The sequence below is a fragment of the Equus przewalskii genome, chromosome X (genome assembly GCF_037783145.1).
Source record: "Equus przewalskii isolate Varuska chromosome X, EquPr2, whole genome shotgun sequence".
Taxonomy (NCBI): Eukaryota; Metazoa; Chordata; class Mammalia; order Perissodactyla; family Equidae; genus Equus; species Equus przewalskii.
The window spans coordinates 93,903,565-94,047,743 of record NC_091863.1 but is presented as its reverse complement, the minus strand read 5'-3'; the positions used below and the strand labels follow the sequence as shown (position 1 = coordinate 94,047,743).

Here is a 144,179-nt window from a genome sequence, read left to right as displayed (position 1 = left end):
TGTGCTACTCCTTTGCTGCTGTACAGTCTCCAGACTTCCAAGGCTATTGAGGTGCAAATCCATGGCAGCCTGTGGCCCAGGCACTAATGAGAAAAGAAAAGTGGGAGAAGAATTTTATCTCAGCCCTTCACAAAACACCAGAGGTAACTCGACCATTTTCCCAATGCAAAACTCCTGGCCAACGTGCCTCAGCTGTGCTTAGTGCTGCTGCTTATCAGGATGCCAAAGGGCTAGTCTTGCAATCACGATGTTTGATGGCCCCCAATGGTCCGTAGACAAAATGACCTTACCGAATGCGGTCTCTGACCTAGGGAGGTTGACCAGAGGAATCTGCGACTGCCTACAGGGTGGGGCACCACCCTCCTGCACCTTGCCCTATAACTACCCAGAAGCTCCACATCATGGACAGACAGACAGAAACTAAAAGCTTCAACTTTATGTGGCTAGAAATCCAAATTTGAGAGAATTTATCTAGAGTGAAAAGGAAGTACAAAAGGAAAGAGAGAAGGAAAAAGAAAGCAAGCCTGTTCAGCAAGGAAAAAGCAAGGTCTTAGCAGAAGGTGGCTTTGAGCCATTGACCTCAGGGTTATGAGCCCAGCACTCTTCTGCTGCACCACTCCGCTACCTGTGCCTATCCTGCAACAAAAATCCTGAATCAGAGTCATAGGCAAAAGCATCCATGGTGCTCCTATGGCACAACAAGGGTTAATTCTAACTCAACTTAAGCGTTGAGTCTTTAAACCGTCCAACCAGTGCCATGGAGGAGGCCCCTAACCTTGAATACACTGCTTTGAGGGTCTCTGCAGGAAGAAATTTATAAACAGGAGCAGGGGGAAGAGAACCTCTCAATCTTGTGGTATATCCAGCGACAAAGAAATGACAAAAAAGTGGTATAAAATAAAGAAACTTTGATTCTAGGAGAGGAAAAAAAAAAGAAATAAAAGTCCACAATTTGATCCAATTAGAAATCCAAAATTTACTGAAATAACGTATACAGCAAAAAGATAAAAGGGTACTGTTTGGCTTTTGCATCTCTAGAGCATAGGTTCTGAATTAACTTGAACGTCTGCTAAGTTGCACCAATTGGTAAGCATTCATGGACATCATCAATACTGGGGTTCAAATTAGAGCTATACCTAGGGATGCACTAAATTTAAACATGGTGCCCTTATAATCTTAGAGGAGTTACAGAATAGAAAATAGAGAACAAATAGATATACCTTAGCTAATCAGAACTATTGCCTAAATTTTCCATGGTCATAGCCTCCATTACCCTAAAATACCCTGTAGGAGCATGGATGCTTTGACCCAATGAGTAAAAAATAAAATTAAATAAAGTTATTGACACAAATTGGCTTGACAAAATGAGATCCCATGGACAACCCCCTTTCTTACCCCAGTTAAAATAGTTAACATGGCTCAAAGTAAACCAGGGTCTTCAAGGATTTAAACTTCTTATTTTATAAGACCTAGTGAGTGAAGGGGTGATTATCTCAACTGTTTCTCCATTTAACGTGGCCTGGTCTTAAAGCTGGAAAGAATGCATGGTGCCTCACAGTGGATTACCATAAACTTAAGGCCCCTATATGCAATGTTATTGTAATTACTGATCTGTCCAATCAGCAACTGGTGGATATGTTGCTATTATAGATCTGGATAATGTACTCTGTTCAGTGTCTGTTTCAACAGCCTCTCAACTATTATTTGGCCTCACTTCAGAAGGAACATAATGTACTTTTTCCAGGTACCCATAGGGTACCTCAGCAGCCTTGCCATCACACACAATCTTTGCAGGCGAGATCCTAACTGCATCTACCTTTCTCTAGGAGCACAGAGATGACATTACACTGATGACATCTTCCTCCAAGGAGATTTGTTTGACACATTTATTAAAGGCACACAAATACAAAGGAGCTCACAAAAAGGGGATAGACCATTGCCCCACGCATAGTGCAAGGCCCCCCAACCTCTGTTACATTCCTGAAAATTCGGTGGTAAACTGGGAGTTGCTCCATCTTTGACACTGTCAAGCAACAGCTATTGACTCTTCCAGCACCCACAATGTTAATACAAGTGCAACATCTTCTAGCCCTTTTTGAGTTCTGGAGACAACATATTCCTCATTTATGATTTTACTTTATCTCACTGTTGCTGTTACTTGTAAATGGGCCCAACTTAAATGAGGCCCTCTTCAACAAAAAGCTCTAGAGTCTATCCAAACTGAAATCAACAGGTACCCCTGCTAGTGCCCTTAGAGACTCCTTCACTGTACAGGCTTTAACAACCTCTCATACCTCCTGGAATCTGTGGACCACCTATGATGGCCACTCCTTTGCCATGGGCTTCTGATGCAATAAACTGTGCTTCTTAGCCCTGAATTATTCACAACTGGAATGGCAATTACTGGCCATGTACTGGGCTTTCCTGGAAATAGAAGTTTTTACAGACCCTGAGGCTATGACCCTATGTATCCAGCTGCCCATTATCCCTTGGGTAACGGATGCCCCACCCCCAGGGTCAGCACAGCTACTGAGACCTCCTTGCTACAGGGTGGAGCCAAATCTGGGCCCTCTGCAGGGGGCTGTGGCCTCTCCTGTCCCTTAGTCCCTTGCCAGATGCCATGGTGTTGGAGGACGTCACCCCTCTCCCAGACCCCTTGAGTATTTGGAGAACCCTTTGGAATCAACTGAGTAAATAACAATGGGAGTTTGTACACTATATGGATGACATTGCCACCATCATACACGATAAAGTTCAGTGGAGAGTTGCTGTTTTTAATCCCTTAACCAGGATGTCCCTGATAAGGATGAGACCCAAGAATCAGCACAATTGGTCACATGTCAGACAGTTGTATCACTGTATGCTCTAGCCAAAAAATAGCCACATTTGTACAAATTTACAAACTCTTTGGGGTAAAGAACTCTGAGAAGCTCTTGCCTCACAGATACCCAAAACGTAAATCAAAGTAACAGATGTCTCCACATATACTAAAGCCACAATATAAAGCCTTACTAGGACACTCTTTATGCCCTTTGGAATTCCAGGCATTACTGATAGTGACCAAAGCACCAGTTTCACTTCCAAGAATACACAATGTTGAGCTGTTGAAGAGGCATTCAATGGAACTTCCGTCTCTCCTATAGGCCCCAGGCAGTGGGTTTAATCAGGAGACATAATGGGCTTCTCAAAGAATTCCCATTTAAATTAAAAATTTTAAGTGAACCCCATGCTGGTTGTCACCTTTGCCACAGACATTGATTAATCTAAATTTGTACCCCCTGGGACATGCACTACCTACGACAGTGTCACACAGGTCCCTCAATATACTTTATTGGTTATAAAGGGAAAGACTTCTAAAGTTTATATTCTTTACAACCACCTCACCACGTGGCCCTCTTTCTCCTGGTCAAGTAACTACTTTGCTCCCTAGGGAGGTACTTCTCCTGCTCCCCATAAGTTTCAGTCATGATCAAAATTTAAATTGATGTCAAGGCATCAAGGGTCAATTGTGGAGTAAAGCCTAATATTATGTGTGCCTTGACATCTTGGGAAAACTAGAAGGGCCTCAAATAGCCCAGCTACAAGTTTGCTTCCCCATTGTGTCACATGGATAAGATCCCCTAGCAAACAGCCCTCCTTATCACAGGGACCAGGCATAGTGGGGGTTTATGCAGGATTCAGTTCCTTCCAGCCTGTGGAATTACTTAGACAAACCATTCACATCCTCCCACAGGAACCAAGGGGCATCCCATCCTCTTGTTACTACAAAGCCTGCCTTCCACAGCCCCCGCTGGTTCAGTCTGGCCCTGAATACACCCGTGTGCCCCTGCATAGCCTGGTATCCTTCTCCCCCCCAGATTGTGAATATATGTGACTAATACACTGCTGTCAATTTCATCTGTCAAGTGTCTGTCATGTGTTCAACCATCCCTATAACTGGAGATCAGGACTCTCCCTCATCAACTGGGTGAAGTAGAGGTGAATAAAACACTGACAACTCCAGGATCAAGGAGATAGGCATTAACTTTTTTAGATACAAACTAAAAACAGAATAAGCGAAGAAAATTTCTGAAAAAGAAAATTAACAAGGAGGGCCTCATCTGATGAGATATTAAAATATACTATGCAAGCACAGTAAATAAAACCGTTTGGTGTTGGTATCGAATAGGTGGTCAGATCAATGAAAGAGAAAAGAGTCAAAACGTAGGCCCAAGTAAATACAAGACTTTAGTATATGATAAAGAGTATTTTTTAAATGAAGAAAAGATAAATTGTTCAGTAAATGATATTGGGGCAACTGGCCATATATTTTGAGGGAAAAAGAGATAAACTTGGATACTTAACTTACTTTTTACTTAAAGATAAATGCCAGATGGCTCAAAGATTTAAACATAAAGAATAGATTTGAAAAATGCTTCTTCGAAGAAAACATGGGGACAATGTTTATATTCATGAAATAGAGAAAGTCTTCGAAAGCAAGGCTCAGGACTCAAAAGCTTTAAAGAAAAATAATGATAAGTTTAATGACAAAAAAATTGCAAATTTTCTCAGCAAAAAGCAACCTAGAAAAGTCAAAAGATAAATGCAAAGTGGAAAATATATTTACAACACATACGGCAAAGAAGGAGCTAAACTTCCTAAGATATAGGGAGCCCTTCCAAATCCGTCAAGTAAGAAAAAGATAAACTAATGTAAGGAGGAACAAGTGCACAAACAGGCAAATCACAGAAAAAATAAATATAAATGACTTGTAAATATGCTAAGGTGATTAATCTCACCCACAACGTTAAAAATCTAAATTAATACAAGCATACAATATTATTTCTCTTATCAGAGTGCTAAAGATCCAAATATTTAATCATACATAAAAGAACAGTTACCTACAGAGTCAAGGAAGCTACAAGCCAATAGGCACTCTCATATAGTTGGTTGAAGGGTATGTTGATGAAATTCTTTCGGAGGACAGTTAAGACCATTTATCAAAATAAAAAATGCACATATACTTTGATCCATTTACAATATTACTTGGATTCTATCCTGTAGATATCATATGCTAAAATATATATACATCCACACATAAGGATGTTTATTTCAGGTCTGTTTATAACAGCAAAAGAATAGAAACAATCTTCGTGCCTTTCATTCGGGTAAATGTTTAAATAAATTCTGTGCAATGCTAAGCTGGTCAAGGAATGCGGCAGATTTATATGTACTTAAAATAAGTTTCTGAGATATATGATTAACTGTACAAACGCACAATACAGAACAGTATGAATACTATGCTCTCATTCGTATGAAAGAAAAATAGACAGATATACCTTTTATACGAGTGTGTAAAGAAGACGCTGTTAATAGTGAGTGCCTCTAGGGAAAGGATCTGGGTGTCCAGGATGGTAAGGAGATACCTTTTAAACTGTATACCGTCTGCCTTGTTGAAAAATTCTACCATGTGCATGTGTTACTTTTGAAACAGAAGAATGTTGTTAATTAAGAAAAAAGAAAGAATGTCATGGAACATGTGAATGGAAAACCAGACAGGGAACATTCCTCTTAGCATGTATATTATCTGAAACAAAAGAAAACAAATTTACAAGGGTACCCTTGAAACAGCAGATGAAGGGTGTGGTTTAAAAGTTTCTAGAAAGCAAGGGATGGTAAATGGAAATTAATTGTACCAATACCGTCATCACTAATTTAAGATTTGTAGGACATCACTAGTGTGCTCTTTGTTTAGTGCACTGCTTTTGTTGTTTTTTTAAACTTTACTGAGGAATAATTGACAAATATAATTGTATATATTTAAAGTGTGCAGCGTGATGATTTGATTGCATGTGCGTTGTGGAACAAGTGCCAAGATCAAGATAATTGACACATCCCTCACCTCAAGAGTTAATATTTTTGTTGTTTATTTACTGTTAAGAGTTTTTATCAGTTTACTCAAGATTTTTGTTCCCCAACACTATTTTCTCATGTATTTTTCCCAATATTGAAATAACTTTTGGTGCATTTCTAATTATAACACAATACACATTCATTATAAAACATTCAGATAACACAGAAACATATAAAGAATATGTAAAAAAAACCTGTAAAACTTGCTACCTGGACAAAACCACTGTTATATTTTGGTGTCTATCCTTCCAGAATTATACTTATGTATTAGGAAATATTTTACTGGATACTATAAATTGCACATTTTAACAGTATTATATTATGCATATTATTTATAACCAGATTTTCCAACCAACATTGAATAATAGACAAGTTTCTTTGCCAATTAGTAAGGATGTATATCATCATATCATCATACATATTTATCATCACATGTAACAAATGCAAGGGGTACTGTAGTGTTGAAGTTTTATAATGTATTTGCCCAGTTTATTATTTATTGATGTAAATGAGGTTTTTAATTCCTTAAACTACATCTCCCCTGCAATTGAGATTTGCAGAGGAACTCCGTTCTATCCCATGTAGCATTCTTTAGAAATGAATATATACATATAAATGACACATATTAACTGCTCATTGAAGTTACTTATTTGGTTGCTTTATTTCCAGGATCTTTGAGGATTCCCAGATGAATCTGTTAGAAGAATCTAGAAAAAGCGTTTTCACAGTACAGAGGAAGGAGCAATTTATTTGAGATGAAACTATGGGGAAAGCTTTATGGAGAAGTCAACAATTGCACTAGTCTTTATAGGAGGAAAGAGAAAGAACATTCTAAGAAGAAAGTTTAGAATTTTGAAAAAGATGAGCAAGGAGTCAGCAGGGAGGGCCTGGTTTGCTTTCTAGACAGTGCTCATAAGTTGACAATTTGGTGAATTCTCAACTATATCCAGAGACTGGCATTCAGGCAGTTTATCAGTAGAACCTCATCTATTTATTGTATGTATCATGCGTATATTTATTGTATGCATGTATATAATGAAGGGTACAGTTAATAATAACTTGGTAATGGCAATTTTTTTCAAAGTATGAAACAAAATTTAAAATGTCAAAATCATATATGCATTTATTAAATATCATCATAAATTAGACATCAATTTTAGCAGTGAAACATGAAGACATATACATCTTTCCAGTTTAATTAAAAGAAAATGATTTTAGAACTATAGAGCTTATATTTGTCAAATATTCTTGATTATGTTGTTTACAAATGGATATTTAAGGATAAAATATATTTTCCTCTTTCCACCAACCAAAAAAAATTTATTTTTTAAAATGCATTGGAGTTTCTGCTTTCAGTTCAGAGACATAGAGAGCTTGAATGAGGACTGTTCTCACCCTAGAAACAAGGGAAAAAGCCGTACAAACTGCAAATTAAGAAAATTTCTTGAACCTTTCAGAGAACTAAGTTTGCAGACCAAACAAGTAACTAAAAGTCTAGAAAAAAATAGGTACCTGTAAGAAGAAACAGGACTCCTTAAAAATGCATATAGTAGTTCTTACCTTTACTACCAAAAACATTAGAAAAAGAGGTATGAGTAACACATAATTAGTGGAGATAAATAGAATTTTAAAAAATGCTAAATTAAACCCAAATCGGGTAGAAAGAGGGAAAAAGAAGCATAGAACAAGTGTCCCCCCACACACACTCATAATTAATATCATAGCATATATAAAGAAGTCAAATTAGAGCCCGCCTAATTTCTCCCTTTGTTAAAAGGTATAATAATTTCTTCAAGTGAAAGATGAGAACCATAATAACATCTTCCTTACAAGGTTGTTTTGAGGATTAAATGAGAATAAATGTTTTTAAATACCTAGAGCAACTATTGGCACATAGCATATAGGATGCTAGTAGGCTCAGTATATATTGAATGTAATTTACTCTATGGGAGTAGTTGAAATTAAAGTGGTCTGGGTTGGCGAAGGTTTGTTTATAGAAAAGGTTGGACCCATTTTTAGCTTTGTTGGATGACCAGGATGACCAGAGCAGAGAGGATATTCTTAGAAAGGGAGATGAGAAGAGGGGTGTGTGTGTGTGTGTTTGTCTAGAGCGGGAGTGAAATTAGAAAGGGGGTAGATATGGATGTGAAGCAAGACTGATATATCTGCCAAAAAATCCCTGATGCAGTTCCAGTAATACCCAAAAAAAGAGCAAGGCTAAGGATTTCTAGCTTGCAAAAGCAAAAGATGAGGTTCCCTGCTTGCTGTCTCTCATGGATCCAACAGTGATGTCTGTGCCTAAGAAAATCAGGCTTGATGCTGTTTTGGTATGGTGACGGCAGGAGGGTGGGGTCCAGACATGGGTGAAAGGAGGCTGACAACTCCTGTTAGGTAACAAAGCCCTTTAGAACCTGCAAAGTTCAAGGTGAGTGCTGCAGCAGCCATAGGACTAAAGATACCTGGGATTAAATTCACAGAGAGTTTCATGTTTTCTCGTACCCCCATTATTTGGTTCCCAAAGTGATGTTAAGCCTCAGCAAATCTTCAGGGAACCACTGCATTTGGAGACTCCAGCTGTGCTCTGTTTCTTTCTGCAAGCTGCTAGCAAGCACCCTATGGTACTCTGTCTCTGCGGGATGAGACCTGGAAGAAGAAAAAGGGAAGAATCTCTAAATGTGAAACTTTTCAAAATGGAGACAATGGAAAGGATCCAGTGGAGTCAATGGAGTAAAATATCCCTTCTGCATCACATTCACCATATTGTAATCCTGACTAACCAAATGGGGACTTGGTTTGCTGGTTTCTGCCTGCTGAGCTTGGGGGATGGATGGAAATTGAGCTGGTATAATGTCATAAATGCCAAAGAGGACAAGACAGCATGCTAGATGCCCGGGTGTAGAGAAGTAGAGAATTGATTTTATCCCGATGTGCACTTATGAAAAATTGGGACACAAGTGGGAAGAGGGAAACTGGGACTGGGACTCAGTTATTTTTCAAATCCATGTGGAATAAAAAATCAATACTATAATATGAAAAATGTAGAACATTATGCTCTCTTTCATTAATTCAGCTCTGTCCTGATCCCCTGACTTGTCTTAACCCAGCCCTTTCCGTCCTCCACCCTGACCTTTCTTAAAGGCAAATCTGAGCACGTCTCTCCCCTACTCGGAACCTTCACTGACTCTCCATTACCTATAGGAAAGAACATAATAACCTTAGCAGATACTTTGTGATATGACCCCACAAATATCTCCTGCTTTTTCTCATTCTGAAATTGTCCCCATTCACGTATTTTATGCTCCATAAATATCAGAATACTTGTAATTTCCTGCACATACTCTATTAATCTTATGGCCCCATATCTTTGTGCATGCACTTTCTTCTCTGAAATGTCATTCCTGCACCATTCTGCCTGGATAACTGCCACTTCATCTACCACAATCCAGTAGCTTTCCATCCTGTCTGAGATTTCCTCCAACCTCACGGAGAAATATTCATTTCCCTGTGCTGCCACCATTACTTGTGCATATTTCTATTGCTGTTTTTATTACAGTACATTGGAAATTGTTTGCTTATATGACTTCCAAAATAGACCACAAGTTCCTTGGGGACAAGGACTTCTTTAATTAACAGACATATAGTACATAATAAACATCCGGTGCATGTGTGGTCAGTGTAGATCACTGTTTTCCTTAATGAATGCAAGAGTTAGAACACGATGGAATCTGAGCAGCATCTTCTATGGCCTGGTTGTTTTGAGACACATCCTCCCAGGTAATCACTTAGATTCTAAGGATTTTTTTTTTTTGACAATTGATGGATAGTTTCTGCTTTCTAAAACCTTTTAAACTCTTCAATCTGCTGATCAAACAGTATATATTGAACGCTAAAGTAGGCCTATATGACATGTTTTTGGCCTTTGAGAAATTTACAGTCTGATTCAGGAGATAAAGAGATTACTTTCTTACCTTCCTGAGTTTGTACATGGATGGTCGTTACCAACCATCCCAGATTGCCTGGAACTGTCCCAGTTTTAGCACTGAAAGTCCCGTGCCCTGGGAAACCCTTCAGTCTTTGGCAAAACAAATGGTTGATCATACTAGAAGTTACTCATTAGTGCATCTTCTTGTTTCTTTATCCCTAATATAAACCAGAACAAGGTAAACATTTGTATGTGAATATTATTGATATGAATTGTGTCTTCACTGCTTTCCAGAGATGACAGTAGAAGGGAAAAGGATGGCCTAAAATGAAGAGATCCGTCTACTCTGAAGATTAGTTGTTTCCCAAAGAAAACTAGTGAGTAAGCGTCCTTACTGATATTTTGGATTCAGGGCCAAGAATTGAAATTCATCTTTCGACGAGAGGACAGTCAGTTTGCTTGGAAGGTGATTATGCATTGTCTTGGGTACTTGGAGTAGCAGAAGAGATCTCTTTTGTAGCCACACACCAAGGCTTGATTGAAACCCAGTGGAGACTTTTACCCTGAGTTAGTCCAAAATAATAAGTCAGACATTAGGAATGAGGGGAAAAGTAAACTGTAGAGAGAAGGCAGTTTGGTAGAATGAAGAGAACACTTTACTAGGAGCCAGAACATATTGGTTTAAACCCCAGTTCTATTGCTTATTAACAATGAGGTTTATGTGATCATCCCATGTTTGAGTTTCATTGTCTTCATACAAAATAACAAAAGTAACTACCTCAGAGGGCTGTGAGGAAAAGCAAGTTAAATAATTCAAGTGAAATTTTAAATTATAAATATAATACAAATTTTCATTTAGTTTTGGTAAGTGGCCGTTAGGCCTGTGGGATAACAGTAGACAGAATAGAAGACTCCCATGCATTTGACACCTTGAACTCTTGATACGTGGTGGAAGGGGGGGATACTATCATTTATTCACACAATTATTGCCTTTTAGATAAACATTTATTCAACAAATACTATGTGTCAAGCACTTCGCTAAGGGTTGAGAAAAGATTGATAGCTTGTGAGGAAATCAATTACTATCTCAGTTTTAATGAATTTATATTCTGGGAAAATGGATATGAATGTCTTTGTTAGCTTTTTACATCAGGAAGGAGAGTGGTCGAATCTTGCATGTAAAGATTCAGGGGACAACATTATGCAAATTTTTAGATACCAGATGGTAAGGAAAATTTGGACCATCTTAGAAACTAGCTGAAATTACTTACGGAGTCTGCCCCAGGTTATTGAATAGACTGAGTTGCAACACAATTTTTTTTGAAGCTTCAATTTTGTTTTTAGGAGCAGCCAAAATTTGGAGCCAAAGCTGTGAATAAAGTGGGTGGTTAAGCCAGGGAGCATGATTTTGATTTAAACAAATAGGTTGTGACTACTAAAATAATCAGATTTTTTTAATGTGGCTTATAAACTTACTCTAAAGACATTTTTCAGAAAGGATTTCTAAAAAGATCTTCGATCCATAGCATAACTGTTGGAAAGTGTGTATCTTTCTAAGATGACAGCTTTAAGGGAACAACTTTCATTGAATTACACATTTTTCTGTTTGTGTTTTTCAAACATATATATTTAATAATATATAAACCCATTACTAAAACTACTTAAATAAAAATAATGCCTGTAACTCCACCACCCTAACAAAATTAATGTTTTTATGTTATGTTTTGTTACATAATAGTCGCTTCTCATAATGTACTATTATCCATTTATAAGATGGAATTTCACTTAGAGGTATACATCTGAGGCATCTGAAGCCCCAGATAAAAAACAGGAAAACCAAAAAAAACAAAATACCCTTGCTTTAGGTTGGAAAGACTACCCATGGTTTGCTGCCCTTTTGGATGCAATTATCAAATGCAAAGTTGCTCAAAGTACTTTGTGTAACGTCTTTCTTTCGTTTGAAAATTTCAGACATACATCTTTGAAGTAGCAATGTCTGTACTCTCTTTTGTTTCCTGCTATGAGTCCCAGCTTCCCAGAAGTGACTGCTGCTTGAGTAGCCTGTAGCTGGTTAGATGAAGATTACTGCATGACATCATGTGACTTACCAAGGAGCATAACAGAGCTCTCCATGGGGAGGCAACGCGTGTGGAGGATCTGGCAATGTAATGGAATATACACAGGAAATTCCTAATGTTGTACTGTAAAAACAATTGTTAGCAGACTCTATGCAATGGAGTACCTTCTGGTACATTCTTAGAAGCTAGGACTTAGTATTACTGTTACAAAAGACTTTTGAGAATTATAATTAAACTAAGGAGTATGAAAATGATTCTAGTGGACAGAGAATTACTAGGGCTACAACTTTGGAAACTATGCAACATTCTGTGGGGAAAAAATAGCTTAGGTTTTGTGTTTTACTTCTATAAAATGCAAAGAAGCACTTTCCTACTGGCACCAAAAATGCTCCAGGCTCATCTTGTATTTTATCCGCCCAGCCAAAGAATCAACCACTTCTGCAAGTCAAAAGAGTTCAGGAATAGACTGAAATAACTCCCACTGGCTTGAGATGTTGTTTTAATCTCCTTCTCTTCACCTTATTAGAGAGGGAAGGATTCTCATCCTAGGGTTTTGGGAAAAGATGTGACACCTAACACTGGAGAGATGAGATTGACAAAAATTTATTAGTCACATATACTCACAGCCCACGGGAGTAGGGTACCACATGCCACATAAGGACACATGCGTGTTGAACTTGGGAAGAGAGTGAACAAGTAGGGCTCTGGGAGACAAGCTTGGTAGTATTAAGAGGGTGGGACTCCCCCTGGTTCCTGTAGAAGGATGTGATTGGCTTGTTTGAACAATTCCAAAGTTTGGCGGAGGACTGAAACTTGCTCCTCCAGATAAGCAGACACTGTGCCTGGTCCCCTTGATAAGGAGGATTGTTTGGCGAGGGGACTTACCTGCAGGAACAGAATGAGGAGGGGAACTTGTGATTAGGCCATTTGAGGCCCTCCCGATTTCACCACATGTCAAGACAGCACATAATGTTATGCCTTACATCACAAATGGAATAAGTTGAACAATAAAATAAATAACAATAATATTGGATTACAATCCATAGAATAAAATAAATATCCATGAGTCCATATCGATATAAACAAATAATTGAATAAGGAGCAACTCTTGCTTATAGAAAAATATACTTAACAAATGTAGAAGGAAAGAAGATGATAGAAAAGCACCATTAAATCACTCCAGTTGGGCTGGCCCGGTGGTGCAGCGGTTAAGTGCTCATGTTCCACTTCGGCAGCCCTGGGTTCGCCGGTTTGGATTCCGGGTGTGGACAGGGAACCGCTTGGCAAGCCATGCTGTGGTAGGTGTCCCACATATAAAGTAGAGGAAGATGGGCAGGGATGTGAGCTCAGGGCCAGTCTTCCTCAGCAAAAAGAGGAGGATTGGCAGCAGTTAGCTCAGGGCTAATCTTCCTTAAAAAAAAACAAAAACAAAACAAAAAAACACTCCAGTAATAATTGTTGCTGGAAAGATCTACTGAAGGATGTTAACATCAGTGGGCCAAATTTTGTGGAGAAACAGCATATTTGTATAGTCTCAAAGTACCTTCTCCAAGATATTTATTGCTTACAAAGAGAACAATAGTAATTTTACAGTAGAGAAAGCTGGCAGACACTACCTGACCCAGGTGATCAAGATTAATGTCACCAGACATAAGACATAGAGACCTCGTGTGCCCTCAGATATCATGCACTCAGAAGGGTGTAATACCACCTCTGTAGTAGTCTTCCAAAAATTGCATAACTTCAACCTGATAGAAACATTAGAAAAACTCAAGTTGAGGGACATTCTAGAAAATAGCTGAGCAGTACACTTCAAAAATCTTACGACGTGAAAGACAAGGAAAGACTGAAGAATTTTCACAGCTCAGAGGATTCTAAGGAAATATAACTCAATGCAGTGTGGTATCCAGGATTGATCCTCAGATACAACAAGAGTATTAATGGAAAAACTAGTGAAATCTGTAGTTTATCTAATAGTATTATATAAATGTAATTTCTTAGATTTTATAAATTCACCATGGTTATATAAAATGTTAGCATTAAGAGAAACTGAGTGAAGAGTATATGGGAACTCTCTATTATTTTTGCAACTTTTCTATAAGTCTAAATTTATTTCAAAACGATTTTTTTAAATAAGTCAAACACATCAACAAAAAAGCCACAAGTGAATCGATACCAACTGATTCATATGGTAACGTGATCTCAAAGCCGTTTCTACTTTTTGCTTTTGTGGGTTTTGTTTTTAATGGCATTATCTGTGGAACACCTATTCTTTTTGATGTCCCCAGTACAAGAAGTGGGGTGGAGTTTGAAGGATTCTGTATTGTCTTGGCATGGCATGAGGTGAAATAGACTTCGGCTCCATGCTTGTCATATCCTCTGCTGGCATAAATTAAGCTGTAGCTAACTGCTACTGTTTTGGGCTTCCCCTCCACCGGCATTTGCGGTGATGATCCTGGTCCTACTGTGGCCTCTGTTTGATAGCCTCTGCACTCTATGTCCTTCTTATCCCAACCACTAGTCCACAGGTACGTGGCTTGTCTTATCTCAGCCTCCTCTGCACCCATCTGAGGCACAGGCATTTTCCAAAGTGCTGCAGTGAACTCTGGGGCTACCCCCGTATCCATCTGCTTTGGCCTTCACTCAGTCATTGATGTTTGAGTGCTCTAGCCCTATACTGAGTGTGTCTTACAATGTCCTCAGTTAATAACCTGGGCAGCAAGACAGATTCCTTGTGCTTTAGTGAGCTCCCTCCGACTTCTCCAGGGTTTCCTTCACATCATTCCTCCACCTGAGATGAGTGTGGAGAACACAGGATTCATTATTAGAGATACTCACTGTCTTGTAACTCTGTTGCTCCCCTCTGTTCTCTTTCTCCTAACTGGTTCAAACTCATCCCCTTTTGGAGAGTTAAAATAGTTTATATATAATCATGAATTTTTCCCTAACCCATTTTTATGATATAAACATTATGCAAAGTCCTTTAAGCCTTTGGGTGTTCATATTTACACTCAGATTGCAGTAACCATTAAGCATTTCATATCCCAAAGTCTTAATATAGATTCTAGGAAATCAGAAAATGACTTGACTTTCAATACTATTGATCATTTTCCATGAATTTTACAAATTTATTAGAAAACTCAAGGAAATAAAAGGTATACAGACAGGGAAGGAAGAAATAAAATTGTCTTTATTTGCAGATGACATGATCATCTATATAGAAAATCCAAATGAATTGACAAGAAAATCCTACTGGAACTAATAAGTGATTATAGTAAGGTTACAAGATATGAGGTTAATATATAAAAGTCAATCAATTTCCTATATACCTGCAATGAATAAGTGGAATTTGAAATTTAAAACACACTACCAGTTACATTATCCCCCATAAAATTTAAATACTTAGGTATAAATCTAACAAAGTATGTATAATATCATATGAGGAAAACTATAAAGCTGATGAATTAAATCAAAGAAGAAATAAATGGAGAGATATTCCAAGTTCATGCACAGGAAGACCCAATATTGCCAAGATGACAGTCCTTGACAACTTGATCTATAGATTCAATGCAATCCCAATAAAAATCCCAGCAAGTTACTTTGTGGATATTGACAAACAGATTCTAAAGTTTATATGGAGATGCAAAAGACCCAGAATAACCAACACAATATTGAAGGAGAAGAATAAAGGTGGAAGACTGACACTACTTGACTTCAAAATTTACTATAAATCTACAGTAATCAAGACAATGTAGTATTGACAGAAGAATAGACAACTAGATCAATGGAACAGAATAGAGAGCCAGAAATAGACCCACATAAATATAGTCAACTGATCTTTGGTAAAGGAGCAAAGGCAATACAATGGAGCAAAGATACTCTTTTCAACAAGTGGTAATGAAACAACTGGACATCCACATGCAAAGAAATGAATCTAGACATCGACCTTGCTCTCTTCTCAAAAATTAACTCAAAATGCATCACACACCTAAATGTAAAAAGCAAAACTATAAAACTAGAAGATAACAAGGAAAAACCTAGATGACCTTGGGTATGGCGATATCTTTTTAGATACAACACCAAAGGCATGATCCATGAAACAGATAATTGATATGCTGGACTACATTAAAATTAAAATTAAAAACTTCTGCTCTGTGAAAGACAATGTCAAGTGAATGAGAAGACAAACTACAAACTTGGAGGAAATATTTGAAAAAGGCATTTGATAAAGGACTGTTATCCAAAAATATACAAAGAAATCTTAAAAGTCAACAATGAGAAAACAAACAACTTGATTAAAAACTAGGCCAAAGACTTTAACAGACACCTCACCAAAGAAGATATACAGATGACAAATAAGCATATGAAAAGATGCTCCACATCATATGTCATCAAGGACATGCAAATTGAAACAACAATGAGGGGCCGGCCCCTTGGCCTAGTTGTTAAATTCTCACACTCCGTTTCCATGGCCTGGGGTTCACGGGTTGGGATCCTGGGTGTGGACCTAGCACAGTTCATCAAGCCGTGCTGAGGTGGCGTCCCACATAGAAGGACTAGAAGAAGCTATGGCTAGGATATACAACTATGTACTGCAGGGCTTTGGGGAGAAAAAAAAAGAGGAATATTGGCAACAGATGTTAGCTCAGGGCCAATCTTCAAGAAAAAAAGAGATACCACTACACACCTATTAGAATGGGCATAATCTGTGTGGAATACTGATGATGCCAAATGTTGGCAAGGGTGTGAAGCAATAGGAATTCTCATACATTGCTGGCAAGAATGCAAAATAGTACAGCCACTTTAGAAGACAGTTTGGCAGTTTCTTACAAAATTAAAAATACCATACAATCCAGCTATCATGCTCCTTGATATTTACCAAAAGGAATTGAAAACATGTCCATGCAAAAACTGACATATGGATGTTATGTGGCTTTGTTCATAATTGCCAAAAAATTGGAAGCAACCAAGGCAGTTTTCAGTAGGTAAATGGATAAATACACTGTGGTACATCCAGACAATGAAATATTATTTAGCCCTAAAAGGAAATGAGCTATCAAGCCATGAAAAGATATGAAGGAAACTTAAATGCATATTACTAAGTGAAAAAAGACAATCTGGAAAGGCTACATGCTGTATGAGTCCAACTATATAACATTCTGGAAAAAGCAAAACTATGTAGACAGTTAAAAGATCAGTGGCTGCTAGAAGTTGAGGGGGAGGATGAACAGGCAGGGCACAGAGGAGTTTTAGGACAGTGAAAATACTCTGTATGATACTATAACAATGGATGGATGTTTTTATACATTTGTCCAAACCCATAGAACATACAACACCAGAGTGAACCCTAATGTAAACTATGCATTTCGGGTGATTGTGATATGCCAATGTGGATTCATCAGTTGTAGCTAATGTACCGCTCTGTTGGGGGATGTTGATAGTGGGGGAGGCTATGCATGTGTGGGTGAGGGGAGTCATGGAAAATTTCTGTACCTTCCCCTTAATTTTGCTGTGAACCTAAAACTGCTCTAGAAAAATAAGATCTTAATAAAAAAAAACAAACAATGGAGGGGTACTTAATGGACTTGGTTCTCTGAGGCAAATGAACACCTCCTGCGGCAATAGAGTCCTGTGTCCCAATGGGTACAGAAAAACATACAGAAGAGAAAACTTTGCTTAGTATTAGATTCTATCCAGCTACAATCCAAACATATAAATAGATACATTAGGGGTATATATTAAGATTACAAAAGTTATATTGTCTGTTTTTTCAACTTTTGGAGTTAGCGTGGAGTATTATTTAATGGCATCAGTAGGACAGGCCTGGGTTCGAATATAAGCTGCATCTGGGGCAAATTACTTAACCTCAAGTTCCTCCTTTTAAAAATGGTGATAAAAACACCCAATTGATAGTGTGATTGAGAAGGTTATTGAATGAGATAGCACATTTGAAATATTTCAAGTGTAACTAAATTGAAATGAGATGTCGTCACTCGTCCAGTTGGAATAGTTAACCTATTTGTCCTTGTCGTTCTCCGTTTAGGTGATATTTCACACACAGATAAGCACAAAGAATAGTGTTACAAACCCCCTTCTACTCATCCTCCGGAAATAGCAAATATGAGCAACATCACAGATGGAGATGAGTGTCCTTCGCTCCTCTCCCTGGTTCCATTCCTCCCCAGAGAGGTCTGCACTGATTTTACTGTGTGTTTTTCCAATCCATGCTTTTACACGTTTGTTACATATGTGTGTACATAAGCAATTGTTTTGTGTACTTCAAAGTTTCACACAAAATGATTGCACTGATTATGCATATATGTGTCGCTGTGAAATTTATTTTTTTGGTTTACTGGATGTAAAGTTTTTGTGATCTATCCTTATTAATGCATCAAAATCAGATTCATTCTTTTTAACTGTTGTGAGATAATGCATCACACAAATGTATTGCAATATATTATTTATTTCTATTACAAACATGTGACAATGAACACTCTTGCATTTGCCTCCTTGTGCATACATGCAAGAATGTCTCCAGGGAATATACCAAGAACTGGAATTATTAGATCATTAGATCATAGGATACATATAGTTTCTAACATACTAGATATTTCTACTTGGTCTTCAAAAGGTTTGTACATTCTTACCAGCAGTGTAGGAAAGTTCTCATTTTCCCACATGGGTTCTTGGTATTTTCAAACTTGTTTTTGTATTATGGATGTAAACTGGTATCTCATTGTTTTAATTTAAATTTCCAGAATATTAGTGAAACTGAGCATTCTTTCATAGGTTTATTAGCTATTCTGATTTCCTCACCAGTGTAAGGAAGTATGCTGGTAAGGATCGTTTGTCCATTATTCCTACTTTTTGTTTCGTATACTTTTATAGATTAATTTATGTTCTAGATATTAATCTTTCAATCAGATTGCTAATGTTTCCCTTTATGACTTTTACTTTTGTTCTTATACAAGGAATACTTTATTATTCTGTGGTCATAAAAGTATTCTGTTATAATTTCTTCCTTACTTATTAAAAGTTTTTCTTTTCCAATTTAGATGATTAATCTATACAAGATTAACGTTTGCATAATGGTGTAGATGTAGATGGCAGAGCGTATGAAGCCAATTTTAAAATTTCCTTTCCAGAGAGTCAATTGTTCCAACATCAATTTATTGAAATATTTGTCCTTCCCCATCTGGTTTTTAGGACTGCATCTTTTATATAACAAGTTCCAATTCATGATGGAATCTGTTTCTGGGCTTCTTCTTCCGCTCCAGTCATCTACTTTTATTCATCACTGGAAAAATACCCTGATACTTAAATTGTTACAGCTTATTATAGCCTTGAAATCTTTTTGGAAATCTTATTAGATAAGTCTTCCCTTCTTGTTTATATTTTTCAGAATTTTCTAGGCTATTCTTGGATATTAATTGTCCACACGAATTTTAGAATCAGTTGATTTAGTTCCATAAAAAAACACATTGTGAATCTGATGGGAATTACCTTGAATTCATAAATTATTTTCGGGAGCACTATCATCCTTTTGATTGTCATCTTGAATCTTTATTTCTGTAATCGTGATACATATTTCCATTTATCCTAGTCTTTTTTAATGTCATTTAATAATACTATATAATTTTATCTTTAAAGAGCATTGATGGCTTTTTTTAGATTACACATGAGTACTTAATTTTTTATTGCTACGTTGAATTATAGCTGTCTTTCAATGACATTATCTGATCGGTAAATTTTAGTGAATCAGAACTCTATTGATTTTTGTTTGTTGAGATATTGTACCTAGCGACCTGCTAAACTTCTTATTAGTTCTAATAGTTTGTAGATTCTCTTAGACGTTTTTATGTAACCAATTTATCATATCCAAATAATGTTGGTTTTCTCCTCTTTCCCATTCCTTTATGCCTCTTCTCCTTTCTCTCTCCCCCTTTCTCCGTTTCCTGTCTTCTTTCTCATTTTATTGCATTAACTAGAAGTTCCAGGATGACATTAAATAACAGCATTGAAAATAGGTAATATTGTATTATTAATGATTTAATAGGAATGCTTCTAAACTTTTGCCGATATGATGTTAGGATATTATTTTTATTGTGGTAACATTGGTTTATAACATTGTATACATTTCAGGTGTACATCATTATATTTCAGTTTCTGTGTAGATCACATGATGGTCACCATCCAAAGACTAATTACAATCCATTACCATACACATGCGCCTAATCACCCTTTTCACCCTCCTCCCTCCCCCCTTCTGCTCTGGTAACTGCCAATCCAATCGCAGTCTCTATGTGTTTGTTTGTCATTGTTTTTATCTTCTACTTATGAGTGAGATCATATGGTATTTGACTTTCTCCCTTTGACTTATTTCACTTAGCATAATTACCCCCAGGTCCATCGATGTTGTCACAAATGGCTGGATTTCATCTTTTTTTTATGGCTGAGTAGTATTCCATTGTGTGTATATACCACATCTTCTTTATCCATTTGTCTCTTGATGGGCACCTAGGTTGCTTCCAAGTGTTGACTATTGCAAATAATGCCGCAATGAACATAGGGGTGCATATATATTTATGCATTCGGGTTTTCATGTTCTTTGGATAAATACTCAGCAGTGAAATAGCTGAATTGTATGGTAGTTCCATTCTAAAGTTTTTGAGGAATCTCCATACAGTTTTCCATACTGGCTGCGCCAGTTTGCACTTCCACCAGCAGTGTATTAGAGTTCCCTTGTCTCCACATCCTCTCCAACACTTGTTATTTTCTGTCTCGTTAATTATAGCCATTCTGATGGTGCGAGGTGATATCTCATTGTAGTTTTGATTTTCATTTCCATGATAATTAGTGATATTGAAGATCTTTTCATGTGCCTGTTGGCCATCTGTATATCTTCTTTGCAGAAATGCCTGTTCAGATCTTTGCCAATTTTTTTAATAGGGTTGTTTGTTTTTCTGTTGAGATGTATGAGTTCTTCAAATATTTTGGATATTAAGCCTTAATAGATATATGGTTTGCAAATATCTTCTCCCAATTGTTAGGATGACTTTTCGTTTTGTTGATGGTTTCCTTTGTTGTGCAGAAGCTTTGTAGTTTGATGTAGTCCCATTTGTTCATTTTGTCTATTGTTTCCCTTGCCTAGTCAGACATGGTACTTGAATATATGCTGCAAAGACCAATGTTGAAGAGCGTATTGCCTATGTTTTATTTTAGAAGTTTTATGGTTTCAGGTCTTACATTCAAGTTTTTAATCCATTTTGAGTTAATTTTTGTGTATGGTATAAGATAATGGTACATATTCATTCTTTTGTGTGTGGCTGTCCAGTTTTCCCAACACCATTTATTGAAGAGACTCTCCTTTCGCCATCGTATGCTTTTGGCTCCCTTGTCAAAAAATAGCTGTCCATAGCTGTGTGGGTTTATTTCTGAGCTCTCTATTCTGTTCCATTGATTTGTGTGTCTGTTTTTGTGCCAGTACCATGCTGTTTGATTACTATAGGTTTGCGGTATATTTTGAAATCAGGGAGTGTAATACCTCCAGCTTTGTTCTTTTTTCTCAGGATTCTTTTGGCTATTTGGAGTCTTTTGTTGTTCCATATAAATTTTAGGATTCTTTGTTCTATTTCTGTGAAAAATATCACTGGAACTTTGATAGAGATTGCATTGAATCTGTAGACTGCTTTAGGAAGTATGGACACTTTAACTATGTTAATTCTTCCAATCCAAGGCCACAGAATATCTTTCCATTTCTTTGTGTCTTCTATTTCTTTCAACAATGTTTTATAGTTTTCAGTGTACAGGTCTTTCACCTGTTTGGTTAAGTTTATTCATAGGTGTTTTATTCCTTTTGTTGCAATTATAAATGGAATTGCATTCTTAATTTCTCTTCCTGCTACTTCATTCTTAGTATATAGAAACACAACTGATTTTTGTGTGTTGATTTTGCATCCCGCAACTTTACCATATTCATTTACCATTTCTAAAAGCTTTTTGGTGGAATCTTTAGGGTTTTCTATATATACAATCATATCATCTGCAAATAGTGACAGTTTCACTTCTTCCTTTCCAATTTGGATCCCTTTTATTTCTTTTTCTTGCTTAATTGCTCTGACTAAGACTTCCAATAATATGTCAAATAAGAGTGGTGAAAGTGGGCATCCTTGTCTGGTTCCTGTTCTTGAGGGATAGTTTTCAGTTCTTCTCCATTGAGAATATTAGCTGTGGGTTTGTCATATCCGGCCTTTATTATATTGAGGCACTTCCCTTCTATACCCATTTTATTCAGGGTTTTTATCATAAATGGAAGCTGTATCTTTACAATGCTTTCTCTGCATCTATTGAGATGATCATGTGATTTTTATTCTTCATTTTGTTAATGTGGTATATCACATTGATTGATTTGTGGTTGTTGAAACATCTCTGTTGTTTATTTGAGATTTTCCTTGTTTTTTGAGGTGGGCCTGTATTGCTATAAACTTCCCTCTTAGAACCGCTTTTGCTGTATCCCATAAATTTTGGCCTGTCATATTTTCATTTTTCTCCAGGTATTTTTTGATTCCTCCTTTGATGTCCTAGTTGACCCAATCACTGTTCAGTAGCATTTTGTTTAATCTTCCCATATTTGCGGCTTTTCCAATTTTCTTTCTGTAGTGGAATTCTAGTTTTATACTGTTGTGGTCAGAAAATATGCTTGGTATTATTTCAATCTTCTTAAATTTATTGAGACTTGTTTTGTTGCCTAATATGTGATCTTTCCTGAAAAACGTTCCATGTGCATTTGAAAAGAATGTGTGTTGTGTGGTTTTTGGATGGACTGTTCTGCATATATCTACGATGTCCAACTGCTCTAACGTGTCAAAGGCCAATGTTTCCTTATTGATCTTCTGTTTGGATGATCTATCCATTTGTGTAAGTGAAGTGTTAAAGTCCCCTACTATTATTGTGTTGCTGTCTATTTCTCCTTTTATGTCTGTTAATAATTGCTTTATATATTTAGGTGCTCCTATGTTGGGTGCATAGATATTTACAAGTGTTATTTCCTCCTGTTGAATTGTTCCCTTTATCATTATGTATTGCCCTTTTTTGTCTGTTACAGTTTTTATTTTAAAGTTTATTTTGTCTGATATAAGGATTGCTACCCCAGGTTTCTTTTCATTGCCATTTGCATGAAGTATCTTTTTCCATCCCTTCACTTTCAGTTTGTGAATGTCTTTAGGTCTGAAATGTGTCTCTTGTATGCAGCATATATATGGGTCTTGTTTTATTATCCAAGCAGCCACCCTATGCCTTTTGATTGGAACATTTAGTTCATTGACATTTAAAGTAGCTATTGATAAAATGTACTTATTGCCATTTTGTTACTTTTTTCTGACTGTTTTAGCAGCTCTTTTCTGTTCCTTTCTTCTTCTCTTGCACTCTTCCCTTGTGGTTTGATGGCTTTCTTTAGTATTATGTTTGGGTTTCTTTCCCTTAATTTTTGTGTATTTAATCTAAGTTTCCAGTTTGTGATTACCATGAAGTTCACGTATAATAACCTACATATATAGAAATCTATGTTAAGTTAATCGTCTCTGTAGTTTGAGCTCTTACTAAAACCTCTACTCTTTTACTCCCCTCCTCCCACATTTTGTGTTTTTAATATCATATCTAACCTCTTTTCGTGTGTATGTGTATCCATTACCCTTTATCATGGAAATAGATAAGTTTAGTACTTTTGACCTTCATATTAGCTTCATATGTGGTTGATCTGCTACCTTTACTGTATATTTGCCTTTACCAGTGATTTTATTGCTTTTTTTATGATTTTCTTATTTCTATTTCTGGTCTTCTCTTTTCCACTTGAATAAGTCCCTTTAGAATTTCTTGTAAATCTGGTTTCTTGGTGATAAACTCCTTTAGTTTTAGCTTGTCTTTGAAACTATTTATCTGTCCTTCCATTCTGAATGATAACCTTGCCGGGTAGAGTATTCTTGGCTATAGATTTTTCCTTTCAGCACTTTAACTATATCATGCCACTCCCTTCTAGCCTGTAAGATTCCTGCTCAGAAGTCAGCTGATAGCCCTATGGGGTTTCCTTTGTATGTCACTTGTTGCCTTGCTTTTGTCACTTTTAGGATTCTCTATCTTTACTTGTTGACATTTGAATTGTAATGTGTCTTGGTGTGGGCCTCTTTGAGTTCATCTTGTTTGGTGCTCTCTGTGCTTCCTATACCTGCATGTCTCTTTCTTTCCCTAGGTTAGAAATGTTTTCAGCTACTATTTCTTAAAATAGTTTCTCTACCACTTTGTCTCTCTCTTTTCTTTCTGACAGACCTATACCACAGATGTTAGTGTGCTTGATGTTGTCTGACAGGTCCCTTAGACTGTCCTTGTTCTTTTTAATTCTTTGTTTCTTTTCTCTTTCAGCTTCGGTGATTTCCCCTAGTCTTTCATCCAGCTTGCTGATCCATTCTTGTGTATCATCTGCTCTGCTATTGAGTCCCTCTAGTGAGTTTTTCATTTCCAGTATTGTATTCTTCATTTCTGATTGGTTCTGTTTTCTATTTTCCAATTCTTTTTTGAAGTTCTCACTGAGTTCATCCATTCTTCTCCCAATATCTGTGAGCATCCTTATGACTATTTGTTTGAACTCTTTGTCAGGTAAATTGTTTGTTTCTGTTTTGTTTAGTTTTTTATCTGTGGTTTTGTCCTGTTCCCTTACTTGGAATGTGTTCCCTTGTCTCCTCATTTTGCCTCTTTCTCTGTACTTATATCTATGTGTTAGGTAGGTCAGCTACATCTCCCGATCTTGGAGAGATGGCCTTATGTAAGAGATGCCTTATGAGGCCCAGTGGTGTGCTTCCCTCTCATCACCAGTTCTTAATGTTCCAGGAGTGTCCCTGTGTGGGCTACATGTGTCCTATTATGGCAGGGTTGCTCTTGCTGCAGGTGCTGAGGGAGGCTAGTCTTCCCCTGGCTGGTTATAATGCTCAGCTTCGTGTGGCTGCTATGGTCCTTTCAGTCACTTTATCAGGCATGAAAAGCCCCAGCATAGTTGGCTGTAAGGCCTAATAGCACATTACTGTTGCAGTTTTTCTGTTAAGTGAGTGGGCCCCTGGTGTGGCTGGCTGTTAGGCTCAGGGGCTTACAATTGCCATAGGCCTCTGGCCTGCAAGGCTGTTGTCAGCTCTCTCAGGGTTTCAGCTGAGTATGGCTTGCCCCAGGCATGGAAACACTCAACTATTTCAGGCTTTGGAAAGTGGGTCCAATATCCTATGTGGCTGTTTAAGGAGCACAAGTCTGCTGCAACTGTCAGGCCCCACTGCCTGCAGGGCCACACATTTCATCAACACAGTCCTGCCCTGTGTGATTGCCCTGACTCCCTGAAGTAGATCCGGTTTCCCCACTGCAGATGCCCTACACACTCCACCAATGCAGGCTCACCCCTCACACATGCCCTGCCCAGATGAGGTGGACCCACTGACCTGGTTGCGAGGTTCCATGCACACCACCAATGCAGGCCCGCAAGTTGCCCGAAGTCTTGCTGTTTAGTGGGAACAGTCCCTAGGGTGGGCTGCCTGCCTTGACTGAGCTGAATTAAATCAGTGCTCTAGTGGGTGCAAGACCCCTGGGCTAACAGACCAGGGGAAGAACTCCAATGGCATCTGCCAGTGTCTGTGTCAGCATGCTTGCACTAGGTCACAATAATGGCTGCTGCCAATGTCTCAGTCCCTGCAGAGGTCTCACCTCCCACTGAAATGCACCCAGAGCCTATCAGGTGAGTCTTTTTTCACCAAGGGACTGTGTACCTTTCTGGTGATTTTAGGTTGCTTCCTGAAATAGGTGAATTTGTGTGGACTTAAAAAATAGACTTTTTTCCCCCTTATGTCTGATAGCTTTTCTGTGGGTGTTCCTCATTGTAGTTAATAGCCAGCAAATCCAGGTATTATGACACTTGTGTTGGTTGTGCAGAGTCTGAAAGCTGCTTATTGTGGTAATGTTTCCCTGCTCAGATCTCCCACTCCTCCAGGGAAGGCTTCATACCTTAAGGTTGCTTCCAGCTGCCTGTGAAGCACTGCAGCTTGAAGGTGGCTTTTTTTCTACTTCTTCCATGTCAGTCAGCACTGTCCCTTGTTGTGGGGGTTCTTTTTATCCAGTTTTCAGTTCTCTCTTAGGGGTATTTGTTCAAAGAATAGTTGTAAATTTGTTGTGTCCATGGGAGGAGGTGAGTTCAGATTCTGCCTATGCTACCATCTTGACATCGTCCCTCCAGGATGTTATTTCTAGATGTCTTTTTGACTTTCAAGTAAAAATGTGAGTGGACATTTGAATATACGAGTCTGGAAACTAAGAGAGAAGTAAACTACAGATAAAATTTGGGAGTTGTCAGCATGTAAATATATTTAAAGCCACGGGACTTGATAAGATTCCCTAGGTAATAAGTGTAAATAAAGAGTAAGAGGAATCTTGAAGGATTCCAAGGTTTATATTATAATTTTTAACTATTTTTATCTTAATCTGTTTTTAAACCTTCAAAAGTGTTTTATATTTTCAACACTTATTTAAATTTATCTTAATATCCACCAGTCTTTATTAATCATTGCTTATTCTTTTCCTTTTATATTGTGAAATAAACAAATTCAGAAAAGTATGTAAAACTTATATGTACAGTTTAGTAAATAATAAGAAACTTAGAAATAAGAAATATTTAGAAAATAATAAGAAGAAACAAGAAACCGCCACACAGGTCAAGAAATAGAAAATTTCCAGCACCCCAGAAGCCCTCTGCATGTCCTGCTATGATCATTGCTCCATCTCTTCCCCGGACAGAGACAAACATTTTTGACTTTTGTAGTAAGAGTTTCCTTGCTTTCCTTTATTGTTTTATTACCAATGTATGTATTCCTATTTATTTAGTCAAAACATATGGCATATGTTTACAACTAAGAAGCCATTATCGCAATCAAGATAATGAACATATCCATCACCCCAAAGACTCTTGGTAACTTTTTGTAATACCTCCCTCCAGTACTTCTCTGCCCTTCCCTCTCCAGGCGACCACTGATCTGTCTTCTGTCACTATAAATTAATTTTCATTTTGTAGAATTTTATGTAAATGAAAAATGCAGTATTAACTCTCTTTTTGTCTGGCTTCTTGCATTCAGAATGATTATTTTGAGACTCATCCCTGTTATTGGGTGTATCATGCTGTAGCATGTATTCATTCCTTTTGATTGCTCAGGAGTATTCTATGCCATGGATGTACTACCATTAGTTCATCTGTTCACATGTTGATGGATATTTGGAATGTTTCCAGTTTTGGCTATCACAAATAAAGCTGTTATAAATACTCACGGACAAGTTTTTGTGTGGGCATATACTTCCCTAACTCTTACATAAATACCTAGGAATACCATTTAATAGGTCTATGTTGAACTTTTAAGAAACTACCAAACTGTTTTCCCACAAGCAGTGTAAGAGAGTTCTTGTTCCTCCAAATATCTCCAGTACTTTGTATGGTTAATCTTTCCAATTTTAGCCATTCTAATAGGTGTGAAGTGGAATCTCATTTCGGTTTTGTTTTGCATTTCTCTAACGATGATGTCAAACATTTTTTCATGTGCTTGCCTTCCAAATATCTTATTTAGTGAAATATCTGTTCAAATATTTTGCCATTTGCTGAGGTGTTTGTTTTCTTATTACTGAATTTTGAGAGTTTTTATAGATTCTGGATACACATACTTTATCAGATGTATTGTTTGCAGGTGGAATTTTTTTTAATCTTCTTCTCAAACAGTGTAGGTCTTGAATTATTCTGGCTTTCCTCAGGGATTTTAGTTCTAAATCCTGCCTTACTCAGTCCCAAGGCTTCATCTTCTGTCACCAAGTAGTGATTTTTGAAATCCAAGCCACTTTTTTTTAAAACACATAGATCTTTCTCCTTGCAACACTGCAGCCTAAGCAACTGGAACTTCAGCTCTGCTTGCATTGGGGTTTTTTCCCCCAGATTTTCTCTTTGTTTTGCCAGCACTTCCCCACAGCACCCCACCACACTTACTTTCTTGCAACCTTTAGCTATTTATATAAAAGAATGTCTGTGACACTTACTCCAATATTTCTAGGATTTACTGATTACAATGGAGCCAGCCAAAGCCATGAACTTTTTATGGATGGGTGCACCAATCCCTTCACAATACAATACTTTCTACTTATTAGTTTGCCTATTAATTGTTTTATAAATATTGAATTGATTTGAAATTCTAGGACAGAGGAATTCGAACTTAATACAGTGGATGACAAGGAGACAATACAGGTTCTTGAAAAGGGAAGATGAAAGTAATTAAGCTGCATGATCTCTCACCTGGCTTATTGCAGTAGCCTTTCTAACTGCCCTCCTAAATTCTGCCCTTGCCACCTACAAACTATTATCCAAACAGCAACCAGTATGATCCATTTAGAACTTAAGTCAAATGATGTCACTCTTCTGTTAAAAGCCAATCAATGTCTTCTCATCTCATTTTGAGACTAAGACAGAATCCTAACAATGGCCTGAAAAGTCCCTACATGATCTGACCACCCTGTCATCTTTCTTATCTCCTTTGCTAATACTCTTCCACTCTCATTCCACGTCACACCCCTCAACTTTATTGAGGAATAATTGACAAATGTAATTATATATATTTAAGGTTTACAATGATGATTTGATACATATATATATACACACTGTGGAATGATTACTAACACATCTACCACCTCACAGAGTTAACTCTTTGACTGTGTGTGTGGTGAGAATGCATAAGATCTACTCTCAACAACTTTCAAGTATACAATATTATCTTATTAGCTATAGTCACCAGGCTGTACATTAGATCCTCAGAACTTATTCTTATAATTGAAAGTCCGTACCCTTTGATCCATAAAGTTCCTGAACATGCCAAGCATATACCTAAGAGCATTAGCATTTTCTCTTCTCTACGATGAACACTCTTTCCTCATATAGCTGCTCTGAATTAACTATTTAACCTTTATTAATATTGATAAAATGCAGGAACCATTTGATTCCAGTAGAGATAGTCCTCATTCTTAACTAAAGTTAATATATCAAATATAAGACTGAAAGGTTAGACTTAAAAAAACTTTATTGAGATATAATTTATATACCATAAAATTTACCCATTTTCAGTGTACAGTTCAATAATTTTTAGTAAACTTACTGAACTGTTTAACCACCACCAAAATCCAGTTTTAGAACTTTCTCATCATCCTAGTAAAATCCCTTATGATATTTTTAGTCAATCTCTGTTCCCACTCTCAGCCTCAGGGAACCACTGATATCCTTTCTGATATAGACAATTCATATAAATGGAATCATACAATATGTGGTCCTCTATGACTAGCTTCTTTGATTTAACATACTGTTTTTGAGGTTCATCCATGTTCTAGAATGTACTGATATTTAAAATTTTTCTGTTGAAAGCCTCAGCCTCAGTTTCTATTTATTCATTAATTCTACTATTTTTCTTTATTTTGATTCACAGATATCTGCTTTGGTAAGTAAATTAATTTTTTAATATTTTCCTTATGTATATTTTGTTATTATTTTCCTGATCTAGTTTAAAACTTAGCTAATTTAGTTACATTTTCTTGTTTTATAGCAAAGACATTTAATTCTATCGAAATCTTCTGAGTAGAGTTTTGTTGTATCACAAAACTAATTATCACTATTTTCTAATAACATATACATGTACTTTTGATTTCCTTTTGAACTCCTTATTTTTAAAAGCTCCATTTAAAATTTTTTTCAAAGTTGTTTGTTTTTGTTTCTTTATGACTGTTATTAATTTCCAGGTTTTTTGTACTATAGTCATAGAATTTGACTATTATAATTTCTGCTACGCTGGGGAATTTATTTGAGTTATCTATTTAAAAAGTACAGTTCAAAATGCCATATTCGCATTTGAAATGAATATGTATTCTCAATGATAATATATAAAGTGCAATATGCTTCTTAAAGTTTAGCCTATTAATTTTATTATTCAATTTCCCATGGGTTAGGAGGCCTTTTAATCAATCTTTTTTTCTATTATTTATTTTTAGAAATGAAAAAACTACAAAGAATATTAAAATATCTATGTGCCCATCATCAAGAATTGATAATTATCACATATCTTCATATTTATTTCAACTCACCATTCTAATGACAGAACATAGGAAAAGTTGAGATCCCTTTTACTCACCTCCAGTTCTAATTCCCTCCTTCTTACACAGAAGAAGCAATTATCACAAATTTATTGTGTATCCTTCATGTCTATTTAAAAAATCTTTTATACATTAGGTTTGTATTCTTGGACTATATATATATAATTAAGCATACATTTTCCTTAATTTTATATCATGGTATCATGATCTGAAGCTCTGAAAGGCTTTGCTTGCACTTAGAATTACATTATTTGAAATCTATGCTGATTTATATCAAGGTAATTACCTTTCATTGTCCTTTAGAATTTCCTGGTAGGAATATATCCCATTATTACACGTGACTTCCAGTGGTACACATTTAGATTGTTTTTGGTTTTTTCTGTAACAAAAAATGTCGGAATAAACCTTGTAGGTACGTCTTTCCTTTTGCACAGGTGAGAACACTTATAGGTAAATAGTTAATCTGTCTAGAAGTGGTATGCACATTTACAATTTTACTGGTTATAACTAAGTTACTTTTCCTAGTGGTTCTACCAGTTTATACTACTTCTAGCAACATCTGAACATTTTCCTTTCCCGTGATCTTTACCAATATTTGATATAGTCATACTTTCTCATTATTGTCAAGCTACTTGCTTTGAAATGGTATCCTGTTATGGTTCCCTGAATACTAGTGAAGTTGAGCATCTTCTAAAGTGCTTATTGGTCATTTATAAGGACCCTTATATTTCCTATCGCTGTTATTATTTGTGTATACCTTTTTCTTATAGATTCGTAGGAATATGTTACAAATTTAGGATACTAATTTTTATAAGTTATACTGATTGCAAATATCATCTCTTAATCTCTAGCTCCTTTTTGTTGTTATTCATACAGATTTTTAAAATATATGACCTAGTTTAGTTTATGAAACTTTTCCTCATGGCTCTTGCTTTTTCTGTCTTGTTTAAGGAATTCTCACCCAGTATCACAATTATATTATCTCCTATTTTCTTCAACACATTTCAGAGTTTTGATTTTTGACATTCATCTCTGTGTCAGTATGAGTATAAGGCAGGGATTTAATTTTTAAAATGTAAATGACTCTAAATGAACATAGATGTACTCATTAAAAGTGTCCACAATTATCAATAGTTGGCCAGTCCATTTTTATCTATACCTCCAAAATTTGGGGGAGAATGTTGAAATATTTCAAAGCAAATCCCAGACATCATGTCATTTCATGCATCTCTAGCTGAGGACATTTTTGAAATGTAGCAACAATGGCATTGTAGATGGATGAACAATGGCATTGTGGCTGTGTTAAAAAAAAATCTTTAATCATCCAATACTGGATCCATATTCAATCTAATGTATTGAATCCAAATTTCCAGATTGTCTCAAAATTTCTTCTTAGTTTATATTTATTCAGATTAGGATTCAAATGAGGTCAAGCTCCATATATGCAGTTGTCTGTTATTTGTCAGTCACTCTTCTCCACTTTATTTTTATGCATTGATTTGCTAGAAAAATCAAGCAGTTTATCCATGAAATAAGATTCAGTATTTGACTGATTGCTTTCTCACTTTATTGTTTAACTTCATCCTTCTCTGGTTTCTATAAACTGCTAGTTAGATCTAAAAGATAGAGTAAATTCAGTTTCAGGGGGTTTTTTTGGCACAACACTTCGGAGGTGCTGTTGTGTACTTCTTATTACATCATATTATGAGGTAGGTAATGTCTGTATATCTAACTTTTAATGACGGAGTTTAATTAGTGTGTTCGGATGGTGTCAATCTGGTCTCCCCAATATAAACTTCCCTCACCCAACGTTCATGTAATGGTTCTAGCATCTATTGGATATTGTTGCCTAGATCCATCATTTCATTAGAGGTTGCAAACTGGTGATTTTATAATCTTATTATTCCTTCTGCACTTATTAGCTGGAATTCTTACATAAGGAAGAATTTCCCCGCTTTGACTGTTTGATTACTCTAAAATACAGGTTATACAGGAAAGACAGGATAAGTGATAGATTTTCTAAACTTTATTTATCAATAACCAGAATAATGAGTTAATGCTGTAGAAACATCCAATGTTCATCAACGTGGTTTTTGCCTTTTAAGTATCACTATAAGCACACTTAAAAAAACTGATGTGTTCTAATCAATTTCAGATACTTTTGATACTCCAAGTTTTCCATCTTTCACTAGTGGGAGCCCCTTTAATTGGCCCCATGCATTCTTTGACATGAACCCATTAGACCTTGATAGGTTCCCTGGTCTGGAACAATTAGATGTCCCCAGCTTAACTTTTCAATTCCTTCTCAATATTGGATACATCCTTGATAATGGCAGTAAATAACCACAGGTCGCCCAAAAGTAGTAATTCCACAACTGCCATGTGGCATGTAGTACTTTGCTGGAGCAGATCGATACTACCTCATTTACATGGTATGATTTGGGGGAATGCATTCTTTTCTATCTCAATCACAAATTGTCCCTGTTCACCTTGAATGGAAACAATGTGCCTTTACATATATAATCATAGTAGCTCTACATGTATAGTCATGCATAGTGTTTGAAGAGTTCTGGACAATTTGGATATCCCATTAGAACATCACATAGATCCATTACATTGATGCTATTTTGTTGTTCAGCAGGGATGAACAAGTGCATGCTAGAGGCCTTGATAAGACATATGTGCTCCAGATGGTTAGAGGTAAACCTATAAAAATTTAGGGACCTGCCACATCCATACAATTTTACAGGTTCAGTGGTCAGGAGTGTGCTAACATATCCCCTCCAAAGTAAAAGACAGACTCTTTCAACTTGTACCTCCAGGCACAATGCCTCCATGAAGTCTGGAGGTAGCATATTCTATACCTTGGAATATTACTCTGGCCTTATGGTGAGTGGTGTGAAATGCTGCCAACTCTGAGTGCAGCCCAGAGCAGGAAAAGGCTCTGTAGCCAATCTAGGCTATGGGGCCAGAACTTTGTCTACTCGGGCCATATGAAGTAGACCCTATGATATTCGAAGTATTATTAGTGAGGAAAGATGCAATGTGGCATTTGTGGCCAACCCTAGTGGGAGAATCACAACCCAGGGTCCTGAGGTCCTGAAGCAAGAGCAGAACCTTTTGAAAAACAACTCATAGTATTCTACCAGGCCCAGGTGTAATACTAGGAGATAGAACGTTTGGCCATGTGGACAGAACCAGCCCATGATAAGATGGGTCCTTAAGACCTTCTAATCAAATGTTGGGGTAGGTCCAGCAACAATCCCTTATAAGATAGAAGTAGAATCTCTTGAATGGAAGTAGTGTCTCTGGAATGGAAAATAAGGAGGACCAGTATGCACAAGCAAACTGCATACACAGGTGGCTCAGACCCCCATAGCACATAATCACTATTACACTGTTGCCTCTCCTTCAGCTCACAGTTATGGCAATGTGGGATTTCCATATGATTGGCTGAAGGAGGAAGAAAAAGCTTGAGATTTATTTACAGATAAGGCAGCCCCATATATGGGTTCAAACCCAAAATGGATGGCTGTTATCACAACTTCAGTCACAGAGGCCTTGGAAGACAGTGATGAGGAAACACTCTCCCGCTTGGCAGAGCTTTGGGTATTGCATCTGGTCATTCATTTTGTGTGGAAATAGAAGTGTCTAAGGTTAAAATATATTCAAATGATCAGTAGCCTGGAAGGAAAATGTTAGAAGACTGGAGATAAGAATATCTAATATTGCTGGATGTGGATTCACATATGGGTGGGCAAGAAATATAAAGATTTTAGTATCACTTGCTAATATCCACCAAAGAGCATCTGCCACGAAAGAAGCACTAAACAACCAAGTAGAGAAAAAGCCTTGGCCAGTTAACATCAGTTAGCCTCTGTCATCAGCCACTCCAGTGCTGTCATAATGGGCACATGAGCAAAGTAGTCACAGTGACAGAGATGGAGGCTGCACATGAGCCCAGCAACATAGACTCACACTTACTAGGATTTATCTATCTACTGCCACTTGTGAATGTCCAAACTTTCTGCAATGGAGATCAAAATGGAACCCCTGATATGGCAGCATTCCTTGAAGAGACCAACTGGCTACTTTGCGGTAAACTGACTACATTGGACTCTTTCAATTCTGGAAGGGTCAGCAGTTTGTTTTCCAGGCATGGTTTTTCTTTCCTGCCAGCAGGACCTCAGTGAGCACCACTATCCAGGGGTTTATACAATGTTTGATCCACCAATGGGATCTTACATAATATTACATCATACCAAAGGACGCATTTCACAGCAAGAGAAGTATGGGAATGGCTCATGACCACAGGATCCATTGGTCATATGACATAGTACACTACACAGGAGCTGCTAGCCTTAGAAAATGTTGGGATGACCTACTGAAGGTATAGCTAAGGCACCAATTCTGAGGCAATATTCTGAAAGGATGGGAGTGTCATCCTCCAGGATTTAGTGTTTGTATTGAATCAAAGACATTTACCTGGCACCGTGTCCCCAAGAGGAAGAATATATAGATCCGTGAAGCAAAGTGTGGAAGCAGGGGCTATTCCATTTACCATCACTCCAAATAATTCACTAGAGAACTTTGTTTTTCAGGCTGGTCCAGAGTCCAGCAGGCAAGAAGAAGAGTCACCATCTTGGGGTAACTGACTCTGAACATCAGGGTGAGACAGAGTTGTTGCTACACAATGGAGCAGGGAGGGATGTGTACAGAACCATGGTGGCCTGGGTCTGGCTGTCAGGTAAGCCACTGATTCCAGCAGAGGCAATAGCTGAGGATGAGAAGAATCTAGGAAGGAGGAAAATAAGAACTGATCACAGTAGGAGATGTAGTTCATCCCGCTAACTTTCCCCTTATCAGTATCTGCTCAGGAAAAGAGGCCCACCAAAATCCTGGAGGAGCTGTTCCCTGAATATATATGGAGAAGTATATCTAAGAAGAGAAGTTTCCGCTAAACACAGAAATGCATTGCTCAGTTCCTCCATTAAGGCATGACTTGCTGCTAGGCTGTGGGGAGTGGGATCAGCATTCAGCTTCCGGCTGTCAGCTTCTCAGCTTCAGAGAGTTACCTCATCCGAGGTAGGTCAGTTCCAAGGCTACTCGCATTTAGTGACTGTGAGAAGTGGAGGTATAAAGGCCTGACTGTTTCAGCTTGTTGGGTGATGATTCTGATAGGCAATACTCACTCCCAAGTGCTAAGTTGGCTTGGCCAAGTGTTTGATGGGCCTGCATTGGGCTGCATTCGACTTCCCCCTCTGCTCAATCCTGTCCTTTCCTTTTGAAGATGTTGACCTATAATAAACATCTTGCATTCCCAACTCCATCTCAGCATCTACCTCACCCATGACAAGGGAGTAAAATTTTTATAGTTAAAAACTGGATTCATATGCAAATGTAAACAAGTTATTGTTCTTGTGTTTTCTTTTTCTCCAGGAGAGATTATGCTGGTAGGAAACATCTCTGTCCACTTTATATACAGGGCCTCATTGCTACAGGCAATTCCCCATTGTATTTATGTGACCACAGGATAAGCAATTTGTGTATCTCATATATGAAGAAAATCTATCAAGAACGAGAAAAATATTCATTCTTAATAATAGTAATAATAATGCTGAGGAGCTGTTGTCTGAGTTTTGAATTTTACTTGCAACAGGCTTATCTGAAAGCAAGTGTTCAAAATGACACTAGGAAATGGGCCTCTATAGTTTGAGGGTTATGTCTTACTGATCTTTGTATTTCCTTACCACTTAACACAATGCCTGGCTCTAAAAAGATAGTTAATAAATGTCTTTTTGTATTCTTTTGTGTGTGTGTGAGGAAGATTGGCCCTGAGCTAACATCTGTGCCAATCTTCCTCTATTTTATGTGGGATGCTGCCTCAGCATGGCCTGACGAGTGGTGCTAAGTCCACACCTGGGATCTGAACCTGCGAACCCTCGGCTGCCGAAGCAGAGAGTGCGAACGTAACCACTATGTCACAGGGTTGGCCCCTTAATAAACGTCTTTTTGACTATTAAATACAAGGTTCAAATTTTATTCTACATGAATGAAAATATAATGGGAAAATAAGAATTTGTACAGAGTGAGCAAGTTTACATAAACTATGAAATACATTAATCAAAAACAGTTATTGTGGGGGCTGGCCTGGTGACGCAGCGGCTAGGTTCCCATGCTCTGCTTCCACAGCCTGGGGTTCGCCAGTTCCGATCCCAGGAGTGGACATCGCCCCGCTTATCAAGCCATGCTGTGGCGGGCATCCCACATATAACGTAGAGAAGGATGGGCATGGAAATTAGCTCAGGGCCAATCTTCCTCAGCAAATAAAGAGGAGGATTGGTAGTGAATGTTAACTCGGGACTAATCTTCCTCAAAAAAAGTTATTGTGTTTCTGCTGTGTGTAACAGGTGCTAATGGTAAAAGAGTGCCCCTGCTCTCAAATATCTTATAAATTGGTTGCAGCATGATGAAACACAACATGCTTATCAAAGTAATATTGGCCATGTCAATTTAGTAAATATTAAGTATGTGTCTGTATTCACTATGAGATTGCGCAGCCTGAAATAAACAGATTGGTTTTGTTTTCTTTTGTTTTGTTATATAGTCTTTGTATTCACCTCCTTATTGTTAAATCCTCTGACTTTCTCAGGCTTACTTCTTTTTTTTTTAAGATTTTATTTTCTCCTTTTTCTCCCCAAAGTCTTCCGCGCCCGCCCCCCCCCCCCCCCATAGTTACATATTTTTAGCTGTGGGTCCTTCTAGTTGTGGCATGTGGGACACTGCCTCAGCATGGCTTGGTGAGTGGGGCCATGTCGGCGCCCGGGATCCGAACTGGTGAAACCCTCGGGGAAACCCCGGCCGGGCGAAACCCCAGGCGGAGGAAGCCGAGCGCACGAACTTCTCCGCTCAGCCACGGGCCGACCCCCAGGCTTACTTCTAGCAGCTGTCTCTATTGACTGTTGGCTAATCCCTCACACCACTAGGGGGCATACAACTTGCCATAGAGAAATTGTGATACTAGAGAGGAGAGGTCAAGGGCCATATGCTGTTACTGCGTGCTTACTCAGGTAAAGCAGGCTAGGGGGTGCTTTACATAGAATGGCTGTAAATTTTAATGATCCAGACTGTGGCTTCTTTCAGAGAGAGGTTGTAGATTTCATAAATAAGCAGCTACTTCGAGGTGGAGTTCGCCCGTACTTTTACAGGATGCAGATGTGTGAGTCCTGGGGTGAAATGGAAGAGAAGTTGCGGGACATCCTGACGGACTCAGCAATATCGAGAGCCATCAAGGAGGCTTGTGCTTGGGGCACCCTGGCCCTGGCAGTACGCTTCGCACGGAGGCAGAAGAGGGACGATAGAGAAAAGGTAAAAAAGCTCCAGGATCAGCTGGAGGAGCAGAAGGTGTTCTCTAATGCTTTGGTAGGGATGGTGAATAGACTCAGGGATAAGCAAAAAAGAGAAAAGGAGATTGCCCAGCTCCAACTTCAACAAAATCTCACGATCCTTCGTAGAGTAGAGGAAGAACGAAATTTACTCAGGAATGCGCTTCTTAGGGTGTTAAGGTCTCAGTTTCAGAAGCAGGAAAGAACAGAGGAATTGGAGAAGGGAAAGGAGACACAGACATTAGGCACGCTTGCTTTTGCTCCTGATGCAGTCAGTTACTGGACAAGGGAGGGGGCCACGCAGGGAGCAGGCCCGGGGACTGCTGCTACTCCTATGACTGCGGCTATAGGGGGAGAGGCAAAGGGGCAGAAAGTGATTTCCATATGGGGGAATGACCAGGAGGTACCTGTTTTTCCTTGCTCTGAGATCTTGAGGGCCTGGACCCAGGCTGGTCAACTGCTGCCCTTTAGTCTCTCTGAATCCTCTTACTCATTCCTACCGACGTATTCTCTCCCAGGAGCAGCAACAAAAGCTGCAGCCGTTCCTCTTGTGAAAAATTCCCTGACTAGCTGGAAGGGTAAGCATCTCCATACCAGGAAGTTCTTGCCAGAGAGGTTTAAGCAAGAGGCTGGCATCTGTCACTCTGCAAAAGATACCATCAGGCGCAAAGTAGGGGACTGGGACTGTGACCAGTGTTCTAGGATCAATTTCTCATGGCGAAAGATGTGTTTTAAATGTAAAAAGTCCCGGTACACAGAGGAAAGTGGAGGCTCTGCCCGCAATTAGAGGCCTCACAGAATTCTAACAAATTCATTTCCTGACGTTCTCTTCTGATTAGAAATGGAACAAGAACATGGTCTTGATTAGATATTATATAAAAATAGACAAGCAGAAAGGAATAAGATATAAAGATCATCTTTAACCTTGCCACTCAGAAACAGTTAACATTTTACCTATTTACTTCCACCTCTGAGTATAACTACATATATGAGTTATAATAAATAGTTATATTAAATAATTTTCTTATGAAGATAGAATCATTTTGAAAATTAAGTTTATTACTTGCTTAAAAATGTTCTTTGATTGATTTGATAAAATTTGGAAAATAGAGGAAAGAAGTACAAATAAGAGAATAAAAGTCACACAAACTGCCGTCACCCAGAAACAATCCTTAGAGCTCAATTTTGCTGGTCTCCTATTGTTGGGCAGACAGACATACGCACATGCGAACACATATGGACATGCATGCAGAGACATGCTATTTTGATTTTTAAAATGAAATAAAACTCTACATATATTTTGGGAATCTACTTTAAAAATTATATTCATTTAAATTTGGAAAATTCAGGGACACATATGTGGATACATAAAATGCTAATCCAACCACCTGGAGAAAATATCTTCCAGTATTTCATATATTTTAAACCCTTTTTAGCTGTGTGTGTATATGCACGCATATATATGTTGTTGTTATTAAAATTAACTCTTTTTTCTTATTTCTAAAGTAGAAAACTGAACGTAAGGAACAGCAGAGAAGCAAAAGGAAGAAAATAAGTTTTATGCATAATCTATTCAGAAAACCATTATTTTTATCTATATACATATTATTTTTAAAATTTATATATACAAAATTTATTTTATATATAAATTATATAAAATTTATTTTTATATAATTTATATATAAATTCAAAAAATAATATGTATATATAAATAATATGTATATATATTTCTCTTAACATTATTCCCCATCTTTTGGGGGAGTACTGCTTAATAAATGTTTATTCATTTCTTAAATGGGCTTACTAGAGATTAATTTTGTTTTGTTTTTCTTTCTTTGATCCATTCAAAGAACCAGCAGCTGATTTTATTTATCAGTTCTATTATTTATGTACCAACAAATTCATTGATTCTTCTCCAATTTCTTCTATTTTCTTGAGGATTTGTTGGTTTTTTTGGGAGGGGGTTGTTTTTTGGGTTTTTTGGTGAGGAAGATTGGCCCTGAGCTAACATCTGTTTCCAATCCTCCTCTTTTTTGCTTGGGGAAGATTGCCATTGAGTTAACCTTTGTCCCACTCTTCCTCTATTTTGTATGTGGGATGCTGCCACAGCATGGCTTCATAAGTGGTGCATAGTTCCATGCCCTGGATCCAAACCCATGAACCCTGGGCCACCAAAGTGGAGCACATGAACTTATCCACTACACCACCATGCTGGCCCCTGTTGTTATTTTTGTTTGCATTCTAAGTTCTTGATATTATACTCGGTTCATTTATTTTGGGGGGAAGATTAGCCCTGAGCTAACATCCTCCACTGATCCTCTTTTTGCTGAGGAAGATTGGCCCTGACCTAACATCTACGCCCATCGTCCTCTATTTTATATTTGGAATGCCTGCCACAGCATTGCTTGATAAGCAGAGCATAGGTCTGTGGCCAGGATGCAAACTGGCGAACCCTGGCCACCAAAGCAGAGCAGGCAAACTGACCACTACACCACCGGACCAGGTCCTATTTTCATTCTTTTTTGTGTGATGTTTAAAGATGAGACATTTCTATCAAGCGCAACTTGGTCTTTATACAGTAAAAAGTGTATGTATGTGTGTATATATACAAATGTATGTGTGTATACACATATATATATAAATTTTTGAAATGTGTGTGGATATGTATGTGTGTGTGTGGATATACATACATACATATATCCACACACACATACATTTTTTTTCCTGCTCTTGCTCTGGGATTCTAATCTGGGATTCTAATCTGATGCTCCTAATTAAAATGGTAAAAATTGAGAGGGGGGAATTTTACTTGGTAAAATTTTTAACCATGTTTTCTGACTATATTTCAACTCTGTGGTGGCTGTGCAATTACCACAGACTGCAAAACTGGGAGAAGCAGCATGGTATGTTTTAATCCATGCAAAGATTGGGACATTTGCACTACATTTTTTTGTGACAACTTTCTGAATCCTCTGTGTTTATTTTAATATGGAACAAAACCTTTTGCAATACATAAAAATATCTCCGATTGTTGTTTTTAGGGAGCACTTAATGTAAAGTGAATATGTAATAATAATTAGAATATTCTGTAATCCAATTTGTGTGTTTTAAGCCATCAATGTTGTGAAAATTCATAACAGCCTATAGAAATTAATCTACGTGAATTTACTGCTTGGAAAGTTTAAAAATTGTAATAGTAAAAACATTGTTTCTACTTATTCTTGATATGAATGTCATTGTGTTTTCTGATCTTTTGGCTTGGTTTGAGGGATTTTAAGATAATGAAACACTCTGGTAATGGATCAAATCTGTGTATATGTAAGAGCCACTGAAACATTAATGTTCACTACTCGAAATTGTATGTGGGGGCAACAATTAGACTAGAATAGCACTGATAAAACAGTTATGATGGGAAAAAAGACTGTGTTCAAAATTAGGGACTTAAATAAAGAAGTATAGGTCTGCATTTGACCCATGAAAATGAAAATTAGAAAGATTTTTGAAAGAGCCTTGAAAGCCAGTAGTTTTCATATTTTCCTTTCAATTCGTATATATTAGTGTTGGAAGACTTCATCTGTGATACTAGATAACCTATGTTTTTAGATTCCCTAGTCTTTCCTTGCAGGTAGGATTTCTAGAAAAAATACAGGATGTTCAGCTAAATTTGAATTTCAGATAAACAACAGATTTTGCTTTAGTATAAGTATGTACCAAATATCGCATGTATTTTTATTTGCTAAATTTGACAATGCTACCCGGGGGGAGACTGGCATTTAATTTTCTTTTTCTAGTAAAAATAGTATAGATTATTCTGGCAGAGAGAAGCATTTGGACCTTTACAATTTGGAGCAGATTCCAGGATCCGTGGATGAAGAGCCAGAAGAATGAAAATGGAAATGGAAGGCTCTAATCATTCATCAACAGTGAACTCTGAATGCATGACTTGGGTATGGCAAGATATAGCGTGATATGGCAATCACGACTGGTGAAAAGAGATTTGGAAAAAGTAATTTGGGAATATGTGCTCTTGCCCTGGAAGTCTCCTGCTCTGTCACTGCAGTAGCCTAAATGGTCTCTGAAGTTGCCTTACCCGTTACAGGTAGCATTGTGGAAAAATCTGTGCTGTACTCTAGCGCCCAGATTTTGGCTCCTTAAACTATTCTCCATTAAAAGGAACCAGGGCTCCTTGGAGGGTAGCTGGCACCAAATCTTGGGGCAGGAGAAAGCAAGATGAGCCTGGAACATCTTGCCATTTATAGAAGGTGAGAATGCTGACTTGGGGTACAAAGGGCAAAGAGGCCTGAAGAAGTCTCTCAGCAGGCAGAGTGACATATTGAGCATTGAAAAAGAGGCCCACCCGGAGAGCCTCTCACTGGGCAGAGTGAAAATTGAGCATCAAAAAAAGAAAACAAGCGACAGTTGCAGTCAATTGGAACAGTGGAGTCTACTAAAAAAGTCATAAATCCATGATGATGCTAAAAATGTATAGGTAATGTAAAGATGCTTGTAATGCACACAAGAATTTCCAATATTGTCCATAAAAATTCTGTATATTGACCTACCAATTTATGCAATTCTCACACTCAACTTTTTTGTCAACAAAGAGTTAACACAAATGGTGGAGATGTATGGATTACATGATTAGTTAATACATAAAAAGGTGTTAGTTTTAACTGGAGAGAGAAAAATGTGAGAGAATGTAAAAGTGAGCTTCTTTTTGTATGGAGAAAAATATATAAAAACATATACAAGAAATGGGTGTAATACTCTTCAGAATAAAAATAGTGGAATTTGAGAATCTGTTGGGTTAGAGTGTTTGACAAGGCTTTAAAATATTTTGTGTTATATTATTAGAAAGAAAATGTTATAAATTAGTGGATTTAACAAGATTTCTTGGTCAGTGAAATGTATGAATATACACATAAGAAGAAGGATGCTAGATTGTTTCCATTTTTGTGACCGTATGCATGCTCAAGAGTGTCTTTGAGTATGATACTTGTCTGATATCCATTTACTTAGTGTGATCATAGCTAGCATAAATAAACCAGTTATTGTGAATCCACATAGCCTCATGTGTTCTGTGTGTTGCTATTGCCGTATGCAAAGAAATCTTAGAGGAAGCAGGGTAAGGTCGACATATTTGCACAGCATCATTTATCTTAACAGCTGAAAGCCCATAAAGTCATTTTTCTCTGCCTGCTGTCTTTCCTCAAGTATCATTAATTTCTGCTTTGGTTTGTGGCTAGTAATGGTAAGAAGGGTCCAGACTCTAATATGTGTGGGGTTCTGAGGTTATCAATTTATCTTGGGAAATTGTGGGAATTGATTCTTAGGTTGTAAATTTGTTGAAAGATCTTTTATCCTGGGAAATCAGCTGATTTATGGATAACTTTGGAGGTATGGGGCCAGTGTTGGGATATTTTTGTGTCCTGGTAATTAAAGCATTTAGACAAGTTATTCAGATGATTGAATTGGTGCTGGAATAATCAGTCTTTAGATGTGCTAAAAAGGAGCAAAATCAGTTTCAGTAGAAAATGCTGCCAGTTGTAGCTAATGAAAGAAGAAACCCAAACTTGAGTCACATGAGTGAAATTCTCTGGTTGAAATTGAGTGTCATCAGAAGAAAGGGAATAGGGTACTGTGGCTTTGTACATATGATGGGACGTAATTGGCTTTTGGGAATATAGGAGAGGATATTCATTCTGTTGGAATTTTTGCTAAGAGAACAAGAAATTTAACTGATAATGGTTACTATGAATGTGGTGTATTTTTTTATAGGGTCATGGCAAATTTGGGGTATTTTATAATGTGAGCCTTATATTGTTTAGACTCCTACTGCTGTACTTTGCATTACTTAACAATCTTGACTAGGCAATATATCTGTGAAATTTGATGCAAGGTGTAGACTGACAGATAACTTCTTGGCATCGAATCTAGAATGACCTTGAGGTAAGTTCACCCAGATCCTTTCATGTGACTTCTAGGAACAATATCCAAGATACATTTGTAAAGTCTTTGAGGAGCTGTGTTGTCCATCCAATTGGACCTGGTTAACATTCAAGAACCATGCCGTGTCTTAGCGAAGTAGCTTCATGATGGTACAGACATGACTTTTCTGGAATATTACTGATCTACTCCCCCAAATGGGATGGCTAATACCCGTGTTTGTCTATAATTCTGGCTATTTAATTCACTCAATTAAAAGGAAAGAGTAAAATGGAAGGAGGGGAGTACTAATGGTACACTCAAATGTCTAGGAGGAGTTCAAATCTAGTAACCTCCTCCTTATTGCTCTTAGAAAGAAGAGTGTTGGTGTAGGTGAAGCCCAAGAATGAGGACACCATTTAAAAATGGCACTGAGAGGTGGAGCTTTCTGTGAAAGAAAAGATGCTAAAAACTCTTGGTTCCGTGCTCTCTTTCTTTGAATTTTTCTCTTTGGACTGTCCATTCTAAAAGATCATGTGGTTGGTGCCTCTGTCTCTCTGTCTCTATGTCTCTTTTTTCTCCTATGGGGCTAGTGTAGTAAAAGGGATGCACTTGGAAAGAGATGATTGCCCTACTTTTGAGGACAAGTAGACACAAGGAGAATAGGTCCCTGGAAAACATGGGAAGGGATAGGCCTTTTTGTCCTGCACAGTCTAGGGAAAAAATCTCTTAAGGCACAGATGTAGTCCAGAACAGTAATTTGAGATTTGAGGCCAAAGCCTTACAGAAATAAACAGTGTGTATTTTTTCCATCTGTATTCCATGTCTCGATGGAAAAGCTGGTGCTATAAAGATCCTAGACATCTGCATGATAGGATGTTATCAGTTGCAAATTACCCCTCCAAAAAAACCCCTTCAAATTGATTTACACTATATATATATACTATTGATATATATATATATATATATATATATATTTTTTTTTTTTTTTTTTTTTCCTCCAATGGAGTGCTGGAATCTCTCCTTGGGAATCCTGAACTCCTACAAAGGCTCTCTTATCTGTGGATGTCTGCCCAAGTCACTACTCTTCAGATTTTCCCCAACCACAGTCAAGAGAAACTGGGGCCAGTTCACCAGCTCCTGCTGGTTCTGCGGCCCATACCGAGGTCTGTTTGCCTGTCATCTGATGCAAAGATGGATGAGATTCCTCCCGAATCCCTTGTCATATGGTGCTGGACCTCACAACTCCTACAGAGGCACTTTTGCTCATGGATAGATGCCAAATTTTAGTTGTTAAAAGGGGAAGAGGAAAGGAGGGGTATCTTATGTAGTCATGATGCTAACGTCACTCTTCTCATGTCACAATTTATTCAATCATCTCTTGGTGATGGGCATTGAGAATTTTTGCCACAACAAACAATGGGCTAATAAGAATTCTTTTAGGGGCTGGCCCCGTGGCCGAGTGGTTAAGTTCGCGCGCTCCGCTGCAGGCGGCCCAGTGTTTCGTTGGTTCGAATCCTGGGCGCGGACATGGCACTGCTCATCAGACCACGCTGAGGCAGCGTCCCACATGCCACAACTAGAAGAACCCACAACGAAGAATACACAACTATGTACCGGGGGGCTTTGGGGAGAAAAAAGGAAAAAATAAAATCTTTAAAAAAAAAAAAAAAAGAATTCTTTTACACATATCCCTATGTACTGCTGCTCTTATTTCTTTATGATATATGTACAGAATTGGAAAATCTAACTATATTTCTCATTTCTTGAAAAAAGATTCTAGCAATTTACATTTCCAGCATCAGGGCCCCTTCCATGAAGGACCTTTTATCTGCATTGTCTCCATCACTCAATGTTTTTTGTTGTTATTATTATTCTTTTGCCAGTTTTGTGAGTAAAAAGGTATCTTGTTTTTCAGGGTAATTTGCATTTAATTGAATTCTTGAGAAGTTAAGTGTCATTTTATGTTTGTTGGTCATTTAAATTTTGTCTCCCGTGGAATATCTTTTTCTATCCTTAGCACATTTTATAGTGAATTCTTTGGTTTTTTACTTTTCAACTTATAGAAGCTCTTTGCATATTATAGATGTGAATGGTCTGTCTGAATTTATGTGAAATATTTTTCCTCAACTTCTATTTGTCTTTTGAGCTGATTTATGTTATATTTTATCAGCAAAAAATCTTAATTTTTTTGTAAACCAAAATGCTATGTTTTTACAGCTTTTCATTTTCTGATTAGTTTAAGAAGCTCTTCTCTACCTCTCAGTTCCTTTCTTTAATTTTTCTTTTACAGTAAAGTCTCTGATCCATCTGGAATTTATTTTTGATTATGGTATGACACTGGGATCCAACACTATTTTCTATCAAATGGATAACCAATTATGCCAGAATCTGTTATTAGATATACCCTTCTCCTGAATTGGAATTAGCTGTTGTTAATTACCAAATAATTGTGTGTCTTTTCTGGACACTGTATTGCAGCCCACTTATCTTTTTTAAATTTGATTCTTTTCTTGAACTTGAGCTCTTTATTTTGATATAATTTCAAACTTTTAGAAAAAGGTTGCAAGAATCGTATAAGTAACTCCCATATACCCTTTACTCATATTCACAAATTATTTCCTGCTGAGTTTTGGGAGATAGTCTTTATCATATAGTTTCATGATTTTTCCATTTTTCTTACAGTTTTTGTTTTTAATGAGGAGTGGATGCTAAGTATTTCAAATGCTTTTGCTGCATTAATCATATTTTTGTCCTTTAGTTTGCTGATGGATTTTGTTAAAGTTGACTAGTTTTTGCAGTCCGGAAACAAATCCTACTTGGTCATGGTGTATTCTTTGATTTACCGATAACTTTGATTTTTAAGATTTCGTTTATAGTTTTTGCACCTATTTAAAAAATTCAGATAGTTCTGCATTTTTTCTTTTAGACTACCTTTATGAGGTGCTGATGCTAAGGCTATGTTATGAAATAAATCTGGAATCCTATCATCACATGCTGTGCTATAATAGTGTAATTTTTCATTTAAATTATACTCTTCTGGATAGGTTATTCATTAATATGTTTCAAAGAGCAAAATTATATAGAAAAGCAACATTAAGAAGTCTCACTCTCAGCCTTTCCTGCTCCTACTTTCAACCTATCCCCTCCCTAGGGCACCCTGCAGCCCCTACAAACATGTTCCTGTTTTATGAATCCATTCAGTGTCCCTTTATGCAAATACACTCAAATACAAATATGTATTCTTCTTGCCACCATTTCTTACACAAAAGGTAGCATCTGTATAGTCTAAAATGTACTTTGATGGTTTTGTCATTTGCTAAGTAATGGGAATCATTTAATTTCAGTACAAAGAAATCTTAGCCAGCGCTGGTGGTTTTGTGGTTAAGATTCCTCACTCTCACCATCACGGCCTGAGTTCTTTTCCCAGTCAGGGAACCACACCATCTCCTATCAGTTGTCATATTGTGATGGCTGTGACCCTGAAAGCTACCCCACTGGTATTTCAAATACCAGCAGGATCACCCATGGTGGACAGGTTTCAGCAGAGCCTCCAAGCCAGACAGACTAAGAACGAGGACCTGGCCACCCACTTCTGAAAGAATTGGCCATGAAAAGCCTGTGAATAGCAGCTGAGTATTGTCTTATCTAGAGCTGGAAGGTGAGAGGATGGCTCAAAAAGACTAGGCAGGGTTCCTCTCTGCCATACACAGCCTCACTAGGAGTCAAAATTTACTCGAGGGCACTATCAACAACCGCAGCAAAGAAATCTTCCTCACTTTTTCACTTGCATAATCGATCATGTGGCTGTACTACACCTACTAATGGACACCAGTTGTTCCCAGGATTTGGTTATTACAAATAATGCTTCAAAGAATAGCCTTACACATATGACATTTCTTACCTATATAAGCATATCTGTAGGATAGATTCCCTGAAATAGGATTCCTGGATCAACACGCAGAACATTTGTAATTTTGGTAGCTGTTGCTGAATCCCCCCTGTAGGCATTGACTCGTTTTGCATTCCCCAAAACAATGCATCATGAGAGCGCCTGTTTTCCCACAGCCTGGAAAGTGCTGAAGGAGCTCCATCAGTTTTCATGAAAAGTATTCTAGGCTGCTGCTTTGCAGCTGGTGCAGCTGTTGCTAAAGAGATAAATGGCGCAGGTTCTAACCAGGTATTCTTCCTCCTGAGCCTGAGTAGAATAAGAAAATTAAAAAAGATGAGAGAAATGTTTTGTACATAAAGTAGGACACTTTTCTCACACTGTGGGAGCAAGGGAATAGAGATGTGCCTTGTCAGAAGTTTAATTTATCTCTAGGAAGAAAAGATTGCAAATCGATTGGACTCTACAGTGATCAGTTTCATAGAGAGATGATAAATGGTGGGCATTTTCTGTTATTTGTAGCGTTCACTGCTCTTCTCTGATAAACATTTTAAAACCACTTTCTTTGGTGAGTGTGATAGATAATTGAGCATAGGTGAAGGTGGGAAGTAGACTAGATTACTTCTTGGCCTAATTAGTATTAAGAATGTACATTTGGCTAATGTATCCATTTTGATGTGTGTATGTCCTTAGTGAACATACTGTGGCAGCATTCAGGGCTGTGGGTTCTGACTAAACAATCTATTTAATTAAAAGGTATGACCAAGAGGGGTCATCCTCTTTCCTCTTGGAGCTCTCTCCTCTTGGCTGTGGATATGCTTCTTTTTCCAGGCCCTCCTGCACTCCGCCAGCTCAGTTTCAGTCTCTGCCTCTGATTCCTCTTCCTCTAACTCTTTTCTAAATATTTACAACCTCTAGGGTTTTTCAACCTTCGTCTCTTCTCACTTTGTACTTTCTCTGGGAATGGTTTCATCCCCTTTCCCCCATTTGACCCCTGAATGCTGTGTCTGTAGGCATATCTCCAGACCTGTATATCAAGCTAGATGTACCACAACCTGTCCCAAATCGAATTAACCCTTCCAACTTGCTCTTAAAGTTCTATTTCTTTGATTGATTTTGAAATCTGAGAGTCACTTTGGATTATTTTCTCTCTCAGATCCCCATATTCAATCAGTTACAAAGTCTTGCTAATGAATTTCTCATGATTTCCCTTTTCCATTCCCACTCTCTCTACCCCAGTTCAGACCCTTATTCTCTCTAGCAAGCTGTGCTGACATTGCTTCCTGAGGGGTCTCCGTGCCTCTAGTCTCTGTTACCCACCCATTGCCATTCCTTCCCCTCAGAGTACATGCTCCACTTTGTGGCCAAAGTAATCATTCTAAACACATTTGAGCATGCCTAGCCTCTGATAAAAAGCCTTAATGATGCCCTGTTGCTCTCAGGACAACATCCAAGGTCCTTCGTTGGTCACTGAAGGCCTTCATGGGTGGTCCCAGTCTGCCTTTTCAGCTCTATTTCCTGCCGTTGGTTCCTATTAGAATGAAAGTGCCATAAAGCATGACAGAGACCTTGTCTGTCTTATTCATTTTTGTATCTGTGGAGCCTTGAACAAAGCCAGGCACATATAGGCACCAAGTAAATATTTGTCAAATGAAAGCTCTACTTTGACCAGAGAGATTCTTAGAAGTACCACATACTTTGACATCTCTAGGGCTTTGCTCATGCTGTTCTATTTGCTTGAAATTCCCTCCCTCATGCATATTTTTCTCATTTTTAAAGACCTGGCTCAAATGTTATACTTTCTGTAATATTGACAAACCCTCCCCCCATACTAAGAATTGGTTGGTCTCTCCTATTTTCCCATAGCCCAGTTCTATATAATGTTCTCTTTTCACACTAGAATGTAAATTCTCTAAGAGCAACAACCCTCTTCCCTCTAACTGTCCTCTCAAATCCCAGCTAGTCTAGACATTTCTAAACAGGTGTTTGCAGAATGTTGCCTTAAAATAAACCCATATTTGTAAAGTTTTATTACAAAGTCGAGTTTTTAAAAATCTTCATCAATTCTATGTCATTGTGGGACTGAGATCTCTGTTTCCTTGCTGGCATCCATCTGGGGGCCACATTTAGCATCTAGAGGCCTCTCTCCGGTCATTGCACACAGTCCCCTATTTCTCAGAAGCAGCAGTGAGGCATCAAATCCTTCTCATTCTGCTGCCTCTCTGACCCTTCTATCATCAACACATCCCTCTCTCACCTCAGCAGGGAAAGGGTCTCGCTTTTAAGGACTCAAGTGATTAGATTGGGGCCACCCAGATAATCCAGCAAAATCTCTACACTTGAAGGTCCATAACTTAATTGCATCTGCAAAATCCCTTTTGCCATGTGACAGATCTTGGTGATTAGGAGATGAATATCTTTGGTGACCCAGTATTCTGCCTACTACACAGTGAAAGGTGACAGGTGATTTTTGAGAGAAAAAAATAAAGTATTGGACTTGGTAGATAACTAACTTGCTAGTGTTTCGGGTGAGGCATGGCTCAGAATGATGAAAAACAGGACTGGGACAGTGGTGGTATCATTCCTTGAGCTACAATGGGTCTGTTTGGAGGATATTGTGGTTTGAGGTCATTAAAGGTTTCAGCTAGTTGTATTTAAGATTACAGCAGGTGGCAATGTCCTGCTATTAGAAGGTGGCATTTGTCCCTGTATCCTGTGATACCGATTGCATTAAATTGAATGCTGGATCTTCTCTGTATTTGCATGTCAAAACTACATTTTGGGGCCAGCCCCATAGCCGAGTGGTTAAGGGTGTGTGCTCCGCTTCGGCAGTCCAGGGTTTCACTGGTTCAGATCCTGGGCGCCAACATGGCACTGCTCATCAGGCCATGCTGAGGTGACATCCCACATAGCACAACCAGAAGGACTTACAACTAGAATATACAACTATTTACTAAGGGGCTTTGGAGAGGAGAAGAAGAAGAAGAAGAAGAAGAAGAAAGATTGGCAACAGATGTTAGCTCAGGTGCCAATCGTTAAAGAACAAAACTACATTTAACTAAGAAGTAGAGGAGATGATTTTCCTTGGGACTGGCGGCAAATTAAATGAACATTTCTGTGTGCAAGACTTGGCCTTCAGCCTTGTAGACTCAAAAATTAGATACTCCTTTGTCTGTGGTCTGAGTTCATTCTTTTCTGCTTGGTTCTCTGATTGCATCCCTCAGTTTTCTTTGATCTCTATAACTTAAGAGATATCACATTATTGATGTGTTAAAAGAAACAATTTTTTTCCCTTATTACCTGTGTTGCTGAAATCAGAGTCCAAACCTCTGATAAGATATGTGGTGCCTGAGCTCAGCAGCAAGAAAATGTCAGGTAAGTAATTTAACCAAATAGCACGGTGGCTTCTGGAAGAGTTCCTGCTCTCCACAAAGTGAGCAACTTTTTTTTGTCTTTATAGCAACTGAATTTAGCCTTTGATAATATTCTGGCTTCTTTGCTTTAGCTTCTGTTTGAACCCCAGGTTGTGGTTGTCAAAACAGTCCTCAGAAGGGTGCTAGCCTCTGTCTCCGAGTATCAAATTTCACAGCTCTGCTGATCCCCTTGGTTCAGAATGAGTAGTCTTCCCCCAAAAGCTGAATTAAATGGAATTGGCCCTGCCCGAGAAAGCAGATAGCCCCTGAAACTAGAATTCATCTTTTCTCACTTTCCCCTGCATCTCGAGGCCCCCAGATCTGCCTTCTCCGGTATTCTCCATTTAATTTAATGGCATCAACTTTCATAGAGTTTTTCCTTTCTCCTACGTTACCTCATTCCTAGATTTAATCAGTCACATAGTGTAGCTGATTTTACCTTCAAAATATATGGTAACTATGTGGGGTGATAGTAATTAGTTTGTGGTGATTATTTCACAATGTATATCAAAACATCAAGCTGTACATCTTAAATATAAACAATTGTTTTGAGGAACATTAGCCCTGAGCTAACATCTGCTGCCAATCCTCTTCTTTTCTTTTTCGTTTTTTTTTTTTTTTGCTGAGGAAGCCTGGCCCAGAGCTAACATCCATGCCCATCTTCCTCCACTTTATATGTGGTATGCCTGCCACAGCATGGCTTGCCAAGCAGTGCCATGTCTGTACCCGGGATCTGAACTGGAGAACCCTGGGCTGCTGAAGCAGAACGTGCGAACTTAACCACTGCACCACCGGGCCAGCCCCAAATATAAACAATTTTTATTTGTCAATTATACCTCAGTAAAGCTGGAAAAATATTAAATAAATAAATAACACTGCTTACCATGTAATTCTCTTTCTTGAAATCTTTCAGGGACTCCCCTTCACCTGTAGGAGGATAAACTTTGAAAGTTCTTGGTATAACTTACAGTGTCATTTACGTCCTGGCCACCTGTGCAGTACATGTCACACCACAATTGTGTAGAACTGTTTGCAGTTCTGCATACCTCACATAGTTTTTGACCTCTAGTATTTTTATTCCCTCTGTCTATAATGTCTTTACCTATTCAATTGAACAACTCCTAAAAGTATTTTAAGACTCAGTGAAGGTACCGCCAAGAAGCCCTCCGTGAGTGCCTCTCCCAGCTAACGCTTGTATTGATTTTCTCCCTCTGAATTACCACAGTACCTGGTGCTTCCCTTTCTCCCATGCTTAATGTGTTATTGAAGAACTGTTTGCATGACTATTTTTATCCTTGAAGGAAGGATAAATATCCTCATCATCTCCATTTCTGCATTGCATAAAAGACTCTCTGGCACATGTATGTTCAATAAAATGTTTGATAAATCAATGCGTAATATAATGAATGTGTTTAGTGAAACTATTCACACGCGAGTTTAAGTATACAATAAAAGATAGCTGTTGAACTGGGGAAAAGAGGAATACCGAAGGCCTAGATGATCGTGATTAATGGTGCAACTAGACCACCTAATGAAACGCTTTATTGTGCCAATATGATTACTCAGAGCCATAGCCATATCAGGCAGATTCAAGTATATATTGACTGATCCAGATGGCTCAAGGGATACCTTGGTTGTGAATTCATCCTTTTCTCTGGATAGACTTCATGCTGGCTCAAACGACTTCACCTAAACAGCCCCACAGTGTTTCACGATGTCAGGCCAGGAGTCTGCTGCCATTGCTGCTGGGCTCTGCTGAGCTCTAATCAAACGTGATCCTAATTGATGATGAAGACTTTTGGCATCAAAAACACAGTGTAACATTGAGTACCTGAACTATTAAATACCATCATATTATAGTACCTCAGTCAAGTGGGCTGCAATTGGCTATTAAAACATGTTTTCTGATAACCTCATTTACATTGACAGGAAGCCTTCTATTGTGTGTGTGAAAATAGCATTGCTTGAGAAGATGGCATTTAATAAGCAATAAAGTAGAATACCAAGAGAGTCTGGCTTGGAATTCCACAGCAGTATGAATAAAAGAAGTCCATATCTCCACTAGGATTCAATGTCAATTCATTAATGGTGTACAGCATAACAATTACTGATAACATTTCCGATCCATTTTTAGGGCCAATGCAACACAACAAAAAGTTAAGGTTTTACCCAAGGAATAATCATTTTGAGTGATGAAAGAGTATTCTGTATTTGTGACTATGCAATTGAATCTAATGGATCATAAAGTTATAGCTGCATATTTTCCATCAGCCTTCTGACCACCTGCTTCTCAGATGTGGGCGGCTCATCAAGATAACTGAAATAATATGGTCATCTCTATCTCATTTTGTTTCATATTGGGCAAGTATTTATCTATTTTTTCTTTTGGTTCTAAAACTAAGCCTTCACCCTATAGTGATAAAAACAGCACCATTCACTGTCCATGCACCTCAAAGATTGACCGACTAGAATAGGTAAATACATTGTGGAGGATTGGTGGATGTTGTCCTTATGCAAATTTTAGGCTCTGAGTTCTTAACTTATCTTTCCTAATTATTAAAAGCAAAATAATTATTTATTTATTTTTTTAAGGAAGATCAGCCCTGAGCTAACATCTGCTGCCAATCCTCCTCTTTTTGCTGAGGAAGACTGGCCCTGAGCTAACATCCCTGCCCATCTTCCTCTACTTTATATGTGGGACGCATGGTTTGATAAGCGGTGCCATGTCCACACCTGGGATCCGAACTGGTGAACCCCGGGCCACCAAAGTGGGAACGTGCACACTTAACAACTGAGCCACTGGGCCAGCCCCATAAAAGCAAAATAGTTATGTGAAAGTCTGTACTCTACACTAGACTCAAGTGCTTAACTATTTTGATAGGCGTGTTAGATGTTAAGAGACCAATTGTTAAGAGAGAAATTTTAAACGCAGATGTAGCCACATAATTATTTTTTCATATGCCTTTTCTATTCAAATTCTTAAATGTCATTTGTCACATTTATGATGAAAGGACTAGAATCCAGAAAACAAAATGCTACTAAATTTCAATATGTACATTAGCTAATTCTGCTGATAGGAGTAACATAAGAAAGCAGTCTATTCAATTTTTTTATTCTACTTCTTGAGGGAATTTTGAGATAACACTGGAATTTATGAGCACTTTGGCTATAGAGCTGCAAGAAAGGGCTTTTAGGTTTACTCTTAAGTGGATGTGTATTTTTCTTTTCCCTCAATGTTCTGGTGGGAAATACCACATGATAGTAAAAAGTATGGAGGGCTTGGATTATGGCAACCTGATTCTTGTCCCTGATTTGTTGTTCTCTCACCCCTGAGAAACTAGAGAAAGTCATTTAAACTCTATGATCCTCTGTTACTCACCTTTAAAATAAAGAGGGTGGATTATTTATTATAAAAATCAATGAAAGTTTGTGACATGAATGAATTTATGAATGAATCTAATGATGATATGTAAAGTCCATTCTTTCTGAGATAATCTATGGTTCCTTAATTAGTCCCCTGTCATTGCACTTAATCAAGCAGAAGCTAAAACTTGTTACAGATGCTATCAGAGGAATTCTTGCATTGGGCATTGGTTGAAACTGATGACCCCTTAGGTCTCTTCCACCATTGCTAATCTATGGTGCTATCTACATACAAGACATTGTTCTTGGAACTATTGTTAATCCATCCTAGTCAAAACTATAAAGCAAAGAGAATGCTCAAATGATGAATAATATGAAAAAAATAGCCTCAGGAATAATTACAGAAAAGGAAGTTGAAAAAATAACATATCACTTTTTGCCTAGCAAATTGGCACAGAGTTAATAAAATGATAGTATTCCATGTTGGCAAGGCTGTTGGGTATTCTCACAGTCTCCTTACGGGAGTATAATTTGACCCAGATTTTCTGAAGACTCTTCACCTGAGTGTCTTTCTTATGCTTCAGGTCTCAGCCTAGAAGGTAATTCACCAGACTTTAGTTGACCAGTTAAGCAGATTCTCTTTCAACCCCTACTCCACACCATCCCTGCCAATTCTTCTCTTCATAGTGTGTATTTCAATTCATGATTATATATTTATTTGTATTTTTACAGATGTATCAGTCAAGATTTTACAGAGAAAAAGACCCACTAGGAGACTATATGTGTGTGTATGTATATATGTCTCCTATTGTGTATATATACATATACACACACATATATATACACATGTATGTATATAAGTAGTACGCATACACATATATATGCAAGTGTATGTATATATACATTTAGAGAAATCTATTTTAAGGAATTTTCTCACGTGGCTGTGGGATGCTGGCAAGTCTGAAATCTTTAGGGCAAGCCAGCAGGCTGGAAACTAGGCAGAAGTTGATGCCATAGTCCTGAGGTGGAATTTCTTCTCTGGGAACCTCAGTTTTGCTCTTAAGGCCTTCAACTGATTAGATGAGACTCATTCACATTGTCAAGGGTTATTTACTTCATTTCAAGTCAACTGATTGTAGATATTAACCATATCTACAAAATGCCTTCGAAGAAACACCTAAATTAATGTTCGATTAAATAACTGACTACTATATCCTATCCACACTGACACATAAAATTAACCATCGCAACAGATTTGTTGATTCTCCCATTAGATGATAAGCTCTATAAAATGGCAGAGGTATTGGCTTTGTTGGTCACCTCTAGCACAGTGCTGGGCACACAGTTTAGTACATATAGTAGTTGCTTAAATATTTGCTGAATGAATAAATGAATGCATGATATCTGATGACCACTGAAGCTCTCACGTCCTATGGTTTGCTAGTCAAATGGTATCTTTTTGATCACGATCATTTTCAGTTGGGTACAACCATAAAGAAGTATTGGAACGTTTGGTGAGTTTTATTATTATAATTATTAAAACAAACAAGCAAAAAATTTAAAAATGAACAGTCAAATCATAAAATGTAGAATTGAGAATGAATGCTCAGTTTACTCTTCTTATATCTTAATTATAATATTATTTTCAATTAAACTTGGAGATCAATGAAAGATCAAAATCAAGATTGTTCTCAGGCAGTAGTAATAACCAACTAGGAAATGTGATAAGACATAAAGATCTTATTCAAAATGCAATGAAATTTTAAAGTACATACGAATGAATCTAAAAAAAATAAATTCGGGGCCAGCCCGGTGGCGCAGTGGAGTGCACATTCCGCTTCAGGCGGCCCGGGGCTCACCAGTTCAGATTCCAGGTGCGGACATGGCACTGCATGGCACGCCATGCTGTGGTAGGCATCCCACGTATAAAGCAGAGGAAGATGGGCAGGGACGTTAGCTCAGGGCCAGTCTTCCTCAGCAAAAAGAGGAGGAATGGGAGCAGATATTAGCTCAGGGCTGATCTTCCTCAAAAAATAAATAAATAAATAAAAATAAATTCAAGAATTTTGTCCAGAAATTATTGAGGACATAATAACTGCAAGGACCTGCCACACTCATTGTAAAGATGTCAGTTCTCCACCAAATAAATCTATAAGTTAAGTGAAATTCTAATAGAAATCTGGTAGACTTTTTCTGGGAACTAAACAAATTGATTCAAAAATTCATCTGGAAGAGTAAAATCCAAGAACTAAGACAAATTTGAAAAAGAATATGGTGGAGGAATATGTGCTATAAGATTTCAAGATGTATTTTAAAGCTGCAATAATTAAAACATTGATGTATTGGCACAGAGATAGACAAATGACAAAAGGAACACACTAATGCCCTGAAATATGTCCACGTATATAAGAAAACTTGGCAGATGACAGATGTGGCATTATAAATCTGTGGAAATGAATGCAACTTTGTCATGATGTATTATCATTTTTACATACTGCTAGATTTATTTTGTTAATTTTTTTCTTCAGTAATTTTATTGAGATCATAATGCTTTATAACATTGTGTAATATTGAGTGTACATTATTATTTTTTAAAGATTGGCACCTGAGCTAACTGCTGTTACCAATCTTCTTTTTTCTTTTTATTCTTCTCCCCAAAGGCCCCCAGTACCTAGTTGTATATTCTAGTTATGAGTGCCTCTAGTTGTAACATGTGGCATGCCGCATCAGCGTGGCCTGATGAGTGGTACCACATATGTGCCCAGGATCCAAACCGGTGAAACCATGGGCCACAGAAGCGGAGCATGTGAACTTAACCACTCAGCCATGGGGCCGGCCCCTGGGTGTACATTATTATTAATCAGTTTCTGAATAGACATCATCGTTTTACCACAAGTAGTCTAATTTTTGTCCATCACCATCATATACGCCCCTTTACTCCTTTCTCCCACCCCCTAACCTAGCCCTTCCCCTCCGGTAATGACTGATCTGTTCTCTTTATCCATATATTTATCTTCCACATATGAGTGAAGTCATGCAGTATTTGTCTTTCTCTGTCTAGCTTATTTTGCTTAACATCATACCATCAAGCTCCATCCATGTTGTTGCACATGGAGTATTTTGTCTTTTTTATGGCTGAGTAGTATTCTGTTGTATATATATATACCACATCTTCTTTATCCATTCATCCATAGAAGGGCACTTGTGTTGCTTACACGTCTCAGCTATTGTGAATAATGGTGCAATGAACATAGGGATGCATAAATCTCTTTGAATCATTGATTTCAAGTTCTCTGAATAAGTACCCTGCAGTGGAATAGCTGAATTGTATGGTATTTCTATTTTTAATTTTTTGAGAAATCTCCATAGTGGCTGCATCAGTTTGCATTCCCACCAGCAGTGTATGAGGGTTCCTTTTTCTCCACATCCTCTCCAACATTTGTTGTTTTTTGTCTTGGTAATTATAGCCGTTCTGACATGTGTAAGGTGATGTCTCATCATAGTTTTGATTTGCATTTCCCTAATAATTAGTGACGTTGAACATCATTTCATGTGCCTGTTGGCCATCTGTATATTTTCTTTGGAAAAATGTCTGTTCATATCCTCTGCCCATTTCTTGATTGGGTTGTTTGTTTTTTTGTTTTTGAGTTGTATGAGTTCATTGGATATTTTGGAGGTCGACCGCTTGTCAGATAAATCATTTGCAAATATTTTCTCCCAGTTGGTGAGTTCTCTTTTCATTTTGTTCACAGTTTCATTTGCTTTGCAGAAGCTTATTTAGTCTGAGGTAATCCCATTTGTTAACTTTTTCTTTTGTTTCCCTTGCCCGAGTACACACGGTATTTGAAAAGATGCTACTAAGACCAATGTCAAATAGGATACTGCCTATATTTTCTTTGAGGAGTTTTATAGTTTCAGGTTTTACATTCAAGTCTTTAATCCATTTTGAGTTAAGTTTTGTGTATGGTGCAAGACAATGGTCTACTTTCATTCTTTTGCATGTGGCTCTCCAGTCTTCCCAACACCATTTATTGAAGAGACTTTCCTTTCTCTATTTTATGTTCTTGGCTCCTTTATCAAAGATTAACTGTCCATAGATGTGTGGTTATATTTCATGGCTTTCAATTCTGTCCCATTGACCTGTGTGTCTGTTTTTGTTCCAGTACCATGTTGTTTTGATTACTATAGCTTTGTAATATATATATATTTTTTAAAGATTGGCACCTGAGCTAATATCTGTTGCCCATCTTCTTTTTTTAATTCTTCTTCCCAAAGCCCCCCGGTACATAGTTGTATATTCTAGTTGTGAGTGCCTCTGGTTGTGCTATGTGGGTCACCACCTCAGCATGGCTCCATGAGCAGTGCCATGTCCAAGTCCGGGACCCAAACCGGCAAAACCCTGGGCCGCCAAAGTGTAGCACACAAACAACCACTTGGCCACAGTGCCAACCCCTGTAGTATATTTTGAAGTCAGGGATTGTGATGCCTCCAGCTTTGTTCTTTTTTCTCAGGATTGCTTTAGCCATTTGGGGTTCTTTGTTGTTCCATATAAATTTTAGGATTCTTTGTTCTATTTCTCTGAAGAATGTCATTGTGATTCTGATTGAGATTATGTTGAATCTGTAGATTACTTTAGGTAGTATGGACATTTTAACTATGTTAATTCTTCCGACCCATGAGCATGGGATATCTTTCCATTTCTTGATGTTTTCTTCAATTTCTTTCAATAATGTCTTATAGCTTTCACTGTGTAGGTCTTTCATCTCTTTAGTTAAGTTTATTCCTAGATATTTTATTTGTTTTTTCCGATTGTAAATGAGATTGTTTCTTGATTTCTCTTTCTGCTAATTTGTTGTTAATGTAAAGAAATGCAACTGATTTTTTTCAATTGAGTTTTGTAGCCTGCAAATTTGCTGTAGTTACTGATTACTTCTAATAGTTTTTTGGTGGATTATTTAGGGTTTTCTATATATGGAATCATGTCATCTGCAAGCAGTAAGAGTTCCATTTCTTCCTTTCTAATTTGGATTCATTTTATTTCTTTTTCTTGCCTAAATGCTCTGCCCAAACCTCCAGTACTACATTGAATACAAGTGGTGAGAGTGGGCACCCCTATCTTGTTCCTGTTCTCAGAGGGGTGGTTTTAAGGTTTACACCATTAAGTATGATGCTGGTTGTGAGTTTGTCATATATGGCCTTTACTATGTTGAAGTACTTTCCTTCTGTACCCATATTATTCCAAGTTTTTATCATAAATGGATGTTGGATCTTGTCAAAGGCTTTCTCTGCATCTACTGAGATGATGGTGTGATTTTTATTCCTCATTTTGTTAATGTGGTGTATCACATTGAGTGATTTGTGGATGTTGAACCATCCCTGTGTCTCTGGAATAAAACCCACTTGATCATGGTGTATGATCCCTTTAATGTATTGCTGTATTCAGTTTGCCAATATTTTGTTGAGGATTTTTGCATCTATGTTCATCAGTGACATTAGCCTGTAGTTTTCCTTCTTTGTGTTACCCTTGTCTGGTTTTGGTATCAGGGTAATTTTGGCCTCATAGAACAAGTTAGGAAGCATTCTGTCTTCTTCAGTTTTTTGGAGTAGTCTGAGAAGGATAAGTATTAAATCTTTGAATGTTTGGTAGCATTCTCCAGAAAATCCATCTGGTCCTGGACTTTTGTTTTGGGGGAGGTTTTTGATTACTGTTTCAGTCTCTTGTGATTGGTCTATTCAGATTCTTTATTTCTTCTTGATTCTGTTAAGGGAGGTAGTATGAATCTAAGAATTTATCCATTTCTTCTAGGTTATACAATTTGTGGGCATATAGTTTTTCACAGTATTCTCTCATAATCTTTTGTATTTCTTCAGTGTCTGTTGTAATTTTTCCTCTTTCATTTCTAATTTTATTTATATGAGCTTTCTCTATTTTTCTGCTTAGTGAGTCTGGTTAAGGGTTTGTCAATTTTGTTTATCTCCTCAAAGAACCAGCTCTTAGTTTCATTAATTCTTTCTCCTGTTTTTCTAAGCTGTATTTCATTTACTTCTGCTCTGATTTTTATTATTTCCTTCTTTCTGCTGACTTTGGGCTTTGTTTGTTCTTTTTCTAGTTCTGTGAGGTGCAGTTTAAGATTACTTATTTGAGACTTTTCTTGTTTGTTGTGGTGGGCCTGTATTGCTATGAATTTCCCTCTTATGACCACTTTTACTGCATCCTGTAAGCATTGGTATGTGGTGTTTTCATTTTCAGTTGTCTCCACGTATTTTTTAATTTCTCCTTTAATTTCTTCATTGGTCCAATGGTTGTTCAGTAACATGTTCTTTAGTCTCCACATATTTCTGACTTTCCCAGTTTTTTTCTTGTAGTTCATTTCTAATTTCATAGTATCATGGTCAGAAAAGATGGTTGAGATGATTTCAATTTTCTTATATTTATTGAGGCTTACCTTATTTGCCAACATATGCTCTATCTTTGAGAATGATCCATAAGCACTTGAGAAGAATGTGTATTCTGCTGTCTTTGGATGGAATGCCTTTATATATCTATTAAGTCTGTCTGATCAAGTGTTTCATTTAAATCTACTATTTCCTTGTTGACTTTTTGTCTGAATGATCTGTCCACTGATGTAAGTGGGATGTTGAGGACCCTACTATTATTGTATTGCTGTTAATTTCTCCCTTTAGGTCTGTTAATAATTGTTTTATGTATTTTGGTGCACCTATGTTAGGTGCATATATAGTAATGTGTCATGTCCTCTTGGTGGAATGTCCCTTTCATCATTATGTACTGCCCCTCTTTGTCTCTCATTGTCTTTTTTAACTTGAAATGTGCTTTCTCTGCTATAAGTATGGCAACATCTGCTTTCTTTTGTTTGCCATTAGCTTGAAGTATTGTTTTCCATCCTTTCACTCTGAGCCTATGTTTGTCTTTAGAGCTGAGATGCGTTTCCTGAAGGCAGCATATTGTTGAGTCTTCTTTTTAAATCCATCCGGCTACTCCGTGTCTTTTGATTGGAGAATTCAGTCCATTTACATTTAGACTGATTATTGATTTATGAGGGCTTAATACTTCCATTTTTATCTCTTGTTTTCTGGTTGTTATACGTTTCCATTGTTTCTCTTCCTTTGTATTTCTGACTGCCACTTCATTTTGGTGGTTTTCTGAGGAGATTTTCTCTCTTTTTGGGAATCATGTCTCTACTCTGATTTTTTGTTTAGTGGTTACTGTGGGGTTTGTATAAAAGATCTTTTAGATGAAATACTCCATTTATTCATATCCTTTTATCTCCATTAACCTAAACAGGTTCCATCTCTTTCCTCTTCCCCTTCTGAGTTATTGCTGTTACAAATTATCCTGTTTTCAGTGTGTTTGTGACTAAGTTGAAGTGTTTATAGTTACTTTTGATGCTTTCTTTTCCTTTATCTTTTAAGTTACAGTTGAGTATTTGCCTTCCTGTTCTGACAGAGAGCTCCAGTTTTCTGATTATGTCTGTCTATTTATCTCCTTGCTCAAAGCTTTGTAGACCTTTGCCCTTTTTTTCCAGTGTGAGGTCATCTTTAATTATTTCTTGTCGGGGAAGTCTTGTGGTGATGAATTCCCTCAGCTTTTGTTTATCAAGGAAAGCTTTTATTTATGCATTGTATCTAAAGAAAAGTTTTGCTGGATAGTGTATTCTTGGCTGGAAAATTTTGTCTTTTAGTATTTTGAATGTATCCTTCCAATCTCCCTTAGCCTGTAAGGTTTTCTGCCAAAAAATCCACTGAAAGGCTGATAGGGTTTCCTTTGCAGGTTATTTTCTTCTGCCTTGCTGCCCTTAATGTTTCTTCTTTGTCATTGACTTTTGCCAGTTTTACTATTATATGCCTTGGAGAAGGTCTTTTAGCATTGATGTAATTAGGCGTTCTATTAGCTTCATGTATTTGTAAATCTGGTTCCTCCCCCAGGTTTGGGAAGTTCTCAGCTCTTATTTCTTTGAACAAGCTCTCTACTGCTTTCTCCCTTTCTTCTCCCTCTAGAAAACCTGTAATACGTATGTTGCTTTTCCCAATTGAGTCAGATATTTCTCAAAGAATTCCTTCATTTGTTAAAAAATCTTAGTTCTGTCTCCTCCTCCACCTGTAGATTTTCAATATTTTTATCCTCTAAATCACTAATTCTTTCCTCCATAACATCAGCTCTATTTATTAAGGATTCTAGATTATTTTTTATTTCATTGTGTGATTTTCATATCCAGAATTTCTGCTTGATTTTTTTTTATAGTTTCAATCTCTTTGGTGAAGAGATTCATTTTATTCCTGAGCTCATGGAACTGTCTTTCTGTGTTCTCTTGTAAGTCCTTGAGTTTCTTTATGATGGTTATTTTTAACTCTCTGTCATTTAGGTTGTAAATTTCTGTGCCTTGAGGATCAGTTTCTGGAGAACTATGATTTTCCTTCTTGTCTGAATTGTTGCTGCAGTTTCTCATGGTGTTTGATGAACTAATCTTTTATTGAGGCATTTGTGATAGTATTAGGTTACAGATTCCACCTGCTACTGCTGGGGGGAAGCAGCAGCAGTTTCTGGCCCCACCCCTCAGCTGGAAGCTGTGGGAGTGCTATTGGCACTTGTGCCAGCCTGAAGAGCATTCAGGCGCTTGTGTGGACTGTGCCTGGTGAGTGAGGTTTTCTCCAAGACTGAGCTAAGGCCACTCCTTGGGGCCACAGGGAAACAGTGGGCTCTCCCCACACAGGGAAAGCGATCACAAGCAGGCTAAGGGCTGCCACCACCTCTTACTACAGTCGCTCTGGGGCACATTCCCTCTTTAAGGGCTCAGTAGTACTATGTGCACTCGCATAGGCCTGGAGTGTGCTTGCCCTAGCACGTAGATTTGCTACTATCTCTGCCTGTGGTCCTGCTGGCTACTGTGCTTGGTGGTCGGGATTTCATCACCAGGACTGAGCTAGCGCCACTCCTTGGGGCTGCAGGGGCCCAATGGGCTGCCCCCCAAGGAATGGCCTTAGCTCAGTCTGGGAGGAAGCCCTACCCACCAAGCACAGTCCACACAAGCCCCTGAATGCTCTTCAGGCTGGCCCAAGTGCCCATAGTACTCCTACAGCTTCCAGCTGAGGGGTGGGACCAGAAACTGCTGTTGCTTCCCCCTAGCAGTAGCAGGTGGAATCTGCAACCTAATACTACCACAAATGCCCCAATAAAAGGTTAGTTCATCAAACATTTGGGAAAGCAATCCCAAATGGGCTAAGGGCTCCCGCTGGCTCTTCCTAAAGTCACCCCATGCATGTGCCCACTTTTAGGGCACTCATGCCAGATTTGAAATCGTTCATGCAGCTGAAGACAGCCACCAGGGAAGAGCAGGGAATGCTCACCTATCGCCACCACTTCCTGGAGGGCCACTCAATCCCCCCTCATATGTAGAGCTACATGTGTCTCTCAGGCATCCTGTTGTGCTGTATGGGCTTCCTCCATTGGTCAATGAATGTCCATTTAGTTGTAGGTCAAAAGGGGGAGAGACAAAGAGAACAACTCACTCTGCCATGTTGCTGATGTCACTCTCTTGTTAATGTTTTGCTTAGGAGTTTTACATCTATTTTTCTGAGAAGATTTTCTGTAATTTGCCTTTCATACACATTCTTTGTTCAGTTTAGGTATTAAGTTTATGTTAGTATTATAAAATGAATTGAGATTATCTCTTCTTTTTCTATACTCTGGAAAGTTTGTAAAATATTAGAATTATGCGTTCTTTCAAAGTCTGGTAATGCTTTCTCACAAAACTAGCAGGTTTTGTTTTTCTGTGGGAATTATTATTATTATTATTTTTGGTGAGGAAGATTGGCCTTGAGCTAAAATCTGTTGCTAGTCTTCTTCTTTTTGCTTGAGGAAGATTGTCACTCAGCTAACAGCCATGCCACTCTTCCTCTATTTTGTACGTGAGATGCTGCCGCAGCATGGCTTGATGAGCAGTGCGTAGGTCTATGCTCGAGATCTGAACCCACTAACCCTGGGCCACAGAAGCAGAGAGTGCAAACTTAACCACTATGCCACTGGGGTGGCCCCTCTGTGTGGGAATTTTTTTAATTCCTGATTTTATTTCTTTAGTAGGATTATAAGAATACCCAGGAATATTTCCTATTGAGTCAGTTTATTTTTCTAAGTATTTGTCTATTTAAGCTAGATTTTCAAATTTATTGTCATAAAGATATTCTCAATTATCCTCTTGCTATCTATTCCAGCTTTTTTTATTATTATAATTCTTTTTTTTTAAGGAAGATTAGCCCTGAGCTAACATCTGACTCCAATCTTCCTCTTTTTTGCTGAGGAAGATTGGCCCTGAGCTAACTTCTGTGCCTACCTTCCTCAATTTTGTATGTAGGATGCCTGCCACAGCATGGCTTGATAAGCAGTGCATAGGTCCACACCTGGGATCCGAACCAGTGAACCCCAGGCCACCAAAGCAGAGCACACAAACTTAACCACTACACCCCTAGGCTGGCCCCTATTCCAGCTTTATTGAGATATAATTGACATATAATATTGTGTAAATTTAAGATGTGCAACATGCTGATTTGATACGCTTAGATATTGCAAAATGATTACCACCATAGCTTTAGCTAGCACCTACATCACTTCACATAATTACTGTTTCTCTTTTATGGTGAGAACACTTAAGATCTACCTATTCTTTTGGCAACTTTCAAGTATATAATGCAGTATTATTAACTGTAATCACTATGTTGTACATTAGATCCTTAGAACTTATTCATCTTCTAACTGGAAGTTTATACACTTTGATAAACAGCTCCCCATTCCCCCAGCTCCCAGCCCCTGGTAACCACCATTCTATTCTCTTCTTCTGTGAGTTCAGCTTTTTTCAATTCCATACATAAGTGATATCGTGCAGTATTTGTCTTTCTGTGTCTGGCTGATTTTAATTAGCATAATGCCATCAATAATTGTCCAAGAATGTTTGTTGAAATGTATTTAATTGTGAAAAGCCAGAATGAATTAATTCATTGTGATATGTTAATACAATGCAGCAGTAAAAATGAATGAACTAAAACTACACATGTCAACATGGATGAACATCCTAAACATAATGGTAAGTAAAGAAAGCAAGTTCCCAAACTTTATATACAATATGAAATTCTTTTTATAAATTTAAAAATGAACACATATGCATATATATTGAAAAAATAAGAAAACATGAAGTGCAGAGAAAGCAAACTCTGGATGATTATTGCCTCTGGGGAAGGAGGAAGGGATTTGGGGCTATAGAGTAGAGCATAGAGGAATTCAACTTTGTAATGTTTTATTTCTTAAAAAAAGTCTGAAGTAAATATGAATATTCATTCAAGTGTGGTACTTTACTTTTTTTTTTTTTTTGAGAAACATTAGCCTTGAGCTAACTGCTGCCAGTTCTCCTCTTTTCGCTGAGGAAGACTGGCCCTGAGCTAACATCCATGCCCATCTTCCTCTACTTTATATGTGGGACACCTACCACAGCATGGCATACCAAGCACTGCCATGTCTGCACCCGGGATCCAAACCAGCGAACCCTGGGCCACCAAAGCAGAACGTGTGAACTTAACCGCTGCGCCACCGGGCCAGCCCCTGGTACTTTACTTTTTATTAAAATTGTGATAATAATAATAAGTAAACAAAGGTACTGAGATGAAAAAGAGCTTCTCAAGGATCATAAAGGTGGCAGTGTTACTAGAATTCAATCAAAGAAAGGTAGAGTGCCATGAGATGTGGTTTTAGAGGCAGACAACTGCCAATCGATGCAGAGTTTTAAGGCCATGGTAAGACGTTTGTATTTTATTTGATTTTATTCGTAGGAGAAATATTGCCAAAGGAAGTATGAATAAAATTCTATGCTCAGTGGGCGAGACAGTAGAAGACCTCTTGTCCACCAAGTGGTGGAGGCACCTCCATTTGATTCCTCGCCCTTTCCTCCGCATGCTTTCTCTTTGGGAAGCAGTGAGGATTGAAAGCTTAGCATTCAGAAACGTTCTTTTCTATCTTATATTCTTAGTGCCCAATACAGATAAAGAAAAATGAATGAACAAGTATAATTTAAACACCCTGAATCTTAAATCTATTATTCGCTGCTGTGTGACTTTGCACAAATTAACTTAATTTTCTCAAATTGTTTTCCTCATCTGTAAAATGGGAATAATCATAGTATCTACCTTGAGGGATATTTTAAGTATGATATTAGAGATCACATGTAAAAATGTTTAATATACTAGTGGACACATAATAAGTACTCAAAAATGCCTTATTATTAAGCTTATAGCTCATCATTGCTGAAAAGGGGGGGCAAGTTTGTTAGGTGGGATGAGATGGCAGAGGAAGACTGGGACAGCCAATAAAGACTTTGCTCAAGAATTTACATCTGAACTGTGGTTTCAATGGACTAAAAAGAGTTTAAAAGATAGGTGGCAGGAGGTTGGGGGAGGGTAGCATTTTAGGGAACAGCATGTCTAAAATCACGAAGGAATGAAAATGGTGCAATGTTTCATTGACCAGAGTTTATAGATATCTACAGAATATAAAAATAGAGAAAGAAATTTGTTCTAAATTATGAAGAGCTTTTTATTATGTTGGAATAAGGGGTTAAAACCTAACCCTGATAGCAACATGGAACCAAGAGAAGTTTATGAGCAGGGGAGTAATATGATGAGGTATTGAGAAGGATTGCTATTACAAGGAGCATCCTTTAGTCAAGGATAGGCTTCGACAGCATTGTGAAACAGGTAAAGTTTAAGTTCTCCTTGAGACTTGCCCCTTCTCTTTTATCACCCTCTTCCCAGACATGAATAGTTTTGCCGTGCACCCTTAGATCCATCGAGTCTGATTTCCCTCGTCAGGAGAGATGTCCTTATTATATGAACATTGGCACCCAATATCTCTATTTAATTAATAGCCATGTTTACCAGTAAAGTAGTTTGCAAGAGACAGAGACAAAGTATAACTTAATGACTGCTATGTCCCTGGAACCTCACACGGTACTTGGCATATCACGTATCAGATAGTCAGTGAATGTTCTTGGCCTGCTAGACAAATGAATGGATCGACAGCAGGAAGTACTCTTAACGCTTTTTTTTTAGCAATGAAATTTATGGTTAAGAAGTGGGTTGGTCTTCTCCAGGTGATCACGAAAATTTAACACTAGCATGTGATTATTTGTGCAATCATGAATTCATTGTCTTAGCAAGTATGTTGGGTTTCAGAGAAAGAAGAGATGATTTTCTAAGTACCTTTTAAGCCCGTGTTGTCCTGGATAGCCAAGCCAATATTCTCTATAAAGTGCTAACTGCCTCATAATCTCCCTCAGGCTCAAGTCACTCTAGGCTTCGTGTCCCAACAAAGTTATTTTCCGACAACAGTGGGGCCCATTCCGCATCTGTGCATAGACTTGTTTTAAAGCAAATTTGGAACTAGGCTGTTGACAGCTTAGGAGTTGGAACTTTATTACAATGTCTATAAAATGGTTGCCATAAAAAGGACTATCCAATGTTGGCATGAAAAAAGCTATTGAAATTTTGTGCTTGTGGAGATCAAAACAGTCAGATGTTAGGGAAGGGTTATGGTTGGCTACAGGACTTCTGCAGAGCTAACTTAGGAGCTCTGGCTTGGCGCTGGGAGCAATTCACTTTGTTCGTAGCCCCTTGCTCCTGAGCAAGTATATATAGCTTTGGGGAAGGATCAAGATAATGCTACCCTGGCTGGTTGAAATGGATCATAGGTAGGAGAGAGTGATAGTAGGAGAGAGGGTAGGGAAGATATAGTTGAAAGAAATGTGGCCATTCATTGGGTTATATGGGAAAGATGAGCATTTTTAAATAATGAACACAATAGCCATGGGAAGTAATCTGTGGTGGCAGGATCCTAGTATTACTTGGTGCAGAGTAAATGTGTCATGTTGGCCTCAGTCTCTCCAATTATAAAGTAAGGGGATTGTACTAGCGGCTATTCGTAATCCCTTCCAGATCCAATATTCTGTAATTCTCCGGTGGAAATGATGCTGCAGCAAATTACAGATTGCTTTTTCAAATGACAAATAGGGTAGTAGATTGGAACTTGCCAATCAATACAACTTATTCACATAAGTGAAGCCCCAATATATTGTCTCAGATGAACAGCTATATAACTGACCCAAAAGATACAGAAGTTGCTGCTTATCAGGGGCAACATATTTACAATTGATGAATTAGTATATAAAGGAGCAGAGAGAAAGTTAATTACAAGTGTATTTCCCAAGACACGATTGTTTAAAACAACAGTAAAATTTTCTTTGGATTAATATGCCAAGGCTTAAATGAAATGGAACTCATAAGATCTCAGCTCTGCTGCTCCTTCTCTGGTAGGTGGAAGAAAAGGAATAATTTCAAGGTATTCCCTGTGGAGGGGTGTCCAGACAAACTATCTGTCCACCACCACCTGCTTCTAACAAAACATATGTTAGAAGCCAATAAAATCAGATCAAAATGAGCATCAATAACAGATTTGAGAATCAAGTCAGAAAAGGGCACGTTACTGAATGAGCAGGGAGCATCACAGACAGGGAGAGTCAGTCCCACCAGAGTGGGACTTTTTGCCTTAGGAATGATGTTAACAACAAGGTAATTGGATAAATGTACATGTATCAATCTGTTGGCACTTTTAGCAATAGCTAGTGGGAATCACCTTTTCTTTTCTTACCATCTCCTTTCTCTGGGTCTCTGCTCAGTTCTGGTAGTATTGAGACCCCCAAGTATGGCACTCAAGACATTCAGGAGACAGAAGGGCTGCCCACGTCTCCTCAGGCAGTAGGAGAAGGTTAGCTAAATTGGGTGGCATCTATATTCGTTCACTTCCTTGTTCATTTATTGAACAAAGGTTTGTGCTGGGCCTTGTGCTATGCACTTGTGTAAAATTATGGACAAAACAGACATGGCCCCATTCCTTACAAAGCCCAACTTCTAGATAACAACAAAAAAATCACACAAGTCCATATATGCAAAATGTGATGTGTTATAAAGAAAAAGAGCCTTTTGGATACTTTAGCAGGAGTCTAATTTAGAAGTGGGAGGAGGAGAGGGTCAGGGGAAACTTTTCTGCAGGAGTGACATTTGAACTGAGCTCTGACTGATGCGTAGGGGTTCATCTGGGTTAAGACTAGGCTAAAATGTATGAGGCAGTAGAAACAACATGCACAAGTGCCCAAAAGCAGCAAGCACATGACACATTCAAATAATCAAAAAAGGGTTGCTAGGATGAAGAGCAGTGCAAGAGCGTTATGGAGTCGCAAGGGCCCAGCTTGGCTCAGAAAATGAATGATTTTGCAGTAGGTACTGCTAGAGAGTGATAAAGTCAAACAAGAAGCTAAATGGGCCAAAAGGAAAAATGTGTGGCTGGGAATAGGTGAGAAATACAGGTCAAGATCCCAGGTGAACTCAAGAATGGAGACGGGATTAAGGTGGAAATGAGGTGAAAGTTTCAAGAATTTTGGTCAAGAATTGGGTGGTGAGGTGTGTAAGCCTTGTTTAATGGTTTTAGAAAAGGGAATGTCAGCACTGGGCCCTACTTCTGCTGCTCTGCTGAGGGAAATGTCATTAAGGGCTGTTTCAGCCTTATCCATCTATGGAGGAATCAAGAGGATTTGAAATGCCTGGCAATCCTTCCAGTGAGGGCAGTTTAGGATATTTAACTAATGGCAAAAGCATGGCAAAAGCTCTTCTTTTCCCTGTTGATCAAAGGAACAATAATGACTCTGGGAGGGCAGAAAGATTTCCATTTTCTGTCAGCAAGGAGCAAAAAGCATAGATGGCTGGTTCTGAGCTACTCCCACTTTGACTTCAATTATTGGACGAACTGTTTTTTTAATAGGTTTCCAAACTGGGGTGATCTATTCTTGTTTATTTCTTTCATTGTGTTAAATTTCTTTCATTGTGTTAAAATATACACAACATTAAATTTATAATTTCAACCGTTTTTAAGTGTGGAGTTCAGTGGCATTAAGTACATTCACATTGTTGTGCAACCATCACCACCATCCATCTCCAGAACATTTTCATCTTCCCAAACTGAAACTCTTTACCCATTATACAATAAATCCTCATTCACCCCTACCCCTGATAACCAGGCACCTGGCAACCACTTTTCTACTTTGTTTCTCTATGAATTTGGCTATTCTGAGTACTGCGTATAAGTGGAATAACAGTATTAGTCCTTTTGTGCCTGGTTTATTTCATTTAGTATAACATCTTCAGGGACCATCCATGTTGTAGCATGTATCAGAATTTCATTCCTTTTTAAGGATGAATAATATTCCATTATATGCACTTACCACAATTTGTTTATCTATTCATCAGTTGACAGACATTTGGATTGTTTCCACCTTTTGGCTTTGAGAAAGTGATGGTATAAACATAGATGTATGAATATCTGTTCTAGTGTCTGTTTTAAATTCTTTTGTGCATATACCCAGAAGTAGAATTGCTATTTTATATGGCAATTCCATGTTTAACTTTTTGAGTAGCCACTATACTGTTTTCCATAGCAGCTGCACCATTTTCCCATCAGCAATGCACAAGAGTCCAATTTCTCCACATCCTATCCAACACTGGTTTTTGTTTGTTTGTTTTTACTAATAGCCATCCTAATGCCTGTGAAGTGGTATCTCTTTGTGGTTTTGATTTGCATTCCTCTAATGATTAGTGATGTTGAACTTCTTTTCATGTGATCATTGGCCATTTGTCTATTTTTGGAGAAATGTCTATTCAAGTTCTTTGCCCATTTGTTAACTGTTTGTTGTTATTGTTGTTGTTGCATTAGGAGTTCTTTCTATATTCTGGATACTAATCCCTTATCAGATATATGATTTGCAAATATTTTCTCTCGTTCTGTAGGTTGCCTTTTCACTCTGTTGATAATGTCTTTTGATGCACAAAAGTTTTTAATTCAATGAACTCCAATTTATCTAGTTTTTGTTCCATTACCTGTGCTTTTGCTGTCATATCCAAGAAACCATTGTCAAATCTAATATCATGAATCTTTTCCCCTATATTTTCTTTTAAGAGTTTTATAGTTTTAACTCTTACATTTAGGTTTTTGATTCATTTTCAGTTAATTTTTGTACATGGTGTAAGGGCCCAATTTCATTCTTCTGCATATAGATACTCAGTTTTCTCAGCACCATTTTTTTTAAAGACCATTCTTTCCTCCATTGAATCGACTTGTCACCCTTGTTAAAAATTATTTGACCAAATGTGCAAGGGTTTATTTCTAGGTTCCGTATTCTATTGAATTGGTCAATATGCCTGTCTTTATGCCAGTACCACGCTGTTTTTGATGACTATAGCTTTGCAGTAAGTTTTGAAATCAAGGAGTATAAGTCTTCCAACTTTGTGTTTCTTTTTCAAGATAGTTTCGATTATTTAGGGTCCTTTGAGCTTCCATATGATTTTTAGGATGAATTTTTCTATTTCTCCAAGAAAGGTCATTGGGATTTTGATAGGGATTGCATTGAATCTGTAGATCACTTTAGATAGTATCAGTATCTTAACAATATCTTCTAATCCACGAACACAAGACAGCTTTGCATTTACTTATATCTAATTTCTTTCAGCAATGTTTTGCAGTTTTCAGAGTATTAGTGTTTCATCTCCTTGGTTAATTCCTACATATTTTATTCTTTTTGATGCTATTGTAAATGGAATTGTTTTCTCAATTTCCTTTTTGGATTGCTCACTCTTAGTATGTAGAAACACAACTGATTTTTGTGTATTGATTTTGTGTCCTGCAACTTTGCTAAATTCATTCTTTAGATCTAATGGATTTGTGTGTGTGTGGAATCTTTAGAGTTTTCTACATATAAGATCATGTCATAAGTGAACCGAGATAATTTCACTTTTTTCTTTCCAATTTGGAGGCCTTTGATTTCTTTTTCTTGCCTAATTGCTCAGGCTATAACTTCCAATAATAGAAGTGATAAAAGTGATCATCTTTGTCTTGTTCCTGATCTTAGAGGAAAAACTTTCAGTCTTTCACCATTGAGTATGATACCTGTAGATAAGACAAACTACTGATATAGCAACTTTTGAGGGAATAACCCTGCATTAAATGGTGATATTTATTATAAAACATTTTCTAAATTCAGAACTGTTAATTCTTTCAATTGTCATTGGACAGCTCCTCTAGATGTCCTATCAGCACTTTGAACTCAGAGTGTCTGAAACTAGACACATCCTCTTGCTTGCACACCAGCTTTTCTGTTATCCATGCTCTCAATTCATATTGCGACTCAGTCCTCCAATCCAGAAGCATGGAGTCATTTTAGACTCCTCTTTCTCCTCCACCTTCTCTCCTCTTTCATGTGATTGATCATGCAATTCTTTTTTTAAAAACCTTTATTTTTAGTGTGTTGGCATGGCAGGTGATCTCAGCAACTTCTTTTTTTTTCTCCTTTTGCTGAGGAAGATTTTCCCTGAACTAACATCTATTGCCAATCATCCTCTATTTTGTATGTGGGTCACCACCACAGCATGGCTGATGAGTGGTGTGTATGTCCATGTCTGGGATCCGAACCCATGAACCCAGGCTGCAGAAACGGAGCATACTGGACTTAAACACTATGCCACGGGGCCAGCCCCCATGCAATTCTTTTGATTCTAACACAGAGGTACATTGCTCCTTCTCTTGTCCAATGTTCTTAATCTCTCACTACCACATGCTGTAGTACAAACTATCCTCAACTCTTGCCTGGACTGTGGTAGCAACCTTTTAATTGGTCTCCTTGATACCAATCTCTCCTCCTTCAATATATCATTACATTGCCAACAGTTATCTTCCTATAACATAAATCTGATCATGTCTGATAGAGCCAGAGATATCAGATGTCAAAGCCAGCACTAAGTGTTCATGCTTAAAAGTCTCCCCATTCCCCCACTATCATTGCTTGTGTGCCCATATCCCCCCACATACTTCTAACATTGCCCTACTAATAAGGCATAGGAAGTGGAGTGACTCAAAATGATTTCTGAGGACTTTAGAAATAGGAAGACAAAGCAATAAAACATTACTCTTATGATCTATTTTGATGCTTGGTTCAGGCCAGATTCTGCTAGGACATTGCCACCCGGGGAGAGAGAATTGAGGGTTTCAGTCACATAGTCAGGATCAAGTTGTACATTTAACATGGTTTTCTGAATTTGATATTGTACCTCCTATTGGCCTCATGCCACATGTGGCTACCATGTGTGGGAATAAATCTAGAAATATAATTTCCACAAATTAGAAGTTTTCTGTGTCTCATAGTTTAGCCTTTGAAGTCTGCCAGGAACTTTCACAGTACCTAAGTTGCCAATCAGCTCCAAATGCAGCTCCAGCGGAAGCTGCCAAGGCAGTAAAACCAAGGCTACACAGTAGAGGGGAAGCCTTCTAACATTAAAACCAAGCCACTAAAGCTCTTTTGGTTCTTGGCTACCTACTGGATAAAGTCTAACTTATTCACTACGCATCCAAGACCCTTTATAATCTTGTACCTACCATACTCTCTAGCCTAACCTACTTGTACCCCTTCTCATACATTGTATGCTCTAACTGCAGTAAATGTCTCACCATTCTCTGAAGACTTCACACCCTTTTGCAACCCCCTTGCCTTTGCCTGTCCTATTTATTCTCTCTACCTATAACACATTTCTACCTCTTTCATGATTAGCAAACTCTTCTGTGCATACCCACTCAATACAGATCACATGTCACCACCTCTGTGGAACTTTCCCGAAATCTTCCAGGTATTTATAGTTCATACATACGAACAAATTTATGTTCCCCCTCCTCTTAAGTATGAGTTTCTTAAAGGCAGAAAATTTGTAATGCTGTAATCCTAATGTTTAGTATAGTGGGTACTCCATAAGTGTTTGAGGACTATTAAATGAATTGCAATGTACAACACCAAGAGTGAACACTAATATAAACTATGGACTTTGGATGAGTATGATGTGTCAATGTAGGCCCATCAGTTGTAACAAATGTACCACTCTGGTGTGGGATGTTGATAACAGGGGAGGCTACGCATGTGTAGAAGAAGAGGTTATATGGAAAATCTATGTACTTTCCTCTTAATTTTGCTATAAAACTAAAACTACTCTAAATAATAGTCTTTGATAAAAAAGTATATTGCAGATGTGCGTATTTTGTTTGTTTTCCCATCACCGTGAAGAGAGTTTTATTTATGTCACATGACTTGAGTGTGAGAGCTCTGAAGTATGTGCCTGTATTTGCTTATGTGCCCATATATATGCACTCTACCTGCCCAGGTAAAGCTACAAGATTCTTCCTGATACTGATCAACTTCTGTGAAAGCACATCCCTGATCTTCAAATGAAGAGAGAGGGAAGCTATGTGATTTCAGGGCAGAATGGGAATAGATCTTTAGCAAAAGTTTTCTATGGAAAGCATCTAGTCAGAGGCATTTGATTATTTTGGGCATTCAGTCATTTCCATGTACTCTTTCAAGCTGCTTTTGGATTGAGTCCATTTAGGGAAACATACTCTGAAATGCCGAAGTGGTCACTGGATCCCAGATAGCTCTAAAGCACTGCACCTGGTTGTCTTTCTTCTCCCCTCAAATAATCTACTTTGTTTGAGGCATGCCCATTTATCACCCCAGAAGTGCTATTTTCTAAGGTCAAGGTTTTATCCTGATAAAAATTAGCTCTTGGACCACCAAAATGCAATGCTGTGGCTGGGAAGAATAGAGGTCTTTTATTTTTCTTTTTTTAGGACATCTCCAGGGTCTCACTGATTAAGTCAGAAACAGAAAAGCAGGTGCTGGGACCTCAGGAAGCCACTTAACTTGCCATATCTCCATCCTGAGTCTTTTGCAATGACTTTATACTTACTTCCTCTGAGGAGGTATAGCCAAATGGATGGCGCACTATGTTTACAAATCCAGGACTTGGTTTACAGCACTTTGGTTTTTAATTTATAAAGGGAAGGGGAGCAGGGAGAGAGCTCTCTGAATAATGCAGATTTATGAAAACAAAAGCTTAATCATCTGTCTACGACAGGCAAAATTTCGGATGAATAATCTGAATAATTTCCTATTACTTCATGTCATTATGTATGTGAGACAATCAAATGAACCCATTTCCCTTCATTTAGCTTCCTTTGAGCTTGAAAAATGGTGTACTCAATTTAATGCACAGTTGGAAAGCCGAATGCTCTCCTCTCATTTCCTGATTTCAACTCCACTCAACAAACGTTTATCGAGCACCTACTATGTGCCAGGAACTGTGTTTTAAAATTTAAATGAGTGAGATTTAATATTTCAGCAGTATATTTTCATGACTTTATACCTTTGTCAAACAATAATGAATGTACATATTTAGTTGAAAGGCTAATGGCATCACAACAAGCAAGCAATTTTAACCCAGCTGCATGACAATTAAAACAACTGAAGTTGATTTTGTCAAACTTGGCCCTTGGATGGGGAATGATTTTCATGCTGCTTGCAAGCCAGAACTGAAGCTACCAGCTCCAGTCTTGCCTTCTTCAGAAATCGCTGAATCCTTGGCCTTCTGTCTGAAGCTCTTGAGTCAACTTTACTATTAAATAAATAAAGGCAGATTTTTGTCTGTATGCTCATGTGGGTAAGCCACAACTAGCAAAAATAGATGCAAGAAAGCATATTGCTTGCCTGCCACCCCTTAGGTGCTTGTGGCAGGCTTTAGGCTTCTGAATGGTAAAAACCTTACACATTCCTAATATTAGTTGTTGCTATCATTTCCTAGAGTTCTCACCTGCTGCTTGTTTACTACAATTTGGGATTTCTACCCTTCCCTAATCCTATGATTTTTGCCCCCTACCCTGACTCCAACTCGTCAGGCATTCTGTCTAACTGATTTCCTTTAGACATTGGCCACAGATCACTTTCCTAGATTAGGCCAGCACCTCACTGCCCTTGGTTGAACAATGTATATACCACAGAGGGATCTTTCTAAAACCTATTTCCTCCACTAAGATCTGAAGGCTAATAAATACCCAGTTCAGTGAATAAGCCTTGAAATATCCTTTCAATTTTTATTATACCATGTATAGGCAAAATGGCGAAGTCCATAAAGGTTCTTGGTGAGACTATCCCACTTCCCATTCTGGACCCCATTCCTTCCTGTTTTTCTCCATACCCAGACACCTGGTGTTCTCAGCCTGTTCATATTTCTTCTCTCCCAAGTAGGCAATATATCACACTCAGGCAACAAAGCCTTATGTGACACTTCTTTTAGGTAAGTTTGCATTTTGAAAAAACTGTAGGGATAAGAAAATCCTCAGGGGCCGGCCCCATGGCCAAGTGTTTAAGTTCACGTTCTCTGCTTCAGTGGCCCAGGGTTTCACCCGTTTGGATCCTGGGTACAGACATGGCACCGCTCATCAGGCCATGCTGGGGCAGCGTCCCACACAGCACAACCAGGAGGGCCTACAACTAGAATACACCACTATGTACTGGGGGGCTTCGGGGAGAAGAAAAAAAAAGATTGGCAACAGATATTAGCTCAGCTGCCAATCTTTAAAAAAAACGAGAAAATCCTCAAAAGATAGGATTCGTGTTTAGTAGTAGAATTTCACCCATCAAGAAATGAGGTAATTATGGATGGGAGTGCTGATCAGATACTCCACAAATCACAGTACAATGGCTCAGCACCTTTTAGCAGTTGTTCAAAGACTGACAGGCAAAAGGAGACTGCCAGACCATGACTCCAGCAGAGCCATGACTTGGCCCAGTGCATCTCCCATCTCTACTGAGAAGAGACTTCTTTGGTGCATTGTATACAGACATGTCTTTTAAGTTAAAATTCTCTTATTTTTATTATAAAATAAAACACATGTACAAAAATATACACATATATTTAAAATAATAGAAATATAACATACATATACAAACCACCAATCCTAAACAACGAAATGTCAATTTCTTTGACGTCTCCTCTAAGCCCCTGCCTAATAGTTTTCCCTTCCTCTCAACAAAGAAAACTAATATCTTGAATTATATATTCATCATTCTAACGCATTCTTTCAGTTTTTCCACATCTCATATATACCTTTGAAAAATATATAGTTTAATTTTTTCATGTCTTTGGCTTTATATAAGCAGAAACATCCTGTATGCATTCTTCCATGATCTGTTATAGTTCTGGTTCATTCATTTTCTCTGCTTTATAGAATTCCACTGTGTGACTACCACAATTTATTCATTCACCAATGTTTGGACAGTGTGACATTTCTGTTTGCTTGATTGGTTGTTTTTTTAGCCATTACAGTAGGCTTTATGAATATGTTTCCTGGTGCACATTTCCAGTCATTCTTTTCAGAGTCTATAATAGAAGTGTAATTGCTGGCAAAGGGGAGCGGAATATGCCACTACAAAATATGCCATTTTGGCATAGTGATTATTTTGAATTAAAGTTACTTAAGAAACAGCCATGCAAGGACACTCTGACCTTCCTTTGTACCCCTGAAAGCAGGAAAGAAATCTGGCATGTAAAAGGTACCCTCCCTGTACCAGGAGGAAGCGAGACATTCTTATCACCAGAGATGGGGAATTCAGGGCCAGGAAGGTTGTATAAACAAAACTTGTTATTTCTTCACTAATTTACTACCCTAAACCCAAATCCCTTTGCCCTGTCAATAATTCACAAATTTATTGTTTCTTTGTCTAAAAGGCATAAAAGCTGCTTGCTTTGATTACTTCTTTGAGTTTCATATTTGTATGGGCTCTTGTACAGAAGAAATTAAATTTGTTTTTCTCCTGTTAATCTGTCTATGTCAATTTAATTATTAAGCCAGCCAAAGAACCTAGAAGGGAAGAAGTGAAAAGTATTCCTCCCCTACACTACGTCATATGTTAAGCACAGGTACTTCTTCACTAGGTAATGCCAAATGGTTTTCCACAGTGCTTGTACGAACTTACACTCCATTACAGTGTGAAGAATTAAGTTCAGGAAGGTCTTTGTGGAAAATAGATACAACCAGTGGTAAATACACTACCCAACAGCCACATTCATCAACAAAGTAGACTACAACCCCCATTCACCTAGATATCTAAGTCCATGTCCTGTCTAGCTTCATATCTCATGGCTACAGCTTCAGGAAATACTCTATCATTCAGAAAATCGCATAGTATAAAAGCTCATGAAAAGGCATGATTTATTTTATGTACCACAGCCCTGAAAAGAAAGAAGAAAAAAGGTAGATGACTAAGAAGAAAGTCAATACAACACCCCCCACCATTCTGTTCCATCCATTGAGTAGCTTGGCTTTTATTTGTGTGTATTTAATTTTGTGACAAAAAATTTGTATGTGTAAATGATGATTTTTAATGAAAATTTTCAAACAAACTAAACTACAAAAACAATAAACACCTGTGTATTCACTACCCAGATTTAATAAATGTTAACATTTTGCATATTTTCCTAAGGATGGATAGATAGATAGTAAAATGACTCTATTATCAATTCCAGCTTGGAGGTGTGTGTTTCTCCACACCAACAAGCAATTCTCCAACACCAGCTGGGTTTCCTACAATTTAACTCATTTCTGACACTATCTACCCAGAGATAGTATCAGATCCCACAGGTTAAGGGCTTGGTTCTACAAGACTGACTCCAACCCCACTCCAGATGCCAATTCCAAGTCCTGGTTGTCACTCGTGCTTCTTACTTACTGGTTATAGATTGGAGGGTCCAGTGACCTCCTCCTTGGGTTTGATTAATTTGGTAGAGTGGCTCACAGAACTCAAAGAAATATTTTACTTACTAGACTACCGCTTTAACAGCCAGATGGAAAAGAAGCATGGGGCAAAGTGTGGGGAAAGGGCACGAAGCTCCCATGCCCTCTTTGAAGGCACTGCTCTCCCCCAAACTCCATGTTTTCACCAAGCCAGGAGTTCTCTGAACCCTGTCCTTTTGGGCTTCTATGGAGGCTTCATTACATAAGCATGATTGATTAAGCCATTGGCCGTTGGTGATTGAACTCATTCTCCAGCACCTCTATACTCCCTAGAGGTCAAGTGGGTGGGACTGAAAGTTCCAACCCTTTAATCACATGGTTAGGACTACTGAAAACCAGCCCATATCCTTAGGTGCTTTCCAAAAGTCGCCTCATTAACATAACAAAGATGCCTTTATCACTTTCCTCATTCAGGAAATTCCAAGGGTTTTAGAAGCTCTGTGCCAGAAACTGGGATGAAGATCAAATATATATTTCTTATTGTAAGTCACAATATCACAGATAGATATGAAATAAAATATTTCAATTAAAAGTGAAGCCCCTTTGTAATCCTTTCCTATCCCATTCTCCCCTACCCATTTCCCCAGAAGTAACCTCTTTCTTGAAATTGTTGTATATCATTCCTTTTTATGTATAGGCACATATATATGTGCCCATAAACAATATGTAACTTCTTATTCATTTAAAAACTTTACATAAATTGCATTGTGTTGTATTTATCATTTGGTAATATATTTTTAAATTCAACGTTAGGTTTTTGACATTTATTCATATAGTATACCATTACCTTTTTAATTGTTACTCCCTATATATGATTCCACTATGTGAATAGACCACAATTTACTTTTTCATTCTCCTATTTATGTGGAATTTTTTGCTCTTCTCAGACCACTTTTCACTGTTGTGAGCAACAAAGCAATGAAGATAGCAGTGCACTTCTATAGATGCATGTGTATGAAGGTTTTCAATGGTGTACCCGGAAGTGGAATGACAGGATTGCCGAGTGTGAGCATTTGCTACTTTACTACAGGTTGCCCCGTTGCTCTCAGTCCTGACTGTGCCAATGTATACTTTCTCCGGAAGTATATAAACAATTGTTTCCCTCTCCTCCCCGAAACTTCCTTTATCAGAGTGAAATTGTGAGGGAACGGGAGATAGTGGTCTGAAAAGAGGCTAGAAAGTAGGCAGGGGCTAGATCACAAAGTGACGTACTAGGGAACTGGAACCCTTCCCGGAGACCCATGGAAGGATTTTCATCAGAAGACTGTCATGATCAATTTCACCTTATAAAGATGCCAGGAGGCAGTATGGAGGATGAATTGGGTTGTTGAAGGCCTTTGGAGGAGGTAGGGATTGAGGGTTACTCATATTTTACTCACTTCATTAGCCCTCATTGTTTTGGTTTTCAATGAACAGAATAAATTTTCATTCACACATTAATTGATTTTCCTCTGGTGGCACTTCAAGGTCATGAAGCTCTAGCCTAAAGGAAAAGAAAACAGGTTTTGCATCCATCGTCTGGCAGTTTTATAAAGGAAACACACTGTGCAGAAGAGACATACAGCCTCTGTCAATTGCACAAACCAATAAACACACCTTTATTGCTAATTACCATTTTCTTTTTGTGCTACTGTTTGCCAAATGGCAATGAAAGCTGAAGCACAGACGCTCATTAACATCCTTCCTGATTTACTGATAATTCAGCACTGACAGTTTAATAAGCTTAGGATTCAACCCAAAGATTATTTGTCACCATGTTTTTGGGGTAGTGTCTTTTCTCACCTCTTGAACTGAACAGCCTGTCCAGTTGTAATAATTACACCAAAAATATTAGTGTTTTGAATTTATATTGCATTCTTTTGAGGAAGATTAGCCCTGAGCTAAGATCTGCTGCCAATCCTCCTCTCTTTGCTGAGGAAGACTGGCCTTGAGCTAAGATGCGTGCCCATCTTCCTCTACTTTATATGTGGGATGCCTGCCACAACATGGCCTGCCAAGCGGTGCCATGTCCTCACCCAGGATCCGAACCGGCGAACCCCGGGCCACTGAAGCAGAACATGTGCACTTAACCGCAGCGCCACCAGGCCAGCCCCTATATTGCATATTTTTCATGAAGAGCTCAAAACATATCTCTCCAGTTCCTCAATTTACCTTCACAATAAACTCTGTGGACAAGAAATAGATTTTGTGAACCTTATTTCCCATGAGGAAAAACTGGAGGGTGTGCTCTAATGATGTTTAAACTTATTTGACCTGTCTATAGCTGAATATAGAGAGCAACAAATGCCGACTTCTTTGTCTGGGAGACAAGAGAACTTTCTCCAGTGTTATTGAGATGTAATTGACATACGACACTGCACTAGTTTTAGGTGTACAACATCATGATTCGACATATGTATATACTGTGAAATGACTAGCGTAATAAGTTTAGTTAACATGCATCACTTCACATAGTTACAAATTTTTCTCTCGTGATAAGAACAGTTAAGATTTACTCTCTTAGCAACTTTCAAATATAGATACAGTGTTGTTAGGTATAGTTACCATTCTGTACGTTATATCCCCAGGACTTATTTATTTTATAACTGGAAGTTTGTACCTTTTGACCACCTTCACCCATTTCCCCCAATCCCCACTCCCCATCTCTGACAACCACCAGTCTGTAAGAGATTTCTTGATAGTGAGACTTTGAGCTACTTATGGACGCATTGGTACAGAAAGACTGGATGTGATACAATGACCTCTTTTTGAACCCCTCTTAAATGGTTGGTCTATTGTGAGATCTTCACATTTATTCATCTGGAAGAAGGGATCTCAGAGCAAGATCAGGCCTCAGCAGCTGTTCCTGAAATAATTAGAAAGCCCCCAGCCAAAAACATCACTCTCTTTATTGTGCACTATTCTTGATATCTCATTCTTTTTGTTGGAGATAGGAAGATAGTTTCATATTGGCCAATTTATAAATCTTCTGACATTCAATAACCTCATGAAAGTGAATATTTTGAAGTATGTTTATTCTTCTCCTTGTCCACTAAATCCTCCTCTCACATGTATTCACTCAACACGTAACCTTTCATCTCTATTGAATTTGGTCAACATTGGATCATTGGACAGATTTCCTTAGTGCAGGATAGACCAAGGCATGTACAGTGGTTGGTTAATATTTGCTAACACTTCCTAGTTGATGTTTTCATATAAGACATTAAAAAAAAAAACGCTAAGTATAAAGCCCAAATGATACAAGCACTTACACATATCGGGGTAGGATGGCGGTGATAGTAGTGGTGGCCTACTTTTTACAGATTATTTTCTACAATTGAAGTCTTTAGTTGGGACTTTGATTTGTGTCTTTCCTTTTAACAAGTTATTAGTGGCTGCTAAGTCTTTTTTACCCTTTCCTTTGTACAAAACCAACGTGGAATGGCAAAGGAGTGTCAGATGAACCCTGTCTCTGAGCACCCTTAGATACATAGAACCTTGTATGCAAATGTTCACAGAAGCTAATTGGCCAAAACTGGAAACAAAGAAAATGTCCTATAATGGGTGAATGGTTAAACAAACTATGGTACATCCATACCATGAAATTCTACTCAGCAATAAAAAGGAACAAGCTATTTATAACATTCAATAACTTGGATGGATCTCAAAAACATTATGCTGAGTATAAAAAAGCCAATCTCCAAATGTCATATCCTTTATGATCTGATTTATATAATATTCTTGAAAAGACATAATTATAGAGATGGAAAACAGAGTAGTAGTTGCTACAGGTTAGCTATGGTAGTGGGGAGTGCCGGGGGAAGCGTGCAACCCTAAAGGAGCAGCACGAGGGCTCTCTGTGGTGATGGGAAAGTTAGTTCTGTATCGTGATTCTGGTGGTGATTACATGTGATGAAATTACATGGCCCCAATGTCAGTTCTGGTTTCGATAATAGAATATGATTACCTAAGATGTAACCATTGTGGGAACTGAGTGAAGGGGACCTGGGATCTCCCTTTACCATCTTTGCAACTTCCTATCAATCTATAATTATTTCAAAGTAGAAAGTTATGAAAATATAACAAAAATTCTTTTTAAATAAATGGATTCTAAAAAACGTAGGACAGTTTCTTTAAAGCATTATGTTCAGTCAAACTTTAGTTTTAACCACATACATAGAATATTTAAATGCCATAATAATTTCAAATGGGAAAATATTATGTTCCAAAAATTATTCAGTAATGGCTTAATCAGTTGAATTTGCTTAAAAAATATTTTACCTTTTTTTTCACTCTGGTCTAGTAGTATGACTACCCTCTGATTTCTTTTTACATAGAACTGTTCACATAAAACCTGGTCTCCTTACTCTAATTTGAGAGTGTATAGAGGATGAATACTCACCAAAAGTTTATCCAAATTGGCAAAGAAATCCTACATATAGTATAATGGAGAGGATTGGATCGGAAATTTGTGCTGAGTGGACAACATGATGTCACCAGGTGGCAGTAGAGTATTGTGACCACTCATCTCAGAACTGTATGTTAGACCTGCAATAGCTGCTAGGAAAAACTACTAAGTCTCTGGGTATCCTCCATATTTTCCAATATTACTGTAACATACATTTCAATCCCATAAAATAGATATGCAAGTTTGAACAGAGAATAACAGAGCCATGTTATGACATATAAGCTTGAGAGTTAGCTTGGCTCATTCATAAGCTAAGAGACTCACTGCCACATACTAACCTTGCAGGGTGTGCAGTTCGTGCCTCAGGAAAACTCATGCCTCAGTAGAATTACAGATTGTTACATGCCATTAATATTTGGGACTTCTGTGGATACTCAAAACCTTGAATTTTATTCTTTTGTGTGTGTGTGACGAAGATTGAGCTTACATCTGTTGCCAATCTTCCTCTTTTTGCTCAAGGAAGATTTTCACTGAGCTAACATCTGTGCCAGTCTTCCTCTATTATATGTGGGATGCTGCCACAGCATGGCTTGACAAGCGATACTAGGTCCATGTCCAGGATCTGAACCCATGAACCCCAGGCTGCCAAAGCAGAGTGTGCAAACTTAACCACTACACCACCAGGCTGACCCCAGAAACTTTTAATTTTAAATCCTCAAACACCAAGAATTTGTTATACTAAGCTTACAGAGAAGCATTTGACTAAGAGATTAGCTTTTCTGTTGTTTCAAGTATAAAAATTCTGTATTAATTCCATTAATTCTAGCTAAATTAACATCTTTAATTAGTAAAGCATATGTCTTTTAGAGAAAATACTTGAAAATGAATCAAATGATCATGTACAATTACATAACTACTTCAGTAAATGAAGTTATTAAAATGCTTATAGAATCATAAATTGCATTAATAATGATACTTAGGGATCAATAAAGCCTATTGGTCAAATCATAGGTCTGAATATTCTTAAAAGGCTAACAGAAATTCATGAAGGATGGTTCAAAGAATCGAGTCTCTTTGTTCTGATTGAAAGTAAAGCAACGTGTAATAGCCAACTTTAACTTTCCAGAAGGGATTTCCTTTGTGCTTTTCAAGAAGTTTGGAAGAGATGGAAGAAGTTACAAATGCCGATTTCAGTTCAACCTAAGAGAAAAGCTTTGAATGAATAGACCTTTGATCCAGTCGTGATATAATCTGCCCCAGGAAGTAGTCAAGTCCCTCACTGTATGGGAAGTTTCAAGCAGAGACTCAAACCCAGGTTTCCTGTCAGTAATGCTGTAATACTCAAATACACAAGGTTTTATTTTATCTTTTTATGATCTCCTCTACCCTATCCATACTTCGTAATAAAAATAGCTAACATTTTTTTGAGCACTTATTATCTATCAGGCATTTTTCTAAGTGCTTTTCATGTCATTTATCAGATATTTATTGAACAACTACAATGTGCCAAGAATAATTTTAGGTACTGGGGAATACAGCAATGAAAAGAACAAATAAAGGTCCTCACATGCCCCTTACATTCTACTGCGGGAAAGGAGATGACAAATAACATATCAGGTAGTGATAAACGCTATGAAGAAAAATGAAACAAAGGCTAGAGAATGAAGAAGAGAGATGTTGTTTTAGACTGGCGGGTTAAGGAAAGTCTCTCTGATTAGGAGGTACTTGATCATAGGCTACACTGAAGAGAGAATCCTGTGGATTTTTGGAGGAGGTGTGCATTGGATAGGGGGGACAAAGAATGCAAAGACACTGAGGCCGGAGATTGCTCAGCATGTTCAAGGCACAGAAAAGTGGCTTTGATCCTTGCCTAATCCACTACCTCATCTTGTATACTCTCTCCCATTCTTGAAATATTTCAGCCATACTTGCTTTTGTTCAATGTATCAGCAAATCCTCTCTCTAGGTTTTTTCATGGGTGCATTCTTTGCCATGAGCACCATTCTTCACATCTCTTTCTTTTTTTAGCTGTCACCTACTCATCCTCTAGGTTTTGGCTTCTAAACATGGCTTTCGCTGGGAGGTCATTCCTGAATCTCCAGGTCTGGGTTAGATGTATTTCTTCTTAGACTCTAGAGTAAGGATGGTCATATAACTTAGCATCTAAACAAGGACATTTTTGATGATGAAAAAGAGTGATATCAGTAATTATGTTGGACCAACAGATGTAAATCTTACTTATAAGAGTCTGTATTTTCCCTGTTGTCCCTTTTCACACAGTATTATTATTTTGGTTTACTTTTACTTGTGCCCTACCAGTATGGAGCTCCATAAGGAAAAGAATTTTGTATATCTTTCTCATGTTTTTATCCTGTAGGGCCTCCTAAGTGTCTGGCTAAACATGGTGGCTCAATAAATTTTTTACTTGATAAATAAATGGATATAGGGGTGTTCCCCAGAAGAGAAAGTTGATTCTGGGAACAATTTGCTCCTCTATTCCAAAAGAAGTGTTCATACGTATAGTGGTATATATTTGTGTTTTTCTTTTGGTATATGGTGGTCAAATGTGGGAAAGTGTGTCGTCAAGATTGTGAAGTTGAGCTGGGAGAAAGGAGAAAGAAGTCAGCGTGACTTGGGACACTGTTTCTCTTTGCAAGTTTCTGCTAACAACTAACTCTATGTACTTGCAAGCCTCAATCTGAGAAAACTTCCTTTGAAAAGAAAGACATCATGGAAATTTAGGGTATCAAAATTACTTTTTATTTTAAGGAGCAAAATTACAATCTATGATTCTCAGCCATACCTTGAAATGAGATGTGAGTTTGGTCATTATTGATGTGGTATCATTTTCTCATATATGTCTGACATTTTCAGGGGTTTTAGTCATTGAGTTCTGCCTTCCTTTCCTTTCTCTTGGATCTTTTTGTGCCTTCTGGCCGCATATCAGATGTCTCCGAATCACTTTATTCAGATTGTTCTCCCCTCTACTTAGATTCAGTTGGATATTTTCCACCATCTGGTTTCAAGCTTTTAAATGGGTATCTGGAGGCTAATATTTCCACATTCTAGTAAGAAATGGTAATTAAAAAATATGTTGCTTTTATTACCCTGTGGTGACTGAAGGAAACCATAGGCAAACAGCACTACATTTTCTCTCATTTTAATGCAGCTGCATATCAATCAGATTCTCAGTTACTTGTGGATCTTTTTTTCTGCTAAGTTAATGCAGAGATTAGATTTCCCAACAAACACAATGTATAGCCTCCTACAAGTCACTGAAGACAGAGCAAATTTGTCAGCTCCAATGCTGTCTTTCATTGGGTCTATGGCTCTCAAGAGAAGTTATTCTTCCTTGGGATAGCAGGGAATGGCGTGTTATGATCATTTGTCCTCACCAATAGCATAGCATAGGTATGATAAAATCAATTGTGTATCTCTCTAGCTATCTGAAAACATAGCAATTGACATAATTTATATGCTGTCGACAATAATCACTTCAACAATAATTACTACTCAAGATCAGTAGGAAATGAAAAGAAATGTATGACATTATGTGGAAATGGAGAATACTTAAGTCATCCTCAACTCTCAGATATCACAAACAAAATTAAATATTTGGCTAAACCTCAGTAAAAAATTGGTATCAAGGATTTTCTAGAAAAATCCAAAATAAACTTAAATTTATACCATGAATGAGAAATGGATTTCACAATAACTGAGTAAGGAAAGACTATTGCTTCAGTAGACCTTCTGGTATTAGTTCAGAGCTCTCTTGCACCTAGCTGACAGAACTTCTTTGCTTTAATTCTAAGGTTCAATCAATTTTTAAGAGGTAAATTCAGTTGGGAGAAGAAGACTATTGAGCCTTAGCAGCCTGTCACTCCTAAGTCTCAATGAGCTTATCACCTCACTTCTCAAAAACTAAAATTTTAGAACGAGGGAAGAATGTAAGAGAATGGCTTTGAGAACACTGAGTGTCCAGGGAAGGTGAGGACATTGTGCCATTGTGGAGAAAAGAAGACAAGGAAAGCAGTGGCAAAAAGAACTAAACTCTTACTTGGTAAATTTCACTGCTATGCTGGTAAAGCGTCCATTCATTCATTCAACAATTATGCACTAGGCACTGGGAATATAAGGTGCACAAAAAACAGATATGCCCTTATAGAGCTTAGAATCTGAATTCTAGAGGGAAAATACAGGCAATAATAACCATGCAGATAAACAACTGCAAACTAAGATTGATGCTAGGAAGAAAGAAAGAGTACCAGAAAGGGATTTGACTTGAATTCTGCTGGATGACTTGGAGGGTGATGGGAAAAAATGTTCCAAAAATGAGGGAGAGCATATGCAAAGGACCTGTGCTATGAGGGAACATGGTAAGAAAGCCTCAAAGGGTAGGCAAAGGCCAGATCACACAGAGGATTGTTGAAAATGTCAAGGAGCTTTAACCTTATCCTAAGAGCAATGGGAAAACATTGAAAGATTTTAAATGGAGTGAGGGACCCCTTATTAGACGTGCATTCACATATTTTGGCAGCAGTAGGAAGCAGAAAGGAAGAGAGGTGATAATGGATATCATGAGATAAAATTAGGAAACGCTTGTAGTTCAGTCAAGAGATACTGCCTTGCATTAGGATGGCAGCAGCGGAGATTGAAAGAACTAGATGGATGCAACAGATTTTGGAGGTAAAGTCCATGAGACTTAGTGCTGGATTAGCTATGAGGTAGGCATATGGTGGTATCAAGGATGCATTTTGATAATAGGGGACGCTGGAAGGGGACTATATTTGGTAAGGTATTTGTGTATGTGTGTGTGTGATGTGTTCACTGTTGGTCTGAGGTAACTTTAAAATACTTAAGGAAAGATGTAGAACAAGTAGTTGAATGTACTACTTTGGATCATAGATGTCAGATATCTGATATAGATATACTCTCTCTCACACACACACACACAATACCTAACACAATGTATATACAATACTTAACTATTATTACTTTTCTGCTTCTCTGTCCATTACATGTTACGTACTTTTTTTTCTCTGTTGGGTATATGTGCTAATTGAAGCCATGGGGAAAGATTACAGAATTAGAAGCCAGTGGGGTCTATGAACAAACCTTGATTAATTCTAACATGTAACATGTAATGGCTGAGTAGAGGAGGGTGAGCCTGCAAAAGAGCAGAAAAGGAATGGGCAGACAGGCAGAAAAGTAAGTAATAGTTAAGTATTGTGTTGTAGATGTTAAAGAAAAAGAATGTTTCAGGAAGGGTTATGTAGTTTTACAGTGAACATTGCTGATGAGAGGTCAATGAAATGTGAACTGGAAAGCCTATTTTATTTAGTGACACTGATGACATTAACCAGATCTGTTTTTATGGAGGGATAGAGCAGAAAGCTAAATTGAAGTGAGTGAGTGGGAAATGAAGAGATGGAGACAGTGAGTATAAATAATGTGAAAAAATTAGCCCTAGATAGAATAATAGGCATCTCCTTTGTCCTAATTGGGGAGAAGGATGATTGGCTGTTTGAAGGTTTAAGTAAATGTGTGGATTTTGTATTTAGAAAGTGAAACACTTCCTTCTGAAAGTTTCTTTCTGTCTTTTATTCTTTTTTCTTTTTAATTGTAGTAACATTGGTTTATAACATCATATAAATTTCGGGTGTACATCATTATATTTCAATTTCTGTGTCTATCTTCTATTCTCAAATCTCTGGCCCCTTCTCCCTCTTTCTGCATAGGTACAGAATGAGACAGGGAGTCAGAGATTTGAAGAGAGTAGGAAGGTTTTGAAACAGTGACTTAAACGGGAAACATGGTAAAGGTATCGAGTAGTGTTGAAATCCTACATAAAGTTAGTGAGCGTAAATTTACACTGGGAATAATTGGCTGGATATTACTGAAATGATGGGCCATGAAATCTCTGCTGGATAAGGAAGCAAGTGATGAAAGGAAGGATCTGAGTGAGTGGGAAAAAGTAGAGTGATCAATAGACTGAAAGTCGCCACGATTCTGAAGTATGACCATAGAGGAAGCAGTTGAACAAGCAAGCTGGAAAAATAGGAGGTTGAAGTCAGAGAAGGAAAGAGTTTAATGATTTCTTTTTGTTATAACAGTTGTGAACGATGGTGAGGTCCAAGTCAGAACTGTGGAAGTGACTGACATAGAGTGGAGGAAAAAATTATTGGGGTTAGTTGAAGAACCAAGAGGTCTTTGGATTAAATGGATGATCCATGTAGGTATGAGAGTCACAGGATGAAGGCAGAGCTTCTGAAAGGAAGAAATAAAAAAGCTACTATGAGCCTGATGACAGTGTTTAATAAAGGAAGAGTGGCTGGGAGGCTGTAAGTGACTGTGACTAAGAGGAGGAAAGGATGGTATAGTGGAATGGCCTAATTAGAAACAAAGTAGGAATTTGTTGTTACTGTTTTTGTTTGCTTTGCTTAAAAAAAGAAGATGGAAAGGCAATGATTGGAAGTGGCAATGAAGATCAAAGAAGACACCACCCTGTCAATTCAGTTGCATGGTGTGTAAGAAAATAAACACCATCACTTCAGGGGAAGTGGTCTGAGAGAAGAGCTAGAATTGAGTTAAGGTAAGAAAATAAATGTAGTGCTCACATGTTTTCTGAATAGTTTGTATAGGATCATTTGCTAAATATGGAGTAAGGGCCGTTTACAGGGGGCCTAGTAAAAGTGTTTGGGAAACGGGGGGAGTTGCTTCAGTCATGGGCAAGGAAATACAGAGCATAACAGAAGATCGAGGACTTAGGAGCCTTGGCGTTATGGGTGATGACTTATGAAGATGGGGATAAGATGGGCTGCCTGGTCTGGGTAATTTTGGTACCAGAAATTTTTTTCATATTATGGCCACATGGGAGAAATATTGCATGTTTTAGTCCTAAATATTTTTTCTCTTTCTTTATTGTCTATCTGTACGGAAACAATGGGAAATTTAAAAATACATCAGTAGAGATCTCATCAGTAAGAGGTAGACATTCTCTGTGTCCCTGGTTCTTCCCAGATTCAATTCTTCTTCTGGAACTCATGCACAATCATGGATTCTGAGGATAAAACAAGCCACCATTTTTATCAGTACAGAATGTATGAGTTTCTGTTCAGATTAGTTTTCCAAGTACATAGTAATTTGCTTTGCTCTCTAATGCTAAATCTTGCTGAGATTCATCCCTGCCCTTGATTCTAAGTCTGTTTCTTTCCTAAAGCAGGAAAATCTGAAGGGTCTTAGGCCAGTGATTCAGTACCTCAGGAGCTTTAGCCTTACTGCTGGTCCTGCTCTCAAATCAGACCCTAATTCTAATAACTGAGCCTGATGACCTGTTCCCTTGACTTCCTTCCTGGTACCCTAATTCCTCTTGTTTTTTTCCCTTTCCAAGAATTTTAAAGATTGGATGCCTGTCTCTGAAACAGAGTTGCTGTGGCTGATTTCTACTCCCACCCTCACCAGCTTCTTGCTTGAATGCATTTTAGTTTATCTGCCCTATTAACTGGTTTATTCTGCTTTCCATATGCCATCCACCTCTGACCTGACTAGACTTGCTGCTATATAAATGCACTTATTGAAAAAGATTAAATAAACGAAGAGGAAAGGCGATGGGTTGGGATGATGCTTCCTAACTTTATTTTTTTTTTAAATGGTAAGATTTTTTTGAAGCTGCTAATGGCCAGACCCTGGGCCGGGCTGAAGAGCACACCATCTCGGCACATCTGTAAGCTATTTCAAGCATATCAATATGTATAAGAGTTGGGAAGCTCTGGGGATGGGAAGATTCTGATCTTCTAGTTCAAGTTTACATCTAGAACACCTTATTGGTTGGAAGGACTTGAGACAAATGCTTTAATTTTATTTAGTAAATTTGTAAAATATGACACAATGCGTTTTTTGGTATTTTTTGCTATTCCTAGTCTCTCTCATTCATGCCACTGCAAGGGTATCGTCCTACACTCAGTGCTTTCAGGGTACAGTGTTATGACAGAAATTCAAAAAGAAAGAAAAGAGTCAATTCTCTGCTTTTGAGTCTCAAAATAGATTTCGAAATAGGCTTTGAAGTTCATAGGGGAGGTAGCAACTTGCAAGAACAGATTCGTGAATCTCAAAATTTCTGGCTTTCAATTTCCAAAAGACAAACGCCTGAAGAAATCAGGCTAATAGAACACATCTTTAGAGAAAAGGAGAGACAAACCACAAATATAATGAGCTTACTTTGAAATACATGGTAAATTATCTGAGCGTACCCTAAGTTAACAAGAATAAGTATACAACCATGGGGCAAAACAAAGCCTCAAGTTGGAAACAAATATCAATTATAGAAATATAAATGTCCTTTTGTACATCTAAGTTGCATATTGAGAGATATTTTAAACTGCTACCTGTCCAAATCCAACAATTTGGAAAAATAACTCCTCAGTTAACACTAAGTCCTCCCATAGTACCCCAGCCTCTACCTGAAAAGATCATTGCATTAATACCACTCTAGGTGAGCTCGTTCAGCTAACCAATATTTTTCCAGTCTTAAGAGATGCCTTCTATCCTCTTCTACATTCACAGTTTTCCTAACTTACCAACAGTCAAGTCATTTCATAACAATAGCTACCAAAATCTTAAGCAAACTCAAGACTGCTGAACACAGGCTGCTAAAGAAAGAGCCAATATTTTATTCTGAGTCGTTTGACGTTCTACCCCCTTATAGATGTGCTGCTTTTTCTGCTTGTCTGATCATAGTTAAACTTTTAAAGCTTTAAAGCATTCTAACACCTTACTTTCCTGCATTTATTCTCTCATCAGGTAGTAATTCCGTCCGCAGCTCTTCCATGTGACAGCTGTATGCCTATGCACAATTTACGGAGTTTTTCTGAACCTCAATTTCTTTGCCTATAAAATGACCATAGTAGACACAGCTGCACAAGCAAACTAGAAGATATGAGGTTATAGTCAGGAAAAGAGATCCTTTATACAGTGATTTGGGTGGTAGAGAAGTATTGGACAATGACCTTAAAAACACTAAGAAAAACGAAAACATTTGGAGAACAGTAAAGATAATTTGGTAGGTACTCAATATACGTACTAAGAACGTATAAAGATGTGGCCAGAGTTATAATAATGGCTAATATTTCTTGTTTACTTTGTGGAAGCCTCATGCTAAATGACTACACATTATCTCCTTTAATCCTCACAATAACCCTATTAAGTTGTAACTTTTATCATTCCTCACTTGGAGATGAGGAAATGAACGCTCAGAGAAGATAAGTAACTTGCCTCAGTTTTCACATCTAGTAAACGGTGAATAACAAGTGTAGCCTGGCAAGCATTATTCACTACTAGGCAGCAGGGCCTTATCATCACTCTTGAGTAAAATCATGCTTATAATTCCTCTGAAATCAGCTTCATCAAATGTTTTCTTATTATCTTCTCTTATGTAAACTGAATCTCACCTCTTGTCTTACATTTTGCGCTCCTATAGCTCCCTCTCAGTTCCATTCCTACTTCGCCTTGTTGATTTTTGCAATTTCGGAAATTCTTTTTGCCCTGAAATCTTCTCTACTCTTTTGGGTGCAAGCATTATGAGATAACCTTGTGTCCTCTCATCACTCATCTCGGTTTGTCTTTTTTCTCAACATACAATATGTTTAAAGAGTATTTGCCTTTTATATTATTTTAAGTTCTGGAAGTTATCTATGCTGTCAATATAAATTGGAGAATTGAGAAAGTCATCAAGATAATTCAAAGGAATATTTACTTTTGCAACAAATTCTTGTAAAAGGAGATTTTATTGGTCTGTTATCTGTGCAAATACTCTGATAACCGCTTTATATTGCTAACCTGGACAGGTTCATTCATCTCCTATTGGAAATATCATCCCCTAATGGTTTTATTTTTCATTTTGCAGATTTGCGGATTAAAAAATCATAAAATTATGGGGTGTAAGACCTCAAATCAATAATCTGAGCTCCTACTTAGGAAACTAGAAAAAGTAAAATAAAACCAAAGCAAGCAGAAAGGAGGAAATAATAAAGATAAGAACAGAAATCAATGAAATTAAAAACAGGGAAACAATAGAGGAAATCAAAGAAAGCTAGTTTTATGAAAAAATCAATAATATTGGCAAAATTCTAGCAAGATTGAACAAAAATAAAAAGAAGACACAAATCACTAGTATCAGGAATAAAATAGGAGATACCACTACAGATCCTGAACCCATTAAAAAGAGAACAATGCAATACTACCAACAACTTTGAAGAAATGGACCTATTCCTCAAAAATCACAAATTACCAAATTCAATAAGATAAACAGACAATCTGAATAGACTTCTAACCATGAAAGAATTGAATGTGCAATAAAGAAGTTCCTGAAAAAGAAATCTCCAGGTCCCGATGGTTTCACTGGAGAAGTCTACCAAACAGTTCAAGAAGAATTAAAACCACTTTACATGATATCTTGCTGATATTTTGGCAAGGCATTTTGAGCCTAAGTTCATGAGAGATATTAGTCTGAAGTTTTCTCTTTCTGTGCTGCTGTTATCTGGTTTTGGTGTCAGGGTAATACCGGCCTCATGAAACAAGCTGGGAAGTGTTCCGTTCGCTTTTATTTTCTGAAAGAGATTGGGTAAAAGGTGGCATTAATTCTTCTTTAAATGTGCTTCCCCAGGCATGATGCCCCCAAGTAGAGGCAGGAGACACTGGGCCTCATGGGACATGTGGAACACTTTTTGTCAGATCACCTGATACTGGCAGAGTTCCCTCTTGATTCTGGTGCTGCCTGAAGGGGCAAGATGTGCCTCTCTGGGCCACGAGGTGACACTAGGTCCTGGTTGGGAGGAGCTGGGCCTGTGAGACAGAAAGTGCTCTCCAGATCTTTTTCTTTTGGCTCTCCAGTGCCAGCATGGCTACCACTCTATCAACACACTGAGCCTGGTATGCTTTCGGGCCCTGGGAGAGTCAGGAGACTTTGGGCCTGGTTTCGCTTCTGTCCCTGGATGGGTTGTCAGGAGATACTGGGTCACTGTGTTTTCCTTCAAGTCCTCCGGTTCCCCAGGCAGTCTGCCTTCCTTTTTACACCCTTCAAGGTTCTCCTATGAGTCTATTTTATTATTTCCAGGCTTTTTACTTGTACTTAATAGAGGGGATCTGGGAAACACGAGTCTATGTCATCTTGTCCCAAACCAGAAGGCTATTTTGTTTTAATTTTAAACCAAGATTTCTAGGTTGATTGTTTTCAGCGAGAGAGGGTTGGTAAGGCTTCCACTTCAATTTACTTCAAGAAATTAAAGTTATACATCCTTAAATCCTTAGCCTAACAAGTAAAATTCTCCATAGATTTATCCTATCATTTATATTATCTTCATAAGTTTATCTCTCATTCCTCATAACATTGCCCTTCTCTTCAGTCAAATCACTCGCATTAATACATCTTGCTCCCTCCTGCCACCACACCTTTATTAATGCAATTGCTGCTATTTGAAATGTTCTTTCTTTCTTTTTTTCAATCATTTACATCAATTTGGTTAAGAACAAAATTATAATCATCAACTATTATGAAATTCTACTTCACTGACTTTATTCTGTGCCTAATTCTTAGCATCCCCAGGAGATCCTCTAATCAACCTTCCTTCAGCACTAAACATGGAGTATTTCTCCTTACATATTTTGCCCTTCTTCATGAGCTATATTTTATTTTGAGTATTCAAACCACCTGGAACAGTACTATACATTGATGAAAAAAGCTTCTAGTAGGAATTGCAGGGCAATTCTTTTAACTAATTTGATGAAAGCCTCTCAAATACTTCTGCTTTGTATTTATGAATATTTCACATATCTCTTTCTAGATTTTATTTAAGTCTGGGGGTGCAGAGAGACTGAAGGCAGAATAATTTAGATAATAGGCTCAATTTTCCATTTCAGTTTCCATTTGTAGACCTAAATTATATGACCAGATGTCAAGAGAAAAACTGGAAACTCTCCCACCCTGTAAATGGATGATATTGTGTGAAAAGACAGATGGTAAAGAGTAGCAAACATTTTCTGGAATGTTTCTTGCTTTGAAAACCCCTGAAGTTTAAAACCTGGCCTTTATTGAAGTTGCATTAAGGCATGTCTGTAAATACCATATCTATGGTAGATTAGCTATACTGACAACATGAGGTCTATTTACACAATAGTAAAGGGAGTATTCAGGGGATATGTAGACTATTGACCCTGGGATCAAATTCTGCCTTTTAGGGGCAAACTATTAAGTGAGTTCTGACATTCCAAGATGCCAAAGATTTTTCCACTGCTGATTACTTTTAAACTCTGCACAGAACATTTGTTTCCAAAGAAAATGGAGTAATAGGACCACATTTCGCCTCCCATTTGAAACAATAAAAGGACAAGATACACGAAACAATGATTTTCAAGACACTGGATATCCGGCAATGAAAGAAAGTTGTCCTTGAGAGATGGAAAACAAACAAGGTGAATCCTATGGTTTTCTCAGCTACTGCATTGAGAGAATTTCCACACCAAACGGAGAGGGAGCCCAGGCAGAGCCTAGTGGATTCTTTCCCTTGAGGATAAAGAGCTGAGAAGCTGAGAGTATAGGTAGATCAAGGCAACTGGAGTTTTTCCAGAACAGAGTACTGGAGAAGAGAGACTACACTCAGGTATTCAGCTAAGTATTAGTGCATATACCTGTGAGGAAACTACCCATGGCCTTGAAAACAACTTCCAGAGGATTAGAGGTAAGAATTCCCAGGGCTGGCCCCGTGGCTAAGTGGTTAAGCTCCCGCACTCCACTTCGGCGGCGCAGGGTTTCCCCGGTTCGGATCCTGGGCACAGACATGGCACCGCTCATCAGGCCACGCTGAGGCAGCATATTGCACAGCACAACCAGAAAGACCCACAACTAAAATATACAACTATGTACTGGGGGGATTTGGGGAGAAAAAGCAGAAGAAAAAAAGATTGGCAACACTTGTTAGCTCAGGCGCCAATCTTTAAAAAAGAAAAGTTCCCTGCATTCACATAGGCCCAGGAATAGTGACTATTCCCACCTGCTAGACAGGAAAATCTCAATATTTACAAGGCACTGGGTAGAGGAAACAGAAGGGTCTCATCTCAGTAATGGGAAATAATTATCCCTAGACTCCAGACTGCTTGGGTCCTACCTAACAAATCTTAAAAGCGAGACAAAATGATCAAACTGTTTCCACGTTAACATAACCGCATCCTAGATCAAAGGACTAGAAACTCAAAAATATAGCACCCAACAATGTATGCTTTGTGGGCATATTTTCTAAGGAGCACAAAAAGGGACCACCAGAGGAGGTGGGGGAGGCTGTTCATCACAAAGGCCACTGGGGGAATCATATCAGTAACTTGGATTTCCTTGTGACTCCGTGGGCTGTTATCTAGGAGGGGCTAGTGTCAATTCAAGGCCCCTGCAGGCCTCTTGGCCACACAAAATGGATACTGAGGCAGCAATATTATGGCATAGTTTAGCTAAAAATCCGAAAAGCATCAAAAATAATAAAATGCTTAAGAATAAATTTAATGAAGGAGGTAAAATATTTGTACACTGAAAACTACAAGACTTTGACTTAAGAAATTGAAAAAGACATAAACAAATGGAAAGATATCCCATGTTTAAGAGTTGGAAGAGTTATTATTATTAAAATGTCCATACTACCTGAAGCTATCTATAGATTTAATGCAATCCCTACCAAGATTCCACTGGCATTTTTCACAGAAATAGAAAAAACAATCCTAAAATTCCTATGGAACCACAAAAGACTCTAAACAGCCAAAGCAATCCTGAGAAAGAAGAACAAAACTGGAGGCATCATACTTCCTGATTCCAAACTATACTACAAAACCATAGTAATCAAAACAGTATGGTACTGGCATAAAAATAGACACATAAACCAATGGAACTTAACAGAGAACCCAGAAATTAATGCCCACACATAAGAGTTAACTAATATTTGACAAGGGAGCCAAGAATACTCAGTGGGGAAAGGATAGTCTCTTCACTAAATGGTGCTGGGAAAACTAGATAACTACATGCAGAAAATGAAACCATACTACCATTTTATACCATAAGACTCCTAGAAGAAAACACAGGGAATAAACTCTTTGACACTGGTCTTGGCAATGATTTTTTGGATATGACAGCAAAAGCACAGAAAACAAAAGCAAAACTCAGCAAGTGAGACTACATCAAACTAAAAACATTCTGTACAGCAGAAAAAATCCATCAAAATGAAAAGGAAATCTACAGAATGGGAAAAAATATTTGCAAATCATATATCTGATAGGTATTAATATCCAAAATATATAAAATGCTCATACAACTCAATAGCAAAAAAAAATCTGATTAAAAAGTGAGCAGAGGAACTGAATAGACATTTTTGCAGAGAAGACATACAAAGGGCCAACAAGTACATTGAAATGTGCTTAGCATCACTAATCATATGGAAATACAAATCAAAACCACAATGAGATATGCCTCACATCTGTCAGAATGGCTATCATCAAAAGAGAAGATATAAAAAATGTTGACAAGGGCCGGCCATGTGACCTAGTGGTTGAGTTTGGTGTGCTCCACTTTCGCAGCCTGTGTTTGGTTCCTGGGTGCAAACCGACACCGCTCATTGGGACCATGCTGTGGCAGTGACTCACATACAAAATAGAGGAAGATTGGCAGAGATGTTAGCTCAGGACAAATCTTCCTCAAACAAAAAGAGGAAGATTGGCAACAGATGTTAGCTCAGGGCCAATCTTCCTCAGCAAAAAAATAAAATAGAATAAAATGCTGGCAAGGATGTGGAGAAAAAGAAACCCTTGTGCACTGTTAGTGGAAATGTAAATTGGTGCAGCCACTATGGAAAACAGTACAGAAGTTCCTCAAAAAACTTAAAAATAGAACTACCATATGATTCATCAGTTCTACTCCTGAGTGTACATAAAAAGGAAACAAAATCACTGTTTTGAAAAGATGTCTGCACCCCAATGTTCACCAAAGCATTATTCACAACAGCTAAGACACAGAAACAACCTGTGTGTGTATATATATATAGTGGAATATAATTTAGCCACAAAAAAGAAGGAAATCCTGCCATTTGTGACAATATGGATGGACCTTGAGGGCATTATGCTAAGGGAAATAAGTCAGGCAGAGAGACAAATACTATATATACAGTCTCACTTACATGTGGAATCTAAGATAACTGAACTCATAGAAGCAGAGAATAGATTGTGGTTGCCAGAGGCAGGTGGGGGGATGGGTGGAAGGTAAGGGAATTGGGTGATAGTAGTCGAGAGGTACAAACTTCCAGTTATAAGACAAATAAGTTTGCAGGATGTAATGTATATGTTGTGGTCTACACTTAACAATAGTGCCTTATATATTTGAAAGTTGCTAAGAGAGTAAATATTAAAAGTTCTCATCACAAGAAAAAATGTTTGTAACTATGTGAGGTGATGGATGTTAACTAAACTTATTGTGGTAATAATATCACAAAATATGCATGTATCAAATCATTATGTTGTAGACTTAAACTAATACAATGTTATACATCAATTATATCTCAATAAAACAAGGGGGAAAAAGACAAGGGACAAGAAGTGTTGGCAAGGATGTGGAGAAAAGGGAACACTTGTGCAGTCTTGGTGGAAACGTAAACAGGTACAACCATTATAGAAAACAATATGGAGGTTCCTCAAAAAATTAAAAATAGAACTACCATGTGATCCAGTACCCCCACTTCTGGGTATATGTCCAGAGGAAATGAAATCATTATCTCAAAAACATATCTGCATTCCCATGTTAATTGCAGGATCATTCACAATGGCCAAGAGGTAGGAACAACCCAAATGTCCATCGGAGAATGAATGGATAAAGAATATGTGGTATATAATGCAATGGAATATTATTCAGCCAGAAAAAGAAACAAATCCTGCCGTTTGCGACAGCATGGATTGACCCTGAGGGCATTATGCTAAGTGAAATAAGCCAGACGCAGAAAGAGAAATACTGTATGATATTACTTATATATAGACTTATAAAAAGCTAAACTCACAGAAATGGAATAGAATGTTGGTTACCAGTGACTGAGGAGTTGGGGGAATGGGGACATATTGGTTTAAGGGTACAAAATTCCCATTATAGGATGAATAAGTTCTGGGGATCTAATGTAAAGCATGATGATTATAGTTAATAATACTCTATTATATACTTGAAAGTGGCTAAGAGAGTAGATCTTAAATGTTCTGACCATAGAAAAGAAATAGTAATTATGTGATGTGATAGAGGCATTAGCTTACACTATGGTGGGAATCATTTTGCAATATATAAGTGCATCAAATTAATACATTGCATATCTTGAACTTACACAATATTATATGACAATTTTATCTTAATAAAGCTGAAAAGAAAATAAATCTATGTTCAATTTTGAGTTAATTTTTGTACAAAGTGTGAAGTTTAGGTTGAGGGTTTTTTTTTGTCTATGAATATTTAATTGTTCCACCATCATTTGTGGAGAAGGCCATCCCTTACCCCATTGAATTGCTTCTACTCTTTTGCCAAAAATGAGTTATGGATATTTGTGCTGATTTACTTCTGGGTTCTTTGTGCTATCCCATTGATCTATGTGTCTATCCCTATGCCAGTATTATACTATCTTGATTACAATATCTATAACTACCATACAACACATCTAGAAGGGTGTTTTCTCTCCTTTTATCCTGCTTTTTCAAAATGTTTTTGCTATTCTAGGGCCTCTCCCCTTACATATAAATTTTGAATAAGCTTGGCTATTTCTACAAAAAACCTTGCTGATGTTTTTATAAGAATTATGTTGTTTAACATAATTAGATCAATTTGGATAGAATTGACATATTTACCTATATTGTTCCAATGCATGAACCTATTTTGGATTTCTCAATTTTTTAGTTCATCTTTGATTACTTTCATTGACATTTTGTATTTATTTTTATATAGTTCCTATACATGTTTTATTGAATTTATGCCTAAGATTTGATTTTCTTTGGAACAATTATAAAGTATTGTGTTTTTGATTTTGAATTGTTCATTGTCAGTGTATAGAAATTAAATTAATTTTTTTATTGCTGGTCCTGTGACTTTACTGAAGCTCCTTACTTGTTCTAGGAGTTTTGTGTTTTATTTTTAGATTCCTTGGGATTCTATACTTAGACAATCATGTTGTCTGAAAATGAAGACAGGTTTATTTCCTCCTTTCCAATCTGTATGCTTGTTATTTCTTTTTCTTGTCTTATTGCAAGGGCTAAAACTTCTAGTACTATATCGAATAAGAGTGGCAAGAGCAGGCATCTTTGCCTAATTCTTGATCTTAAAGGGAAGGTATTTAGTCTTTCAATATTAATGATGTTGGCTGTAGGTTTTTTTACATGCTTTTAATCAAGTTGTTGCAGTTGCTCACCATTCCTAGTATATTCAGAGTTTTTATCATGAAAGAGTGTTGAATTTTGTCAAATGTTTATTCTGTGTTAGTTGACATTATATATTTGTTCTTTTCTTAGTGATATTTTGGATTATATTGATTTATTTTTGAATATTGAATTAGTTTTGCATCTCTTGAATAAAACTCAATTTGCCATGTGTGTTATTCTTTTCATACGTTCTTGAATTTTATTTGCTAATATTTTGTTAAGGATTTTTAATCTAAATTCTTGAGAGATATTAATCTGTATATTTCTTTTTTTGCGCTGTCTTTGGCTTGTTTGGTATCAAGGTAATACTGGCCTCCTAAAATAAATTGAGAAATGTCTCCTCTTCTATTTCCTAGAAGAAACTGTATAAATAAAATTGGTTTTAATTCTTCCCTTTTTTTGGTATAATTCTTTACTGAAACAATCAAGGCCTAGAGATTTATTTTTGTGGAGGTATTAAACTATGAATTCAATTTTTTAACTGGTTATAATACTATTCATGTCGGCTGAGCTTTGGTAGTTTGTGGTTTTTGAGGGATTTATCTGGAATTTTTTTGTTGTTTGTGAATTTATGAATATTAAAATAGTTAGTATCCTTCTTTTGTGTATGATCTGTTGTGATATTCCCTGTTTTATTCCTGGTATTGTTGATTTGTGTCTTCTCTCTTTTCAACATTGCCATCTTGTTAAAGATTTATCAATTGTATTGATTTTTGTTAAGAAAGAGGGTTTTCTTATCACTAATTTTCTCTACTATTTTCCTAGTTTTAATTTCATTGTTTTCTTTTATTATCTTCATTATTTCATTCCTTTTGCTCGCCTTTGGTTTATTTTGCTCTTGTTTTCGTAGTTTTTTGAAGCAGAAACTTATTTATTTGAGACCTTTTCATTTTTCCTAATGTAAACATTTAGTGCTATAAGTTTTCCTGTAAGCAGTGCTCCAGTGTCCCATAAATTTGGGTATGCTGTGTTTTCATTTTCATTCTATTTTGAGAATTTTGAAAATTTCCTTTGGGACTTCCTTTTTGGTTCATGGGTCATTTAGAAGTGTGTTGTTTAATTTCCAAGACTTTGGAGATTTTCTGTTTTATTTCTATTATTAATTTCTATTCTGATTCTATTATGGTCACAAAACACATTCTGTATGATTTCAATTCTCATAAACTTGCTGACATTTGTTTTATGGTCTACAATATGATATATTTTGGTGACTATTGCATGGGTGCTTGAAAAAAATTGTATTCCACTGCCTAACCTGCTAAGGTTTTATCAGAAGCTAACCAAGCTGGAGAAAAGAAATATCCAACTCTAGCCCTCTCTAGCCTGTCATGCCCAACACGGCAAACCCACAACTAATATCATATTCAACAGTGAAAAGTTGAAAGCTTTTCTTCTAGGATCAGGAACAAGATAAGGATATCCAGTCTCATCACTCCTGTTTGACATAGTTCTGGAAGCCCTAGCCAGACCAATTAGGAAGAAAAACATATAAAATGCACCCAAATTGAAAAGATAAAAGTAAAAATATTTTCAGAAGACATTATCCAATACATAGAAAATGCTGAAGACTCCATCAAAAAACTGTTAGAACTGATAAATAAATTCAGTAAAGTTGCAGGGTACAAAATCAACATACAAAAATCAGTTGCATTTCTATACACTAACAATGAACTGTCCAAAAAAGGAATTAAGAAAACAATTCCATTTGCCATAGTATTAAAGAGAACAAGATACTTAGGAACCAATTTAACCAAGGAACTAATAAAACTTCCTTGTACACTAAAAACTATAAAACATTGATGAAAGAAATTGAAAAAAAGACATAAATAAATAGAAAGATATCTCGTGTTTATGGGTTGCAAGAATTAGTATTGGTAAAACATCTATACCACCCAAAGTAATCTACAGATTCAAGGCAATCGCTATCAAAATTCTAATGGCATTTTTCACAGCAATAGAAAAAGCAATCATAAAATTCATATGGAACCACAAAAGGCCACTAACAGCCAAAGCAATCTTAAAGAAGAACAAATCCAGAGACCTCACACTTCCTCATCTGAAAGTATAATACAACACTATAGTAACCAAAAGGGTGTGATACTGGCATAGAAGTGGATACATAGACCAATGGAACAGAAAAGAGAGCCCAGAAATAAATCCACACATTTACTGTAAACTGATATTTGACGAGTGCCAAGAATGCACAACAGGAAAGGATTTACTCATCTATAAGTTGTGTTGGGAGAACTGGATATCCACATTCAAAAGAATGAAATTGGACCCTTATGTCACACCATATACAAAAATCAATTCAAAATGAATTAAAGTCTTAACTGTAAGACCTGAAACTTTAAAACTACTGTAAGAAAACATAGGGAAAAAAGCTTCTTGACATTGGCCTTGGCAATGATGTTTTGGATTTGACCCCCAAAACACAGGCAACAGAAGGAAAAATAGACAAGTGGGACTAAATCAAACTTAAAAGATTCTGCACAGCAAATGAAACAACCAGAATGAAGAGACAATCCGTGGAATGGAAGATATCATTTGCAAACCATACACCTGATCAGGGGTTAATATCCAAAATATATAGGTAACTCAAATAACTCAACAGCAAAAAAAGAAATAACCCAATTACAAAATGGGCAAAGGACTTGGTTAGACATTTCTCCAAAGAAGACACACAAATGGCCAATAGGTATATGAAAAGGTGCTCAGCATCACTAATCATCAGGGAAATGCAAATCAAAACTAAAAAAGGATTTCACCACACACGTGTTAGGATGGCTATTATCCAAAAGAAAAAAGATAATTGTTGGCAAAGATATAGAGAAAATGGACCCCTTGTACACTGTTGGTAGGAATGTAACCTGGTACAACCATTATGGAGGCTTCTGAGAAAATTAAAAATAGTACTATCATATGATCCAGTAATCTCATTTCTGGGTATACAATCAAAGGGAATGAAGTCAGTATCTCTCAGAGATATGTATATTCCCTTGTTCATTGCAGCATTATTCACAACAGCTAAGAGGTGGAAACAATCCAAATTTCTATCAACAGATGAATAGATAAAAAGAATGTGGTATATAGTACCATATGGTATATACCATAGAATATTAGTCAGCCTTAAAAAAGAAGAAAACCCTACCTGTCGCCACAATATGGATGAATCTGGAGGACATTATGGTAAGACATGGAAGGGCCAATACTGCATGATCTCACTTATACGTGGAATCTAAAAAAGTTGAACTCATAGAAGCAGAGGGTAGAATAACAGTAACAAGCAGAGGGAGGGTGGGTTAAACAGAGAGATGTTGGTCAAAGGGTACACAGGCTCAGTTATGCAGGAAGAATAAATTCTGGAGCTTTTTTTTTTTTAAGATTGTCACCTGAGCTAACATCTGTTGCCAATCTTCTTTTTTTCCCTTCTTCTTCTTCCACAAAGACCCCCAGAACATAGTTGTATATTCTAGTTGAAGGTCCTTCTGGTTGTGCTACGTCGGATGCCACCTCAGCATGGCCTGATGAGCAGTGCTAGATTCGCACCCAGGATCGGAACTGGCGAAACTCTGGGTCACCAAAGCGGAGTGCACGAATTTAACCACTTGGCCTCGAGGCTGGCCCCAAATTCTGGAATTTTAATGTACAGCATGGAGACTATATTTAATAATACTGTTTTGTATATTTGAAATTTTCTAAATGAGTAGATCTTAAATGTTCTCATCACAAGAAAATGGTTAGTATGTGAGATGATGTAAATGTTAATTAGCTTGATTGTGGTAATCATTTCACAGTGTACACGTATATCAAAACATCATATTGCACACCTTAAATTTATAAAATTTTTGTCAATTATACCTCACTTAAACTGGAAAAAGGGACATATATAATCATTTAAATAAATGAAGAGACATTCCATGTTCTTTGACCAAATAGCTTAGTATTTATAAAGATATCAATTCTTTCTAAAAATGACCATTAAATTCAATGCATTCAAAATAAAAATTTCAATTTGATTTTTTGAGAAACTTACTAAATTACTCTAAATTTTCTATAAAAGAATAATGCACAATGAGGAGTTCAATCAACCTTTAAAAGGAAAAGTGAGAGAATTTCCATATCAGACACTGACATAATAAAATCATAGTAATAACACCAGTGTGGTGTTGGTGAATAAGCAGACCAGTGAAGCGGAAGAGAGCTAAAACGTATATATATGTTTAAATGGTCACCACAAATCAATGAAGAAAGGAAAAACTGTTTATCTGATAACCTTGGTAAAACTGTTTCACTTTATGGAGAAAGATGAAATTAGCTAACGAAACATAAAAATTTGGCCTCTAGATAAATTATTGACATAAACGTGAAAGATAAAACTATAATGTTAGTAGATGGGAATGTGGGAGATATTTGTGTGGTCTGGGGGCAGGCAAACAATTGTTAAAATGTTACCAGTATAATTAATAAGGCAAAAAAACCCCAATTAAATTAAATTCAGGATTTATGTTCAAGAACAGACACAGTAGACAAAGATAAGGGACAAATAGAACGGGAGCAAATATATTTCATGTTTAAAACTGCATAAATAATTAGTCTCTGTAAATCAGTGAGACAGACAAGAACCTCGGTAGCAAAATGGTCAAAGGATACAAACAAGCAGTAGAAATGGAAACCTTAAAAGTTAGCAAGTGTATGAAAAGATTCTTACACTCATTAGTAATGAGAGAAGTAAAAATTAAAATGATGAGCTATCACTTTAAATCTAACAGACTAGCAAAAATTAAGAGACTGGATAATTCCGTATGTTGGTAAGGAAGTAAGCCTATGGGAACTGTACCAGGTGCTCTGGTGCCTCAACTCACACCTTTCTGCCTCATCTCTGATTTTAGTCCTTCTGTACAGTTCTATGAAGACTTGGGTCTCACCTCATGTACATATCATGTGTCTGTCTCCACTTTCTCTGCTAGGGCTCTTCCAATGTTTGGACAGCTATAAAAACTCACTAGCACCAAGGCCATGCACAGGTCAGAAGTGTAGGGAGCAAGGGGACTTGCATAGCTCAGAAGTGCAGGGGGGCAGAGAAAGAGACCAGGAACAAACATTGACCAGTAGATGTCATAAATTGACAAATGCTTCTGCCTTTGGTATTTTTGTCAAACATATTCAGGGATTATTCTGTATGCTTTCAGATGTTCCTAGCAGAATTGAGTCCTCTTTGTCTCCATCAATGACGAACTCATTAATGCACACTCTATTGGCTTTCCTTCCTTCTCTGTCTGCGTCTCCCCAGTGGCTTATTCCTGCTTTCTGCGATCACCTCCCAAATGAACTACCTGCACATAAATCCTTGTCTCATTCTTTCTGGGAACTTCAGCTAAGACATTTACCGTCATGTACTGATGGTAGGAATGTAATTGTGCAATCCTTCTAGAAAGAAATCTGGCAATATATGCACAAGTAAGATGTATGTGTATCCTGTGACCCACCAATTCCTTTCCTAGATGTATATCCCAAAATTCTAATATAGCTCCATAAGGGGATATATTCAAAGATGTTTATTGAAGCATACTATTGCTTGGATGGGAATAGGCGGCAAGCTAATCTCCATCCTTGGTTCAATGTGGTCAATGTACACCACGGACTATTAGGTAGCAGTTAGAAGTATGCTTTAGATGCACATATAGCAATATGGGTGGATCTAGTTTAAAATAAAAAAAATAAAAAACAAAATAAGATAAGGCAGTACCATTTACATAAATTAGGAAAATATACACAAAATAATACACGTTTTGCAAAACAGTCATTCAAATATGCAGATATACATGTCATATATTAAAATACTGTGGTTGCCTATGAGGTAGAGGGGAATGGAAGTGGGCTATGAAGTTTAAAAAAGGAAAAATATATAAATAGGAGGGCCTTCCCTGGCCAATAATGATAATGTGTTGTGAATTAAGAAATGAGTAACTCAAACCTCTTTACCTGAGGTCCAAACAAAGAAAAAAACATAGATTTTTATATTCATATGTATTAACTCATTTTCCTCCTTAAGAAATTATATGCTTTTACTACTTAGGGTTAGATTAATTCATTCCAAAGTCTTTCATTCCTTCATGTATTAATAAAATATTCACTGAGTCTCTTACTATGTACCAGTCCTCTTCAAAGTACTTGTGATAAATTAGTGAACAAAACAATGATCTTTGCCCACATTAAGCTTACATTCTAGTTGAGAGAACAGGCCATAATAAACATAAGAATCTTTCTCTTATGTTAGATTATTTTTTATGGTACATTAAGTGACAGTGCTATGCGGGAAAAATAAAGCAGAACAGTGAGAGTAGGGGTGACAAGCGGGGAATGGTTTACAATTTTAAATATGGAAAGGGGAGGCCTCATGAAAAACTTAGTGTATTTTACTTTTTTCCCACAATCTCTCCTATTTTAGTGGATATTATTTGAGTTGTATTCTTGTTACATCAAGTATCTTTTTGTTTAAGCATCTTTTCATATTTTCTTGAAAACTGAAATTTTTATAAGGTTGATTTTGTAGTTTGATGTTTCTAGTATCATTGTATTCTGTGTCATGTTACTACTTATTTAATTATGTTCATTCTGGAACATTCCTAGCTCCCTTTCCATGTGAATCTATTGCCTTATTTCATCAACATTCAAAATTTCTTTTATGGATTCCCTATTCATTTAAATTTTGCTGAAAGCAGGAAGCAGATCCTTTCTAAAAATTATTTCTGCTTACTCTAGTAAATAGTCATTTTTTTTCTGAGGAATATTGGCCCTGAGCTAACATCCATGCTGATCTTCCTCTATTTTATATGTGGGTCACCACCACAGCATGGCTGCTGAAGAGCGGTGTAGGTCCATGCCCAGGAACCAAACTCGGGCTTCCAAAATGGAGCATACAGAACTTAACCACTAGGCCATGGGGCCAGCCCTAGGAAATAGTTTTAAAAGGGTTCTATTTTTTCAAGATTACGAAATAGGAGAGAATTTATTAATGGGATTAGATCGTTTTCAAATAATAAAAAATATCTCTAAAAGCTGCATTTTTCTATGTTTTCACATATCATTCATGGCAAATATAAATACCAGTGTTGGAGATTTAACAATATTCTGAAAAATATTCTCTTGCAAAATATGGATTTCTGTAGCAGACTTTTTTTTACAAAGGCAATTATAATTGTACTACATTAAAAGCCTCTAAACCTGTAACTTGAGATCTACCCTCTTAACAATTTTTAAGTGTACATTACAGTATTGTTAAGTATAAGTACAATATTGTACAATAGATTCATAAAACTTCTTCATCTTGCAACTTTATACCCATTGAACAACAACTCTTCTTGTTCTCCTCCTCCCAACCCCTAGCAACCACCTTTCTACTTTCTACTTCAATTAGTTTGGCTACTTTAGACACCTCATTCATATAAATGGAATCGGGCAATATTTGTCCTTCTGTGACTGACTTATTATTACTTAGCATAATGTCCTCAAGGTTCATCCATGTTACTGCATATGACAGGATTTCTTCCTTTTTTATGGCTGAATAATATTCCATTGTATTCTATACCACATTTTCTTTATCCGTTTATCCTTTGATGGACATTTGGATTGTTTTCACGTCTTGGCCATTGTGAATAATGCTGCAATGAACATGGGAGTGTAAATATCTCTTCGAGATACTGATTTTATTTTCTTTGGATATATACCTAGAAGTGGGATTGCTGGATCATATGGTACTTCCATTTTTAATTTTTTGAGGAGCCTCCATACTGTTTTCCATAATAGTTTTATTACTTTCATTCCCACCAACAGTACGCAAACATGCAAATTTCTCCACATCCTCACAAACACTTGTTACTTTCATTTTTTTCTATTCTTTTTTTTTTGTATAATGGCCATCCTAGCAGATGTGAAGTGATATTTCATTGTGGTTTTGATGTGCATTTCTCTGATGATTAATGATATTGAGCATTTTTCATATACTTGTTGGACACCTATACATTTTCTTTGGAGAAATATCTATTCAAGTCCTTTGCTCATTTTTTATTTGGGTTATTTGGGTTTTTTTTTTTTTTTTACCTTTTCACTCTGTTGACTGTATCATTTGTTCTCTAATTCCACTGCTTAAATATCATGTTCATCTTTTTTTTTCATTTTGCATAATATTTTCATAAGCTACATGCTGGTTTTACAAAATAAGTATTTATCTCTTAATCAGGGCAGGTCTATACCAAACTTGCGGGTGACCAAAATTAGTGTATAAGGAGTCTCCTTGAATTCCCTCACTATGCCTGAATAGTACTAGACTTAATGACTCAGAAGTTCGGCAGGAGGCCCTAACTGATATATGTTTATATCACGAAACTAGTGATACTGAAGCCTGAGTGGGGCTGAATTTAGAGTTTTGGGTTGTCCTTTCGGGGAAAATTTGCCTCTGCACGCTTCCTCTTCATTGTTTGGTGAAGTGATATTCTATAATTCCAATTTTTATGTTTATTTTTCTCTGTTCTGCCTAAACCCTACTCCAGTTACAGAATGTGGCCATGTCAGGGCTCTTCCTTCATGCTACTGTTAACTACTGCTGAAAGCCAGGAGAAGGAAAATCCCACTGCCTCTAGGTTTTCTGCTAGATGTGATCAGACTTGGCCTTGTAATTCTCCTGCAACGGATTCCAAGTGGTTTGGATCTAAAGTAATGAATTTGGTCAAAGCGCCTGTTCCCCATTCGTCCCCAGTCTTACCCTAACGTCCAACCCACACCTGCCAAATCAGGAGATTCTGTTTGGCTTGTATTAGTCAGGGACTTCTCTAATTATTCACACACTGTATTGTATATCTATTAAATGGTATTTTGAGGTTTTTCAAGGCCTTTAATTAATCTTGTTCCATCTTTAAAGTAGCTAGTGGAAATTCTTCAAATTGTATAGGATGTGAATGTTTATCCTCTTTTTAAGATAAGTTTGATTATCTCAGTTGGTTTTTGTTACTGTGATCACAAAGGATTGTGTTAGATACTGGTGTTCTAGTCACCATCTTTTTGCAAATATTACCATTTTAAAATATTACATGTGCTTTATGTATGCGATTTAAATGTTTTTTGCTTTAACCACATGATTACTGTATACAGTGTTTGTTAAAATATTGACCCACACTAAAAGTACAAGTAAGAAAATAAACCACTGTTTTACATTTTAGTGTATCTTTTCCATATACTTCTCTGAGTCTTGGAAAAATAATGTGTTCTTACCTTTTTTCATATGGCTATAACTGTTCTTTTTCATGAAGGAGATCACAGTGTGTGTATGTGTGTGTTTGTATTTAATCAAACTTCATTACATTATAGTTAGTAGAAATTCCTTCTTAATTTTGGCAAAAAGTTGTCTGTAAATCTTAGTTTTCTGAGGAGTTCTGTGTTTTACTTTTTTAAAAAATATATTCAGGTCTTTCAGAAAACATTAGGAGAGGCTGTGACAGCAGCTGCTAGACAGATATCATTTTTCAAAGCCACTTTTTTTGTGCCAAGGGTATATGAGAACAAGAGTATTCTCTTTTTCTGGTCAAAAAATAATTAGATCTTGGGGCCAGCCCAGTTGCACAGTGGTTAAGTTTAGCATGCTCCATTTCAGCAGCCCAGGGTTCACAGGTTTGGATCCTTGACATGGACCCACACCACTCTTCAAAGCCATGCTGTGGCAGCATCCCATTCACAAAATAGAAGAAGATTGGCACAGACGTTAGCTCAGGGCCAATCTTCCTCACCAATAATAATAATAATAATAATAATAATTAGATCTGCAGACACTCCAGTAGACAATCTTCTATTATTTCTTTGACAGAACTCTTTTTTCTTAAGTTTGTGTTAAAATATTTCCTTTATTTTTGTGGAAATATATTTCACATAGAAGATTAAGATATCAGCAATGATTTCACTCATATATGGTATCAAGGATTCTCCATGATTGCAAAATCACTTTTAAGAAAAGAAGATGGATATAACAAAGCAAAATATTTTGTTAAAAACTAAAGCCATGCCTTATAATCAATTTACCCCAAATAGCTAGTGCTACATGTGAGTAGTTTCCATAACACACTATTACCCTGAACTTTATCTTTCAATTTTTCCAAATGAGCAAGTAAAAGGCTCTTAAGTTTTAATGCAGCAGGTAAACAGAAATCCTCGTGTTACTATTTTTATGATGGATTTTAAGATCGTGAAAACGAACTTCTTAATATAGTATAGCTTAATAATGTTGAGCTTATAATTTATGGAGTTCCTTTCTTTGACACCTTAATAGCAATAGTATATCTATCTATCTAATCTTATTACTGTATTTACTTCAAGGGGAAGCATATCTATGAATATTATATTGCTGCTCTTTTATTCAGGAAGGCTGAAAGAACATGGTGTTTGATTGTAACTCTCTCTTAGGTACCCTCCAAACATTTTCACACCTATGGCAGGTGCACATCCTATTATAGCATTCTTAATTTCTAGAAATAAGATCATCTATGTGAAATCACTATGTGAAATGTTAAAGGTCCTAGAGGTATTGAAGGTGTGAAGTGGCAATACGATAGCTTTATCAGAATACTGAATATTTTTAAAAACCATAGATTCATTCTCTATTCTTATTGGTTCTGGGAGGTAAAAAAGTTATTCTCAAGGCTTGAGGCCTTACCTGAGCATCTTTTCTAAGTGGATATAGATATTTGTCCTGTGTTTTCAGCTAACAAGGATTTTCTCCCAATCGCGCCTTATGTGTTTGCTTACTTTATTAATACTTTTGAAATGCCACCCTTGGTTTTACTGATATTCTCAAGAGGTTTTTGGTATTGTTTCTAATAGTTAAAATTTCCCTTATCTTTATTGCTTCCCTCACTCTTTAGTTCCTCTGCCTCTGATTCTTTTCCTAGCTTATTTATCACAATTCTCAATTATTTTCCATATTTCTTGTTTTTAAACATGTATACTTAATGTTGTACATTTACCTGTAAGTACCACTTCAGTTTTGATAAGTGAACTTTCATTGTTATATATTCCAAATATTTTGGTTTTTTAACACATGAATTGTTTAGAAGTGCCTTTTAAACTTACTAATCATGTTTTTCTATATTTAGATAATTGAATTCTCATTTAACGCATGTGTTCAGACTACCATTTGTATGATATTGATTCTTTGAAATTCCTTGAAAATCCTGGATTTAACAATACAGTTTTTCTTTCTTTAAAAAATAATTTTGAATGTGTACTGGGAAAGATAATATGTGTTATATTTTAGATTAAATTTATTTATATTGTTGCTTAAAATCTCTATATCTTTAATTTTTGATATATTTTTATATCAATGTGTTCATAAATGATCTTTCACCAGCTTCTCTCAGTTTCTAGATTGTATTGTAATGGACAGAAGTCCATTCTTTGAATGTAATCAAACTCACCAAACTATTCAACTCTGGTGTTAATAGTCACTTGTCTTAAAAAATATCCCTGGTGACATCAGCATCATGGTGGAATGAGCTCTCCCTGTAAACTCTCCCCTCTAAGACACAATAAAAAGGGCATTCATATTCCAACAGAGGATATCCACACAACACACAGATGTCTGAGAGACACAAGCCATATGTCAGAAGGTGGAGGTGCTGGAGCTGCCTCCCCCTGGGGAAGTGGAATGAGATAAGAGAGAGCTTTTCTTCCTCCCCAAAGGATAGTGACCCAGGGATTGCGTGCAGCTTCCAAGATGAAAGAGGGGAAGAAGTAGCAGCCCTCTGTGGGAGCACCATAGATCTCCAAGGTCCCTCACAGCTCAGGGGAAAGCCCCACACAGAAGTGACTAGCTATCGTGGGGGTGTCTTCATCAAGCTAACACCCCAAGAGAACAGATAATGAGAGCAGATCAAGAAGCCCCTGAGATCAAACAGGAGAATGAAAATGCCCCTCCCTGCCCGGCCCAGCACCCAAGTCCAGCACCTAAGAGTTGTCCTGAGGATTGCAGCTGGCTCAGAATATGCAGCTCTTGAACCTCACCCAGTGGTGACAGTTGGAAGGGGCAATCAAATACTACCACAATGTGGAAGCATAAGTCCATGCCATCTAGCAGTAATAAAAAATATATTAAATCTCCAGACCAGAAGGAAAATGGCAAATACCCAGAAATCAACCCTGAAGACAGAGAAACCTATAACCTAAATGACATATAATTCAAAATAACTATCATTAAAAAACTCAAAGAGTTAAAAGAGAATGCAGATATGCAGTTCAATGAATTCAGGAGCTATTGCACAAAAGATATTGAAACTATAAAGAAGAACCAATCAGAAATATTGGAGATGAAAAACACAATGGATGTGATAAAGAAGAATATAGATTCCCTGAACAACAGAGCTGATAATATGGAGGAATGAATCAGCAACATTGGAGTCAGAAAGCTAGAAATGCTTCAGATGGAGGAGGAGAGACAATTAAGACTAAAAAGAAATGAAGAAAGTCTTTGAGAAATATGTGACTCGATTAGGAGATGCAACATAAGTATTATAGGTATTCAAGAAGGAGAAGAGAAGGAGAATAGAGCAGAAAACTTGTTCAAAGAAATAATAGCCCAGAAATTATCAAACCTGGGAAAGGAGATGGCAATCCACGTGAAAGAAGCCAACAGGCTCCTAAGTATATCAGCATAAAAAGACCTACTGAAACACATATAGTAGTGAAGCTGGGAAAAGTCAATGACAAAGAAAAAATACTAAGGGCAGCAAGGCAGAAGAAAATAACTTACACAGGAACCCCTATCAGGCTTTCAATGGATTTCTCAGCAGAAACCTTACAGGCTAGGAGAGAGTGGAATGATATATTCAAATCTTTGAAAGACAACAACTTTCAGCCAAGAATATTCTTTCTAGTGACAATATCCTTCAGATATGAGGAGAAATAAAACCTTTCTCAGATAAACGAAAGCTAAGGGAGTTCATCATCACAAGACTCCCACCCAAGAAATCCTTAAAAAGACCCCCATATCTGACCAAAAAGAAGAAATGGGTTACAAGGTCCTGAGTAAGGAGATAAATAGGTAGGAAAAAATCAGGAAATTGTAGTCATCCATCAGAACAGGTTAGCAAATATTCAAGTAAAACAGTACAGATAAAGAGAAGGAAAATACAAAAAACAAAGATAATATTATCATTTAACCACAAACTCAGAACAGCAGATGGAATAAGATGTGACAAAAATGACCTAGGAGGGGAAGAGGAAAGGGACTGAATTGGCTTAGTTTAAGCAAATAAGAGGTCATCAGAAAATGGACTATCTCATCTACAAGATTTTCCATACAAACTTCATGGTAACCACTAAACAAAAAAATAGAACAGAGACACAAATAATAAATAAGGATAAAACTAAGAAAACCAGCATAAAAAACTACCTAACCAAATTGGTAGTCTGAAATACATGGGACGAGAAACAAAGGAAATGCAGGAGAACTGGAAAATGAGCAATAAAATGGCAGCATTAAGCCCTCATATATCAATAATCACTCTAAATGTAAATGGATTGAATTCTCTAATAAAAAGACAAAGAGGGGCAAGACGGATTAAAGAACATGACCCAACAATATGCTGCCTTCAGTAAACACATCTCAGCTGAAATGACAAACACAGGCTCACAGTGAAGGGATGGAAGAAGATACTCCAAGTTAATGGCAAACAAAAGAAGGTAGGTGTTGTAATACTTATATCAGACAAAGTAGACTTAAAGATAAGACAGGTAAAGAGAGACAAAGAGAGGCAGTATATAATGATCAAAGGGACATTCTACCAAGAAGACATAACACATAAATATCTATGCACCCAACACAGGAGCACCAAAGTACATAAAGCAACTATTAACAAAGCTAAACAGAGACATTAACAACAACAAAATAATAGTAGGAGACCTCAACACTCCATTCACATCAGTGGATAGACCATCCAGAAAGAAAGTCAACAAAGAAACAGTGGAATTAAATGAAAAACTAGGAGATGGACTTAATAGATATATAGAGAACACATCATCCAAAAACAGCAGAATATGCATTCTCCAGGTAGCATGGAACATTCTCAAGGACAGACCATATGTTGGGAAACAAGGCAACCCTCAATAAATTTAAGAATACTGAAATAATAACAAGCATCTTTTCTGACCATAATGCTATGAAGCTAGAAATTAATAAGAAAAAAGCTGAGAAAGGGACAAAGACATGGAGACTAAAAAACATGCTACTGAACAATCAGTGGATCATTGAAGAAACTAAAGGAGAAATCAAAAAATATCTGGAGACAAATTAAAATGAAAACATACCATAGCAACTCATATAGGATTACAGCAAAAGCAGTAATAAGAGGGAAATTCATTGCAATACAGGCTCAGCTTAACAAACAAGAAAAATCCCAAATAAACAATCTTAAACTATACCTGACAGAATTAGAAAATGAAGAACAAACAAAGGCAAAGTCAGCAGAAGGAGGGCAATAATAAAAATCAGAGCAGAAATGCATTCAATTGAAACAACAAAGAGAATAGAAAGGATCAATAAAGCAAAGAGCTGGTTCTTTGTGAAGATAAACAAAATTGACAAACAGCCAGACTTACAAAGAAAAAAAGAAAGGAAGCTCAAATAAATAAAGTCAGAAATGAAACAGGAGAAATTACAATGGATAACCACAGAAATACAAAAGATTATAAGAGAATATGAAAATCTATATGCCAAAAAATTGGATAGTCTAGAAGAAATGGATAAATTCTTAGACTCTTACAACTTCCCAAAGCTGAATCAATAAGACATAGATAATCTGAATAGACCAATCACAAGTAGAGAAATTGAAATAGTAATCAAAAACATCCCCCAAAATAAATGTCTTAGACCAGACAGATTCCCTAGAGAGTTCTACCAAACATTCAAAGAGAATTTAATACCTATCCTTCTCAAACTATTCCAAAAAATTAGGGAAGGGAAAACACTTCCAAACACATTCTGCAAGGCCATCATCACCCTGATACCAAAGCCTCATGAGGACAATACAAAAAAGGGAAACTATAGGCCAATATCACTGACGAACATAGATGCAAAAATCCTCAACTAAATATTGGCAATCCAAATACAGCAATACATGAAAAAGATCATACACCATGATCAAGTGGGATTTATACCAGGGACACAGGTATAAAACTTTGGTTCAACAGCCACAAATCAATGTGATACACAACATTAACAAAATTAGGAATAAAAACCACATGATCATCTCAACAGAAGCAGAGAAAGTATTTGACAGAATCCAACAACGATTTATGATAAAAACTCTTAACACACTTGGGATAGAAGGAAAGTACCTTGACATAATAAAGGCTATATATGACAAACCCACAGCTAACAATATATGCAATGGGGAAAAACTGAAAGCCATCCCTCTGAGAACAGGAAGAAGACAAGGGTGCCCACTCTCACCACACTTATTCAACATTGTAATGGAGGTTTTGGCCAGAGAAATTAGGCAAGAAAAAGGAATAAAAAGAATCCAAATAGGAAATGAGGAAGTGAAACTCTCACTGTTTGCAATTGACATGATTTTATATATAGAAAACCCTATAGAATCCATCATAAAACTATTAGAAATAATCAACAACTACAGCAAAGGTGCGGGGTAAAAAATCAACTTACAAAAATCAGTTGCATTTTTATACTCTAATAATAACTAACAGAACAAGAACTCAAGCATACAATCCCATTTACAATCGCCACAAAAAGAATAAAATACCCATGAATAAATTTAACCAAGGAGGTGACAGATCTATACAATCTAAACTATAGGACACTACTGAGAGAAACTGATGATGACAAAGAAATGGAAAAATATTCCATGCACGTGGATCAGAAAAATAAACATAGTCATAATGTCCATAGTACCCAAAGCAATCTACAGATTCAATGCAATCCCAATGACATTCTTCACAGAAATAGAACAAAGAATCCTAAAATTCATATGGGGCAACAAAAGACCCTGAATATCTAAACCAATTCTGAGAAGAAAGAATAAAGCTGGAGGGATTATAATCCTTGACTTCAAAATGTACTACAAAGCTATAGTAGTCAAAACAGTATGGTACAGGTACAAAAACAGGCACACAGACCAATGAGCAGAATTGAAATCCCAGAAATAAAACCACACATCTATGGGGAGCTAATCTTTGACAAAGCTGCTAAGAACATACAATGGAGAAAAGATAGTCTCTTCAATAAATGGTGTTGGGAAAACTGGACAGCCACATGCAAAAGAATGAAAGCAGACCATTATCTTATGCCATACACAAAAATAAACTCAAAATGAATCAAAGACTTGAAGTTAAGACTTGAAATCATAAAACTTCTGGAAGAAAATATAGGTAGTATATTCTTTAACATTGATCTTAAAAAGATCTTTTCAAATACCATGTCTTCTTGGACAAGGGAAACAAAGGAAAAAAAAAAAATAAGTGGGACTTCATCAGACTAAAGAGCTTCTGCAAGGCACAGGAAACCAGGATAAAACCCAAAAGACAACCCGCCAATTGGGAGAAAATATATGCAAATCATACATCTGACAAGAGGTTAATCTCCATAATATATAAAGAACTCACTCAACTGACAAACAAAAAAACAAACAACCCTATCAAAAAATGGGAGGAAGATATGAACAGACATTTCTCCAAAGAAGATATACAGATGGCCAATAGGCACATGAAAAGATGTTCAATATCACCAATCATCAGGAAAATGCAAATCAAAACTACACTAATATACCACCTTACGTTCATTAAAATGGCTTTAATCACCAAGACAAAAAATAACAAATGTTCGAGAGGTTGGGGAGAAAAGGGAACCCTCATACACTGCTGGTAGGAATGCAAACTGGTACAGCCACTATGGAAAACAGTATGGAGATTTTTCAAAAAACTAAAGATAAAAATACCATATGACTCAGGTCTCCCACTACTGGGTATTTATCCAAAGAACTTGAAATCAACAATTCAATGTGACTTATGCACCCCTATGTTCACTGCAGCATTATTTGCAATAGTCAAGACGTGGAAGCAACCCAAGTGCCCATCGACCAATGTCTGGATAAAGAAGATGTGGTATATCTATATAGTGGAATACTGCTTAGCCATAAAAAAAGACAAAATCATCCCATTTGCAACATGGATGGACCTACAAGGTATGTTAAGCGAAATAAGCCAGACAGAGGAAGACAAACACCATATTATTTCACTCATGTGTGGAACATAAACAATCACAGAGACAAAGAGAACAGTTCAGTGGTTATCAGGGGGACGGAGGTTGCAGGGTGGGCACAAAGGGTGAAGGGGAGCACTTACATGGTGACGGACAAATAATAACGTACAACCGAAATTTCACAATATTGTAAACTATTATGAACTCAATAAAAAATTCCCTTATCGTGAAGGTTGGAAAGGTATTCACCATTTTATTTCAAAGTTTTAAAGTTGTGCCTTAGACTTTTAAATTCTTAATACAGTTGAAGTTTATTTTTCCATATGGTGAGACATAGCCCTATGATTTAATTTTTTGGATAGATAAATGTTTTCTTCTTCACTTACTGAATTTTCTCTACTGATCAGTCACGTTAACTCTTTCATTTAACAAAGTACATGTGTGTATTTAAGTAAGTCTGGTGACGGTACTTGAAGATCTCTCCTACCTTTTATGAGATAGTGTGCCACATCCCCAACTACTGGCTCTATAATGAGAGACTGGCGTTGAACTCATCTCATGTGGACATGTTTAGTCTTTAATATACTTCAGTAACCAAACTCCTGGCCACCACTACATGTTCTAGAAACCAGCACATTTCAGCTCCACTCACTGCCTTTCATTCTTGTCATATTTCTAGTTTGTGGCTATGTCCTTGTTCTTTCTTTTTTTATATTGTACCTATCATTGCTAAATATTTAAAGCACAACTGGTGTGCTAGAAAATAAAGTTACTGACTCACCTTGATCAGACTTAACTAATAACTTTTTTTGTTATAAAAACTAGACTGTGAGATCTTAAAAGGCAGGAATTTCGTATTTAACTTCATATAATCTTAACAAATATTATATGTGTTGTCGTACAGTAAATCTTCAACAAATGTTTGTTGAATAAATGAAGTAATGATGATCATTCAGTGCCATAGAAAGCCTGGAAAACATGGATAGAAATAAATATATACGTGCAATAGCACATGCCACCTCCCTAGTTTTTGCTTTACTGAGATATTTAAAATTTTTATTTTTAGTGATCGAATGGTTAAGCAATAACAGTATACATAATTAACTGTTTGCTACTGTCCTCACAACATCATTATGTTGTTGCTAGGAATTTTGGTTTTCATCGTGTGCCTGAGCAAAATATGCATGCAAATAACCCCAACGTATTTGTAAAACAATATTAAACTGCTTCTATAATGATATAAAACTGGTTATCTGCAAAACACCTATGTAAGCGAACCGTTTTTATAAAGATTTAATAATCATAAGGTAAAACAAAAACCCAACTGTCACTGAAATTTTAAAGATGTAATAATCAGTTTGCCTTATTCCCTTGTGTAATCCAACACTATGCAGAACCAAAATATTCTTCGTACAATATTTTATTCACTAGCGAATTAGTAGACCAGCTAGTCCTATTTTTGGAATTCCCAACTACACTTGCAGAGTTAAGATAACTGATCTTTCTAAAAATTTATCAATTTCAGTGTCTAGAGCCTTTCTAAAGAGCTACTAGTTAATGTAACTCTCTGACTATTCTCCTTTCCCACTCTCTCCTATTTTATTTCAAATGACCAACAATGTTTTAATGGGCTTCTGCAGTAAACGAAATGTCATCATTAAATATTGCACCTCTGGATAATTTTCAAGGCTTCTGGAGAAATTTAACATTAGCCAGAATGGGTGTATTAAAAGACAATACATGAAAAATTATTGGCATTAATTTATTTCAGGCCCATATGCTTAAGTCGTACTAAATTAACTTTGTTCAAAGTAGCATAGGAATCAGGGTACTTATCCCATTTTATTGTGGTATATTTGATAAGCATGTAAAATGTATTCTGTGAAGAACTGAGCTTAAAGAAATATTGCATATTTATTTTGATAATACCAATATCCTCCCGGAAACAGGGAGAGGCTTGTCCTATCTTGGAATGTCTAATTGATGTCTTGATATAAACATTTCGATCAAGGGTAGCATTGCATACTTATTTACCAGACAGCAACTGACGTGCTTCCAAGGTTCTCAATTTCTATTTTAATATGCAAATAAGCAACTTTATGGTTGATTCCATCAATATTAAATTAATTGTGTCCCTATCTTCTTCAATTTTTAATTAATTCAATTAATTAAATTCAATGTCCCTGACTTCTTTTCTAAGTAATATGTCAAACATTAAATTTCTTCAGGTCAAGCATATAATTGCTTAACTTGGTGCTTGGGAAGAGTGTTCGGTGAGATCATCAGAGTCTAACCTAAATATTTGAGGTTATTTGGAGTTATGAGTGGATATTGACCTAAAGTCCTAAAAGTATAGATGGGACATAAGATTGCAAATTCCATGAGGAGAGGGGGATGGGTAGGAGCTCTTTCTGGAATTTTCCCTCCTTCCTGAAAATCCTCATAAAGCTTATAAAAAAGGGCAGAGCCATTGCCAGCATCTTGAAGAATCACTCAGTATTGAAAATAATTAAAAAATGCTTTTTTAAATTTTTACCACATATGATGTAAATACTATTGTAAGTACAAGTATGATGTCATTTAATCTTTACAACAATTCTATGAAATGGGTTAATATCCCTATTTTATAGATAAAGAAATAAGGAAAAGAAAGCTAATGTTTGATAGTACTGATAGATACTGATCATTTAGTTGGTGGCCCTTGAGTTAAAGCTTGGAGGTTATCAGGGCCTGGTCATGGATGTGATCCTTCTGTGGCACATTTTTGCCTTTACCTCATTCTATTTCTGTGTCACAGGTTGCGCTGCAAATAACCCCCTCACTAGCGAGACGAGTCAGGATTGTGTGGTTTGATCATTAAAATATCTTATTGGATTACATAAATTCAGTATCAACTGATGATAAATTTTTATATTCACAAAAAGCCTGAGTTCTGTTCACACAAATTTGATGAGTTTTGTCTGTATTTACCACACCTAGCAATCAGATGCAGCCAGCAATCAATCAAATAACTCCTAATTCAGAGGAAAAATGTGTTGCCTGCCTTAATATAGCTGAAAAATGGTGGTATCTCTTCAGCCTAGAAGTTTGTAACTCACCAACATTTACTGAGTGCTGTTTATGATACTGATCACATGAGAGGCTCTGGGGACCCACAACAAACAAGAAATGATTCTTACAAATAGATTTCACAATCCAGTATGGAAGGCACACATGAAAACAATGTATTACAATACAGTGAGATGATGTGATAATAAATATATGGATAAGATCTTGACATTATATTGACATAATATAGTAGAAAAAATAATTCATTGAGAAGAGAGAGTTAAAAAGAAAAAGGCTTCACAGAGAAAGTGGTATCTCAGCATGACTTTAAGGGATGAGTAAGCATTTACCATGAAGATGAGAATGGAAAAAAAAACCCAATAAGAAACCATCATGTTCAAATGTACACAACAGCATGTTACATGTCTTTGGCTTTTTGTGGAGAAATTTACTTCTAGTCTGAAGAATTGAGTTACTCTGCTTCAGAAATAGTATAAGTAAAATCATTGTTCGTTAATAGAGGAAAAAGCAATCAAATTTGATGTGTTTTTGGTGAAGGAAATATCTTATGCTTGGCACTGTGCTAGGCATTATGAGGAAGGATATGCAACACTAAATTCTGCATAGGTCAGAAATATCTCTTACCGGCAGTTTCCAGGACTTTCAGCAGTACAATATTTCATTGTTACTGTCATTGCATTGCTTATAATAGTATGTTTTCTATATTGTGCTGAATTTTGGATTACAAGAATTGCATTTAGAAGGGTACTTTTAGTTTGATAGTCATCTATAATGTATTATGCATCACTTGTATCTGGCACACCTTTCCCAGGGCAGTCTTCAGGTCACTGGTAGGAGTGTCACCTTCCACAGCATAATACCTCTCACCAGTGATCCTGGAAATACTTGTTAAATAGAAACGCAGAGTCATGGGCCAATTCCTGCTTAGCACTCTCAACACAAGAGTGCTTTTACAAGGGTGTAATTTTGGGGAGAGGTGCAGGAAATAAGAGCAATACATGACACATCCTTTAATTTCCTAAATTCTAAATCAATTGAGACATAGGACAAGATAGGCACACACATGATTATCAAAATGTCAGCTATAATTTGATAGAGACATCCTGAAGAACATGTTGTTAGACTGCCTAGCAACAATTGGCTTCCTATTATGACACTCTAGATGAATCACAGGCACAGCCAGACACCTCCAGACCACCCCTGACGGGCGGAGAGATTGGACCACTTACTTTCCTCCGTCACTAAGAGTAGAGCAGCATGTTCCTTCTTTGTAGTCAGACAGATCTCCCAATTAGAAATGTTGGAGCCAAAAACATCCAGTTCATTCTCCTAAACTCACTAACCAGGTAAGTCACTCCTCTTCCTCCTATAGAGAGATCAGAAATATTACGGTAATTAATCTCCATCCACATGGAAACCTGAAGCCGAGGGAAAGGAGGTCCTCCCAACATGAATTAACAGAAAAAATATACATATGTGACAAAATAAAACTATAGATATTATAGCAATGCTAAAAAGGCCTCAAAAAACTCCTATATTCATTGAGGGGGGATGATTTCCATAAACTTAAAGACATTAAAGGGAAAAGACCAAACAGTGGAGTTTTTCTGGCTCAGAAACTAGAGTTGCTGTGCTGTTTACTACTGGATCCATTTCAATTCCTAGTGGGTGCCTTTTAGTTAATCACTCAATAATTTTGGCTTTCCCCATGATAACAATAGCTCTTCTCCCACTGTGTGGCCAGCTTTCTTGTTCAACCTGACCCTGTTCTGTGGCTTTTTTTTCTTAAAGAGATACTTTTCTGAGTACTTATTATATATCAGGCATTAGAACCTACAAGAGGCTAAGCTGCCTCAGACGTGCATTCAAAGAAATATCAACCAGCAATCTAAATATAATGAAAATTAATTAAAAATTTTACTGTAGCTTTTTCATAAGCTGTCAATGGGAGATTTTATTCATAATACGCCATACCAACAGCAGCTGCTCTCCAAAGTCTTTCTCCTCCCCATCTCCACTGACTATCTGCTGAACCCTTCTGGCTTTGCTGTTCTTTTTCTCATTCATTATCCCAAACTTAAACTGGTTAGTTAAAGGAAATTGATTCTCCTTAGAAATGAGATGAAGATAGGGGATGATTGTTTTTCCCCGATCACACATGTAATATTTATTTAGTCTTAATGATAATACTGCAAGGAAAAGATTATCATTCTTCCCACTTTATAAATGAGGAAACAGAAGGTTGGAAAGGTTCAACTAATTATCGGAGGCCACAGAATCATTAAAATCGGCAGAACTTAGATTTGAAGCCAGGTCTTTTAAAAAAAAAATAAACTTCAGAAGTTGGTTCGAAACACAAAACAAGCAGAAAGAAAGATTTGGAATAAAGTTTCACTGACTTAAACAGGGTGAAAATATTGGAGAAGTATACAGTCAAAATACGCCTTGAAGACAGAGCAGAAATTCAGCACGACGAACTACCAAATGCTTGAGTGAATATTGTCTTGAGAAATTTCTAACATTTAAGGGACTTTTTTTCCTTTTGATGGTACAATTTTGAAGAGGTGAGCTTTGTGGAATTTGTTTTGTGGTAGGGCGAGAGGCTCTCAGTTTAGGCCAGATTCTTACTTATGTTCATTTTCTAAAATTAATAGACTTTCTTTTTTGAACAGTTTTAGATTTACAGAAAAATTGAGCAGATAGTATAGAGCGTTCCCAGATACTACACACAGTTCCCCCTGCTATTAACATCTGAAATTAGTATGGTGCATTTGCTATTATTAATGAACCAATGTTGATGTATTATTAAGTCCATATTTTATTCAGATTTCCTCACTTTTTTATTAGTGTTATTTTTCTATTCCATGGTCCCATCCAAGATGCTGCATTACATTTAGTTGTCTCATCTCCTAAGGCTTCTCTTTCCTGTGACAGGTTCTTAGACTTTCCTTGTCTTCCATGATGTTGAGAGTTTAGAGGAGTACTGGTCAGAAACATTGTAGGAAATCCCTCTATTGGAATTTGTCTGATGTTTTTCTAATGCTTAGCCTGGGGTTATGAATTTTACGGAGGAAGATCAGAGAAGTAAAGTGCCATTCTCATCACATCGTATCAGGAGTACCCACTACCAACATGACAGATTGTTGTTGATCTTAACCTGGACCACGTGGCTGAGGTAGTGTTTGTCAGGTTTCTCCACCCTAAAGTTACCCCCTCCCTTTCCATTCTGTGCTTTTCGGAAGTCTTAATGTGTAACTCACGCTGAAGGAGTGGGGAGTTTTGCTTCACCTCCCTGAGGGCAGAGTATCTACATAAATTATTGGGGTTCTTCTGCAAGGGAGATTTGTCTATTCTCCCCTTAATACATTTGTTGCCCATTATTTAATAAACTTGTTTTCTCATGATTGAGTTTTGAGTGTTCTTTGTGTATTTTGGATAGAAGCCATTTATCAGGTACGTGTTTTGCAAATATTTTCTCCCAGGCTATGGCTTGACTTTTTGATGTCTTAAGAGTGTCCTTTGCAGAGCACATTTGAATTTTTGTAAAGCCTAATTGATCAATTATTTCTTTGATGGCTATGTTTTGAGTATTCTACCCAAAAGTTCATCACTAAACCCAAGGTCATATGGATTTTCTCCTATGTTTTCTTCTATAAATGTCATAGGTTGTGCTTTTCTCATGTAGGACTATGATCCATTTCAGGCTCATTTTTATGTAAGGTACGACATGTACATCTAGGTTCCTTTTATTGTTTTTTCTTTGCAAATGGTGTCTTACTGTTATAGCACCATTTATTGAAGAGACTATCCTTTCTCCATGGAATTGCCTTTCCACTTTCATCAAAAATCACTTGACTATATTTGTATGGGTCTAATTCTGGGCTCTCTATTCTGTTACATTGATCTATGTGTCTATTCTTTCATCTGATACCGCTCTGTCTTGATTACTGTAACTTCATAGTAAGTTTTGTAATCACATAGCGTGAGCCATTCAACTCTGTTCTTCTTCAGTATTGTGTTGGCTATTCTAGTTTCTTTGTCATCATTTAAGCTATAGCATCAGTTTGTCAATAACCAAACAATAGCTTACTGGAATTTTAATCACATTGTGTTAAATTTATAGATCAAATGGAGGAATTTACATTTTAACCATATTGAGTCTTCCAATCCATGCACACAGAATATGTCTTCATTTATTAAATCTTCTTTGATTTTTTACCAATGTTTTGTAGTTTTCCACATATAGTTCCAGCACATACTTGGTTAGATATATACCTAAATCTTTCATTTTTAGGGGGTGCTATTGTAAATCATATTGTTTCATTAAGTTTAAAATTCCAGTTGATCATTGCTGGTATATAAGAAAGCAATTAACTTTAGCATGTTAACCTTGCATCCTGCAACCTTGTTACACTCAATAGTTCCAGAAATTTTTTGTCGTTTTTTGAGGGGATTTTCTACATAGGCAATTATGTCATCTATGAATAGAGATAGTTTTATTTCTTCCTTTCTGATCTGTATTCCTTTCATGTCGTTATTTGTCTATTGCACTATGATGTTGAATAGAGATGGTGAGGGAAGACATATTGCCTTATTCCTGACCTTAGGGGGACAGTGTTCAGTTTCTCATGATTAAGCATGATATTACTTGTAGGTTTTTTGGTAGATATTCATTATCAAATTGAGAAATTTCCCCTCTATTCCTAGTTTGCTGAGAGTTATTATCATGAATGGGTGGTGGATTTCGTCAAATGCTTTTTCTACATTAATTAATATGATCGTGATTTTTCTTCTTTAGTTTGTTGATGTGGTAGATTACATTAATTGATTAACTGATTTTTTATTGTTGGACCAGCCTCTCAGACCATTTAGTCATGGTGTGTAATTCTTTTTATACATTGTTGGATTTGTTTTGCTAATATTTTCTTGAGAAATTTTACATCTATGTTCACAAGACATATTGGACTATTACTTTTCTTTCTTGTAATCTCTTTATCTGATTTTGGTATTAGACTAATGCTGGCCTCAAAGAATGAGTTAGGAAATGTTCATCTGCTTCTATGTTTTTAAGAGATTGTGTAGAATTAGTATCATTTCTTCCTTGAAAGTTCGGTAGAATTTACTGGTGAAATCATCTGGGATGGGTGATTTCTTTTTTAAAAGGTTATTAGGCTATTAATTATTGATTCAATTTCTTTAATAGGTTGTAGCTGTTCAGGTTATCTACTTTTCCTTGTGTGAGTTTCAGTAGTTTGTGTCCTTAAGGAATTGATCCATTTCATCTAAATTATCAAATTGTGGACATAATTTTTTCTTAATATGCCTTTATTATCCTTGTAAATGTCCATGGAACCAAAAATGATAACCTATCTTTCATTTCTTATATTGGAAATCTGTTTCTTCTTTTTTTCCTGATTAACCTGGCTAGAAGGTTATCAATTTTATTCATCTTTTCAGAGAACCAGCTTTTGATATCTTTGATTTTCTTTATCATTTTCCTGTTTTCAATTTTATTGATTTCTGTTCTAATTTTTGTTATATCTTTTCTTCCGCTTGCTTTAGGCTTAAATTGTTTTTCTCCTCTAATTTCTTAGGCTACTGATTTTAGATCTTTTTATTTTGTAATTTTTATTTTGTAATACATGCACCTAGTGCTATTTTATTTTGTAATAATGCACTTAGTGCTATAAATTCCCATTTAAGCACTGCTTTTGTTGCATCCTACAAATTTATATAAATTGTATTTTTCATTTTTATTTAGTTCAAATATTTAAAAATTTCTTTTAAGACTTCTTTGACCTGTGTGTTATTTAAAATTCTGTTGTTTAATGTCCAAATATTTGAGTATTTTTCAGCTGTGTTTCTGTTTTTGATTTCTAGTTTAATTCCATTGTGGTATGAGATCATATGTTTTGTGACTTATGCTCTTTTAAATTTATTAAGTGTGTTTTATGACTTAGATGTAGTCTGTCTTCTGAATGTTCTTTGTGAGCTTGAGAGGAATGTGTATTTTACTGTTGTTGTAGTCGTCTATAAATGGTAATTATATCAAGTTGATTGATAGTGCTATTCAAGTCAACTATATATTTACTGATTTTCAGCCTGCATAATCTATCAATTACTGACAAAGTGTATTAAAAATCTCCAATTATGATTGTGAATTTTGCTATTCTTCTCTTTAGTACTATCAAGTTTGCCTTACATATTTTGATGCCTCCTGTTTAAGGTGGACATACACTTAGGATTCTTAGGTCTTTCTGGACAACTGACCCCCTTGTCATTATGTAGTGCTCCTCTTTAGCCTTGATATTTTGTCTTGTTCTGAAGTCTGCCTCGTCTAATATTAATATAGCTACTCCAGCTTTCTTTTGATTGGTCTTAGTGTGGTATATCTTTCTCCATTCCTTTACTATCTTTCTATATTTAACTGAGCATTTTATATTATTCCATTTTATATCCTCTCTTAGTGTATTAATTATACTTCTTTTGAAAATAGTCTTGCAGTTGCACTCTACATTTTAAATGAATCTAAGTTCATTTAAAAATAACATAATGCCATTTCTTGTGTAATGCAGGTAACTTATAACAAAATATTCCCAATTCGTCCTTCCTGGACTTTATGATACTGCTGCCATCCATTTTGTTTATTCATATGCTATAATTGTCCAACATACTGTGATTATTATAACTTTAAACAAAGATAAGTTAAGACTATGAAAAAGAACAGATTTTATTTTACCTCTATTTCTTCTCTGATGCTCTTCCTTTCTCATGTAGATCTGAGTTTATGATCTAAAACATTTCCCTCCTCTCTGACAATTTTCTTTAAACACTTCTTGTAGGGTATGTCTTCTGGCAATGAATTCCCTGTTTTTTGGGGAGAGGGTCTGAAAAAGGCTTTACTTCTCCATCATATTTGAAGGATAATTTCACTGGATTTAGGATTCTGGGTTGTGTGTGGTTTTGTCTTTTAACATTTTAAATATCTCATGCCACTCTCTTCTTGCTTATTTGATTTTTGATGAGAAGTCCATTCTAATTGTTATTTTTCTCCTTCTATAGATGAGATATCCCCATCCTTGGTTTTTTTTAAAAGATTTCCTTTGTCTTTGTTTTTCTGCAGTTTGAATAAGATATTCCTAGGTATAATTTTTTAGCATTTATCCTGTTTGGTGCTCTCTGAGCTTCTTGGATCTGTGGTTTGATATTTAACATTAATTTTGGAAATTTCTCAGATGCTATTACTTCCAATATTTCTTCTCTATTTTTTTCTTTCTTCTCCTTTTGGTATTCCAATTATTCCCTTTGAAATTGTTCCAAAGTTCTTGGATGTTCTGCTGTGGGGTTTTTTTTTCATTACTTTTCTTTGCATTTCAACTTGGAAAGTTTCTATTGCTGTATCCTCAAGCTCACTAATTCTTTCCTTGGCCATGTCTAGTCTACTGATGAGCCCAACAAAGGCATTCTTCATTTCTGTTACAGTGTTTTTTAATTCTGGTATTTCCTTTTGATTCTTTCTTAGAAGTTTACATCTCTTTGCTTACATTTTTTGAATGTTTACATTTTTCATTACAGCCCTTAGCATATTAATCTTAGTTATTTTAAATTTTCTATCTGATAATTCCAAAATCTGTTTCATACCTAAGTCTGATTCTTATGTTCTCTTTGTCTCTTCAGACTATGTTTTCTCTTCTCGCTTTTTAGCATACCTTGTATGTTTTTGTTGAAAACCAGACAAGGTGCATTGGGTAACAGGAACTTAGATAAATAGGCCTTTAGTGTGATAATTTATGTTAATTTTTCTAAGAATTGCACTGTGTTTAATGTTTTTTTGTAACTACGGATACTGAAGGCATCAAATTCTTATAGGGTCCTTGTTTTTATCTCCTTGAGTTTGGGTTCTAAAAGTACTCCTTCTCAGAAAGGTTCTGTCTTGTAGCTCTTTCAATTGTGATCCAGTGTAAGCATGCTGCAGACTTGTTGGTGTTACTGTAATGGGTAAGGGAGGCAAAGCTTTCTATAGTCTTATGATTAAATATCAGTCTTTCAGTGGTCTTATGCCTTTGGCCTGTGACTTTCAGAAGTGTTTCCTCATGTAAAGCTCCCCCTGCCCTCCCTTTGGTGAGACTAGAAGGCTAGAGGGGGCTAGAGTGGAAGAAATGTCATTCCCTCAGATGGGATAAGGCTCCAGTAGTCTTTCCCTGGAGAGTGGGACTTTCTTATGGAGAATGCTCTAGGCATATTTCAAAATGGTTACTTTTCCCCTACTGTTGCCAGAGACATGAAGGGATTTTTCTTGGCTCTTTAATGAGAAACTGGTGGGGTTCCTTCAGGTAAAGCTCATGAAAGTGTGAGGGCCCTGCTACGACCTTGGCTCCTGGTTGTTTCTCACTTTCACGTTCATCCACATTCAGCCTCCAGCAATTCATCAGAATTACCATTTAAGTGTTCTCACCAGTTTATGGCACAGCAGTTTCTGCTCCAGGTAAGCAGATGACAGTGATGGTTCTCTGGATTGCCTGTGTGTCCATTATTCTTGGAGTGGTTGCCTCTCAAACTAAGTTTTTTGGTAGCTCTCTTTGATTTTCAGTTTGTCTAGCTTTTCTCTTGTAAGGACGGAGTTGATGACTTACACGCTCTTTGCATGTCAGAGATCTCTCCATAATGAATTTCATTACTCTGGGCCAGACTACTGATATGGTAATAAGAGTATGTCTCATAAACCAAAGAAATAAATTTTTTGTGTGCTTATAGCAATTATTTGTGCTTTTATTTCTTTATAATTGAGTAAGTATGATTCACTTTTTGCCCAGCTTGTAGGCATGTATGAAAGGATCTTATCAGAGTTCTGTTTCTATTTGATAATTTTATCACTTAGGAAAAAAGTATAAGAATGTTCTATTTGTCTCTAAAACAGAGCACTGTGGGATGACTGTTATGGCCATCATATTTGAGGGAATATAATTTTGATGGACCTTATTGCTGACATGACACTTTTATCTTATGATAATACTGATCTGTTTGTTTTGATCAATGTCTTTTATGGGAGCTGAATTGTCTCCATCTCAGATATTTAGCTCCAAGTCTGGTTTGCTGAATCTCTGAGAATGGACTTAGATTTTGTCTCATAATATTAGAGTTAAAAGAAATCTTAGTGACTATCTAAAGAAGTGATGTGATTTACCCAAAGTCACAAACTAATTTGGAGACAGTATTGGGATTGGAGCTCAGGTCTACTGTCACATAGTTCTTTAATAAATAAATAAATATATATATTGTTTTATTCAGCTAATATTTATTGGTGCAAGGATTTACATTGTACAAAGTTATATAAGAATTAGTCTTTGCCATCCAGGTGTTTCCAACCTTGTTAGAAAGATAAGACAAATATGCATGTAGTTACTCTACATGGTAGAAAATGTTAAGTGCCAGGAGAAAGGAGATTCAGAGTTGGGACAGAGTATATCTAGTGGAGAGATCATTGATGTCAAGTTCAGTGACTTTTCTATCTGTCTTTTACCCAAAATGTCACCGAAAAAGAATTCCTCTTGTGCTTTGCTGAATGTTCAAACTCTGCCTGAGATCTTATTCTTCTATTTAGTAAAATATGTATAAAATATTGATTAGTAATTTGGACCCAAATAAGGCAGATCTGTGTTCAAATCCTAGTTCCATGGTATGCTAGCTATTTGACTAAGGACAAGGTCAATTCAATTCAATTCAACAAATATTTATCAACTGCCTTCTATTTGCCAGGCACAGTTTTCTAAACACCTGGAAATACTTCAGTGAATAAAAAAGCAGAGAAATATGTTTGCCTTATAAAGTTTACATTCTAATGGGATGCATTTTTAAATAAAATAGTTGCATATGATTTTATTGGATATAATTTTATTGTGCATAAATCTTCACAGCATTCAGTGATGAAACTTCCCTGAGCCTCATCTTCCTCATTTATAAAATGAGGTGTTAACAGTGCTTGCCTCATAGGCTTGTTAGTAGTGTTAAATAATTTAATGTCTAGTGCTTTTAGTAGAGTACCTGGCATATAGACTGTCTTCCACAAATGTGAGCTGTTACAATTGTTAGGGACACAGTGATTCTTATAAACTGAATTACATCCTGCCCCCACCCTGATTCATATGTCGAAACCCTAACTGTCAATGTGACTGCCAATATCTCCTATTTGGAGATAGGGCCTTTAGGAGATAGGACTTTTAAGGAGTTAATTAAGGTTAAATGAAGTCATAGGATTGGACTCTAATCCTGTAGAACTGGAGTCGTCATAAGAGGAGGAGGCACCAGAGCTCTCTCTCTCGCTCTTCACTCACGTGCACAGAGAAAAGACTCTGTGAGAACACAGTGAGACAGTGCTGGCTACGAGCTGAGGAGAGAGGTCGCATCAGAAACTAACCCTGCTGTCATCTTGATGTTGGACTTCCAGTCTCCAGAACTGAGCAAAAATAAGTTTCTGTTGTTTAAGCCACACAGTCTATGGTATTTTGCTATGGAAGCCCAAGCAGACTAATACCGTGACTGATTTGGGGATGTAATTTGCTGCTGGTATTTAAATAAATGATGTCTTTAGTTTGTGATTTATTTAGTTCTTTCACAGACCAAGTAAAATGCCATCTGTTAGTATAAAGAATAAAAACATAATACTTTTCAAAAAAAATAGTTCCCATGACCATTATGAACAAATATTACAATACATTCTAGTATCTGTGGTGTTCAGTGACACTAGGTTAATGACATCACACCCCACTACTGGAAAATTAGCACAACTGTGAAGCAATATTGGATCAGAATATACAAATACTGTTAAAGGATGCTCATTCCGAGGTTTTTATTAGCCGCTATTTTTTTCATGAATTCAGACTGATCCATTATTTCCATTTTTTAATAGTTTTGAGGTGTAAGTGACATAGCATAAACTGCACATAATTAAGTTGTACATTTTGATAAAATTTGACATACAAAAACACCTACAAAAGCATCACCACAGTTGAGTGGAATATTCATTACCCCCCAAAGTTTCCTCATGCAACTTTGTACTCCCTTCTACTCCTCCTGAACGCTTTCACTCCATCCAAGGCAACCACTGATCTACTTTCTGGTATATAGATTATTTTGCACTATATGGAGTTTTATATGAATAGAATCAAACAGTGTGGACTCTTTTGTGTCTGGCTTCTTTCATTCAACATAATCATTTTAAGATTCAGCCATATTGTGTGCATCAATAGTTCATTCCTTTTGATTGCTGTGTTATATGTATTCCATTGTATAAATATACCAAGTTTACCCATTCACTTGTTGGAGAACATATTGGTAGTTTACTTTTTTGGCAATTATGAATAAAACTTCTTTGAATGTTAATGCAAAATATTTGCATGGAGATAACCTTTTGCTTTGGGGGGTAAATACCTAGGAATGGAATGACCGAATCATATGGAGCATATGTTTAGCCTTTTAGGAAACTGCCAAACTGTCTTCCAATGTTGTTGTATTGTTTTACATTATTTATATTATTCTTACATTGTTTAACAGTGTATGAGAGTTACAGTTCCTCCACATCTTCTCCGAAACTTAGTACGGAAGTACATTTTAATTTTCACCATTCTACTAGATGTACAGTGGTATCTCATTGTGGTTTTATTTTTAAAGATTGCCCCTGAGCTAATATCTGTTTCCAATCTTTGTCTTTTTTTCCTTCTTCTTCTCCCCAAAGCCCTCCAGCATATAGTTGTATATCCTAGTTGCAGGTCCTTCTAGTTCCGCTCTGTGGGGCACTGCCTCAGCTTGGCCTGATGAGGCGTGCTACGTCCACCCAGGATCTGAACCGGTGAACCCCATGGGCCCCCAGAAGCAGAGTTCATGAACTTAACAACTTGGCCATGGGGCCGGCCCTCATTATGATTTTAATTTGCCTTTCCCTAATGACTATAAAGCTTTTCATGTGCTTATTAGCCACCTATATATCTTCTTTGGTGAAGTGTGTGTTCAAATCCTTTGCCAATTTTTTTATTTGGATTATTTATTTTCATATTATTGAGTTTTGAGAGTTCTTTATATTTTCTAGATAAAAATCTTTTATAAGATGTATGATATGCAAATATTTTCTCCCAGGCTGCAACTTGTGTTTTCATTCTCCTAGCGGGGTTGAAGAGCAGATATTTTGATGAAGTTCAACTTATCAATTTGTTTCTTTATGGATTATGCTTTTGGATCTGTATCTAAGAAAACTTTGCTTAATCCAATGTCACAAAAGTTTTCTTCCAGGTGTTATGTTGTCTTCTGGAAGTTTTATAGTTTTATGTTTTAAATAGCTCTATGATCGTTCTCAGATAATTTTAATGCATGATGTCAGCTTTGGATCAAAGTTCATATTTTGGCATATGAATATCCAGTTTTTCCAGCATCATTTATTGAAAAGACTATCCTATCTCCATGGAATTGTCTTTGATGCATAGGTTTGTAAGATATCCTTCAAATTTCCTAAGCTCGCTTATTAGTTCTGGGAGCTTTTTTTGTAGATTCCATTGGATTTTTTACATAGATAATCATGTCATCAGTGAATAAAAATTTTACTTTTTCCTTCCCAATCTGGACGCCTTTTATTTCTTTTTTTGCCTGACTGCTCTACCCAGAACCTTTGCTACAACGTTGAACAGAATGAGAGTGGCCATCTCTGTCTTGTTTCTGATCTCAGGAGGAAAGCATTCAGTTTTTCACCATTATGTTGATGGTTGTAGGTTTTTATAGATGTTTTTTACCAAGTTGAGAAAGTTCCCTTCTATTCCTAGTTTACCAAGAGGTTTTTTCCCCAGCTTTATTGACATATAATTGACATATAATATTGTGTACATTTAAGGTATACAGCTTGTTGATTTGATACACATATATTACAAAAGGATTACCACTATAGTGTTAGCTAACACCTGCATCACGTCACATAATAATCATTTCATTTCTGTGGTGAGAACATTGAATATCTACATTCTTAGCAACTTTCAAGTGTATAATACAGTATTATTAACTATAATCATTATTCTGTACATTAGATCCTCAGAATTTGTTCATCTTATAGCTGCAAGTTTGTACTCTTTGACCAACATCTCCTCTTTTCCCCCACCCCCAGCCCTTGGCAATCACCATTCTACTCTCTGTTTCTATGAGTTTGGCTTTTTTAGATTCCACATATAAGTGATATCATACAGTATTTGTCTTTCTCTGTCTGATTTATTTTACTCTGAGAGATTTCTTTTAATCATGAATGGATGCTGGATTTTGTCAAATTCTTTTTTTATGTCTATTGGGATAATCATGTGATTTTTCTTTTTTAGTTTGCTAATATGGTGAATTATATTGATTGATTTTGTAATGTTATACCAACCCTGCATTCCTGGGAAGCTCCAGTTGGTCACGATATATTATCTTTTTATATATTGTTGGATCCAATTTGCTAAAATTTATTTACATCTTTTGTTTTTGCATTAATATTTGTGAGGTATATTGGTCTGTCGTTTTCTTATCTTGTAACATTTTTCCCTACTTTTGCTATTAGGATAATGCTGGCTTCATCAAATGAGTGGGAAGTATTCCTCTTCTTCAGTGTTTTGGAAGAGTATGTGTACGTGTACATGTAGAAATTACATTATTTCTTCCATAAATGTTTGGGACACTTCACCAGTGAAGACATGTGGGCATTGAGATTTCTTTGTGGAAAGATTTTCAACTAAAACTTTATTGCCTTTGATAGATTGTATATTTCTTCTTGTCTGAGCTTTGGTTGTTCATGGCTTTCAAGGAATTTGTCCATTTCATCTAAATTATTGAATTTCTAGGCATAAATTTGTTATGATATTAATTAGTTTTTTTTAAAGACTATGTAGTGATGTCACCTCTCTCATTCCTGCTATTGGTAAATTGTGTCTTCTTTCTTTTTCTTCCTGATTTGTCTGGTTAGAGGTTTATAAATTTCATTAACTCTCTCAAAAAGTCAGTTTTGGGTTTCTATTGTTTTTCTGTTTTTGATTTTATTGAATTCTCCTTTAAACTTCATTATTTCCATTTTCTGCTTACTTTGGACATAATTTTCTCTTCCTTTTACAGATTTTTATTGTGAAATAACTGTTTTCTTCTCTAACATAGGCATTTAGTGCTATAAAATTCTCACTAATACTGCTTTAGCATCATCCCACAAATTTTCTGGATGCTTTTAAATTTTTATTTTTATCACTGCTTTAGAGTAGCTTGGTTGTGATGTGACAGTATAGATTTCTTCATGTACTTGCACATGAGGTTTGTTGAGCTTCTCCAGAGTGACCATTTTCATACACCTGGGGAAATTGTTGACCATTATTTATTCAAATATATTTTGTGTCACCGCAATCTCCATTAAGGACTCTAATTACATGTATATTAAGTTACTTGAAGTAGTCCCACAGATTGAAGATGCTCTTTTAATTTCATTGGTTTATTTTTTTCTCTGTGTGTTTAATTGCGGATAGTTTCTATTGTTATATCTTCATAACATAATCTTATTTTCTACAATGCCTAATTTACGGTCAATCTCATTCAGTATATTTTTCATCTTTTGTATTTTAGTTTTCATCTCCAGATGTTTCATATGTGTCAACTTTTTGAGCATATGGAATATAGTTACAATAACTTTTAATGTTTTGTCTCCTAATCCTAACATCTGTCTCAGTTCTGAGTCAGTTTTGATTGATTGGTTATTCTCCTCACTATGAAATGTTTTCCTATTTCTTTGCATGTCTAGTAATCTTTGATTAGATATCAGGCACTGAAATTTTTACTTGTTGGGTGCTGGATATTTTTGCATTCCTATAAATATTCTTTAGCTCTATCTTGGGATGCAGTTAAAATACTTGGAATTAGTTTGATTGTTTTGAGTCCTTATTTTATGATTTGTTAAGAAGGACCAGAGCAGTGTTCAATCTAGGACTAATTATTCCTATCTACTGTTGCAAGACCTTCCTAAATACTCCAACCATTGCCACATGAATTAAGTGTTTTCCAGTCCACCTAGTGAGAAAAGGCATTATTACTGGCCCTGTATGAGCATGGATCACTCTTCTCTAATCCTTTTGGATGATATTTTCCCATTGGCCTCTGTTAATTTCCTCATAAATATGAGTTTATCAGTTCTCAGCCAAATACTATAAGGGCATCTTCTGAATATCTCTGGGGTTCTCACTCTGTGCAATTCCCTTCTTTGTGGTACGCTGTCCTTTGAACTCTAGTCACCTTATTATCCTTGGACTTTCAGCTCCATTTTCTTACCTCAGGGATACCAAGGGTGCTCCACCTGGATTATTCTACCCTGCATGGAAGCCTGGAAACTCAAGCAGATAATCTGGGGCAGTCATAGTGCTCAGCTGATTTGTTTCTTTCTCTCTGAGATCACTTTCTTTCATTGCTTGAGAGCCAGTGTCTATTGTTTCTTATATTTTATCTGGGTTTTTTTTCCTGAGGAACATTCTTCCTGAGCTAACATCTGTTGCCAATCTTTCTCTTTTTATATGTGAACTGCTGTGACAGTGTGGCCACTGACAGACAAGTGGTGTGGGTCCACGCCTTGGAACTGAACCCGGGCTGCTGAAGCAGAGCACACCGAACTTTACCACTAGACCACCAGGGCTGCCCCAACTGTTTTCTTTTGTCGTTTGTTTTTGTTTCAAGAGGGAGGGCAAATCTGTTTCCTGTCATTTCATATTGGTCAGAATTAGAATTCTCCATTATTTGAATTTAACATTAATCTGAACAAATATATTACAGTGATTTTTTAAAAATCAACTTTAAAGTCAGAAAGACTTGTGTTAGAATTCCAATTTCAGCCCTAAACATCCTTGTGACCTTGAGCAATTTAGTTAACCAAAGACAATGTCAGGGTTTATGAACAGTGCGAATTAATGGTTAAGAACATGAGCTCTGAAGTCACCAGCACATCTGGTGAACCTCAGGCCTCACCATGCAGTGGCATATCCTTTACCTCCTGATATAGTGATGACATGGAAACACATGTTCTTAGGTGGACAGTATTTCCAATGCTGAGAGAGAGGAGGGGTTTAACAGTGCTTGTGCAGTTTGTTCTCCCAGGCTCACCGATCAGTTAAACCACCCTCCTCTGGTTGGGAGAAAGGCCAGGAGTATTATTCTAGGGAAAGATTTCTACATGGGACAAGTGGAGTGGAGAATAAGTAATCCTCCACCCACTCAAAATCGTTCAACTCTTGGAATAAACAGGTAAGAAGTGCCTAGTGTTTAAGTTGAATTATAGACCCATTTCCTAAGGGCTCCAAGTTCAATAAGAAGAGGTGATTGTACAAAATATCTTTAAACCATATTTACACCAACTAAAATATTTCAAGAAATTGAAAGAAAGATTTTCTGTGGAAGATCTACTCTCAGATAATGGGACATTGACTATAATGTCACAGCCCTTATTCTTGGCTTTTTTATGGATGAAATTCTGCGCTATATAATTGAGCTCCCCAAGATCAAACTATGAGAAAAGAAATTAAGGTATTGAGACAGATGCTTTTTCTGTGATTTACAAGAAATACCATTTCTTAATAAGACATTGATTAGTGATCGCTCTGCAGAAAGCATCCTGTGTACTAAACCGTGTAATAAACTATCAGGAAACAAATTGAACTGGCAACTAACCATTTGAAAATTTCCCCTAAATTTATTTGATCTTTTTCATAAAAAAGAAGGTGAAAAGATGATTGTTTCTTAGCATTTTATTCCTGGTTTGGATGCAGGTCAACTATAAGTAGGAATTGTAAGTAAGAATGTCATGTCTAGCATCCACAGATGTGTTTCACCTGTGGTTTATAAACTAGGATTGGCTTGCTATTCTCTTTTCAGTCTCTTTTATTAGAACAGTAAAATCTTTCCTTTGTTGATCTTAAAAATAGGAATTAATACACCAATAATAAGAAAAAAATGTACCCCTCGAAAATAAGATTAACACGGCTTTCATAGTTAGACCAAACTAAGCTACCATGCCAGGTCTTTCAAAACACTGTGTCTTCAGTCTTGATTTCCATTTAAATTAGCAAATCAACATCAACTTCTCCATTTCAAGTACAGTGCCAATAAAACTCTTAAGAGGCACAAATGGATTAAATTCCTACTATATGGTATACTTTGTAATGTATAAGATGCAGCTCCTTATTCAAAGATTTTCCACTCTAGTTAAAAACGGAGTATCATTTGCTCTTTAGACCCATAGTTCTCCAGAAGTCTGAGAAAGGAGTGATAAGTACAGGTTCAGGTGAATAGCAAGGTTTTGTGGAGGAAATGTCCTTGAGGAAATGTCCTTAAGGTATAGATAGAGATTAGATAAATAAAAGATAGGAGGGAGGATATTTCTAGATGCGGGAACAACATGGAGGTAGAAATGAGATTGGTGTGAGACAAGAAGAATTTACGCAGAAATTTCGTGATGAGGAATTGGTGGAAATAGGATTGGGGATATAGGGTAGATCACAAACATGGAAATCATCCAAAATTATTCAAGATTGATGCATTGACTAATGTCTTAATGAATTCTATGCAGAAGAACAATGTGCTCAAATTTGCATTTTAGGAAATTAGACGTTATATGACGAAAAGCAAGATTAAGGAAAATGTAACAGGCTGCTGTGATCATTTAAGCTTAAAATATAGAGAGAATTACAAAGTAAAATAAACAAATTCATAATTATACCAAGAGCTTTAGTACAGATTTTCCTCTAGAAACTGATAGATTACACAGACAAACACAAATAAGGGTATGAAAGATATGAAAAACACAATTAGCAAGATTTATCTGGAAAAGACATATCTGCATCCATCACTTAGATAATACACATTGATGTAACACAGATACTGACCATGCATAGGTCACAAAACAAGTCTAAAAATAGGATATATAACCACTCCTGCCGATGACTTTGTGATAATATTAGAAATCAATAAAAAAGGTAGTAGCTTCCACACATTTAGAAAATGAAAAAAAAATTCTACATAATTTATGGTTCAAAGAAGAAGTCATAGTAAAAATAAGAAAACGTTTGTAACTGAACAATAATGAAAACTCTCCATTTCAGATTGGGGGTGAAGCTAAACTGGTACATAAAAGAAAATGTATATTCTTAAAATTTTCTCTTCCAATTTAGGGTTTCGAGGATAAAAATGGCATCAGTAGTCAAATTAAGAAGATGGAAAAAGCACAACAGAGTCAATTCAAAGAACTGGAAAAAATGAAATAATAAATATATAATAGATATAAAAAATAATTTAAGCAAAAAATGCTAACAAGAAGAGAGAATCAACAAAATCAAAAGATAGTTCCCTAAAAGGTCTCAAGAAATAGACAAACTTCTGTCAAGATTCAAACTCTCCAGGGTAAATTTCACCACAGTAGAGATTGCATGTGTTGTTTTTGATGTCGTTCAACACTCTGTCCCTTGAATCTAGTACAGATCCTGGAACATCTTGTTAAGAGATGTTGTATTAGACATGATGAACTGCCATCTAAATGGATGGGTAGCAGGATGATGTACAAGCAAAATAGCCCCAGTCTGAGAGCCACTGCCTCTGTACAAGTCTAAGCTAAGCTGTGTAATGTTGGGAAAGTAAGTTATCTTCTCTGGACCTTAGAAATAGAAAATTAAAAGGTTCAGAATTCATTCATATCTCTTCTACCTCTCAGACTCTAAATCTGAATCTGTAATTTACTTTTCTCAATTAAAAATTACAGGTCTATTGATTTGTTTATCTGTGTGTTGTGCATCTTTCCCCACTAAGCTTCATTGGGTAACCTTCTCTGTTTCACTTCCAGTGTATACCCAAGTCCTACAGCTATCCCCGGCACTTACCAGTGCTTGATAAATGTTTGTTGGCTGATTGAATAAACACTACAATGGGGTAGATTTAAGACACAGAGTTTGAAGAGACCTATAGGTCAGGAGCAGCAACATATACATGTATATGGCTTGGGTGAAAAGTCCAAGGAAATTTATAGTTTTAGGAGGCATCAGAATAGAGGTGTCAGCTGAAGTTGTGAGGAAAAGGAATCACTAAAGAAAACCAAATGTGGGCCTCTCAATGTTTTTAATGGTATATAATTTTCTACTTAAAAGGTAATGCAGAGTCATTGTATAGAATTCGAAAAGCAGGGAAATGTACAAAGAGAAAAACACATTTCTAAAATGCATTTGAAAATGCCTATGATTCCCTTAAAACTCTAATTATAAAAACAAGATATATTAATTGTCTGTTCTGTGTAAAGTCGTGTGTGGGTGATTGGCAAAAGATTGAGAGTTGTTATTAAGCAAGCAGGAAACATGGCCCCTGACCTTAAAGAGCTCGCAATTAAATTGAAGGAACAAAACAAACCCCACGAAATAAGAATAATTACAAAGTACCACATGATTAAGGGCATAAACACACATAAAAATTAAAACTTGAATGTGCTGATAGCCAGAGGTGGAAATCCGTCAGTACGGGCTGGAGAACAGAGTTAGTCTGGTTTCACAAGAGGTAAACTTTTGCTGAGGACGTGACAGAATCTAGGGGCAAGTGGGGTGGATGAAACAGGTGAATAGGAGGGAGGAATGTATACTTTTTGAGTAAAAGCAGTTGAAGGCCTCCTTTTTTGAGCGGTTTTCCAGAGGCAGCCCGGGAGCAGTAAGACCTGGGATCTTGTCTCATCTCTGTCACTAATTTGATGTGAGTTCTTAGAGAAGTTGCCTCAAGCTCTGTATCTTAGTAGGGCTAGGGTTTCTTCTAGCTCTTGTATTAAAGGAAATATACATAAAATCTGTCATTTAAATCACCACTCACCCATTTGGCTTCCCTTGACTTTCATATAAAGCATGTCATTAATGGAGAGTGTAGGTTGATTTGAGAGGAAGAGCATTTATTTAGGCAAAACTACTTCCCCAACTATGATTATTTTTACAGACTTGAGAATATTTTAAACCCGAGGCAAAGCCAAAGGCAGATTTACATAATGATTGATATAAAAGCTATGTCACCTCCCACTCGGCTATTCAGCCTGCACCCAGAATGGGAGAAGACTCTGAAACACAAATTTATGTTATGCAAAACTTTCCCTAAGAAGTACTAAATTGCAGACTTAAGTACTTGTAACCAGGGATGTGTTCAATGTTTTGTAAGTACTGTGTAATTTTCAGGATCCACAAGCAATTTGCCTCCTGTGGAGAAATCCTTCTCATTCACTACTATATACTCCTGCCAAAGGCAGACACACCCCGGGGGGTTTAGTCAGTGCCGTCTCCTTTTTTTTCCTGACAGCATAAACAGGTCTCTTTCTTTCCTTCCTTTCTTTCTTTCTTCCTTCTTTCTTTGCTTGCTTCCTTCCTTCCTTTTTTTTCTTTCTCTCTCTCTTTCTCTCTTTCTTTTTCTGTCCTTCTGTCTTTCTCCCTCTCTCTCTCCCTCTCCCTCTCTTCCCTCCCTCCTTCTCTGTCTCGGTCTCTGGCTCTCTCTCTTTCTTTCTGAATTTCTCTCATTTTTCATATATAAAGCAGCTTCATTCCCTTTCCCGTCCAATTATACATCAAGGTTAAATTTACCTTCATGACTTCTGTTGACGAAGATTTTTCTGGGAATCTACATTCAGACAGCTGACGTCTTTCTTGTCAGCTTGAAATCAAGGAAAAGAACCAAAGGTGTGTTCAGGTTGCATAATAAAAAGAATAATGAAAATTCATGTCAACATGTCAATGAAAAGCCCATGAACGTGAGACCACACAGTGTATTGTTTATTAATGTAACAGCTGAGTAAAAATGTGAAATCTGTCAGCTAGAGTAGCAGAAAATGAAAAGTCTTAGTATTCAGAAGAGCGAATTCTTCATCGAGTCAATTAATTCTTGCACTTCATTCTGGAAATGCAGGGGTTAGACTTGTCACAAGGTTTTCCATTCTCTTCTGCAGATCTGAAACACATCCCCCTTATCCTATTGTTTCAGAAATAACTGTTATTGTTGAAATATCGTCGGTGGATGCCTCTTGAACTCTCATCCTTCTCTCTTCTTTATATAACTCTTTCTTTCTTCCACACAGCCCCAAACATGAACCTTCAGCATCTATACCAATCAGAATGTGTTTTCCTTTTTTCGATTTAGAGCTGCTTAAAGATGGTATTTAAAATGACCATAATTTTTATGCTTTCAAGAACAATAACATTATTCAGGACCAAAGCAGAGGTATACATTTTATTTATCTTCAGTTCATTTCAATCAAAAGAATTGTCAAATGGTATGCTGAAGGAAAATGAACATAGAGTACTTACGATGTCCTATTACTTTCTTCAGTATCAATCATTTTTAGAGTTTGCAGGTCATAAAAAAAAACAGCTAAAACAACCAAAAAACCAACAATGAATGCCCAACAAATCTCTAGGTGGTTGCATGTTTTTCTTTCTGGAGATTTATTGACTAAATATTCAGTTTATCATCATTGGATTTCATTGGGCTAAGTGGGTAGTTCTGGTGAATTATGGCACTTGTTTGTATACCTAGTATAGATCAAATACTTGTAGCACATTAACTTGTTTATACATTTTGATCATTTTTAGACATACCTGTGTGTCCTCTGTCCACAAGAGGGGGACAGAATTGTTCTTCCTCTGATGGTTTTGGATTATGGGCTTTAGGTTAAAAGCAGAAAATGCCAAACACTTCTCCCTTCTTTCTGCCCCTTCTTTCTACACACAGAATTCTGAAATCAATCAATTTGTTGAATCTTTATGCTCTGTGCTCAGAGGTGTCATTGACAACAATAAAAACCCCAAGGAAGGCCAAGAGATGCAGGAGTCCTGAGCAAAATTGCAAAAGTGGATTTGAACTTCAGCAGCCTCACTTGGAACTGTTCCAGAAAATCTATGTCATACAGTTACTATAATTACAAATTATCTACAGCCATTAAAGAAGCTTATAATATTTAATCGTTCCCTAAGAAAAAATATAATTACTACACCCCTGTTAATTGGACAAGCTTTGTGTTAAACTCTTGGTATAAAATACAGGCTCTACTTGCAAGGTGTTCATAGGGCTCTTACTTTTAATCTGTTAGTCATGTTCTAACGTGTCAGAGTTGAGGTCCTGAAGTTGAAAATAATAATATGAATAGATCCCCACTTCATCTTATTGTTTCTTATAATCTAAACTCTGAGTAGACAGGACTAAGACCTCCTCCAAATACTTGTAATCTAGAAGACCAACTCATTTGGGCATAGTTACTCTGTAGATGACATAGAGACACAGTTTTACCCCCAGAGAAAGCAATATGTGAAGCATTATTTTATGAGGTAAAATTAGAGAAAATAAAGAAAATGACTTTTTATTCTTACTGTTAGTGTCTTATGTCAGATACTCATTATTCCTCACTGACACTAATTTAATACCTTTTAGTAGATCTTATCCCCTTAAATCCATCCTCTACACTACCTACAGAGGGATTGGTCTACAAATACAAATTGTACCACTTCATTCCCTTGAGAGAAAAAAAAAAGTGGATTGGGGCCAACCTGGTGGCATAGTGGTTAAGTTCAGACACTCCACTTTAGAGGCCTGGGGTTCACAGGTTTGGATCCAGGGTGCAGACCTGGCACTGCTCATCAAGCCACGCTGTGGTGGCATCCTACATAAAAGAGAGGAAGATTGGCACAGATGTTAACTAAGTCACAATCTTTCTCAAGTGAAAAAACAGGAAGATTAGTAACAGATGTTAGCTCAGAGTCAGTCTTTCTCACACACACACACAAAAAAGTGGATTATTAAACGTATCATTGAGATCAGATTCTGAAGACAGCATTTAAATCCCTTAATCCACTAGTCCCAATGTATTTTTTTAAAAAATCTCATCTCCAACTGGAGTCCTCTATACACTCAGGCTCCAGCTACACTGCCCTCAAAATCTACCAGGCAAGCATATATGCTCATATCTTCATGTCTTTACTCTCGGCTACTCCCACCACCTGAAATACATTCCCCATCTAACAAAATTCATTTTATCCGTTGCAGCTCACCTCAACTCCAGATTTATTAAGCCCACCTGAGTCTCTCAGTTGAGGTTAGTTACTCTTTTATAAGAAGCTCCGAGCGCTGTTTAAACCCTTGTTACAGCGTGTAGATTAT

At 36.9% G+C, this 144,179-nt stretch overlaps 1 protein-coding gene across 1 annotated transcript; it reads left to right on the top strand.

Moving 5' to 3' along the window:
- The first annotated feature begins 37,179 nt into the window (after nucleotides 1-37,179).
- LOC103553768 (testis-expressed protein 13A-like) lies at nucleotides 37,180-38,250 on the top strand. The gene has a single exon (XM_008524477.2). The coding sequence runs from the start codon at nucleotides 37,180-37,182 to the stop codon at nucleotides 38,248-38,250; it is 1,071 nt and encodes a 356-aa protein (XP_008522699.2).
- The last annotated feature ends 105,929 nt before the right edge of the window (nucleotides 38,251-144,179 follow it).

Coding starts and splice junctions, on each gene's coding strand:
- LOC103553768 (XM_008524477.2), top strand. CDS start 37,180: ATGGCTGTAAATTTTAATGATCCAGACTGTGGCTTCTTTCAGAGAGAG.